Source organism: Alexandromys fortis, unplaced genomic scaffold (genome assembly GCF_014885135.2).
Source record: "Alexandromys fortis isolate MF-2015 unplaced genomic scaffold, M_Fortis_MF-2015_v1.1 scaffold_115, whole genome shotgun sequence".
Lineage (NCBI taxonomy): Eukaryota > Metazoa > Chordata > Mammalia > Rodentia > Cricetidae > Alexandromys > Alexandromys fortis.
This window is the reverse complement of record NW_026067989.1, coordinates 2,072,563-2,216,741: the sequence shown is the minus strand read 5'-3', so window position 1 is coordinate 2,216,741 and position 144,179 is coordinate 2,072,563. Positions and strand designations below refer to the sequence as shown.

General features: G+C 42.5%; 1 protein-coding gene and 1 long non-coding RNA gene across 2 annotated transcripts; one reads left to right on the top strand and one right to left on the bottom strand.

The window, feature by feature from the left end:
* The first annotated feature begins 45,738 nt into the window (after positions 1 to 45,738).
* On the top strand, positions 45,739 to 121,618 carry LOC126512071 (uncharacterized). Its single transcript, XR_007594900.1, has 2 exons — positions 45,739 to 45,769; positions 120,791 to 121,618. It is a non-coding gene; the product is annotated as an uncharacterized lncRNA (long non-coding RNA).
* On the bottom strand, positions 116,245 to 116,715 carry Scp2d1 (SCP2 sterol binding domain containing 1). Its single transcript, XM_050159631.1, has one exon. The coding sequence runs from the start codon at positions 116,713 to 116,715 to the stop codon at positions 116,245 to 116,247; it is 471 nt and encodes a 156-aa protein (XP_050015588.1).
* Positions 121,619 to 144,179: the final 22,561 nt, after the last annotated feature.

Here is a 144,179-nt window from a genome sequence, read left to right as displayed (position 1 = left end):
AGAAAGAAAGAAAGAGAGGAAGGAAAAGAAAGAAAGAAGAGGGCTTCTAGATCCATAAAAATAAAAGCCAAGCACAGTTTCTTGGTGGTTGCATTTTATTTTTCTGATGGGCTCTGTTTGCTGGCAGCAAGCTGGGGCTCCATGGCTCCTTTAAGAGAGGTCTTCCTGACTCAGCACTGCAGCAAAAACTCTGTGGCTCCTTTAAGAAGGCTTCCTGCTTCATGATAGTTGCACAAACAGCTCTGGCTCTTTCAGGAGGCTGAGCATTTAAATGGTGTCTGTGAGCAGCTATTACAAATTGCTCAATGATGACATAGACCTGCTGTGACCCTGGAGCTGTGGTACTATGCATAGCTCTTGGAGACAGTGAACTTGTCTCTGCCATGTTGGACTGGGAAAAGCCAATGGGAAGTGCTGGCAGAGTTTGTCCTGCCTGCTTGCTTAGCATTTAAAAAAGGTGCTCCTAGTCAGAAAATTATTACAGATACACAATAAAGACCAATTCCGATGGAAAAGACCTCTAAATGGGTCACAGTGTTGAATAGATTTATATAAGTTTGAGAGAGAAAGAGGAAAAAAGAATATAGACAGTTATAAAAAGAATTGTTATTTTTTGAAAAAAATAAAACAAAGTCTTTAAAGAGACAGAGTACAGACAGTCATAGATTAAAGGAGTAAAGAAAAAATAAGCCACATAAAGATGAAATATACACAGAGTCTGGATTATGTGTACTATTGTGTTTTCTTTGAGTTTTTTGGCTGTGAAGGAGCTAAGTACAGAGAAACATTTCCTTGTACAGGCTGCTAAGCTAAACCAGCATATGTCCCACAGCATTGTTCTTTGGATAATTCAGCAGATTGTCTTCAGAAGTGGAACATTTTTATGATCATCTTCCGGTACTCCAAGCTAAGCTTCTAGTCATACGACCACCTCTGCCTTGCTTATATTCCCTTCTCCTCAGCCTCCTTCCTTAGTAGCTGCCCCCCGGATGATTGTTGTCTGGGAGGCACCTGTGAAAAACATCTTTGTTTCCAGTAAGCCCCTCCTGAGAAACACAGTCACGTCTGGTCTCAGACACTTTAAATCAAGGCCTTTTTATGACAGTAAGTTGAGCGGTGTCCTTAGGCAACACAGAGCCCAGTCTGAAGATCTTGTCACATGCCCAGATGCTATAACAGAAAGGATGAGCCTTACCCCCTGCTAGGTCCCAGGGAGAGATCTGGGATGGGAAACTCATCTTCCCACAGATGAGTGCTTCTTTGAAGAAGCACTGTCTATATCAGGACCCATGGAGATACAGTGGTGACACACCGCCATTCATGTAAGGACACAGGAGGGTTAACCAGACTAACCTCCTAGTCTAAGAAAGCCACATAGCATTCTCAGTTAGCCATCTGGGTGCGTTTTGAGGCATATCAAGAAAGAACGCAAGTCTGTAACTTCTCTGAGAATTGAGTTCTCGAACTCAATTGGTGTTTTATGAGAAATACCTTCATCCAAAAAGCCCTGGGTTTCTGAACAGGAACACAGTCTGCCTCAAACATTTGGACCTTGGAGACATTCCATATCTCCAGTCTGTAAACCATGATCTGAAACAGCCTGGTCTGCTCCCACCTTCCTCTAGAGAGATGGAAAACAAGCAGTTGGGTGGGTTTGTTGAGCTAAAAGCAAGCTACAGACTTATTTCTACCATACCCCCAACAAGGTCCATACATGAGATCCAGCTCCTGCTGAATTTCATTTCTTCTCTGACTGGGGTTATCAGGTCTAGGCATTATGTCCCCCTGGTCTATATTTTAAGCTGGCTTATCAAGAGGATACCTGGGAACCTCACACTCTAGTGAACAATTTGAACCCTAATCTCCCAGTAACTTTTATTGGTTTGTTTGTTTGTTTGTTTGTTTTTATAACTCTTAAATCCTTTTCTCTTTTTTTTCTAGGTGGTTTGGAATTTGCATGTATTAAATTTCAGGAGTTGTTAATTTAAACTTTGGTTTAGAAGGAAAGTTTTATCATGCCTTTGAGATGAGAACAGTATAGAAAGGTTTGGTGGTACCTCGTGGTACTTCCACTGACTGGGAATGGAGAAGGTGGGGACACATGCTAGCTCCTTGACACAACAGAGTTCTCTGGGGCTCTAGCTCCTTACCTGTAAGGTGTGAGGATCAAATTCAAACACACTCAGGTAAGGCCTCCTCTGATGTGCCTCACACAGCTTTCCTCTCTCTGATCTGTCATGGACCAAAGCAAGCATCTTTCTCCTCTCAATGATTCATGTTATAGACTCAGCTGGGTAGGAGTCCTTGAACAAAGGTCTCCCCAAACCTTCCTAGACTTTAGAGCTAGATTCCCATCTTCTGACTTCCCCCAGATGAGGAAATTTTGTTTACCTTTGAGATTGCCCAAGAGAAAATTCTAGTAATGTGAATAGAATAGGAGAAAGATAGTCATTCATGGGAGGAAGCTCCATATATCAACACAGCGTCTGTCCATAGAGAAACCACAGGAAGCTGAGAGAGATGCTGGAGACTGTGTTGATGGAATTCCTTGCACCACATTGACATCAATAATCAAGGAAAATATGATAGATGTTGTCATTCACTGAGGAAATATTTATTAAGTGCTCAACAGGTGACTGGAATTGCAGAAATAGACAAAAGTCCATGGAACTTTTGTTTTCATGGGTCAGACAGAAAAAGCAACAAGCAAAGACAACCTGTGTCAGATGGTGACCAGTGGAAAGAAAGAAACATACAGTAATGAAGTGGAGGAGACAGAGAAGATGCTAGTGCAACTGATGTCAGAGCTGGAAGGAAGGCAACCTCCAAAGTCCAGGTTGCCCTGTATTAGCATTGGTGGTTAGAGAGCCTGGAGTGAAAACTGTTCTTTATAGAGGTGTGGGTTCTCATTCCAGGGCTACCCGTCTTTCTTATAGTACAGGACATAGTCTTAGTAATTGTTCCAGCAAAGACATGAGGGCTGGCCATAGTCAAGGTGGGAATAAGATTGGAACAAGAATTATTCCCTAAGAAAATCATATTGGCATTTTCTTGTCATGGTAAGAAATTAAGAAGGAAGAAACTTAGTATAATAACTATGGTGTTAAGAGAGGAGACTTTTAAAAAATGATTATGGTGAAATAAAATTATCAGGATGGAGACCCTATGATTGACTACTGGTAACTTAATAAAAATGATTCTCTCTCTCTCTCTCTCTCTCTCTCTCTCACACACACACACACACACACGCACGCACGCACACACACGCACACACACACACACACACACACACAGGGGGGGATGCATAGTTTTCGATTCTTGACATGTGATGCTCTCTACCACCTCTGAATTCTATCCCTACCATCACCAGATCCAGCCCTTTGACTCTGAGCCACAAAAATGAGTCAAAATAAAGCTCTTTCAGAAAGAACACAGCTCAGTTAGCAAAATACTTGTTGTACAAGCATAGAAACCTTGGTTTAGATCCTAGTGCCCACAGAAAAAACTGGGCACATCAGTGTGTTTATAATCCTAGCTCTGGGAAGGCAGAAACAATTGAAGAAGAGAACCCCATTGACTTTTGGCTTTCACACCCACTCAAATGCAACACACACACACACACACACGCAGACAGAGACAGAGAAAGACAGAGAGAGAGAGAGAGAGAGAGAGAGAGAGAGGCAGACAGACACAGAGCCTCTTTTCATTATAACTTAGCCAGTCCACAAGGGCTTTGTTCTGTGGTACTGGAGTTTAAACTTTTAGTCTCATGGTCAAGTGTTCCAGCATTCAATTGCTTCCTCAGCCCCTTACACAGTCAATAGTTTCGTTATTACCCAAAGGGAATGAACTAGCAATACGCTGAGAAAAAGGAGACTGATCTCCTTCCAAGCATTCCCTCTCATTTTCCGGCTCTGCTTCATGCATTTACGGAAACTCTCTGGCTCTGTGGGCTTTTGAGTGCCTACCGCAGGGCAGCGTTGCTTGTGCTCTGGAGCAGCGAGGTGAGAATTAATCTGGAAACTCATTAAAACCAGAGGTTTCTCAGTTATCTCCGTAGCTGTGCACAGCTGCTTTACCCAACAGGTGACTGGAAGTGCAGAAATAGACAAAAGTCTGCAGAGCTTTTGCTTCCATGGGCCAGGCAGAAAGGCAATAAGCAAGGACAAATTTGTTCATTGCTCTCTGTATCCACACCCTTGGGCAGCAGCACCTCACATTTCCCTGGGCTTACCCATGTTACTGCTTTGACCCGCAGGGTATCAGCAAGTGTCACACACAGGGACTGATGAAGTACTCCATGTTACTGAGACTGAGTTGGCCATGGATGAAACATGTGGCCCTGTCTATCACATGTCATTCTAACCAATAACCTGATGACCATCAGCATGGAAAGGATGTAGCCTAGACACGCCAGAATTTGGCCATCCTAAGAGCTGACAGCAGTCCCTAATTGAGCATGCCCAGGGCAGAACCCTCCAACTGAACCAGAAAATTTTGAGCTAAATAAATGGCTGTTTTAAGCCATTAGGTTTGTGGATTTTTTTATTTAGGTATTCATGATGTTTTTATTTTCTTAGTGATATGATTAGTACTATCAACAAATTAACATGGCATTGCTGCTCAAAATGTGTGCGTGCACATGTGTATGCGTGTGTGTGTGTGTGTGTGTGTGTGTGTGTGTGTGTGTGTGTGTAGATCTATTCCCTTGGCAAATCAAGTCATGGAGGCTTGAAGTCTTTTCTGGAACAGCACCTGATAAAGACATGAGATTTTTAAAGTTGCCGTGAATTCTCAAGGCATATTTAGTGGTGTGGTAAGGTCTGAAACCTTGTGATACGTTTACTTTCATTACTGTAAGCTCCTACTGCCTTTCTATTGGAGGACTTTGGTCATCAAACCCAATGCAACCCAATGGGACAAGTCCTATGACAGGGAAGTACAGAGGGCTAGAGGAACAAAGATAAGACACACAAGAATGACCAATACGAAGAACTGCCTAGAAAGAGATTGTGTATATGTGTGTATGGAGGGTAAAGTTTCTAGCTCAGGGAGGACCAGAGGGAGATAAAACTTTCAGTGAGCGCCATGTTACACAGATTGCAGTAACACAAGAGGTCATCAATATCTGATATTATATTCTTCTCTCTACTGAGGTTAGACCTTAAATATTTAAGCATATGTCTGGTTAGTTCACTCTCTAGTAAGCTTTGTTTACCCAGAGAGTCCTAACCCTGAGCTCCTCCCTCCATGGTACCCCTTCTCTGCAGGGGATGACCACTGTTATTCACAGAACCACTTTGAAGACATTGGGACAGTACGATAGTTTAATTGAGCCTTCTGTATGGTAAAAAATGTCTGAGCCCCAGAGCATCATAGGATTTAATTCCTGAGTCATTTGCTCTAAGTAGAGGATAGAGCACTTAAATCAGTAGATGAGAGAACCAGCAGAGAGGACCGCCACCCAATGACTCGCTCCACCCATGAAACACCACAGTCACAAAGTCGCAAACACATAGGCAGCCAGTAAATGAGAAACCCCTAGAAAGGAAGCCTCACTTAGTCCAACATCTCTAACAGCTCCCGCCACTGGAAAAATCTGTCCCTCAGAGGTGGGGTCTGCCAGAAACTCTCAGGACTTCTCAAGTAACAATGCGGGGAGACACTGGGTCTGAAGCATTGGAGGGACTTGCCATTCCTTCTTTCCTGTTGTGTCTGCTGTCTGTCCTATTGGTTATGCTAAGAGGAGTGGGAGGTGGGTTCCCCAGGGAGAAGTACAAGGTGGAATCTCCTAATCCACTGACTCCTAATCCGAGAGTCAGTGAAGATGGCAGAAGGTGAGCGTCAGCCCCATCCACGCTGGTGGATGAGATGGTGGGAATCTGAGTGGACACCAAGCTTCAGACGGGCACTTTCTATGTAAACCTGACAGTCTCTAGAAGGGAGAGTTTTTTCTTAGTGGTAAATATCTGTTGCAAAGAGAAGTTTTTCTTGATAAAGGGTGACGACTACACTTATCTGTGGGCATGAGAATATTTCTGAACCTCGGGCTCAGGGAACATTGTGGAAAATGGGTCAGAAAGATGCTAAGAGCCAGAGGATCAGGGAGTTTGCTTGAGATTACGTCTCCTAGTAATATCAGAAGTTATATCCATAAAATCTCACCAGCATGATATCCTAAGCATGAACAAAACAAGGACAACACAACAGACTTGCCAAAATAGACAGGGGTAATTATATTACAATCTCAAAATAAATAAAATTTATGATGCTGGTTAAAAATAGCACATTCAAAATGTTCAATAAATTTTAAAAACTGTTCATATAAATTTGCCAATGAAAGTTCAAAATGATATTATATGTTTTATTAGAGACAAGAGTTATATGAGAGAGAGAGAGAGAGAGAGAGAGAGAGAGAGAGAGAGAGAGAGAGAAAGTGAGAAGAGAGACAGAGAGAAGAGTGTGTGTGAGAGAGAGAGATAATGAAGCGAAAAAAGCTATATACCAAACTTTCCTCTAGGACAAAAAGAGGAGAAAATAGAAACGAAGTAAGAGGATATAGAATGAGCCAATAAATAAGACTAAGATGAAATATTGGTAGCCAAGAAAGCACCACCTGTATCAGCAATATTTTATCTTGAAAACACACACACACATGCACACACACATGCATGTGCACACACACGCACTCACATGCTCAAACAGATAAGCGCACATGCACGCACATATTCACACACACGCACATACATGCGCTTGCACATACACGCACACATATATATGCACACACACATACATGCACACAAACGAACACACACACACAAAAAGGTGAAGAGTTAGTACAAGTTCTAACTAATTAAAAACCAGGAACTTGTTTTATGATTCTGGCCTCTGAATGTAAGACAGTGTGCTCTAGAACTGCCGGGGATTTGATACACTCTTCCTGCCTTAATTTATTTTGAAATCTTTTGAGCAACAAAAGAATATCATGAGGTTTTAATCTAATCAAAAAGCGCACAAATATCTAAAGATTTGGGGATTTCTGAAATCAACTCTATTGAAACAGAATTTACACATGACACATTATCTCATTGCCCTCATTGTTCTCACAGCTCATGGAGAGCTTCTTGCTGATTACCTTCAGAGACAATGCTTTAAAAGACAAGCTCATCCACTCAATCCATCTGCACCAATTATTCTATCTTAATTATTTTTTATAATGCCTGCCTGTCCCACTGTCTACCAGTCCATCTTCCACCAGAGTCAGTGGATTTATATGGTTTGCTGTCTTGGTTAGGGTTACTACGCTGTGAAGAAACATCATGACCAAAAACCACTCGGGGAGGAAAGGGTTTATTTCACTCCCACTTCCATAGACCAGGGCATCATCAAAAGCAGTGAGGGCAGGAACTCAAGCAGGGCAGGAACCTGGAGGCAGGAGCTGATGCAGAGACCACAGAGGGTAGTACCTGCTGACTTTCTCTCCATGACTTGCTAAGTATGCTTTCTTATACAACACTAGCCATTCATGGCTAAAATTCCCCAGATTCCCATCAGGCTTTTACACATGATTTACTTGTAGCATCCCCCACCCCTCCCACTCTCCTAAAAGCTATTTGTTGTCACTCATTCTGGACCCCTCAAAAGTAAAAGGCAATCACCAAGACTTGGAAGATCAAAAATCAACAAGACAGTACATTCATTGTCATAGTTAGATGGAAGGTTTTTCCAAAAAAAAAATAAGTTTTCTTTTAAAATACTTTAATTAATTCTTTGAGAAATTTTGTTTCATTTTGATTAGTTCTTTGAACATTTTATGCAATGTGACTTGGCCATATTCACTCCTCCCACAGCTGTTCCTGTAGCCATGCCCCTTCCCCGGTTGTCTAACTTTGTGTCCTCTTTTTTCCCCACTGGTCTCTACCAATAATTCGCTCCATCTTCACTGATGAGCCTAACCCTAAGAGAAGTATAATACAGAAGCTCAGTTCGTGCTGCTCACACACTCACAGATGTATGGCCTTCCACTAGAACACGGCTGGCCGACCAGAGGCAGCACTCCTACAGAAAACTGACTTTCTCCCTCCAGCTGTTAATGCCAGGAATCCCTTACATCCCTTCACCTTCTCTGCTTCTTAATCCCTGAGCCTTGGGAGAAGGGGACATGATAGATGTCACATTCTGAGCATGCCATAGCCTCTTACTTTCTGCGCCTTAGCCAGTTGTGGGTCTCTGTGTTAATTCCACTCTCTGCAAATAGAAGCTGTTCAGAGGGAAGGCTGAAAAGCATAATAACCCATGAGTACAATGGTAAATTATTGAGGAATCAATGTAATACGCTGTCCATTTAGCAGAATAATGCTGGTAGCTTCCCCTCTAGGGCCTGTGATCAGTCTAGCCATGATGGAGGTGGGTCTTGTATCTTATCTGTTGATTTCATTGGTTAATAATAAAGAAACTGCCTCGGCCCTCATAGGACAGAAAATTAGGTAGGCAGAGTAGACAGAGCAGAATTCTGGAAAAAGAAGCTGAGTCAGAGAGTAGCCATGATTCTCCCGCTCCAGACAGACGCAGGTTAAGATCCTCCCTGGTAAGCCACCTCGTGGGCTACACAGAATATTAGAAATGGGTTAGAACAATATGTAAGAGCTAGCCAATAAGAAGCTGGAACTAGCCGGGCCAGGCAGTGTTTGAAAGAATACAGTTTCCGTGTAATTATTTCGGGCATAAGCTAGCCATGCGGGCGGCCGGGTGCCGGGGACGCAGCCCAGCCGCTCCTAATTTCAACATAGCCACAGATTCTTGACCCAATAGTGGTGGCAAGCCTCCATATCACTTTCAATCCGATCGATCAGAAAGTGGTTGGTTACTCCTATGATGTTTGAACAACTATTGCATCATTGACCATATCTTGATATATGAATCATTCTTGTAACTTGCACGGTTCACAGCTGGGGGAGACTGATGATTGGTTTTCTCCTCGGATAGAATACATAGCACCTTCTAGCACGCTGATAGCTAGTAAGTGTGGATGAAGCTTCCAGATTACTTGGGTACCAGCTTGATCCCTCCACATTTTATGACTCAAGTGGATAATGTCTTAAACAACAGGATGTTTTCATCAATTCTGAAGAGCAATCAAGAGCAGTAACAATAGCTTATAATGTTTGAGGGGTCTATGAGAGCTCACTGACTAGCAACTCCAAAGAAGCAACTCATTACTGGCACTGGGGTTTTTATTTCTTATCCTGTCACTGCATTATAGTATAACTTCATTTAAATATTTGTATATATTTATACATCTATATTTTAGGAAGTTTGTACAATAATAGGTTTAAATATCACTTTTTCAAAGGATCTTTAGTGCTCATTACTCCTCCCCATATTTAACTCATTTTCAAACTAAGTTCAATGAGTTTTAACAAATGTGTACACACAAGTTCCAACTACCACAATCAGGATGTAGAACCCCTCTGTCACTACACAAAAGCTCTCACCAACTTGCACCCCTGAAAGCCACAGAAAACCAGGCAATCATGACTCTGATTTATGCCCTATTTCTTTTTCTTCTTTTCTTTTTCTTGTACTGGGGATTGAACCTAAGCCTTCACATTTATGAGACAAGCACTCTACCACTGAAATAAATCCCCAGCGCTTTTATTATTTATTTCAAGGCAGGCTCTCACTAGGTTTCTCCCACAGCTCTGATTCCTAGGTGAAAACTCTCCTTTTAACTTCCTCTTAGGGAAAGCCCCCAGAATGATATGTGTGAAGTCTGAGCTGTCTAGCTGAGGACAAGGCTTGTGGGCCCACTTGAAAACTACGGAACCTCAGTGGTGGGTTCATTCTTTCCAGGTCTGAGCGTAACTCTCAACATAGAACACTTCTCATAAGTCACATGATAGGAATCGACGTTTTTTAAATTGCCTTTTGTAGGAGAAAACACACACGTGCCTAGAGATTCCAAAATCCTGGGAGTTTTTGACTTACAGTCAAGAAATTGGGACCCAGAATTGAAAAGACCTGCTTCAAGTCACACTATTAGAAGGCATGATCAACCCTGAGTGAAAAGGTGTATTTGACCTTATTGACCCCATCAAGGAGATAGCAGAAAGGGTGGACACTTGAGCATTTCCATTCAACCTCATTGATAGGAAGCAGAAAAATTACACATATCCTCTGCTTCCTCAGGGAAAAGTTGTGTACTGGAGACAGGATGACAGTACCCTGGAAAGTTGAGTACAGAAATGGAATGCCACCTTGCTTTCTCAGTTAGTGTTTATACTTAGAGTTAAAAGCTAAGCCCTGGAAGTGTTTTTGTACAAAAGTGAAAAAAAAACCAACAAACAAACAAAAAAGCAGAACAAAACAAAAGTAAAAAATAAAAACAACAACAAAAAACATTCCCAAAGCTGTCCAACGAAGGAGATCAGTTATGTATGGTCCAACTAAGGAGAAAGGTTGTGTGTCCTCTGACATATTTTCTGCTTGTGATTGACATTAACTTAACAGTTTCCCCATTTCCATTTAAGATGTAGAAAACCACCAGAGAAACTTGTCCCTTGTCTAATAATAAGGATGATGCAAAAATCTACAAAACCACACTTTTGTTTGCATCTGCCCATGCCAAGGTCACATGACAAGTGAGTGATCTTGATCCCAAGGGGCAAAAAGATGCTTTGAAGAGCGATAAGACACAAACAATTTCCCCTTTGTCAAGACATAGCAAGAAGAGGAGGTGACCACAAAAGTTTGTAAGATAGAATCAGCTAAAAGTTTAGGGATCCTAACACACCCATTTGAGCTGCTGGAATTTCCAGGCATGGGGTGGGTTGAGTTCCAAGTTCCTTGCCATGAACTTTTACCATAATCTCAAGAGAAAATAAGTGAGAAGAGAAAATGGAATGTGCTCCTCAAGATGACACAGGTACATGGGTATCAAACTCCTGCCACTGCATATAGAACAAAACAGTGCCCACTTCCATGACTATTCTTTCATATGAAACAATACTTCTCAGGTGCCATATCAGAGACTAAAATGCTTTTACACTCATGGCCCCTTACCAATCCAAAGCAGAGGATGTTACTTAGTAACTGAGACAGGGAATTCTCTCTCAACCAAGACTCAATTCTGATATAAACTACACACAGGTAAGTTTCCATGGAATGAATCACTGAAAATAAAGTCTATCCCTCAGACTCAGGTGCAAAGCCTATGCCTATAGCAAGAGAAGAAAAAGTGAGATACTTCTGATTTCCAACACACACACACACACACACACACACACACACACACACAAATGAACACCAAGTGAAAACCAACAAAGAATGTTACTAGGAGAAGATCAAAGTCTAAAAGATGAATGCCACGGGAACTGTTGGAAGCTGCATGGAAAAACAGCAACACTTGAAACAACTTCTTAAGAACTCCAACCCCCACATTAAATCCAAGATCATAGCAGTCCAGTGATGAAGAAATATGAAATCCATGAAGGAAACTCAACAAGTTAAAGTCCAAACTATGTCACTGAGTAGATGAGTCAACCACTCATGCCAAGGGCTCAACAGAGAGACATGTCCATTTCTCATGCAAATACTATCTACTTCAGTCTCTGCTGTTTCTATGCAACCCATATCTGACAGATTATACATTCAAAACTAAGAAAGAACACAAAACCCAATGTAGAGATGACTTAGCTGTTGGAACTATCAGACACAGACTTTCAATTGACTATGATTATTTTAATAAAATGATCAAAGTGATCAGCATGCAAGAGGAAATAGGAAATTTTACCAGAGTTTTTAGAACCAACTATAAATGCTGGCAATTTAAGACAAGATTTCAACAATTAATTCCTTCTGTGGTCTTATTGTAAACTGGACCCAGCTACGCAAGGAACCATTGAATTGAAGACAGATCAGTAAAATTTCCACATGCCTACATGCAAAGAGAAAAAAGAATGAAACATGAGCAAAGCATGTCATTCTACAGGGGTCATGTCAAGCAGCCTAACATGCATGGAATTGAAGTCCCAAGAAGAGAAAAGATTAAAAAAAAAGGCAGAAAGAAAATGATGATGAAGATTCTAAAACATAATGAAGGACTAGAGACCGTGACTGCCCCAGGCTCTATATACCCTGATTAAAGTAACAGAACACGCACATGACAACACACCCACACATACATGCACAAGCAGAGAAAACTGTCAAGATTAAAAAACGATACTGCAAAGGCAGACAAAAGGGGCAAAGAAGAAATAAAGGTAATGATAACTTTCATCAAAAACCACACGAGAAGGAAAGCAGTGGGTGATAACATTAAAGAACTAAAGAAGGAATACCAAGACTTTCAGACATGAATCCTCTCCCTCCACACTTCCCAGATCCACCCCTCTCCTCTACCCACCCAGCTTGGTGTCCTCTTTAAAATGCCTCAGGCCCAATTTCTGCTGTACAACTATTCCCAGATGTGTGGTCTCCCACTGGAGCATAGTCAACTTATCAGTTGATGACACAAGCTTATCGGTGATGAGAAATTAGTCATCAGGATACTGTCTATTCTGTCATTGCAATGAATGTTAAGGAGAAATTCTGGAAGCTAAAATAATATGCTAGAACATGGCAATTTGGGTTCACTTAAATAAGCAAGGAGTTAAAATGCTAAATGCACAGGATAAATATGAATGACAATATTTATAATATCTTCAAATATCACTGTAAAATTATTAATGGTATTTTGAAGTTTATAAAATAAGTACAGAAGTAAAACAAGAGAATACAAGAAGTAAATTATTGTTTGATTTGTACTTGAATTGGTATGACATCAAATAGATTGTAATAAAGTAAGAATATATAAAAATTAGAATATCTAAGAAGAAATATAAAAGCTAATAGATACAATGGAATCATGTAACTACTAAATAAATCCCCAAAAAGGCAACTAAAGGGAAGGAACCTATGGCTCAACAGGCCCTAGGCCCAGTGGAGAATCGAATACTATTACACTGCCTATTACACTGCTGGAAGGTGTTATGTAGGCTATTGGAGGAGAAAACTGCTCATCAATAAATGCCTAGCTGCATAGCCTGTGAGCTCTAATAATGACTGCCCTATCAAGACATGTCATGCCCACTGGTGCAACAGTGGCATGAATATCATGGCAGTAACCTAGCATTTTCTTAGTAGATTTAAGCCCTGCTCTACAAGATGGAGTATATGCCTGGCACCATTACTGCACCCAGAATCAATGGCTAGACACGTCATAGGACCTAGGGGAGTGCCTACTACTCTTCTGCTTCTAAAAGGACACAGTATGAAGCTGACTCCGAATGACTTGCCATTATGCCCGTAGATGAATGAATCTTTCCACCCTCATCTGAGAAGCTTCTCTTTGCAGTAGACGGTGATTAACACAGAGATCTACAATTGGTCATAGTATAGAGATTAAGAGACTTCAGAAAGTTTAGACTTTAAAATAATCTATATACCACACCCCACTCTTAAGACTCAGGGATCCTTGTGGAAAGGGGAGCTAGAGGAAGCAAATGATGAGAAGGAAACATTATCTTCAGAATACACCAGGGCATCTGCACATATGAATTCACAGGGGTGGCGCCAGCATGCACAAGGCCTCTGCAAGCCCAAGTCAGTCAAAACGTTTGCATGAAGAGCAGAGCTGGGCAGACAATCCTACCCCTGGCCCTACAGCTACTGGTAAGGTTAGCTGCTGGGAGGGGAGGAGACAGTTTTGGTTTTTTTTCTAAGAGTTTAGCCTCTGATAAGTTGACTATGCTCCAGTGGAAGTGAACATCTGAGAACATTTGCAGAACACAAATTGGTCTTGAAGAGTTTAATTTTCAAAAGGACATAGTTAGGTGGGCAGGGAAGAGGGATGGGTCTGGGGAGTGCTGAGCCAGGGGAGAGAATATAATTAAAACACATACAGGTATCAGGTTTCAGTGTATGCCTGGTTCCACCAGGGTTCTCTACTTGAGTTCATTGGTCTTTATATCTCTCTGTGCTAATGTCATGTTTTTTAATTCCAAATAATTAAAATTTATGCTATCTCAAACAAACAAAAAGCACATACAAAACTCTCAAAGAACTAAAAAGCGCCAGGCGGTGATGGCGCATGCCTTTAATCCCAGCACTCGGGAGGCAGAGGCAGGCGGATCTCTGTGAATTCGAGACCGGCCTGGTCTACAGAGCTAGTTCCAGGACAGGCTCCAAAGCCACAGAGAAACCCTGTCTCGAAAAACCAAAAAAAAAAAAAAAAAAAAAGAACTAATAAAAAATTCTAGAGCAAAGCAAAATGCTGACCAAGAAATTAAAAAGCAAGGCTGCTATGTTGCTGTTAAACAAGGAGCAGGGCTATTGTCAATAATCAAGAGAATTGTTATATAATGACAAGAACAATTTATTGATAAGACAAAACAATCATGGATTTACCTAAGAACTCAAAATCAAAATATACAAAACCAGAAAAACAATAAGAGTTAGGGAGAAGAGACCAATTCCAATTATACATCAATACATTATTATCCTGCCTCAGTAATAAACACAGGTAGGTATGAGAGCAGCTGAGGGCATGGATGACCTGAAGAGCAAGCAGGTGAACCTAACCTAATCGAACTTTGCAGAGCTTCCAACAGTAGCAAAAATATGTATTATTTATATACATGCATAAAATATTTACCAAAAAGAGCATATTCTGGGTCATAAATAAGAGCATGTAAGATAATTCAATGCATATGAATTTTGTGCTCTACATAAAAAAATATACTCTAACAATGGAAATTAACTAGAAAGCAATAGCTAAATGAAATCTTGAGATTCTCTACATATTTGGAGATTGGATAAACAATAACTTGCAAAAAAATAGATAGATGGAGGGAAAAAAAGGAGAAACAGGTAAAGTAAAAACTTGTCTTCCATATGCTCTAATTTGATTATATTTAGATTTCTGAGGCCAAAACGTTACCCACAGTCAAATAAGAGACACCACAGGTGTAAGGGGAGAGGGGAGGGAGAGGGAGAAGATGAGAGAAAGAACAAGGACCACCTGATTACAATTCTAGCCCAAACACTGTAGAATTGTGCAATCTTGGCACCTAACCAAAGCACCTTTATTTCTCATGGTTTAACACAGTGTCAGAAAGTAAAAGATTCTCCATGCTAAGATCTTCTCAGTTCACCTCTGACCCGACAGCTAGGTAGACAGGCCCTTGAGCGCGAACTCCCTCACTCTGCCGATTCTCACCTCAAACACTGCCACCTGAGCTTCGCTTTTTCTGAAGGAAGGACTACAGCCACACAGGAACCTTCTTAGCCATACCCAAGAGCAACAAGGTAGCCAGAAGGTTAGTGTCCTGCCTGAGGCAACCACAATAAGCAGGGGACTAAATGGTAAACCTGGCAGCCTCTCCATCTTGCTGCTTCTCAGAAATCTGAGCAAGCCAAGCCTTGCTTCTCATAACACAGCCTCAATTTCATTCCCTTATCTTGTGTGTTCCTCATGACTGCCTGCAAGGTTCACCTCCCAGAAAACCCCATGTACCCCAAGTCTCTTGTCTTGGGCTCAAACTAGACTCAAGATCTCAGAACTTCCTGCCCAGGACAGAAATAGCCATTATTTCTGCCCCGATCCTCCATCAGAGAATAGTCATGCACGCACACCAGACTGAACTATCAAGTTGGTCATTCAGAGCAGTTGTTTCTTGGTTTTTTTTTGGGGGTTTTTTTTTTTTTTTTTTTTTTGGGTTTTCGAGACAGGGTTTCTCTGTGGCTTTGGAGCCTGTCCTGGAACTAGCTCTGTAGACCAGGCTGGTCTCGAACTCACAGAGATCTGCCTGCCTCTGCCTCCCGAGTGCTGGGATTAAAGGCGTGCGCCACCATTGCAGGGCCCATTCGGAGCAATTGAAGTCAGGGCCTTCTGCACAGTAAGTAAGTAGGCTACTTCTGAGCTACCCAAGCCTTTGATTTGGTCATTCTTAACAGGGAAACAAGCCACTAACTGCAATGAGATGAAGAGACCGGGTGAAGACTGTCATCCCAAGGACCGGTTATTGCTTTTGCATTTTTTCCACTGACTTTAACACTAAAGAGCCAAGAGCATGTGGTCAGCCGGCCAACAGTCCTCAAGTTATCTAATTCCCAGGCCTCCTTCAGACACATAAAATATACATAGGCAGAGAGTACCTAAAAATGGAAATTGAATCATGACAAATTTAAGACATATTTTGGACCTGGACTGTCCCTGACAGTCCTTCACATGATTTTCAGGGGTGAGAGCTGGGACCACGTGCCCTGACTTAATGACCCCACGACTAAAAGCAGGCAAGGAGCGCAACAAGTCCAGCCTTGGAGCGGTTCCCCAAGCACTCAGCTGGCCAAGGCTTCCTCCCCTCCCTGCTCATCCTGACCTCTGCAGTGAGTCACCCCTCTCAGCACGGCCACCAATCCATCAAAGGAAAAGAGACATCCTCTCCCTTTTAGGAACAAAACATCTTCAAAGCACTGACTCAGGAGCTGCTCAGAGCCTTTCCAAGGAAACTATCAACAGGACAACTTGGAACTTTCCAATTCCTTCACCTCTTATTGAATCTCCCGTATGCATAAGCAACACCAGGTAGGACAGGGGAGTGAGGGAAATCCAGCCCTAGCCTCAGTGAGCTCACAGTCAAATGGGTGAATGATTATGAACATCACAGGAAGTTAGCACTCTTGGCCTTTTACAAAGGGCTTTCTGATAGCATCTTTTCAGGTCCTGTTACTCTAGAGGGCAGATGAGAGATCAGAGCTACTGGTGTGCCCACAGACCAGTTCCAAGTGGAATACTAAAGCTAATAAGTCAGTGAGGAGCATAAAGAATAGTGGAAATCCAACAAAGGTCTTAACTATGGGTTTGTTCGTTGGTTGGGGTTTTATTTTGTTTGCAAAGACAGCTGCCTCCAGCTTATAGGTATGTAGCTGAAATATGGTTTGTTTGTTTTCCCATGAGAACCCATCAGTGTTTAATTCTTTAATGTAACCAGATAGGGAGATGGGATGTATTAAGTGGTGTTTGAGTCAGGAGGGTAAACACTGAGTAATGTCTGCCTTGCAAGCATGAGTCCTTAGCCTCTGTGCAAATTCAGCCCCCTCTGTTTTCTTCCCAACCAGTCTGCTTGCACTCTGCCACAAAACACACACTAAAGGGCCACCAGATATAGTTGACCAAACTTAGCCTTTCATCAAACTTGAACTGGGAGCCAAATAAACTTTCTTTTATCAGTTACCCAGTCTCTGATATTCTATCATAGCAACAGAAAATAGACTAAGACATCTGCCTGGGCTCCAGCGCCATCTGCAACTAAGTAAGTACCTCCTACCATAAGGTCAGGTTGAGACTACCACTGTGCTTCACCTAGGCTGGCCTAGGGTGACCCAGGGAGCCACTTGCTTAGCATACGTTTTTTGGCAATAGATGTGTAACCCACACCTCACCAGTGCCAGGCTCGATGTTGCCCTTATAAACCCCAGGACACTTTGTTTTTTCTTTGTGAAGGTAAGTCTCAGAAATATGTCTGATTAAAGATGGAGTGACATTTTGACCCTCACTCTCTCTGCCCTTGGGATTATCCCACGGTAGCCCCAAATATTTAAATATATTTACCTAGACCTTTCTAAGTCTTAAAAGAATTCTCAAGTGCAAATCCTTGCGTATCTGTGCATTGCCATCCTGGAGCAGATGAAAGGTGTGTACACAGGCTTCAATATTCCTCTTACCAGGAGATGAGGTCTGAGCCTCGCCCCTTAAGGGTGAGCTAGCCCTAATGACTGGTTTGTTCAAGAGTATGGCCCAAATGAGATCCTGAAACTTCTGAGACGTGGGCATAAGAAGTCTTTTTATGATCTCTTCTTGGGATACGCCCAACTCAAAATCCAGCCACTGTGTAGTGACAGACCCAAGCCCCATGGAGAAGTCACATAGAAGTCTTTGGTGCAAATCTCAGCCAGCTTCCTACATTACCCAGCAGCCTTATAAATAAGGCACATTAGATATTCAACCTAGTCACCATCTGGCTGTACCTGTACAAGAGACCCTGAGGGAAGCTTGCCCACAAAATACCAGCCAACCCATCAAAGCATAGGAACAATCATATATTACTGTTATAAGCAATCATGCTTGGTGTATAATTTTTAATCTAGTAATAATAAGAGCACATGCTTAAGAGAAAGTAGTGAGAACCTAGTCCTGTGTTCCTAGTAAGGAATTGACTCTTCTAACCCACCAGTCTTTACTTCGTGGCTTCTCACTTCCCCAGAGGAGTCTGCAGGATTCTAGAAAGGTGCCTACAGAATGCATTTATTGAAACCGTTGGAGGCAGAGGCTGAGAAGACCTTTAAATGCCAAGAGATGCATTGTACAAACCATGATACAGAAACAAAACAAACGAACAAAAAAAAATCACGGAGCTCAAAGAGTAAAGAGGAAAGCTGGCGCATGCATGGAGTTAGCTCCCTTGACTCTCGGTCCCCTGCTCTAGCTATGACTCTACTTGCTGTCCATCTGCTCAGCAGCAGAGCAAAGTCTTCAGCACAGAGTCTGCCAGACATGAAGCCCTTCTCGGGCAAAGCTGCTCTGAGGATCTCAGCAGCACCGCTTAGAAGTCGATCTGATCTCTGCAAGCTTATTGTACTGCCTGGGAGGGCAGCTTTCCAGATGGCCCCCTCTGAATTATTCAGTACACCTGTTGTGAGGCTACACAGCTCTGTGCCAGGAAATGAGGATGACATCCACATAGGTGACGTAAGCATGAATAAAATAGTGCATCGTCCTGGGTCAGGTTACGGAAACAACCCGATCCAGTGTGCTGAGGCCAGTGTGCTGACGGCTTCATCTGTGAAGCCTGGGGGACCCAAATGGGCCGCTCTGGGGACAAGGAAGCACCGTGAGATCATCTGGACTGCCTTTAAAGAATAAGCAGAAATCAACAAAGCAAGAAGTGGTCATCGGATGAGAGTCCAGTTAGAGAGAAAGAGCAGATAAAGTGGGCTTTGCACCTCTCTGGACGTCAAATGAGTCCAAGGCACGGTAGAATGAGATGGGAGAGAGAGACGTAGGCTGACAAGGCAGGGCTCATGCTCGGGATAAATATTTGGAGCTGTGTTCCGCAGGATGAATCAGATGCTATAGAGCAATAGATTTCACAATGCGTATTTCACAACAGGGAATTTGGCAGTGGGAAGATTGAATCAGAATGTGTATTAGTCATATGGAACTGAATATCGCTCTGAAAATCACACTGGCATAGATTAGTAAGAATGCATTTCTCGTTCCTACACTTGCATTTTGACTAATTGCGGCTGACTTGGGTTGGGATTAGCTAGAGGAAATGGTCCAAGGCTAGCAATAAGATTAAAATCATGAGAGTGGAAACTAGAAATGTTCCATACAATATGGCAATCCCTAGCTGTGTGTGACTAAAATTGAAAATTTAGTTTTCCTATGTTGCATTAGCAACATTTTGAGGACTCCAGAGCCATACGTGGCTCTCGTTTACCATGCTGTACAGCAGAGTCACAAAAGCATTCTGTTGGACAGGGCTGGCTCAGTGACCAATCCATGGGCAGCGGCTCATTTTCAAGTTCTACAAATCTCTATTAATTGCCAATTTTCTGAACTGAATGGCCACAAACTTAGTGGCTTAAAAGAACACACATTTACTCCCTTCTGATTCTTAGAGTTACAAGACTAACATTAACATGGCAACAGAGCCACATGCACAGGTTTCTCTCGGGAAGTTTCAGGGTAGACTCAATTCTCCTGCCTTCTCAGCTGCTAGAGGCAGTCTATATTCACACACCAGGGGCTGAGTCTGGCTCTTTCTATGAGAGATCTTACAATTATGATGGATTCATTCATATAATCCAGGATAATACTCCTATCTCAAGATCCTTAACCTATTCACGTATGCAATAATCTACTTATAGGTTCCAGAGATAAAGATGTGAGCATCTTGAGGAGGCAGGGCTGTTATTCGGTAGACCACCCTGCTTGATGAATGCACAGCTCTGTTATAAACAAAGTCCATGGAATCTTAGAGCACACATAAATGTGGAGATGTGGTGTGAATTTCAAGACTCAGATGTCAGGAGGAGACAGCATGAAATGTATAACATGATGAAAAATATCTAACTGTATTAAAAACCTATGAAGTGACCACAGTAAAGCAATTGGAAAGAAAGGGCACTCTTCTATGTGTCTTAGAAAAACACATGGGGAAACAGGAGCCTTAGAAAAATGGCTGATTCAAGAGGTTAAAAAAAGGAAATATGCAAAATGAACTGGTAGTACCATATGCCACCAAAAGGTAAGGTGCTCTCAATATATAAAATAAACAACAATTCACAGTGATAATGAACTATCAACAAGAAACAAGAGTCAACTAAAGTATCTAGTGGCCAAAGCTGAAACAATTTGAGCCACCATGGAAACCAGTATTGAATTAAAGATAAATATAAAAAATAAACCTCCACGATTCCACAGCAATATAAATAAATGTCTGAATAATTAATGTAATGGGCAAAAGATAAATATCTGTGTTAAAAAAATAAAATCAAATAGTTTATGTAGATACTCCAACTTCAAGGAAATGAAGCCTACCTGCCCTTGCTGAGTTGGATCATGGTGGCCTCCTTCCATAGGAGTGGAAAAGGGAAAAAAAAGACTAACAGGATGAAGAAGCTAGACAAATAATCCTTTGGTCATGTGATAATGGTTCACATCAACAATGAGAGCTAAATTTGAGAGCATGTACCCTTGATATAATGTGAAGTCAATATCTATTGTGTTGCCTCTGTTGTGTTCCTCCTGAGAACACACCACTTCCATCTAGTCCTGAGGACAAGAAGCCAGACAATAACAATAGAGGAAGAGTTCTATTAAAATTCCCATTAATACTCCTCAGAACTGTCAAGAGTAGCAAAAGCAAGGGCAGCCCTAGAAACTGTCGTAGGAAAGAGAAAATAAGAAGTGTGTTGTGGTGTCCTGTGTGAGATCCTTGAACAGAAAGGAGAAAGATTTTTGGTGAAAACCTCAATAAAATATAGACTTTACAAATAGTGTGTAAGTATTAACTTGTCGTTGTGGCAAGTAGCCCACACTGATATTAAATATTAGGACTAGGGGAGACTGGGTTTAGGACACAATCATATCTTCATACTTCTCATTCAAATTTAAGTAATTATAAAATAAAAAGATTATTTCAAAAATGGGGGGGCATTAAAGAATTGATTCCAGGGGAAACACTGTTAAGAGTCTGATGTGGGATTCCCCTCTGTATGTTGTGAATATGTTTTATTACCATTGGTTAATAAAGAAGCTGCTTTAGCCTATGGCAGGGAAAAATATAGCCAGGCTGGAAGAGATATATAGAGAGAGTAGGAGGAGTCAGGGAAATGCCATGTAGCTGCCAAAGTAGAAGGACACACGGGATCCTTACTGGTAGGCCACAGCCTCATGGCAATACACAGATTAATAGAAATGGGTTAATTTAAGATGTAAGAGTTACTTAGCTAATAGGCCAAACAATGTTGTAATTAATATAGTTTTGAGTAATTATTCAGGAATGAGTGGCCAGGAAATGAATGAGCAGTCTCGGGTTACAAGAGTCCCAAGGAAAAAATTACTATCAGATTGCTTGGGTATAAAACCTTAAGAAACCAGTGTGGTCAGGGAGGCCTGAAATGGTGATGGCCAAGAACAGGGCCCACTCAAACAGCCAGATTAGAAAGCTCTGTGTTTTTGCCAATTCCTTACTTTGGTAAAACTGTATTACCACAGCTCTGCCAAGAATCAGGATGAAGTCTATAGAACTCACCTTGGCTACTAGGATCCTAATTCACAAGATGTCTTAGTCTATTGTCTTTCACTATAAAAGGGCACCAGAGACTGAGTAATGTAAACAATGGGAGTGCATTTTGCCCATGGTTCTGAAAGCTAGGTTGTTCAACAACATGGTGCTGGCATCCAGCTAGGGTGTTCATTCTGCATCATAGTTTAGCAGGAGGTCAAGCAAGCACTTTCAAGAGAGATGGGGCAAGAGAAGTATGTTCTTAAAGGAAACACATTTTTATAGCACTTAACCCATTCCACAATAACAGCATTAATTCACTCATGAGGGTAGAGTCCTCATGACCTCATCCCCTCTTAAAGGGCCTACTTGTTAGTACAGCATTAGATTTTTAAATTTATTATTGTTTATGTATATGGGTATTTTGTGTACATGTTTGTATGCATGTATGTAGATGACTGGTACCCATGAAGACCAGAAAAGGGCATCAGATCCCCTGAAACTAGAGTTACAGATGGTTGCGAGCTGCCCTATGGGTACTGGAAATTGAACCAGGTCCTCTAGAAGAGTGGCCAGCACTCTTAACTGCTGAGCCCATCTTTCCAACCCCAATATAACAGTAGATCTTCATATGAACTCTGGAGAGATACAAACTCTCAAATACCAGACTGAAGAGAAAGTCAGAAGACTAGGTCAAGTCATTTAAAAGTCTGTGATTTTTTTTTCCTTTTTTTTCTTTCTTTATTTATTTATTTATTAAATATTTCAGTCTCTTCCCCTCCTCCGCCTCCCCTTTCCTTCCCCCTCCCCCAATCCATTCCCCCTCCCTCGTCAGCCCAAAGAGCAATCAGGGCTCTCCGTCCCGTGGGAAGTCCTAGGAAAACCCTCCTCCGTCCAGGTCTCGTAAGGTGAGCATCCAAACTGCCTAGGCTCCCACAAAGCCACTACATGCAGTAGGATCAAAGACCCATTGCCATTGTTCTTGATGTCTCAGTAGTCCTCATTGTCCGCTATGTTCAGTGAGACCGGTTTTAACCCAGGCTTAGTCTGTGATTTTTTTTTCTTTAACTTAGTAGCTTGCCCTCAGCGGACACTGTCTGAAGATCATGAATTGAATTTAGGAAAAAAATTAGAGTAAATAAGCTGAGATCCCATCCAATTCCAAAACCTTCACTGTGATTGTTGGCCTGTACCATTTTTCTCAAATAATATTCCTCTTCTCTAATAAAACAGGTCTAGGCTACTTCTGAAAAATACTAGAAGAGCCCAGGAAATTGAGTTTGGTCGAATTCCTTTGGCTTTTCTGTTCGGCTCCCCAGCAGAAATCCAGGTCAGTCAATCAGAATGCAATTTGTCGAAAGCCTGCATTTTGCACATGAACATCGGCCAACACAGTGAGAGAGAAAAGAAATACGAGGCCCGATGGTGAAACTTTGCTTTTACAGAATGGAACAGCCAGACACTTGGCTAAGATGGAGCATTTAGAAGTAAACACATGAAATTGAGCAGCTTCCTGGTTTCTGTCAACCTAAGATTAGGAGGCAGAAGTTAAAGACAAGCATTTTCCTTTTCCATGGAGGAAATGCGGTGTTGAGAGAGCTGGCTGTAAAACTTTCACTGTGTGCTGTGGTTTGTGAAAATGACCCTGCACCTCTAGTGGGGTCTTCTGTATATGTCATATGTGCTAATAATCTCCAGCTCAAGGAATCCAAAAGTCCCCATCCCCATCCTGCACAAATGAATGGAAGAAGCTGGTTATATTACAGGAAGAAGGGGAGAGGAACATTAGAATGGTGGTTGGCTCAGGGTTGGCTTTTGGTTTGTATTTTGGTTGAGTGATGGGCTACTTTGTCATTTGAGATGAGCTTTGTCTTTGTTTAACATTGTTTTGCTTTTAGATTTAAGTGATTTTTCTAACCATATTGCTAGTCCCTTGAAGGACGGCCCCAGGGATATTAAGTACCCGACTCTTAATAAGCAAGAAGTCATAGAGGTCTATAAGTTTTGTCCGCAATGGCAGAGTCTGATTTGATGATTTACACAACCCAAAGACTCTGCCTGACTTGGGACAGGGTCTGCTCTAGGGGTCTGTATGACAAACAGCAACGGAAATTCTTTCAGCAGTGGGCTTCTATTCAAGCCATAGCCAACAGCCCAAGGCAGGCCTTTGCATTCTGGAAGAGGCATGTTCAGAATGACCCAGATGCACCTGTTCTGTGCAGTGCACATCTGGTGTGTTATAGCTCAGGGAGCCAAAGAGCACAGAAGTCGAGGGAGGGGCCAGAAGCATCTCAGTGTGAGGTGCCATGGAAAATGACAACCTTGGACCTTTCTCTTTAAAAGGGGAAGAAGGAAAAAGCGATGTGCATCCATCTGCGTCTGAATAGATGGAACACCATTGCCTGTGTTCACAGAGGAAGGAAGCAAACAGCAGACAAAATACGGGCATGTTCTTGTCGTTTTTCTTCTGTCACTTCAAAGGACAGGCTTGAACTTCCCACCTACCCGCTGGTATCCAGACTGTCAAGAGAAATGTATCTACATTTGTGAAATCTTTCTGTTTAGGCTCAAAGACTGCTGAAGATACAGGCAATAGCATGGAACAGTCAAAACAGCCTGTGATTGCCAGGACTGGGAGGAAGGCATCATTTGTATTTTAGTGTAAATGTCGGCAACAGATGCTCCCTGTCATAAATCCTGAAGCAATGTAGCTATTATGCATCACAACAGGGTACAGGGGCCTCCAGAACATTCCATGACGTAACTTCCCCTAAAGTCAGGCTCTTCTTAGGGCACAAACCGGTTGTAGAGCTTGAAGTGTGCTGCAGCTGTGCACTCGACTCAGAACCTAGTTAGCTTCCACTCGTTAATTAACACTGGGATGCTGTCAGAGAAAAGGCTTCACCAATATGGATTGGAGGTACAGGTTTCACTGATATGGTTTCATGAGCTGGGGATTTCAGGTCTGCTCAACTCAATTCCCTCCTTTTGTCTTCTCCTTGCTATTCAAGAAACATCTGATGCTATCCAAGTATCTTAGTAATGATGCTCTTTATTCCCAGATATAAAGGATGCTTGAGATGAGTCAGGACAAATAGTTCATATAACGTGCATTTATAACTGCTAAGCAATATTAAAATGGGTATGAAGTACCTATGTTCTAGGCTGTCCCAACGGGTAGAAAAACAAGGACACAAGGACACCTGCCTTCTGGAGACTTCAACTTCTACTAGGATCAGATAGGTGATTAGATCACTAGACAGCATCTCTCACATAAGAACTAGCTCCTTGAGAATGCCTATTTTCTAATAATCAGCAATGGCTTTAACTGTGATCCCTTTCCACATGTGCTTCTCCCCCTGGGTACCATTGTTAGCTGCTAATTGTATAAAATGCTCTACAGAGGGCCTCATTCTCCAAAGAGAAAAAAAAAAGGGACAATGGAGAAACTTCCACAACAATTCGGTTCAGTACTTTAGAGGATGAAGCAGCCATTGATATTTCTAATGATGGTCATGAGCCATCAAAGAACGATTCTGCCCTGAGCGTGAAAATGGGATTGGCCTTCACTGTCTGACGAAGGCGGACCTACAGAGTAGAATTACTCCTGTTGTCTACCTCTGGAAAGCAAAACCTACCTCAATATGTTCACTTTGTTAAATATTTATTCTTCAACCCAGGCTAGCCCCACCCCTTATTTCAGACATTTGTAACAAGACAGAGGAAAGAAGAGGCGCAGTGAGGACTTGCAACTGCTCTTAGGCTTGAGTTACCCTCAGGGATCCATCCCCAGTGGGGGAAGGAGGTCGAATTTGACAGATTACAATCCAAGGGATGAGTTTTTCAGGTCCTTTATATTCTTATTGGATGTCAATGGCTATAATATAACATGATCATCTCTATATGACAGTATGGAAACTTCTGGTTTTCCAACTGGGGAAACGGATCACCAGGAGAGAGTTTCAGATGACACCCAGAAGTTTCAGAAAGCACACGGCACCTCCCAACACACACTGCACCCACGACAATTAAAAATGCCCTGGGTGTAAACTGAGTCAGGCCCGTGGATCATAGATGCTATAAACATACCATTACTCCAGATTTTCCTACAGTGCACCCTAAAATTCCCATTTCTTGTAATTAATGGTTAGACTGTGGTCAGCCTCTTAAACACTCTGTGAATTAACTAGCATACCCCAGTATAGTTTCCAAAATATTTTATATCAAAGTATTGTGTGCATGGAAGAGCTCAGGCTAAGAAAATACTCGCTAGGTCCCAAAGGGTTCAATGGCCTGCCGCCATTGCTTGCAAATGAGGGGGTTGGAAGAGGGGAAAATTAGCTGCAGATCCTGTTACCCTTAGTGGTGGGGCTTAAGAATGCTCTGCTGTTAGAGGCAAGCCATCGTTTGAAATGTTTTCTACACCAAATCTAAAATATATATAAAGTTAGCATATATTTAAAGTGGGGTGGTTATTGGAAATGCTGTCTGAAGGAAGATTTGTTTATAGTGTCTGATGAAAACAACATAAAGCCAAACTGAAGCCCAGACATGGTCCTCTGGGGACACTGGCATTAGAATTGCAGCTGTGAGCATGGACAGGCACTAGCTGAAGCATTGGGGCAGTGCTGCCCAGCGTAGGTAGAGGTCTTTTGAGGTACAATTTTGCCATCATTTCAGGGATAACTTCCTTAAAAAGTCTTTATAATTTTATATATTCATTCATTCATTATTAAACTAAGCATTTTCAAAAAGAAACATGCATTTTATATTAAATTCAAGTACTTTTTTTCATCGAGACTTATCACTACAGATTATTCAAAATAAATGAGAATGCAAATCCTCATTAGGTTGTGGGGTACCTTTGTTTTTGTTTTTAAGGATTTCAAGACAGTGCATCCAGACTTCCCTCTGGAACTTCAGGCTCAAAAACAAAGCTAGTCAGTACAGCGACAGAGGAAGCTATGCCTTCTGCCTGAAAGGGTATCCAGTTTTTAGAGACGGATGCTTTAGCAACACTGGATTAACAGGTAAATAAGGGCCAGGAATGTGGCTCAGAGGTAGAGCACTCACCTGGCCTGTGTGAGGGCCTGGGTCAGTCCCCAGTACTGGGAAATAAGAATAAGCGGGCAAACAGAACTGTAGAAAATTAATATTACATTGACTAAAGATGCCCCGGGTCTCTTTGTTGTGGTTAATTCTCAATCCATCCAGAGGGCAAGGGGAGTTCTTTAAAGAGTTTCGGTTATAGTTTCAAAGAACAAAATATAAAAACTATTATCTGACAAGGCAAATAGTTGATTTTATTTTTCAAAATTACATGGAGATGATCACGTATGTTTTGAAAGATCTGTGTACAATACACCTAAATTTTTCCAGCCTCCTGCTGATAGACATTTGCACAAAACCTTTCCCACTGATAACAGGTCTTTCCTCCTTCAGTGATTCCTCCCTCCCTCCAGCATCCTTCCCTCCAGCTAGCAACGAGGATACACTCCATTTCTCCGCTGCTCCAGTTCTCTTCTGTGTCTGCTGAGGTTTCTAGGCTGTTTGTAAAACATGGGAAAACCCAGTACTTAAGGTCATTCTGGATGTGTTTGCTACCTAATTAGGAACTGGTGGGGAAGGGGCGATGTGTCCTTTTATGATTTTAGCCAAATCCAGATGTTCTGACACTCCATTTCTGACTGTAAATATTGCCCAGAGGTTCAGGTTGACAGGCCTTTTCTGAGACTGTCCCTCAGCCAGGCTCCTTGCCAGCTTTTAGCACATTGTACACAGATTTGTCCAATGTTTCAGCGGTATTGTTTTCTAAATGACGTTCTGTAACACATTTATTTGTTTGTTTGTTTGTCGTCCTGGACTTTGTTGTGTTAGTTTTACAAAACCTTTCCTCAGACTTAACACCAGGAAAAAACATTTTAAAATAAACTGGTACTAATTGGAAACAAAGAAAATTTTCAGCTTCAAGATTTACAAAGAAAATGTTCACACCAGTTAAACTGCGCTTCCCCAAGGAAATGGCTGCTGTCCTCTTGCAATGGGCATCAAGAAGACCAGAAACATTAACAGTGTTTATGGGCCATTTACATAGCAAGGAGCCCCTGTTCCCCCAGAGAGAACTGGGTAGTCCTCAGAGTACATCCTAGAAGGAGAGATACAAAGTAACAACCCTTTAGAAACAGCCTTCTGGTCTTTGGACTTTCATGTTCTGTAATACTATGTTGTAACAATGAATATGGAGTTGTCAGTCCAGTCTGACGTCATTGCCAACTTGTACTGACTCTGCTATGGATCTACCCTTGGCTTGCACAGATGCAAACCAAGCCACAACACAGGCCTTTCAGTAAGACCATTCTGATTTCTATGGCGTCCACATAAATGAATTTAGATGTCCTTGTAACTGGTTAATTACCATGAAGTCAGTCTAACTTCTGCTCAATAAAAAAATTTCTGTATCTGCTTCTTAAAAAAAATGTTTATGCTCCATTTTCACATTTCTACAGAGCCTTCTCTCCTGCATGCTCTGTGTTTTGTGACATTAAAATTGCCTTAATATCAAAAGGTATATATGAACTCAATTTTAAAATGGGCTGTAAAACGTAACAGTTGTTAAAAGAAAATATATAAATGGCTAGTTAATACTTAAGAGTCAACATCCTTAGCCATCAAAGGAACGTAAAATAAAACCATTTCAGCCTAACTGAAATGGTAATCATAATGAATACAAATGTCAATAAATTTTGGTGTGGTTCCAAGGACAGGGGAATCCTTCAACGCTACTGAATGGAGTGAAAACTAGTGTAGCCCCTTCGGAAATTAGTTCTCTGGTTTCTCAAAAAGCTAGAAATAAGATCAAGGAGATGGCTCAGCAATAAGGGCACTGCTGGCAAGCCTGAAAACCTAAATTTAAACCCACAGCCAACATGGTAAAGAGAAATAAACCAATTCCCACAATTTTCCTCTAATGCTGGTACACACAGAGAGATGAATAGATGTACAAAAATGTGTTAAAGCCTAGAAATAGAGCAGGCTAAATACCATGTGACCCATCTCTATCACTCCTGGACATATGCCAAAGGGCTCTGCATCCTACTACAGAGATGCTTGCAGATTCACGTTCATTATTGTTCTAGTCCCAACAGCTGAAAACTGAACCAGCTTGGATGTTTATCAACTGATGAGCAGATAACAGAAATATAGTATACACACACAATGGAATTTTATTTGCCTATAAAGAAAAATCAAGTTATAAAGTTTTTGGATAAGTGGATAGAACAGGAAAAAATATATACTGAGTGAGGTTAACCCAAGCCCCAAAAGACAAATTCTGCATATTCTTTCTCATATGCCAATCCTATCAACTCTTCAGTTTTGTGTGCAGGCTTGAAGTGATGGAAGATAGCAGAGGATAGACAAAATGAAAGAAGGGGAATACTTGGATGCAAAATGTTTAAGACAAAGGGATGGTGAAAGAGTTAGCCACAATGAAGGTTATATAAAAAAGGAAAGATACAGAAGTCAGAGGCTCTGTATGACTTGGTAATGTTGTTCCTGCAACATTTTGTGCAAGGACCTGCACAAAAATCCCAGAACTGGATAAGATACCTCAAGGGAGACCTCAGAAGCCCCCAGGACAATACAGGCTCTTTCCTTTGGTTCCTACCAGAACTAGGCAAGAGCCCATTGCTGAAGACACCAGACACTTTGGTTGCAAGATATAGAGAAAGCAAGCTAAGAACGAGCTGGAAACTTTCCTCATGCTGGCTACCCTTTATAGTGCCAGGGGTGCTGTGCAGGCTGCTCAGGAAGAAAAAGCAGCAATGGCTATGTCTAGGTATGAACCACAGTAATTATAATCCTCACCTGAGACATGCCCATTTGCACAATATTGACTTGCCTGTTACAGGAGTAACCAACTGCTCTCTAAATGGATTTAAGGGCTGCTGAGCACAAGGGAATTTGTGTCTAGTAATGTAGACCCAGTCAAAAACATATGACTGGGGAAGGTATAGACCCCAGGAAGAAATTTTCTAATATTATCTAGCAAAAAATAACAGCATAAAATTGCCTTGCAAGTATGTGCTATAATATAATATAATATGCAAATGCTATTCTCAACCTCAATCAGTGAAACTTCTCTTTGCAGTGAATGGCAGTTAATACATAAACTCGTGGCCACTCAAGGTACAAATAAGACATGCTACAATAAGACATATATACCTCCTTCTCTAAGGCTCAGAGAATATGGCAAAAGAGAAATCAAAAATAATGTAAGAGACAAAAGACAGGAAGAAGAGCTATAGAATGCCATTTTCTGGGTATAACAGAGCCATTGAAATCATGAACTCTCAGCAGCTAAGCCCATATAAGACTTAATCTCCAACAGTTACTTAGGAATGAGAGGAACAGCTTATAGAGTCCTACCCCTTACTAACTGGTAGCTGCAGATAGATTCTGGAAGAGGAAGCATTAATGTCTGTAGTTATATATGCTTAGTTACATGCACAATGGTGAGTCTGCCATGCTTCCATGAAGAGTTCCCAAGCCATGGACACACAGATGCCTCCAGTTAGATTCAGTGGGTCTTGAAACCAAACAAAAAAGACAGGAATACTGAAAACAAATTTGTCTGGAGGAAGGGTGATTGACAGAAGAGGGAAAGGGATAGAGAAAGTGAAGTGTTAAAGTAACTGTAATGTAATATATATTATCAATAAACAATTTTAATTAATAATAAAAATATATAATTCAGAATAAGAATCCCACTGTCATTGCTCCTATTCTGTATATTCTCAAAGAATATGTACCACTTAACCATGGGCCAAGCAACCTGCAGGGTGCAGTTCATGGAAAGTTATCTTGAGACTTATGACAAAAATGCACACACCAACTCTAGTGAGGCCAACTGGGTTTGCAGACTCCTGGAGGTAACCCAGTCACCTAGTTCCAACAGGATGAAGTGGTTATTAGGGTACTGCATTCACTTTGACATAAAAACAATGGACAGAAGGGTATTACATATCCTTAATTCTCAATGGACCACTATCCATCTAAATTCATAGAGCTGGGGTCAGAGGATGCTAGTCAGTCTCTACAGAGTGTCTTCTGTGTGACATTTCCACAAGTACCCATTTAGGTAAGAAGTCACCTTCCTAGAGCATAGCTTCTGGGTACTTCTTGCATTTATGATTCTATCAGGAAGTTAGAAACTGGTAGATTGACCGATGTTGGTGAGATATTTGCAGACATAAGCAATGAAGGATACCAGCATGCATCTCTTAAAGATAACACAGTGGTCTGTTGATGTTATGGTTTATCACAATCTCCCAGACAGTCCAAGGTGCCCTACCTCCGCAATATCTCCCCAACACAGTCACTTCCATTCTCAGGGGACTGTGAGGTGATGATGGTTCAGACTGCTCTAGACATTCTTTCAACACATTTCCCTGTTCCCATGCTTGTCTGTTACAGCTACTCTACACACAACAACTCCTGGATATGGAGTGTGGTAGATATACCAAAAGACATTCCATTGAAGAAAACTGATTTTCCTTTATCCAGAACGTTATCAGCTACAAACAATTTCTCTTGGGTGAGGTAGGAGCCCATGTCCCCTGTCTCAGTGCTGGGACCCTGTTGGGCTCGAACCTGTTCAGGCCCTGTACATGCTGCCACAGTCTCTGTGGGTTCATATGCACATCAGTCCTCTTGTGTCTGGAAGACACTGTTTCCATGGCGCTGTCCATCCCATCTCTTTTTTTTTTCCATCTAACTCTTTCTATTCCTCTTCTGCATTGATCTCTCGGCTTTGCAGGAAAGGGTTTGTATTAGTCAGGATTCTCTGGAGCAGCAGAAGTTGTGGGGTGACTTTCTTTTCCTATATGTATAGGAAGAGGATTTATTAGGATGATTTCATGGAGCCTGCACGGGGATGCTCTAGATCCTCTGTATACATGCTGGTTGTTTGGCTTGGAGTGTTCTTGTGGGACCCCCTAATAGTGGGAGTGGGAGTGTCTCTGACTCTTCTTTGTGCTCCTGGGACCCTTCCCCCTACTGAGTTGTGTCGTCCATCCTTCTTACGAGGGTTTTGCCCAGTCTTATTGCATCTTGTTGTACTGTGTTTGGTTGATACCCCTGGGAGGACTGTTCTCTGAAGGGAAACAGGAGCGGTGGATCTGGAGAAGAAAGGTGGATGGGAGAGAAGGAGGGGAGTGGAGGGAGGGGAAGCTATGGTCAGGTTGTATTGTATGAAAGAAGAATAAAGAAAAAGAAAAAAAAATGTTACATTGGTCATAGTGTCTCTTCCTGGCACTAGAACAGTGATTAAGACACCACAAAACACTATATGAGTAGACTCATCTGCAAGTCCTACAGAAGAATTCACAGAAGAACCTGGCAATCCTGTTAAAGCCAGACCTACCTGCAATGCCCATGTTCTGGGGGAGAGTTTCTTGACCTGGTCAGCAGTCAGAGAACCAGGCTGACCAAAGCATCAGGGCTACTGCTGCCAGGGTAACCAAATCAGAAGAGCAGGGGCAGCAGGCAAGAAGCTTGTAGGGAGAAAGAAAAGCAAGCAGAGGAGAGGCAGGGGTCTTAAGAAGCCTAAGAAGCCTTTGAGGGCCGGAAGCCTAGAGCTACTGAAACCCAACAGCTAGAAAGAAAGAAGCCTTCTGCATAACCATTAGGATCTGTTTTGTCCCATAAAGGTCGGAGACTGCTAATTTGAATAAAAGCCTATCAAAGACAAAGTGAGAAAACCCGATTATACATCATGATAACTAGCTGGAAGGCTTGTGAGAACAGAGATTTCTGGGCTTCACGGGTGCCCTGAAGAGATTTATATCAGCTCATAAACCAACTGTCAAAATTTGTAGGAATTTGCAAGCCTTTTATGAAATACAATCATAATTTAATTATGAAATTTAAGACCAAATAATTTGCCTTAAAATAAGCTATAAGGTTATGAAGATGGTTCCATAGGCAGAGAACTTGCCACTCAAGCCTGAATCTTAGATCCTCAGAACCCAAATAATGGCCCAGTGGACACAGCTTCACCCTGCAATCCCAGCTGTTGATAGGCACAGACAGGAGATCCCTGGAGCAAACCGGCTAGTTCGACTAGTCAACACAGCAGTGTCTAGGTTCAACAAGAGACTCTGTCTCAATGTGTGAGGTGAAGCGACATCAAGGAAGACCCCTGACATCAACCTCAGGCCATCACATGCATATGCACTGATATGCACATAAACGTGCATATATGCATGAACATCACACATGTGTATGCAAAATAAAGTTGCAATAAAAGCATTCCCTGATTGTCTTAGCATCCACTTTCATTACTGTCATCTTGTGGCTATTCATTTCTGCTGGGCTTGCACCATTGCCCCACAGTGCTACTGTATAGGTCTTCTTCACATCTCTCTCATGGTGTGATGCTGTGGCTGAAATCTGCCAAGTTGGAAGTATTTACACCACAGAAAAAGCAAGTTCTACACAGCTGGGCTTGTCACCTGTCTAGATTTAAGCAATGATGAGATGAAAACATTAACAGTACATATTAAACCTGAAGTGTTTATTTGTAGCTACCATAGTATAAATAGAAAGAAACACTTTTAGAAAAGAAGTTAAGGAAGCCATCTTTCATGATTTGGACAATAACTCGCCACCACCAGGCCAGCCAGCTTTCGAGCTTTAAAAACTGTCATGATTGAGAAAAGAAGATGCTCCCATCCATAAACTAGTGACATTCTGCCACTCATCTTTCTTTGGCCTTGCTTTCATCTTAATATAACCACAAATATCAACTCACACTCATGTTGGAGGCCAACTCATTTATCGGTTCACCCACAAGTTGCTTCTGATGGAAGAGTTTTGCAATGGGCGATGAAAACTATCTGTGAAAGCCAACCAACTACATAAACTTGTAGTAGAGACTGTTAAACTTTTTATTGTTGTTTCTATATTGTGAACTATACATCCTAGATACCAGCAAAAAAATATACATATGTCTACATTAACCTACAAATTTTCCAGATATTCGGTTGTTGAGCACTCACCAGCACACCACTGTTCGTCTGCTCTCCCAGCTCCAGACTCTATAGGAAAGAGGTAAGATTCTCAGACTCTCCAAGATCATTTGGTCCTGCTTCCAGAGACCACTCTCTGAGAAGCTGTTCCTTAAAAGGAGAGGAAGCTTTTGTGTTAGATCTCCTACTGATGGATAGACTTCTTCTTACATTTCATCACCAGATACATTATTGTCTTCTATTCTGGAAGACATTACAGTTAATTCAAGAAGCCAATATGTGACCAATAGACCATAAATCTTGAGGCAAAATAGAGATAAATGAACTCCATCTGACAACAGACAGTTCACAGCTGCAGTGTGAAGACAGCTGGGAAGCTCATTCAGTCAACAGTCATTCCAAATTCCCCGCTATTAGAACCAATACACAAAGACATTGCTAATGTGCATGCATCGAGCCTGATAGACTAGCTAGAGTAACTCACATCATCCTAAACGTAACTTCCTGTCTCATTCTCTGCGCACTTTATCTTACGTCCTATAAATGTCCGCACCTGAGTAAACTTCTCTTTCTTGGTAGACCCCAGGTTCACAGGAGAGGATCATCTATTGCACTGTGATTTGGAGAAAAGAATTTCAGATGAACAGCTCAGTCAGGTAATGCTAAGATAGATACTGGATGCCCAGGATCCCCATTTACAATGAAAATGGAAGTGACAATCTCACTTTGTATAGTCATTTAAGAAAACAGTGAGTTGATAATATTTATGGTATTCCCTGATATATAAATGCTAACAAGATCAATGACTCAGTTTTGTGATTGCCTACATATTTTAATTTCCATAACTAGTATTATTTTAATGTCTATATATTCTTTGATAACCTCATAAGTGCATTGTAGCCATATTCATGCTCTACTGTGCCCTCCAAATCCTCCAAGATTCCCTCTACCAACCTAATTTCTTTTATGTTTTGCTACACTGAGCCCAATTATATGTGTATGGGTGTGGTACCATCATCCATCAGAGCATGATCAATTACCAGGGACCACACCCCTAAAGAGAATCAACTTTTTCCCACCCCAGGAGCCATAAAATGGCCATAGTGCCTAAGCTAAGAGAAGAGGGTTTACCAAATGTTTTCTTTATATTATTTTTATTTATTCCATTATTCTATTATTAATGTTTAATTATCATAAAGATAATGAGTTTAATTATACATTCTCATAAATATATTATTGTACTTTGTCTTATATGTCTTTCTTCCTCTTGCCTCTTTCCCTGGATCCCTTTCCTTTCCCCTATTAATTATTCTCTGCTTTCATGTCCTGTGTGTGGGATGGAGAGGTTATGTGTGTGCATGTGTGTATAGAGCTAAATCTGTATTCTGCATATGAGAGAAAATATATTGTAAATATATATATTGTTCCTTCTTTTCCCCATTACCCCATCTTATTCACCCTTCCTCGCTCACACATTCTCCCTCTACCTTCACTTCCCATGTTCATATGTATTTATACCTAGATTCCACATGTGAGAGAAAAACAATTACTTTCTTTTTTCTTTTTTTAATGAGACTGGGTTTCTCTGTATAACAGCCCTAGCTGTCCTGGAACTAGCTCTTGCAGACCAGGTTGGCCTCGAACTCAAAGAGATCCTCCTGCATCTGCCTTCCAAATGCTGGGATTAAAGGTGTGTGCCACCACCACCTGGCTAACATTTGCTTTCTTGTGCTATATGCAATTTTAACTCAAAATTATTTCTAAAAATATGCAATTTCAACCTAGACCATTATTTAGATAGGGTGTGTCTGTGTATGTATGTGTTACATGTGTGCTGTGTGTGGAAGGAATACATTAATGTGGGTTGGATACATGCCCATATATACACATGCAGAGGCCAGAAAAAGACAGCAAATATCTTTCTCTATGACTCTCCATCTTACTGCCTTGAGACAAGGTCTCTCACTTGAACCAGAAATATACATTTTGGTCACAGCTCTCAAGATCCGCCTGTCCCTGTTCCCCAGTGCTTGGTTTACAACCATATTCAGAGAAAAGCAGCTCTGGGGATTCTAACTCAGGGCCTCAGGCTTGCAAAGTGAGTGTCCTCCCCCACTGAGATCTTCCTAGTGTCCACTCTCCAATTTAGTTGTATTCAATCTTTTTTACAAGTGTGACATGGAGCATGCATTCTTCTGGGACCTCATGAAAATCTGTGTACATTCCTGCATAGAGTCATGATTTAAATTAACTGCTTAGAATGTTCATGTAGACTGTGTGTCTGGTCTCAGGGTGTGGGCTCCATCACTTCAAAACAAGGCTCTAAAAACCTCTTAAGTCTTAAAAGTCTCCACAGTAGGATGACTCTGTGAGAAAATATTTGAGGTCCCGATGCCCCTCTCTCACCTCTTTATAAAGAAGAGCTCTGAGCCTCAGCTGGACATGGCCCTGTCTCAATGGGGCACACTCATTACAACCTATTTACTCCTCTGCTTAGATCCAGCAGTGAGAGCATCTAAGGGATGCCACTGTGGGATAGCGGCTGGACAGAATCCCAACCTAGACTTTCATCATGGCAGCCTTCCTTCCCCCACCAGGCCCTGCTCCTGGCTCTGCAGACTTTAAACTAAGGCCAGAATACCAAACAGGGCATGACTGGGGAGTTGGGAGACAAAGGAGGACCCAGGAATTTTCTCAGACCTTCCCAGGACTATATGAAAGCAGATACCATAGAAGTGAATGGCATGGGGGTGGGGACAGGGTGGGAACAGGGTGGGCACAGGGTGGGGACAGAGTAGACACAGGGTAGGGTTGCTGAGAGGATGTAAAAGCATTGTCCCCCTCCAGAACAGCCTTTCCTCACAGTGAGCCTGCTTAGACTTATCCTGGATTTTTACATCTCAAACTACATCTGGAAATGTCTAAAAGACCTCTAAAATCACAGGCTACCTAGAATTAATAAGCTTTTCTTCAGCATCGATGGCATGGGACATTCACAGATAAGTTTTGGGCTATTAGTAAGGAAAAAATCAAACAATCCCCAGGACTCCTTGGAACTGCGAAAATGGTCCTGAATCCTGGTGTGTCCTCAGAAGCTGATTGATCTGTCCCTGCAAGATAATCTCTCAGGAAACTGACTGCTGGGGAGCACAATGACTCACTTCTTTTCAAGCAGAAGATGGGCAAGTACCTGCTCGTCCATGGAGTAAATTGGGTTTTTAAAGCATTGATCTTTTAATATCCTTGAATGTTCTCCGAGTCTTTCATTAGAAGGAGGCCCTCTAGAAGCAAACATTAAAACCACTGGAACTCCAGCGACAGTCTCCAAATGTCAAAGGTAGGAAGGGGAGAACAGGAGAAAGGAAGAGATGGACCCAAGAAAAAGAAGAACAAGAGAACCTGCCAGTAGCACCTTTGAATCATACCAAAGCGCAAGCAATACAAAAGGGGGAGGTCAGGAGGTCCACCAAAGAATCCTGCAATGTGACCTTGTATAGCTCAGTAAATTCCTGACCTCCCCTTCCACTTCCCTTTGACATTTGGAGACTTTTCCCAGCTCCATGGAGTCCTAGGAACTTAAGGCCCATTCAATAAAAGGAAAGTTATGTCTGGTATTGGAGACCTAATGAAGTCGTAGATCATAGAGGAGAATCTGCCACTACCACTTCACCAACAGTATAATCCCAAACTGAATTCTAAATATTTATCCCTAGACCCACAGATAAGGGTGCCTCTCACCCTTCATCAAAGAAACGTCTCTGGACAATATGTAACAATTAAAGAAAATTAGACCAGGGTTTCAAGCAGGAGAAAAGAGGGCAGTACCTAGTAGGGATTGGGAGAAGAAAAGAAAGGAGAAATTATGTAATTATATTTTAATTTTTTTTATTTTAAAAAGAGAAAAAAAGGAAAGTGGAATGATATAGGGTGTTAGTTAGAGTTTTACTACTGTGAAGAGACACCGTGATCATGACAACTCTTATAAAGGAAAACGTTTAACTGGGGCTGACTTACAGTTCAGAGGTTTAGCCCCTTGTCACCATCTTGGTGCTGGAGAAGGAACTGGAAGTTCTAGTTCAGGTGAACTGGCTTGAGCTTCTGAGACCTCAAAGTCTACACCCTACAATGTATATGTTGCTAAACTGTGATGTCCAATACATTTGCTGGGTTAAATGTGTTTTCTACTTAGGATACTTTTCATTTATGATAAATCAAAGGAGATGTAACACCATGGTAAATTTAATCACATTGTTGCAAAAACTGAAAATACTTATTTTTCAATTTTCTAGTTTTATAGGTTTTTTTCTTCAAATATAGTCATGGATTTTATGTCAAATATGTGATATTAAACTGACCCATATGTTATCACATGTTTGTTTGAATTTATGTGTGCGTGTGTGTGTGTGTGTGTGTGTTTTATGAGGGGGGGAGAAAGATAAATATTATATTGATGGGAAAACCAAAGCTGGTTAGATTGATGATAGGTGCCTATTGGCATAAATAAGTGATGTTGACCAGAAGGCCCACAGAAATTTTGTTTTATGGATCCAGTGATGTCTCAAGATCTTGTCCAAGAGGAATGGTGATTTATCTTTACTGATATCTATTTGAATCTGAATTTGTTGAATTCTAGAAGAATCAAATCGTATTAACCATTGAAGGGACTGAAAACAGCAGCAGGCCTCTCTGTCACGAAATGAGTATCCTACCCATGAAGGAAAAGAGTAAGAAGGTAAGAGCCTGTTGTGCCATTGTGTGAAGTGAGTTGTTTGTTGTTGTTATTGTTTGGAAGACTCCATTGAGACAGAAGGTGGCCTTGCTAGAAGGCAAATTTAGATATCAGCAATTAGTGTAGACAACTTGCTTGGTGATACCCTAAGAATCATTTAAGATGTGATAATAGGAAAAATTAAGGGAACTGTTTTGAAGATTAAGATTAAAATGGAAGTCAAGTCCAAAGGTGCCTATGACAGGCTCATCAATGATGGGGATATTTCCAGTAATAATAGAGGGCTCACCAGAGGAGAGTTGGGTTTTTAATTACTCAAGGGCCAGATGAATGAGTCCTGATGGAAGAATAAAGAACCTTAAAAGGTTTTATGGCAGTCAATAGAGGTTTTAGCTTAAAGCACAAGTGAGGGTAACTGCTGTGCTCTCAGGGCTCCTTCTATGAGGTCAGTGATAAAAGCAAGAGCCATGGAGTCTGTGTCCATGGAGTTGTTTATCTGAAGTTGACCCTTAGGCTCTGATTTGAAGAGAAACCTTAAGTTGTTTACTGCTCCAGCAAGGCCCTCTTGAGAGAAAGGAGAAGAAGAAGAAGAAGAAGAAGAAGAAGAAGAAGAAGAAGAAGAAGAAGAAGAAGAAGAAGAAGAAGAAGAAGAAGAAGAAGAAGAAGAAGCAGAAGCAGCAGAAGCAGCAGCAGCAGCAGCAGCAGCAGCAGCAGCAGAAGAAGAAGNAGCAGAAGCAGCAGCAGCAGCAGCAGCAGCAGCAGCAGCAGAAGAAGAAGAAGAAGAAGAAGAAGAAGAAGAAGAAGAAGAAGAAGAAGAAGAAGAAGAAGAAGAAGAAGAAGAAGAAGAAGAAGACAATGACAATGTGGTTTTATCCTAGGCAGATGAACCAGATGAGTAATTCCCCAAATTTTGACAAGCACTAATATAGCCCCTTAAAATCATAAAGCTTGACACTGGGTTCCCTAACTGGACTAGGTCAGGATAAGAATCCTGGTTGGGAGGTGATGGTCAAATTTAGTTTTGTAATTATACTTTTCTAATGGAAGTTTAAAAACCACATAGATGGCCCCAAATCAATTTCTTTCTTTATACTGTTAATGTCATCCAAAGTTTCTTCGGGGAGCCTGTAGGATTGTTAGGGATTCATAGGAAGCCTCTTGGCTCTTTTTTTTTCTCCTCCACATGGTATTCGCCTGTTGGTATGATTCAGGGTCTTGTTGACAGTGTGGCTTTCCCAAACTCTAGGGCTTTTATGGTCTCTCAGATCAAGAGAGCTGGTTGTTTGACCACCTTAGAAAGGGTCCCTCAGGTCCTGGATCTTGGATGATCCAGAAAGGAAGCATCCAAGATATTGACTGATATTTTATTGCCATTGTCCTCTTTTGCCTTGGCCTCTGCATTTTGGACACCCAGAAGGACAGTTTTACTAGTCTTGAAGAGTAAGCAATGGATTTTAATTTTAACTCTTCTAAATGTAACATTTAGATGAAGTTTAGGCAAAAGCAAATTGATTTTAAATAATTCTTTATTTCAACTACTCTACCAAGTAGTTAAAAATCTGACAATTTCAGCAGAAAACAAGAAATTATCTCAATACAATACAAAATGTCTTAAGTCAGTTCTCATGTTACCAAGAACAAGACAATATCTTAATAAAATAACATTGCTCTAAACAGAGGGTGAGATTCTAGATTCTAGTGTATTAAATTGTGACCACGGATATCTTAACAGCTTTCAAACATATATAGATATAGATAATATAACCTTTAAGTTTCATACTCTATGGCCTTCTGTGACTTGCACAGACCTTCTGAGGTCTCCTTAAGCCTTCTAATTTTGTCTTTATCTTTTCTTTACTTCAGAAAAGAAAAATCCAGTCATTTCACCATAGGACAAAAATCTTATCTTCTTACACAAATTCACTTCTTATCCAAAATATTCTCCATTTTAAATATTCCTACAAAATACTTTAGAGTTATATCCTGTTTTACATCTTCTCTCTCCTACTTATTGAAGCTGTTTTACTTTGTTTATTTCCTAATATTATGAGGCACAGCAACATTAAAAAAAACTTTTTCAGTTACTTTTCTCATTGCTATTACAAAAAAAAAGTACCTAACAAAGGCAGCTTAAAGAAAAAATAGAGTTTCTCTCGGGCAGGTGAGCCAGTTTAGTAATTTCCTGAATTTTGACAAGCACTGATACAGCCCCTTTAAAATAATAAAGCTGGACACCAGGCTACATGTTTTATAAAGTGACCATTAATAATCAGTTTAATCTAACACCACAGTTTTCTCTAATGGGCAGCGAGATGTTTAGTCTAATCCCATGTCCTTTCTATGTGGTAATCTGGCCCATGTGACCCTCAAGGATATAAATGAGCTCACTTCCAAACTGAAACTTCAAAAGCTGTTGAGACCAATATTTAGTCTATAATATCTCCAAATTTCTATTCTCACAGCATCATGGTTCCCTCCCTTCCTTACCTTGTCCAATTTTCTCTTCTCCATGGCTTCCAAGATGACTTTTGACTTTGACCTTGTGCCTCTAAGAACTTCATCTTTGTGAAATTCCTTCTGATAATGCACCAGAATTAGTATGTGTGTCCAATAGCATATGGCAGAAAAATAGCTTGCCACTTCTAAGGTTGCTGTATAAAACACCACAATTTTGGTCTTGAGATCTCTCTCTGTCTGTCTGTTTCTCTCTCTCTCTCTCTCTCTCTCTCTCTCTCTCTCTCTCTCTCTCTGTGTGTGTGTGTGTGTGTGTGTGTGTGTGTGTGTGTGTATTTCTTGTGCTCCCTCACTCCCTCTTTTCTTCCATAGTCAGGGCTATGAGTTATGCATTGAGAAGCTTCACTGGGAGCATCACACAGAGAGAACCTAATGCTCCACACATAGCAGCACGTGAGCTTGGAAGCAGATCTCCCCCCAAACAAGCTTGGGCAACATAAGAGACTCTGAGCTATCAAGGCCAAGGTAAATTCCTGCCAAACTCCTAACTCTCAGAAACTATGTGAGATAACCCACGCTGTAAGTCTAGGGACAATTTGTTACACAGGAGTAGATTATAAATTACCCCTTTGCCCATGGTAACACAGTACACAACTGGTAAATGGAAACAGCCTAGATATCTATCAACTGATGAATGGATAATTAAATGTGGCATATTTACAAAATGGAATAATATTCAGTTGTTAAGAAAAAAATTATGACAATCCCAGGTAAATGAATAGGGCTTAGAACCATCATTCTGAGTGAGCTAACACAGACTCAAGAAGACAGACAGACATCACACTCTTCTCATCTGTGACTGTTAGCTCTGAATCTTCAAGTATTTATGTATATTTATAAGCCATGTAGATATCAGGGAAATAGTAACCCTATATTGGGGCTTTCAAGAGAGGGGAGAAAGAACTCCATGTTATAAAGACTTAAATGAGAATAATGGGACTGGAGGGGTTAAACTGGAATGTATGGAAGGGAAGGATAAGAAAGCACTGGGTTTTGGAGAAGTGCATTCCAGACAGGTCTCCATGCCATGTGACCACCCTAGACCTGGAGTCTAACACCTTTCTCCCATCTCTACCCACTGCCAAGTTGCTTATATTACAAAGTGAGGTCACCCTGCACTTTCTGATTAATATACTACTTTTTCATAGTATCTCAACACCCCAACTTTTTCCTTTTTGCTTTTTAACTTGTGGGCACATCCTCCCTGGCAGGTTGATACTGTGTGTGAAGGCATCACAGCCTAATAAGTTTGTTGATGGTTTTTCTCACTCAGCAGCCTGCACAGCATCTTCCGGTGCTATGAAAGCCAGTGACCATGCAGGAAGCCTATTGCTCAATTTCAGCTGGATTTCTGTGTGTTATGTAACCAGACTGTGTGGTGTCATCAGAAATAGGTCACTGGCATCATAGTTCTGGTTGACAGCCAAGAAGAAGAGCCATAGCCTGCATTGTTCTGGGGATTTCTGAAAATCTTACAGACCAACAACTCATAGGAAGTTATTTCATATCTGGCACTTGGTATTTCATTTAATAACCTATAGTTTCTTAGAAGAGCATTGCCCACCATGCAGTCAACTATCATTTAAACCCTTATTTTTATTTAATATGCTTTTAATTAAAATATAGTTCTGTCATTTCCTTCTTCCCTTTTCCTCTCTCTGCTTACCCCATGGTCTCCCCAACCCCATCTCCCTCTCTAATTAATGGCTTCTTTTTGTTTGTAATTGTTCACACACACACAAACACAACCTGCTCTATCCATTTTGATGCTTATTTGGTAACAAACTGGTGTGCCCATCCCTGGAAGAAGCTAATTCTCCCACCCTCAGCAGTCACTAGCTGCCTATAGTTCTTTGTGTAGGTGTGGGCCTCTGTTAACACTTCATCTTCCTAAAGCTAAAATTGTCTTTTTTTTTACAACATTTTGTTATGTATAACTTTCACAGAGGTTATTTATGGAACCCATTTTGTTTCGCATTTCTATCACATTTTATATTTTTAAGAGATATCTCAGTGATAACCTTGGAACTAAGCCTTTAGTAATTTGTTTGATATAAATTACTGGGCAAATGAAGGCTAGGGAGCAAAAGAGGTTTTAAGCTGTAAAGTATTTGCTATTTATTGCCTTGCTGAGTTCCAGAAATAATTGTGCCGTTTTTGTTATAATGGTCGTATCTGAGTGGGCCTGTATCCCACTGATGCTATGGATTAGTATTTGAATGTGTTCTAAAGTGCTTGTCCTTTGCCAAGGGCTGTCATTTTAAGATATAGTTCCTACAGCTTTTTATTTCAATTAAAAATGAACTCATAGAACTGGGGAGAGAGTTCGGTCATCCAAAAGTTCTTGTCTTGTGAGCATGAGAGCTTTGTAAGCATGGGAGCTTAATTCCACATTTAAAAAAAATATCCAAGAGAAGTGTCAAATGCATATAATCCTGGCACTAGGGAGACAGAGACAGGTGGATGCTTAGGGCTAGCTGGCCAGTCAACATTGCCTATTCTGTGGTCTCCAGGCTGAGGAGAGACACTGCTAAATAAAAGAAGGTGGCACTCGTCCCTCAGCATGAGATTCTGAGTTGTGTAAGAGTGGAGGAAGTGACTGAGCCCAGGAATGCACATGTTAATTCTTTACTTTGTGCTTTTGACTATGAATATGTGATCAGTTCTCTGAAGCCATTACCTTTGTGATTACCTGCTATGATGTGCTGTAACCTGAAACTGTGAGACAAATTCTCTCTCCTTAAAGTTGCCTTTGTCAAGGTATTTTAACCACAGCAACAGCAAATAAAACCAGGACATGACCAATTTTAGCTTCTCTTTTAATGTCTCACAGAGCTTTCTTAAAAACAGATTTTTTTAATAATTATCTCAAATTTTTGGAAGATGGCCCAGTGTTTATATGAGTCTCCTGAGAGCCTCCTGACCACTCGAGACCTCTACCAGCCCCAAAGCTCTCCAAGCTTTTGTGTCATGATTAGCACAATACTTATGTTGGGTGATTGGTGTGGGAAGTCCTTCTGCATATGTGTTGCTTTTATTGATTAATGAATAAAGAAGCTGTTTTGGCCTGTGATAGGGCAAAATAGAGCTAGGCAGGAAAACTAAACTGAATGCTGGGAGAAAGTAAATGGAGTCAATGAGATGCCATGTAGCCGCTAGAGGATAAAGATGCGAGCGCCAGCCAGAACCTTGCCAGTAGGCTGCAAGTCTTGTGGTAAAACATAAAATTATAGAAATGTGTTAATTTAAGATGTAAGGGCTAGCTAGAAATATGCTTAAGCTATTGGCCAAACAGTATTGCAAATAATATAGTTTCTGTGTGGTTATTTCGAATCTGAGCTGCCAGGAATGAATGAGCAGCCTCCGCCAACAGATTGGTGCCCAACATGATCAACTATATCCATGGAAAACCTGGGAAAGCTTAAAAAGAAATTCTAGACACAAAAGAACAGAGCTGAACATGGCTGATTGGTAGCAGCATTTTCTTGGGTGGGCTCTGTTTGCTAGAAGCAAGCAGAGGCACGATTCTTTTAAGAGAAGGCTTCCTGACTCAGCGGTAGCAGCAAAAACTATGTGACTCCTTTAAAAACTCTTCCTGGTTCATACTAGTTGCACAAACAACTCTGATTCTTTCAGGAGGTCCTGATACAGAGCGTTTAATTTGGGTTTTGAGTAGCATGTTACAAACTGCTTAATGGTGTGACATAGATCTGCTGCATACCTGGAACTAAGGTGGTATGCATGGCTCACAGAGGCAGTAAACAGACCTCTGCCATGTTGGACTGGGCGGAGCCAAAAGACAAAGCAGTCTTATTCCTGGTCACACCACACAGCATTTGAAGAAACCATCCTGAACAGAAAAGAATTACAGATACACAATAAAGACAAATTCAGATGGAAAATACCTCTAAATGGGTGACAGTATGTTTTTAAAATGTATGTAGGCTTGGGAGAGAGAAGAAAAAGAGTATAGAAAGTTATAAAAAGAAGTGAATGGCTTTTTAAAAAATAGAACAAAGTCTTTAAATAGAGTAAACTTGTAGAAAAAGTAATATAATAAGAAAAATAAGCCACATAAAGATAGAAAATACACAGAAAGTCTGGATTAAGTATATTATTGTTAAATTTGAATTTTTTTGACTGTGAATGAACTAAGTACAGAGAGACATTTTATTGTATGGGCTGCTAAGCTAAACCAACATATATATTTTTTAAAGGTATCTTGACTTCAAAATTTGTTGCTTTGGAAAAGAGGCTCTTCTTTTGTTTCCACAGAGGATGAGAACCTATGGATTCCTTCCAGACTAATGTAGCTTGATGGACCAAGACTCCCCCCAAAGTTTGCTGTGAACACCCCCAAAAATTACGTTCCCCAACAAAAAGCAGGAAGCAGTTTGAAGAGAACTAGGCCCAAATTCCCAAATATTGTTTATAAATGTTTGTTTACATTTAAAGGAGGATATGCTATGAGATTTACATTGGTATGGATCTTGGTTTATTGATACAAATTTAAGGTCAATTTTATATGACCTATTTATTATATATATGCTCTTGATTAAGGCATTGTGTTTGTGCAGCTTATTTTAAAATGTAATGTATAATTTAAAAATATAGGTTAATATATTATTATCTATAATAGTCAAGCTTGTAGTCATGTTAGTTAGGTTTTCTAGATGTATATTACTCATTTAATCTATGGCTGTCTGTACTCTGTCTCTTTAAAGACTTTGTTTTATTTTTAAAGCATTTACTTCCTTTATAACTGTCTGTATTCTTTTTCTTCCCTCTCCCAAGCCTATGTACATTTATTCAGCTCTGTGACACATTTAGAGTTCTTTTCCACCTGAATTTGTCTTTATTTTATAGCTATAATCCTTTTCTGACCAGGACAACTTCTTAAAATGCTAAACAGCATGGCTAGGACTAAGGCTGCTTTGCCTTTTGGCTCCACCCAGTCCAACATGGCAGAGGTACATTCAGCACCAGCTCTGCAAACCATACTCACAACCCCGTTTTTAGGCACACAATGGATCTATGTTGCCATTAAGAAAGTTGTAGCACTCTGCTCACAAACCCCATTTAAGTGCTTGGTCTCCTGAAAGAGTCAAGAACAGTTCACAAAGTTTTTGCTGCTACTGCTGAGTCAGGAAGACTTCTTAAAGGAGTCGAGGCACCCCTGCTTGCCACCAGCAAACAGAACCTATCTGAAAATATGTGGCTACCAAGAAGCTATGATTAACTCTGTTCTTTTGAGTCTAGAATTTCTTCCCAAGCTCTCTCAGGTTTTATTTGTATGTAGTCAGCTCACATGCAGCACCATTCTGTAAGCAGAGGCTGCTCATTCATTTCCCAGCCACCTAGACCTGAAATAATCACACAGAAACTGCATTAATTAAAACACTGCTCAGCCTATTAGCTCAGGATTTTTGTTAAATAACTCTTACATCTTAAATTAGCTCATTTCTATTATTTTGTATTTTACCACAGGGCTCATAGTTCGCTGGTAAGGTTATGTTCAGCATCTTTCTCCTTTGATTGCTACATGGTATCTCTCTGACTCTTTTCTCCTCTATCTCTACTTGGAATTCCTACCTTGCTCTATTCTACACTGCAATAGGCCCAATGCAGCTTCTTTATTAACCAATGATAATAAAACACATTCACAACATACAAAGGGGAATCCCACATCACAGAAATACTGTGAAATATCCTGTTTCTAGTCAGTAGTGCCAAGGACTGTTGGCTTGGACTTAAAAAAAAAAAAAAACAACCTTCAATAATGAAAAATTAAGATTAGTGAGTTTCATTTTTCACCAAGATATCCCCTTCCTCTGTAGTTTTCTCTCCTTTGCTGCTCTAAGAAATGTTTATAAATAGTGTCTTATCTTGGGTCATGGTTTATAGGGTTGCTGTATATTTCATCCACCAAGAACTCTCTGTAGATCAAAGCAAAATTTGCTGGTAAACAACTGAAGGAGACAGCAACTTTTTTCCAGATTGCCACTGTGGTAAATCTGCTTTGGATTTTGCAAGCCATAAGTTATCTAATAAAAAGTAAGAAAACTGTGGTGTGAAGACATGGAGGTGCTTCAATACTTCAAAGATCTTTTCATGCGTTTTGTTATAGCCACAATGTAGAACTATTTATAAAAAAAAAAATAGTATTTTCCTGTCTTAGAACTTTTGGCTTGCCTCCAAACCTCCCCAAGACTTCATCAGAGTCACTCAAACTTCTGTAGTTAATATAGTCATGGAAATCAAAACAAATCAGAGTTTTTTTCTATAGACAAGAACCCAGACAGTTATGCTGATAGACATGATGGTTTATCTCAGTTTACACACATCTTTGGTGCCCAGCACAGCCCCCAAATCTCTGGCCTCTCCATTTTGAGTAGTATTTTTTACATGTGGTACCTTAGCCTGATTTCAGATATTTGATATGAGACCATGCATTTTCTGAAACAGAAGTTGGTTTGGTTTTCACTTATGGAATCAGGAAGTCCAAGAGCATGGTGCTTGTGTCTGGTTGGTATGGGATGAGGACAATCTTCCTACATCAAAACACAGTGAGGGATCAAATGACATGCATGCCACAGCAAGTATGTTAGTTCAGTTCTCTTGATCTTATAAAGCCATCATAAAAGCTACCCCATGAATTCATCCAATCAGAAATGCTTCCTAACGGACTTCCAGATACATTAACATATTAATATGAGAATTAAGTTTCCCAAGTATGAACTTCTGAGGGACAAAGTCAAACTGTATTAAATGGATAGTAAAGCTGTCGCTTTGGTCTACAACTATCAATAAGTTACTGTCAATGTGGGTCCATCAAGCCAGAGCTAGTCACTAGCCTCTCATAACCCACTGTGGATTCTTTAGCAAAGCATCTGTTCTGAAGACCACAACCCACATCTGCTGGTGTGGGTGATAAGCCATTCTCTGGAGAGAATTAAGCTAATGCGTTGTCTTATATTCATAGCTATCCCTCAAACTATGTATGGCACTGTTTCTACAATATTAATTGCCCTAACCTTCTGCAAACATAAAACAAATTAAAGTTTTCCCTACTAAGTGGCTATAAAGGCAAAATTTGTTCAGTTAAAATCCGTTTAACTGAGGTGCAGGAATAAAAGCTATGAGAACTTTTAACAAAATTGTTTATTAATTTAAATGCATTACATATATAAATATATATATATTATTTTCTTAAATATATAAATGCAATCTGCTCAGTCCATATAATATTACTGCATATGTATGATTTCAGGGGTGATCATTTAGGGGGCTTTTCCCAGGGGAAGATTTTCTCCTGCTCTATTCTTTTACTATATACAATGAAGAACACAGGTTACAAGTAAGCTTTTCCAGAGTTCGGGGAGGTTGACTTTGTGGTAAAACACAGTCCCGAAAACTGTGGCATCACCTGCATTTCAGCTAAACATGAGTTTTCTCTCAATGCAATTTGGTTGATTTGAATTAGGACGTCATCCCTGGGGTCAGCCATCCAAAGATAGGAGCTAGAGAGAGCTTCTGTCGTCTGTCTCCTAAATGCAATCACTTGGCTTTGATTAGCATGAAACTCACTTACAGAGCCTCCAGTACTTTAGGAGATACAAAGGTATCTTATAGAATCACATAAAAGCTATGGTTTCCAGTCCAAGTAAAATGCATATGCATGGAGACACTAAATTACAATTTTAGGAGCTCCATAGGTCCTGGTAATATCTATCTACATACTATCCAACAGCCGTTCACAGTCTGCCATAACAGCAATCCAGGGGCTAAGGCAGGTGAATTCTCTACAAAATATCCCACATAAACACTATTTTTTCTTTCTTAAATCTTAATTAAAATATAATTATCTTGCTATCACTTTCCTCCCTTTAAGCTCTTCAATGTCCATCCTCATTCTTTCTCAAATTGATACCCCCTTTTCTTTATTATTGTTACATACATGGAACACACACACAATCTGCTGAATCCGTTTAGTGTTGCTATGTGTATATGATTTCTGAGTTGAACAATTTGTATTGGATAACCAAGTAGAGAGGTCATCCTTCAGATAGACTAACTTTCCCTCCTCAGAAGACTCATGATCTGTAGTTCTTTGTCTAGGGACAGGACCCCATGAGATTATTTCCCCTTCTTTGTTAGCCTATGCATTGCTATTGTCATTGTTCAGGCCTTGTTTAGACAGCCATATTGTCCATTTTGTAGCTTCCCTGTCATTTACATAATCTCATAGAAGACTTACAAGCTGTCTGGCTCTTACAATCTTTCTGCCCCCTGCCCCATGATGTTCCCTGAGTCTTGGTGCAGAAGTTGTATAATGGATATATGTATCTATTGGGGCTTTGATCTCTATCTTATGATCAGTTTTGGTTTTCTGTACTGATCTCTGCTGTAAAAAGGATTTGCTTTGATATAGAGTGATAGTTTTGCTTATTTGTAGGTATAAAGATAAATGAAGTTATGTCGCTTGGGCTGACAATGCTTCCCACAAGAGTCATAGATTATCTAACAAAAACCCCAATACAAAACATGAGACATCTCCAAGTTTTTGCTCAGGGTAGTCCAAGTGACTCCTGAGACAATCTAGGCTATTGCTGTTGTCTCTGGATGCCTCTCGGGAACTGTGGAAGGCATTAAACAATTTAGACATGGGACTCAGAAGATTCAAACTGAATCTAACCTGAAATCCCCCTTCCTGTGGTCTAGCTCTCTTAGTACCAGAAGGTACTATGAAAGTTGTCCAAGGAAGGAAGCAATCAATAGCCCTATCTAGCTGTGACTCCTATAAATCACACCAATAATCAGAATGACAGGACATCCCTAAGGTGAAATTATGGCACTCCTATCTTGGTAGTAGCCAAGTCTAATTGGACTTAAGTTCTGCTCAATAGGAGGGAAATCATGCCTAGTACAAGAAATCTAATCAACCATCAGAGGTTGGTGAGATCATGAATCTTCAAGGAGAATCTACTACTGCCCCTTTACTGGACCAGCAAAACTCCTAACTGAAAGAACAAGTTTAACAAAAAAAAAAAAAAAAAAAAAAAAAAAAAAAAAAAAAATAGCTTTTGCCTTAAAATCTGATTAATTCATGGTATTTTCAGAATATATTTCCATCTTAAACTCCAGATAGCGTTGGGTAAGTTTTGAATATCTGTCTTTTCTCAGTCACACTACTCAGGAGAGGGCTTCTTCTCCCTTCAGGATAGGGACCAGAAAGTTGTTTTTCTTATCTGTCTCCATATTACTTTTAGAAATGCATAAATGGACAGAAAAGGAGTTTCTCACACTCTGCCTCCCAGATACAACACACTTCGTTTGCTATTATACCTTTCTTGTCATTATTTTGTGCACTTGAACTCAGCTGAGATAAAATCATAGACGCCAGTCCTTATCCTGTGTGCTTTTATGAAGGAATTTTTCTGTGTCATTAAAAATACAACATAAATATTATTCTTACATATCACAAAATATTCCTCTATATGAATGCTGTGTGATTTATTTACCTATAAAGGCTTATATTTAAATTTTCAACTTCTTGCCTTTATAAATAACTTTGAAACAGCCTTTAGCTAGTAGGTCATAAATCTAGACTCTGTTTAGGATTATTTTTTTTATATACTGGAGATAAAACCCTGGGCCTCCTGCATACTGGGGCAGGTATCATACCACTGAGCTATACCCCAGTCAAAGATTCTATCTCTAGGAGAGCGTCTTAGGAGATTGTTGTGAAGAGGGGTCGCTTGTTTGTCCCGGCCACCTAGAACCAAAATAACCACACAGAAACTATATTAATTAAAACACTGCTTGTCCCGTTAGCTCTAGCTTTTTATTGGATAACTCGTATATTAATTTAACCCATTTCTATTAATCTGTATATGGCCACTTGGCAGTGGCTTACTGGCAGAGATTTGGCATGTCAGCTCCATGGCTTCTCACCAACTCTCCCTTCTTCCTTCCAGCATTCAGTTCCATCTTCCCCACCTACCTAAGTTCTGCCCTATCAACAGGCCAAGGCAGTTTCTTTATTCATTAATGCTAATCACAGCACACAGAGGGGCTCCCACATCAGGAGATTTATAAGGTCAAAGAAAATTGAAATGTTAAAGTCCCCTAATAAGTCCAATGAACCTGCAGAGGCACTTGCTCAGCAGGCAGAGCTTTCAAGTACTGTGAACAACTTCAGCTTTGGAAAGCATACTTGGGTATCTTATCCAGCCTCCCCACCATCCATAAAAGGTAAGTAAGTTTGACATAGAAATTATTCTCAAAATTAAAAGGCATAAATATACTTTCTCATGTTTTACAAGTTTTACCTAGAAATGTCACCTTCAGAAAGAGTGGCTTTGAAATTTTTTTAAAATATTTATTATGTATACAATATTCTGTCTGTGTGTATGCCTGCAAGCCAGAAGAGGGCACCAGACCCCATTATAGATGGTTGTGAGCCACCATGTGGTTGCTGGGACTTGAACTCAGGACCTTTGGGAGAGCAGGCAATGCTCTTAACCTCTGAGCCATCTCTCCAGCCCCTGGCTTTGAAATTTTTGAAGCAGCATAATGATGAGACCGTGGCCCATTGCTTCTCAAGCAGTCACAGGAAACACACATTTGTCCTCACTTCACGATTTAGACAGCTGAGAGAGTCCCTCACGAGTAGTTCCTCACCCGAAGCCCACATGGCTTCCATGGGGCCACGCTAACAGCGTTATGACTATTTTACTAGGAAAAAGGCCACGGTTCCTCAGAGAGCAAGTACTTTAGAGAGGGCACAGACCTGAAGCCATGGTTCCTCAGAGAGTAAGTTCTTTAAGGAGGGCATGAACCTGAAGCCACCATGGCTACTAGAGCTGAAAGACTCCTCATTATGATTTCAGTTCCTTTAGCTGCTATTTTTCTCTTGCTCTTGTTTACATGAAACACACAGGCTGCTATGGAAACCATTATCATAGGAAACTAGAGAGAAAGAAGTGATCGCTGCCTAATGTCCCACTTGAGCGTTGCCTGGTGAGGGACCAGCTGTGTTCCGGAGACTTTCCGGAGAGCTCGAATAACATCAGACAGAAGCTGATTTGGGCAGTTCGCTGTTCTGCCTTCTGAGTGAGAAACAATTGTGGGATAATGCCACCTGTGGTGGTTCCCATGCTAGTGGTCAGATTTGCCCAGGTGTGGGCCAGCGGCATATCATCATCCACTATCTATGGAGACCCTGACTGGTGATGAAGGGTTCCATCCCCTTGGGTTTTGTCTCTGATAGGAGAAATCATGATACAGCTGTAGAGCTTAGATGGCCAGAATATACTCAAGAAATGCATCGTTACAAGAGTTTGTCATTATGTCAACATCATAGAACATAATTACTTGAATAGATGTTACAGTCTACTGCCAAACACCTGGATATAGAATACAATCTGTTGCCTCTAGGCTATAAACACGTACACGTTTCTGTATTGTTTATTGTAGGCAACTGCAACGCAGTAGCATTGTGTACCTAAACATACAGGAAAAATATTACATCAGTAGAATTTTCAGCTCCATTATGAATCTAATGGGATTGTGGTAGCTGCGGTACATGGCTGGCTGGCATTTCTCTATGTGTCGTAGGATTGCACCTAAAACTTTATGGTCCTTTCAAAACCTTTAAAAATGAGAGGATGTCTTCTATTTTAATTCATAGAACAACCTAAAAAGGCTGATATTGTCTCTGTCCACAGTAAAGAAACTGAGACAGTGGGTGACAGAGACTGGCTAGTTGCAAATCAATCTTGTCCGCTCCTTAGGTAACAACATAGACTACACTTCCCAGACTTCCTTGCAGTTAGAAAAAAGCTCTAAATTTGAGCCTTAATTAGTGGATTGTGCACAAGTGATATAGCTCACTTAAAACCATGCTACACAAATTCTTATCAGGTCCTCTATCCTCTATTCATCCTAGCTGGGTACAACTCAGCTAGAACTGTGGGACAAAACTCTAACTACGGCATCTCCATGTGGTCTATTTTCTTAAAGTATAGTCTGGGTTTCGTGAACGAACATCTCCCAAAGAACCAGCTAGAAGTTGTATACAGTTTTATGATCAAGCCTCGGAATACATTTTTATCGCAGAGATCAGCTAAACTACAGAAATACAGAAGAAGACTCAGAGGACCCTCAAAGATAAGGACATGGTAGGAAACTGCATCACAGAGCTACAGTTTGGAGGGAAGTCTCTCGACCTTTGTTGAACAATAATGTAAGAAATAAAAATGAACTACGTAGTTGCATGTTGTGAAGATCTGTTTGCTAGTGTAGCACTGCACAGGCTAGTCTAATGCAAAGTAACAGGTTCAAGATCTCCATCCTTCCATTAACCCCTTCACCTATCCTCAGATTAGAACAGGAAACTCTGTCACCAGTTTCATTGCGTATAGAAAAAGGAAAGCTCCAGAAGTTCGCTGAAGTTAAGGGATACCAGACAGATTCAAAAGAAGAAAATATATACAGATTTATTAACAGCGTCCAAAAAAAGCCATTATCCAATAGGCCAATGAGATTCAGAAACTTATAGACCTTTCTTCATAGAGGAAAAGAAAATGGGGAGGGGTGCAATCAATCTTGATAGACAATAAATGGTTTGTGAATAAGCCGGAGACCAGTCGATAGCTGGGGACAAAGCTGTTCTAGGTCCTGGGGGAGTTAGAGAAAGGCGAATGTCATGCATATGCATATGGAATGTCCCAGGGGTGAGCTCTCAAAGCTGCCTCAGAAGAATAGATGAAAAGTCTGTCTGGATGTGGAGACTTTCTGTCTCTTCTGTGGATAACCTTTCCTGGAAGGAGTTTAAAACAATTGCATTTCTTTTAGAAGACATTTCTTAAGTCAGATAAGGGAACTTCAAAGGCAATCCCTCCCGGCACTTAGGTTGGGGAAACAAGAGAAGGTCAGGAAGCCCTTGCTTCTAAGACAGCTTCAAAGGTCTTCCTCAGCTTCTTTAATGTACCAGTGCTTATCATGTGAAGGCACCATCGTTTGGGATATTGTTTGTGAGACCCACAGTGGCTCATCTCTGCTTCCTGTCGGAGCAGCCTGAATGATGAAGAATGAAATCACCCAAAGTTCACTTCCTCGAATTTCTAGAAAATGATGCTGGCGGTTGGGTGCAACTCAGCTAGCGCTGTTGGATAAAACCCTAAATAGGGCATCTTTGTGTGGTCTGCTTTCTTACAGCATAGACTGGGTTTCATGAGCAAACATCCCCTAAAGAACCAGCTGGAAGCTTATACGACTTTATGATCAAGCCTCGGAATACCGACTCCCAATATTGTCACAAGGCCACCTAGACTGAAGGGAAAGGACTGTAACTCCCAACACCCAGTGGAAAGGGATCGAATCAGGTGACACTGGAGATGCCAAGGTCAAAATACAACTTGCAAGCGTGGCTAATCAAGGCCACCATGATAAGAAAAGATGGGGAGAAAGCTTTGAACATGTTTATTTTGATGAAGATATGTATAGTGGGTATGTGAAAGTTCTCTGAAAAGGTTCACAGGACAGAGTTGGCAGTGTCCCCCAGGGAGAGAGACTGCACATCCACTGTGGAAGGAAGACTCTCTTGCTGCTGCACACTTTGCCCTGTGGATTGCTTGCCCTGTGCTAGCATTGTTTCCTTAATACTAAAGAGAAATTTGAAGTGGTAAATGAGAATTTTGAAGCGAATATACATATATTCCTTTTTTTCTTTGTTGAAATCATTACCTTTTTGGAAGTCAAGCAAATGACATCAATGAGAATTTTTTATTTTCGATTGAGAATGCCAACTTTATCTTGAGCTTGCTAAGTAATAATTTGGCAAAAACAGAATCATATTTGTACACACAAGAAAATTTTAATTTCTCGCTATCAGTTGTTACTCACCCTGACCACTGGTTTGAATCACTGGACAGGTTTTATTAGAAGCAAAGCTCTTGGTGAGCATTTCTGATCTACTAAATTACAACTTACGAGGTGGATGCCCGAGAATATGTCTCTGGGTCACTGATGGCTCAGCCCCTGAGGTTTTGAATTGGCTTCGTAAAGAAAACAGTTGACTAACCTATCCCTACAGATCCACATGGTCCCCAGCCTTGTGATCAGGTACAGGTCATGGACCAACAACACCAGCATCACTTGCTAAAGTGATGGCATCTTTGTGTTGAGATAAGTCAGTCTCCTAAAATCAAGAATTACATATCTTTTCTTGTGTCTAGAATTAAGAGGAAGGAAAGGTTATGAAATCAAAAGAAGACACTGCGGGTATAAACGAGAAAGGAGAAAAGGACAGAGAGTGTACAACTAGAGGGCACAGACGCGCTCGGAGTATGCCGTGTACATGTGTGGGAGGGTAGTATCGAAATTCATCATTTCCTTCTCTTAAGACACACTGTTAAAAGATCCCCAGCTGATTCCTGGGCACAATCAAGTCTGAGAAATGCTGAGCTAAATAAAGACTATACTCCAAAGAGCAAAGGAGAAAACGGACAGCATTCTCCCTTTTCAAAAGCGAAAGCATGTGTTGTCCAGCAAGACTGATTGGGGAAAGGTGGTAGGTAAAACTAATGATTTCAACAGCAACCAGTGCATTGGTTCTTTCTGCTTAAGAACTAGCATATGAGGTGTGGGTAGGGGTGCAAAGAGGCAAGGAGTGAGGGATAGGATTGCTCCATGAGTAGGGAACTCGGGGAAGACTGACAATGTTGCACTGATAAGGCAACATTTGAAGGAAGGCCTGGGTGTTCGCATCTGAAGTGTCTCCCACAGGTTCCTGTTGTCAAATCTGTCTTCAGCTTGTGGTACTGTGTTTGACCTGTGGGGCCTTTCGGAAGGCTTAGCCTAGCTAGGTGGACCTTTGAGGGCTATACCTGCCTCCTTTCCTGCCTGCTTTCTCTATATCCTGTCTGCCTCATGGAACAAGTCTCTACTTCGTGCTCTGCCAAGGCCGACACAGCCCCTGCCATCACCATGCCTTTCTTCCCCTCACTTGTTTCTGTTTGTATTTTGGTTACAGTGAGGGAAAATTCTACAACCTAAAGTATGTGGGGGGGGGGGGGAATTCCTGCGGAAAGGTCCTAAAGAATATTCTCTACAGTGCCAAGGTCCTTTGAAGAAGCTTGGGCCAGGAGAAGGGAGAGGAAAAAGTCGAGGAAGCCAGCTTGAGCCCACTTGGCACTGGAAAGACTTTGTCTCTTTCTCTGAGTACGTGGGGACAGTGACATGATCTGACTTTGATTTCAAAGGGTCCCACTGGCTGATGAATTGGAAATACACATGGCCAAAGTCGGCACAGGGAACCAAGTTTAACCCCAGGGAGAAATAATGGGTTAGCAAGATGGCTGCAGAGGAGGCTTCCAGATGAGCTGCTGGCATCCTGCTGTACCCTCTGTCTGTGTGTGATGCCCCATCACCACCTCCATGAGAATAAGACAAAGTTGGTACTATTATCTGTGATTCTTCCAAAGCGTCCCTCAGGTCACAGGGAAGGAGCTATACAAAGACATTGTCGCACGTTTGCATCAGAGCCTGCTGCTTGCGTAGGCATGGTCTGACCGTGTCATCTGCAAAGGTTAATGTGCTGTGTTGTTTCACTGTGCTATATAAAGCGCTGTGATGGTCGCCAGTGGGGGAAATTAGTCTCTGCAGAGCATAGGAGTCATAAAACCATGGCTTAGCTTCCGGGGAGGTTTAGAAGAAGTCTGTGGATGACTCACCGGCAATTTCTCCTTTCGCTCACTATGGAGCTAAATGACTGTCATCTGTCTTTATTAGCAAAGACAATTAAACCGTATGGTTTGGGTGGGGAGCTGACCAGGGGGAGAAGGTGGGGGAAAGGGAGTGGGGAGGGACCACTACCATTAAGTCCTACCTATCTGCACACAGCTATCACACTGCCCACACAAATTCATCACAATGCTCCTTCCCTCAGGTTAATCCTTTCACATTCAAAACCTTCTGACTGCCATAGTTCATACAGGTAGACACTAGCACCCACCAACTTAGGAGCCCCGGGTTGGAGGGATGGGACAACAGGAAGAATTCTACCAGACAGAACTGAGTGAAGAGATGCCAAAAAGATAGCCTTCCTCTCGGATGAATAGAAAGACACATGCACTGACCCAGCTGCAATAGTGTTAAGACTGCCCAAGACCAGAGGAAAGCCAATCTATGGAGAGATAGCTCAGTGGTTAAGAACACTGCCTGTTCTTCCAAAGGTCCTGAGTTCAATTCCCAGAAACCACATGGAGGCTCACAACCATCTGTAATGATATCTGGCGCCCTCTTGAGGAAGAGACCTGGTCAGTCGTCCTCATCAAACTAGACTATGAAACCCAATATGGACAAGTTCAACAGAACTGCCATATATGGGCTGCCCATGCATGCTTCAGCATTGCCAGGGCATACATTTGATTGATTGATTGATTGATTGATTGATTGATTGATTGATTGATTTGATTTGACATTATATAGAGGTGCTTATGAATAGGACAATGCCACACTTTCATTTATCCCAATGAGGAGTAAATGAAGTCCAGACACAAGAGTGGCTTGTTCAAGGCTGTCTAACTAATCGGTTCAGACCAACGTACTAAATCTAGCACCAAGTTCCTTTCCTGTGTCTTAATAATTTAAATGCAGCCTTCTTTGGAGTATAGGCTTTTTATGCTATCAATTGCAATATGTAAAACTTCTTTGGGGAACCCGAAAAACCTAATCCCAATATTTAATACCGTACCCTGACAGGAATGATGGCATATCGCCCCATCACAACACCTTGGCATTTAAGAAGTGACCAAAGGAGGTTGGTCTTTGCCCCGTTCCCACAAGCTCCCTGAAGTGGGTCATGAAATAGCTTGCTGGCTTTCCTCCCAAGTGGGTCAGAAGGGGTTTCTCTGGGGAAGAAAAGAGCCAGACACGGCCATGCTGAGAAGATCCTGAATAGACAGGCCTTGCTTCTCACCACTCCTGTTTATCCATTCATCACACCTCTGTCTGCTCAGGCTTCTGACGGCTGTTGCCCACTTTTCAATGCTCAGGTCTAGAAGCACAGTTTCCCATGTGAGCTTCAGTTCCGAAAGCTCCTATGCCTTTCTCTCGCTAGCCCGGTTGTTTGTATGTTGGTCAGGAAAGAAATAAGTTATTTTCTCCCTTTTTTATCAAGAGGCAATATGGTGCTCAACCTTCCTAATGCTGTGACCCTTTAATACAGCTCCTCATGTTGTGGTGACCCCCAACTATAAAAATCATCACTACTTCATAACTGTAATCTTGCTACTGCTATGAATCATAGTATAAATAATCTGATGTGCAGGATATCTGATATGTGACCCCAAAGAGGTTCCGACCCATGGGTTGAGAACCACTGTATTATGAGCAGGACCATGAGAGAATTATGTATCTAATATTCCTATTATCAGTCTTTCTTCCAACACAATGTTTCTTTTTCTCTCAATGGGAAGATTTTCCTTATACTCAATTTTCTTTACCTTCCTTAAGATAGCTTAATTGGGCATGGTGGTGCACGCCTGAATTCCCAGCTCTTTATGCTGAGGCAGGAGAATCATGAATCTGAAGTCAACCTAGGCTATAGAGAGACCTTGTCACTTTTTTAAAAAAAAATGGCTTGCTATTTTTTGTTATTTTAATTCATATTTTCTATTTTTCTTTGTATAATATGATACTATAATATTAAATAGAGAGATAGGTCAAATAGAGTGATGGTCTTCCATAAATAAATACATTGTTTGTTTCTATTACTTTGATCAAAGATTGTCCTTGGATAAACTGTGGGCAGATTCCTCTGAGTCCTCCTCTATACCAGACCTGCACAATACAATATTCACATATAAAATGCAGTTTAGAAATAATCCTCATATCTGATCTGTCCTGGCCTCCTTTTAACAAGATCCTAAGTCAGTTCATCAAGAATTATGTGTTAGTCAGTTTCCCATTACTATAATGCAATAGCTGAGGCAATTAAATTATAAACACAGAAGGTTTCTGGTTGACTCACAGCTCCATAATCAGGCAGACCCATTATTTTGGAATTCTAGTGGGGTACTGATGGGAACAAGGAGGGAACACGTCATGGAGCAAACCACTAATGTTATGAGACAAGAAGCAAAGGGAAGTACGACTAAACCAAAGTACCACCCTCCCCAGTAGGACACACTTCTTTAAAAGATTCCCATTACCTAATAATAGCACCACCCAGAAGCCCAAGACTCCACGGCATGCACCTTTAGAGGACACAAGTCCAAACTACAGCATCCTGCTACCTTTGATGTCTCTTCCCAGTAATTTTCCATCTACTGACTCCCTTTTCTAAGAATCCCCTTTGGTCTTGTACTATCAGTTGAGTCTGTTCTTTGTCCCTGGCCGTGACTGTCAATATCCTTGACAACCATCATAATAGCCATCGTTCCCATGTCAGAGCAATTCTTTACTAACATACGTATGGAGAGAAGGGAGGATGGAAGAAAATATACTAACATACAACAAAGATTATCTCTCAATAATAGTTGACTACGCTTTGAGCAAAAATGACACTTGACGTTATCCTTTGAGGCAATTTTCAAATTCTGTTATACTTCAATGAAGCCATTTGCATAGTCCAAAAGTGAAATGAATCTAGGTTTGATGGTCCACATCCATAATCCCACTGCCTGGGAAGCTGGGTCCAGCCTTGAACTTGTAATTCTCCTCCACACCTTCACACTTACTCATTGACATGCTTGTGTCTCTTTCTCTGGAGGATATGCCTGTAAAATGGATATGCCTATTCAAATACAGTTAAAGTTTCTGTAGACACGGTAATCATATGTCACCAATTTCCAATTTACCATTTCAATGTTGATAGACAGGAATCTCTATCTCCCCATGCAGCATACTAACCAGTAAAGACTCCAATACCGTTCAACATTTTCCATCCATGTGCTTATGAAGTTGAGCGTTATTTTTTATTTATTGGTCACTCACAGCTCTTGGAATTACCTTTTAGTACTATAACAGGCTACATCAATCTTTGAGGTTATACCTTGTCAAAATAAAATGTGGAAGACCAGGAGAAAGAAATGCCTGGATATTCCTTTAGCAGAGTGATAAGCACTTGGTGGCGGAAGGCACTCTGAAGGAATCATCTAAATTTACAGATGTGTACAGTGGGGGTGCACTTGCTTCATTGTATGTGTGTGTGTGTGTTTAACATTTTATTAATAAGGATATGTTATACGTACTGAGATATCTGTTATTTTGAAGACAAACTACTAGTAACAATATAAATGTTTTGCCTCGGATAATACAACTCCCTGTAACCCAAATTCTGGTTTGACTCTCTTTCAACAATGGGCTGGCTCCTTCAATAATTAATAAGCTAAATAAAATCTTTGATGCTTCTTCAGTTTAATTTTGTGGAACAAGCCACTTTCTGGCTACTTGAGAACAATAACTTCTCAGTCTTTTCCTAATTGACCAGAGGAATTCAAATACCCTTGGAGTTGTAGACTAGGACGGGAGTTTAAAATTATCTGTAGCAGTGATTCCAAGAACTAGTGCTCAGCTTCTGACATTCAAAGTAGGGACTGAACTCACAGTAAGATAATGGGCTCTCAATCTAGTCTTTGAAGCTAGAAGGAGATTTTCTAAATTCTTCTGTCTCTTGTCTTTTAAAGATTCCAGAAGAGCTAAGGCAAGGCCAGCCTGACAGGAAAGAAGGGCAGAGTTCCTGTGTCCATCATCAATGTAGTGTCTTAGCTTGATTGCTCTGGGTTGAAGGAGGTAAAAGCAGTGGATTAAGTGAGAGCAAAGAAAAGACTGCAGAGCCCCAGTCTGGCTTTCCAACCAAAGCATGGGAAGAGATACTTTTTGCTGCACCCTCTGCCCCAGCTGAAATGGGTCCATGTGAGTCAACCCCATATGCAGGATCCCTAGGCATAGGAATAAAGGAGAACTTTGAGTCCAACACTCCAAAGAAGCCTTTGAATCCTGCCTGTCTAGTGTTGGTGGATTTGAGCAAATAAAACTGCAGGATCTATGGTTCAAAAAGTAGAATGGGAATAGTGTAATGATAGCAAAGTTGCAATTTACCTGAACATTCTGTGTTTTATCTGCCACCCATCCAAAGTGACAGAACCTAGAATTCTCTGCAGAATTAGGAAGCAGACATGGAATTTTCCAAATGGTCCCATTGATGATGGATGCAAGATGGACAACTTGGGAAACAGTAAACCTCAGATGAAGCCTTGGTGAGGGCGTCAATGGAGCTGGGTCAGTCAGAAATGGTCACCATAAGGGAGACCAGAACCTATGACATGAATATAGGCCACAGATGCCAACTACAACAGACTGGTGGTCTGGTCACCAACAATCCTCAAACGGATATGAACCTGAGTGAAAAACAACCAATGAGCCCTCTACCTGCCCATTGCAGCCCACATATGCCTCAGCCTCTCCCCACCTCTAGTTGCATCTTGGAGAAGTAAAAAGCAACACTAATGGGAGAATTAGCCTAAAGAGACTGCTTACCATAGTGTACCACAGTAAGCTTACGAGAGTAGAGAGACCGATAGATGCCTAGGAGAAGCGTTCAAAAGGAGGGAAACAAAGCAGATGCTTCTGTTGTACTTGGCAGTGTGTGATTCAGATGTCCTCATTTTTATAGTCCTTAAACTCATTGTGCCAGCTTGAAAGAAAATGACTCCTATAGGAAGTGGCACTATTAGGAGGTGTGGCTTTTCAGAGTAGGTGTGGCCTTGTTAGAGGAAGTGTGTCACTGTGAGGGTGGGTTTTGAGGTCTCCTTTGCTCAAACCACACCCAGTGACAAGGTTGACTTCCTGTTGCCTGCGGATGAAGATGTACAACTCTCAACTCCTTCTCCAGCACCATGTCTGCCTGCACGCCACCATGGCCCACCATGATGATAAGGGACTAAACCTCTGAAACCGACAGCACCATGTTTAAATGTTTTCTTTATAAGAGTTTCCATGGCCATAGTGTCTCTTCACAGCATCAGAAACCCTAACTAAGACATATGTTACAATTATCCCTGCTCAGTTAAACACATTAAAGATAATTTCAGAGGCACCAAAGTGTGTCCATGTCACTTTAAGGAATGAAAACATAGCTCTTCCTCTTAGATTAGTTTGACCAATAGTCAGCCCTAGTGTGAATTGTCCACTCTCCCTACCCACCATGTCTTCTTCTATCTGTCAGTGGCTTGGTTACTGGCCTGTCTATATTCTATCTGTTGTAGATCTGACCTGACTATGTTCCTATTGCTGTCTGGCTATCCCTTTGTCCCCAACAAAGGGCCTTTCTCTGTGTTTATTGACCACCAAACATCACATAGGAAAGGAATGAAGAGTTCTTTACAGAAATATTTAATGGAGTTTTACAGCAGATGTTACTGACCCCAACTGACCCAGATATCACACAGTTCTTCATATATCCACGTTGTTTTTTAACATTTATACTGGATATTTGTTGTATAAAGTTGCTTCCAACCTGTTGACTGCTTTCAGGAAATGAGTACCACAACATGCATATATCATCTTGAGTCAGGGGCATGGGAGAGTTCATAATTTAAGACTACAGGTGTGTGTTAGCTTAGGCTTAAAAATTGATTACATGGAAAGTCCAAGGCAAATCAGGGAAGTTGTTACAATGTTCTCTTAAAGGCGTGTTAACCAAACAAGCTGAGTAAACAGCAGGCTGTCACGCTAAGCCTTAAGTGATGACAAAGTGTGTTGCTAACTCAGCTGTGAAGTCCAGCAAGAGTCCCATTTTTTTTAATGTAATGGATATTTTCAGAAAATCAGATCCCTACAAATATGTTCTGGTTATTTGTGTTACAATGATTTTTATATCACCACGTGTTATATAGAAGACATCGTTTTGATACAAACCTGTCAAAAAATTGTCAGATATGCCTTCTGCATGTTGTATTATACAAAGAGAAATTTCCTCCCCCAAGATTATCAACAATGTGTTTCTACTCTCCTGCTTTATAGTAAGACTGTGTGCATCTGTTTGTGTGTTGTAGAGTTGTATATGACCTCGTAGTTTACCTTTAGACCTGCTAAGGCAAGAATTCTACATTGTTCATCTTTACAAGGAAATTGGCCAATTTATTCTGCTTATGATGTGCTTTAAAGAAATATCAATGGCATTTTATGGATTGATTTAGTGAACATTAAGAGACACATTGTTTAGAGGCACAGCTCAGCTCTTCACTTGCTGGGAACTCTGCACTGAGAAGGATTCATCATTGTTTCCTACACACCTTAAACATCAGCTGTTATACTTGTTATCAGGCATTTTAGGGTTCTATGGCTAAGGGATCCTATTGTATATTACATTTTTCTCACCCACTATTGCTGATGTTTGAGAAATCTTCTGACTTTTCCTGGTGGATTTTCTATCAGATCTCTGTTAGAAGTCTAAATTCTAATAACTTGTCACTTGGTTATCTTAGCTTTTCCTAAGTAGTCACTTTGTCACCCATTGGTTACAATGGTAAGTAGCAATACAATGTTAAGTAGCAATAGCAGTGTGCTGCCTTCACTTTGGCAGCAGGCTGGAGGGAGATTCTGTTGTGCTTCTTAGCAATTTGGTACTAAGATGTTACCTTAGATGTATCAGTAGCTAATCAAACCCCTATGTCGGCCACTAACTGGTACGCCGCTCTACCTCTTTCCCAAGTAATTCTGCTTACTGTTCCCACCTAAAATGTCTCTGCTTGCTGTTGTTTAGCACAAGATGGTGACACACCCTCTGGCAGTATGTCATCAGTGTGGACAAGAGAGACCAAGCTGCCCCCTCATTTGCCACCCCCACTGCCCCATCCCGCCTTCTGAATATCTTGCCTGCACATGCTGTGATTGGTGGGTTCTACTTTCACCTCGCTTTCCTCTCCCTCTGGCTTTCACACCATCGTGATTTTATCTCAAAGAAAGTTCCAATTTCCAAGAACTACAATAAAAAATGTCTTGTCTTGCTTACATAGAAGCTCCAAAGAACGATCTAGAGGAAGATGTGTTTGCAGGACAGCTCAATCTGACATCTTTATCCAGTCCCTTTCCTTTCCCTTTTCCATCACTCCGTCAAAGGCTTTAACCAATCCACAGAGGGACTCCCTCATCTCTGATGTTAACCATGGCTACTGGAGTGGAGCACCTTCTCTGGGCCCCCTCAGGTCTCGGGAATGGAAAAGGCTGTCAAGACTCACGAGATGGTTATGAAAGCTTGTTACTTATACTATGGTGCCCTCGAAGTCACCTGCTCCATAAGCACTGCTCCAGAGAGAACATGAAATGAAACAGCGAAGATTCCCCTCTGATGGCTGTGGTCACAAAGGTCCACTTTACACCCACGCAAGCTGAGATTTGAGCTTCATAGTAGCCTGACAAAGAAGCTTCCGAACATGAGTGGGACCAACATTGCCTAAGCAAACTGCTCCCACTGGTGCTACCCGGAGGACAAGAATTGTACATTTGCAGCTATTTAGAACTTCTTCTCATAATTCAAAATCCATAATTATATCCTGCTTGACATTTTGATGTCTTCTTAGGTGTGTGATTACCCCTCTGGTCTGAGCAGAGTTCCTAAGATCATTTATTAGAAACCATCTCAGTCATATCAGCCTCCAACTCCAGGGAACCCCAGTCGGGTGAGGTTCAGATAGTCAAGAAAAGAGTTACAGTTACCTTTACAGACATACGCTAAAAATGACTGCTATCAGTAGTTTCCTTTCAGGGTGTAGCCCTGGTTGTCACCTACACTCCCGTGGATGGCCCCATACCTAGGAGCATATTGTCAGTAAAAATTAGTGGATTTTTTAAAGAGATGCATAGTTGGGAGAGTGTTGGAACATGGGGGTGGATCTGGGAGGAGCCAATGTAAGGACTATGAGTTAAATATGACCAAAATAGATTACACAAAATTCTCAAATAATTAACAAAAATATTTTCACATAACTTCTTTGAACTGGGCCCACAGGAGAATTTCTGTCTTTGTCAGCTTTAAGTGTTCAAACCTATGAAAGTGGTTTCAGAAGCAACGTAACAAAAGAAGGAACCGATTCAATGGTGGAGACACCAGCTAGTTGGAAAACAGCCATGGTTTGAAAGAGAGATTCAGATCTCCAGAGGAAGGGGCTGAGATTCACCTCCAGCATTGAAGTCAGGAGTGTGTAGTTTCAACAGACATGATCAGGATTCTGCTGCCACCTCCCCTGCACTCTTAAACCTGGCACCACTTCCAAATGCCAAAAATGCAGCTGTGGCTAGCATCTGAGCTACTAATCATGTAAATCTGACTCTTAAGAGTGCATCCCTGAATCTTCCGGTGGATGGGATGCAGACCCTATGGCAACATTCAAAGGTGGGCAGTGAGCCAAGACATGTATAGAACTAGGAGACGGCACACAGTATGTTGGCCATAATCTGTAGACTCAGAGAGCCCCCTGCCCAGATGGCAGAGGAGAGAAGTTCCTGGTCTGAAGGGCAGTAATGTAAACTTGATCCGTGCCAAAGGAGACTGTCTGGATATAGAACCGCAGAGTCAGTGTCATAATTTGCTTCCTATTGCTTGATAAACATCATAGCCTACAGCAAATTGTGAAGAAAGGGCCTACTTCATCTTACATCCTACAGTCCCTCCGAAAGGTAAATCAAGGAAGAAACTTAACCTGGAGGCAAAGACTGAGACAGAGGCCATGGTGGCACGCTTCTTACTGACTTGTTCTCCATAACTTGCTCAGTTTACCTTCTTGGACCACTCCGGACCATCTGTGCCATGGGTTGGGCCCCCCCACATCAACCATTAACCAAGAAAATACCACAGTGACTTTACTGCAGACAAATCGAATGGAGACATTTTCTCAGTTACGGTTCCCTCTTCAAATGACTCTAGCTTGTATCAAATTGGCAAAAACCAACCAGGACAATTATGGTCTATTGTCTTACATTGAGGTGCTCAAAAAAAAAAAAAGACTGGATAGAAGTTGAATATTAAGAGTTTATGGAAGAAGTGACACCCAGAAGCGCCTTGAGAGTCATGTGAGTGTGAGAAGTGAGGGAAGAGAGGGTTGAGATCAGTTGTGCTAGCCATTAGGGAGCTCTAAGGATCAGCCACACTGAAGACACTAGGAGACAGCACGTAACACAGCTCAGGGTTGTTCCCACCTTGGGGTGTGGACAAAGAGCTGAGCATATTTCTCCAGCAAATTCTATAAATCATTAGGGACAATAACTAGCCTGTCTAACTTCAACCCAACAGACCAAAGAGTGTCCTCAGGTACTGAGGTACTTGTAACAGCAAGCGCTTGGCATGATCTGTGTGCCCGGGACAGTGGTACAGGACACCACCCACATGTGCAGCCCTGCCCTTTCTCTGTTTGGAGATTTGACGGGAGATTTTTGTGAGCCCTCTTGTTTGTCTATCTTCTTTTCTTTTCCCTTGGATAGATACAGCTCAATGCAATTTCTTGGACTCTGCTTGGATCTGAGCAAGGATTTGTTCAAGCTAGGTTCACTCTCTAATCTGTAGCTTCCACAGCCAGTCCCTCGATCCTTTTATTTCTATAACTTTGTCTCTAGTGTTCTAAGAATTCCCTCTCAGCACTTGGAACTTTTATGAAATAATATTTTGCACGCATCCCTCCTAACTTCAAATTTTCCTGTGGCTTTACTTTGTATGAAGGGTGACATGAAACCCGCATAATTTTTTAGGTTTCCACAATCTAGCCTGCGTTCCTGGTCTAGAGGTGTAGCCAGTTCAGTGACTGAGAGAGTAATAGCTGTGTGCTTTCACGGCCATTCTTACACATGGCCCATCTCTGCACATGCTGGACCAGCTACCCTCACCTTAGAGCACTCTGCCTGTATCCTTCTATTCAGAAATAATGTCTCATAGAAGAGAGAAGTCCAGAATTATATCCTTCATGAAGCCTTTCCTTAGACTCCAGCTCAAGAGCCCTTTCTCTCTTCAGTATCACAGGCAGACTTTATCAGTACCACCCACAGGACTGTGGCTATGCCACTTTTGCTAGGACATACTGTTTTATGGGCACTTCCCTAGCCCAGTGTGAGCATGGATACCACCTCACACTTCCGTTTGCCTTTTGGTGCTTCTGGCAGATGGAAGGCAGGCATACACGGTTGTGTTGATGCTTCTGGGATTCTATGGATACATCTAGGAGAAACTCCTCTCTAGTATGTGGCACTTACTTGACTGGTTATTGCCCAGGACACATTCTATGTACTTGATAATCACTTGTCTGTCTAGTGAATTAATTAATTCACCACTCAGAGGCTATCCTTGGCACTGGGAAAGCATTACTAGGTTACTGTATCTAAGGTTGTCTTTAAGTTTCCTCTTAGACTCACATGTTTCTGCCTTTATTTGGGTCTCTCCAACTTGCTTTAAAAGTCACTATGCCTTCAAATCTGCTTATAACAGAATTGTGTGTCTTTGTTATTATTTTTTTCTCCAATAAAAAAGTGACCTTTGAAGAGAGAAAATAAATTTGGGTAGATTTCTTTTCCTTCCTTATTTGGAACTAAAAGAGTTGAAGCTTAGTACACAGGGGAGCTGGGATCCATGGTTGCCATGGTACCTGGTGAGGAGACGGAGATCCTCCCATGATGCAGTTCTCTGTAGACTACTGGGGCTTGGACAGATGAGGGAACACTCACAGCATTCTGTCTCCCTAGAGCCTGCCTGGGGACTAGCAGAAACATGGGAGGGTAGGCTCAGGTATCCTTTTACTGCCCATTTTCCATTTCCAAATCAGGAGGTAGGAGTCATCAAGCCAGCACTTCTGCAAACCACAATGTGTTGGAAAATAACAAGGACAGGATCAGATGCCTTATATAACACAGAATCCCATTCTTAATCTCTACAAAGACCTCAACAAGAACAGCAGACAGAACCCAGGAAGGGCCAGAGGTAAAGGATGCTCTCCTAGTCCCGGCCCCCTGCTCTGCATGTTGTCTGCATCCTTCTCTTCTAGCTCTCTGGTCCTCCCTGGGGGACTCCACCCTGAGACAAACACTGCCTTCAAGTTCAGCATTAACTCCCTTTCCTACAATCCAGCTAAACACAACCAGAAAGGTGGGATCCCATTCTGCAAACAAGTTGCAGCTAACTCCTGTGGGCAAGGAAGAAGAGTTCAGGGGAATCTCTACAAACTGTCATGTATCTCTTATTAGACAGCTACCTGCCAAGGAATACGTAAGAAACCACCTTAGGACAGATAAACAAACAAATAAAACACTAGAATATGAGATGGCATATTGCAAAGCCCTGAGTTCTAAAAGGAAAAGCCAACAAACAACTATTACACAGCACATTTATAAGAGGAAAGCAATCCAAACTATTGGGCTCTTGGTGGCTGCAGTGGTAATGGTTTGCATCTAAAACTACACATTTCTAGGTGTCAGATTTCCCTTATTGTGTGACAAATGTCCTCTACACCTGCCTTTCAGTCCTATACCCTTGACGAAAGCAGCCCTGAGCCAAGCAGGAAACTGTAAAGTATATATATATATATATATATATATATATACATAAACACTATGCATCAGCTTTCCTTTTGGAAACCACAAAGACTGACAAAGGTGTGGTAGACTCCCCAGTATAGAGTCTTTTTCTCTTGGCTTAAGTATAGAGTGATCAAACAGAGCTAAAGAAACTTCTAGAATAAAGAAATTTATTTTAAAATTAAGAACAAGAACTCCTAGGCAGGCTAGAATGAATGAGCCAGTTGCCCTGCTTAAGACCTTTGCTGTGATCATCAGGATGGAGGAAGAAAAGCTGATTCTGCTGAGCAGATGGCTAATCTATCCCCAGAAGAACAAGGGAGGTCCCAGAGCCACAACTATCACACAAGATGCCTCCTTCGAAAGGAAAGCTGAGACAAGCTCATGGCTAAGCAAGAGTTCTCTGTTCAAGTAAAACCACTTCTTAAGAGTCCTCTTGGGGCTGCCTGCAAGTGAGCAACTGCCCCTTCCCATCCTTAGAAGGCGGCCCTTTTGATCAAAAGCCTCCTACCTATCACCCCAGAAACCTAACTAGCTATTACCTCCCACCTCAAAATAAGTGCATGAAAGAGGAAAACCTATTCCAGTGCAGCCACTCAGCAATCTTAATTAAGATAAGCCTGCTCATAAATATTCAACCAGTCAAGAAAGTTCCACAGGCTTCGCTTATGGGGCTGCCTAATTACAAGGGCTGAGTCTCCAGTTCCTGTGGGTGTCTTAGGCTGCTGTAAACACCATTAACCCTAAGAAAAAGGCTGCAGTCTCAGCAATCACAGGAGGAATTCTTAAATCCAGCGGGAGAAAACAACCACACACACTTTCAGGCCAAAAAGAGAGAAAAAGGAAAAGGAAAAAAAAAAGAAGATACATCAAAAGAAAGACATAGCTTTGCCCCTGCCGAGCTGGAAGCCCAGCTCTACCATGAAGAACCCGATTTCCATGGAGGTGTTTTATCTGCAGCAGCCTCAGTTTTCCCCATCTGTGAAGTTACGGGCAAAGCCCTTTCAGCAGCCCCTTCAACTGTAATAGAGTCTCCAATCCCAGAGAATGGCTGAGGACTGAAAACCTGGCCATGGCAACATGTGCAAGCACAGATCAGACACAGGGAACCCTCACTGTGAGATCACAGTGTGAAGTGGTCACTATAGACGGTTCAGTGGAGCCACTACCAGGAGCCAGCATGTGTTCATTCTGACACTATTAGACTTCTATCCAAATGGCCTCATCTTTTTACATCTTTTTATGTGTATATACAAATTGTGTCTTTCTAAAATCTGTGAGTGGAGGGTCAACTCAGCCTTTCAACGTCTGGTAAATGTCCGATGAGGCTGGTAGGATGGCCCCTTATGCATTTTGATCAGCATCTTTATGAGCGGGAAAGAAACAAGGAAGATGTGTGCTCAGAAGGAGGGGTGGCAAATGAGGATGCTATGGGACGCAGTCGTGTGTAACTTGGAAAGAGCGCTCACAGAACCACTCCTGCTGGAACCTTGCTCTCACGCTTGCATTCTTCTGAACTTTGAGCAGCAAACTCTGCTGTTTCCACCTCCTAAACTATGTTATTTTGCTATGGCAACCCAATCAAATTGATGCACTATTTCTGGATGTCAATACCTCTTCTGACTGCTGCTGCTCAAACCTGCAACCCATTTCAGTGCCAGTGTACCCCAAGAAGCACTACTTGGTGAAAAGAAATTGAGGAATACCTTGACATTTGTGCACCTGCCCTTGTCTGCTACAGAGCAGGAAAGCCCCACTTCCTGACATGAGATGGAAGAAGACCACAGTGTGAGTCACGCTCCGTAAGGTTTCATGGTCTAAGCTGAGATTGGAACTTGACAGGAAGTCCTACCCTGGCTGCGCTCTCCACTATGCTCCTTTACTCCTTCTCCATTCTCTCTTGAGACATACATTAATAAAACACGTACAGGTTTTCATCTGAGGTTCTGCTTCCCAGGAGCCCTACTTGAGGGGTTGCCTCAAAGGATATGTGCACTCCAATGCCATGACATAAAGCCAGCTACATATTCTACATCCAGTTTATTACTTCTGCAGACCCACCATATTGGCTTCTGACATTTCATAGTCCCTGTTCTAACACATACGCATGTTCTCGACCATGGTTTGTCATGTACCTAAAAGCCCAGTCTCAGGCCTGCTCCTTGGAGCTCCTTGGCTGTGGGAACTCTCTGAGAACTCGGGCTCTGTCCTAGCCTGCTCAGACTCAAGCTGCACACTCTGTCCATCTGGGGGGACAGTGGTTGACATACAGAGAAGAAAAAAGAATTGAGAGAAAACACAGAACATTTTAAGTAACCGTAGTATGACTCATTGACTCAAATACTTTATTTAGAATGGATGCGCTGGAAGTCAATGCGGGCAGGATACTGAGCAGGTCACTGCCAGGGGTAGTGCATCCTATGGGGCCCTCCTGAGGGTGTGGAACACATACAAGAACTTCCCACCTACAGAGCAATGTTGCTGGGGAATATCTATAGCAATCTGTCTGGTAGATGGATCTATGATCAGCTGAGAGGAGGAACCAGAACCAAGAGGAAATACACAACTTTTTAAGAAAGCTTGGTATGAATCAATGATTCGAATACTTTATTTAGAAGGGATAGAAGTCAATGTGGACCTTGGGATTTCAGTCCGGTGCTCCAATGTGGATCTCTGTCTCTGTCTCCTTTCATCGCCTGATGAAGGTTAATATTCAGGAGGATGCCTATATGTTTTTCTTTGGGTTCTCCTTATTTAGCTTCTCTAAGAACCCGAATTATAGTGGAGGTGGGTGGTCCTTGGACTTCCCACAGGGCAGTGAACCCTGATTGCTTTTTGGGCTGATGAGGGAGGGGGATTTGATTGGGAGAGGGGGAGGGAAAGGGGAGGCGGCAGTGGGGAAGAGACAGAAATCTTTAATAAATAAATAAATAAACAAATAAATAAATAAATAAATAAAATAAGAAATAAAAGAAAGTAGTCAATGTGGGCTTCTGCCCTGAGGTGCCCTTGCTATGCAGTTATTATGGTCACAGAGGGACAGATCGGGTGGCAGTAGTCATCCGGGTTGTCAGATGTTGGCCCGGAAGGGCTAAAGGTGTATGAATGAAGCGCAGGCAGATCTAACCTATGAAGGAAGGCTTTTCAGAGCTACCGCTGCTGAGGGGAGATGAGTGCCTGGGTGTAGTCTGGAGTGAAGAATTGCTATCTTGAGTTTCACTGTCATCATGAGCAGACAAGCTGCTCCTCTTCTCAGAACATCCACGTCTCTATAAAATGTGAGGTAAAAATCGCAACCATGGTGAACGTTTGAGCAATAGGATGTTTGTTTTGTCTCAAAATCCCTCCCTCTTCAAACGTTATAAACAGTGACATGGCGAGGGGAAACCTGGGAAGCGCCACCCGACCGAGCAATCATCTAGCCCCTCTATAGCACCGTAAATCAATAGACCGTGCTTGCTGGCGTAATGCGCAGAGAAGATGGGGCCTTTCCATCTAACCCTGCCAAAATTGCACAACTGAATCTAATCAGAGGGAGACATCAGGCAAAGTCAAATAAAGAGACAGTCTACAACGTAATTGGCCTGAACACCTCAAAAAGTGTCAAGGTGATGAAAGACAAAGTCTGAGGTTGCTGTTTCTGATTGCAGGAAGCTTAAGGAGATGTGACAGCTAAGCGCAGTGTGTGAGCCAAGACCTGCTTGGGGTTTTGTTTTGTTTTCAGTCTGGTCCCAAAGAACCAACATCTAAATAATGTCTGTGGGTTATAAAATAATATTCTATAAATATCCCACTCCCTGGTTTTTATAGCTATACAGTAGTTACCAAAAGGACTTATGTTAAATAACAAAACAGGGAAGAGGTAGGGATAGGGGCTTTGTCTTTGTCTGCAATGGTTACCGTTTGAACGCCATAGTTGAAGTGGTTTGTAAACAACATGCCCCTCACACTTCTAGAAATTGCAAGTCCAAGATCAAGGTGCTGGAAGCCCTGCTGCCTGCTTGGCTCTCCTGTCAGGAGGGCTCGCTTTTTTAATCTCATGTAGTTAACTTACAAGGGACAGGGCCATCAGGCCACTAGCAGCATTCACAGGACCTGATCCTCCTGACCTACCTACTTCTTAAGAGCCCCATCTCCCAATACCGTCACACAAGGACTAGGATTCAAAACCATAAATTCTGGGGAGGGAACAGGCATTCAGTCTACAACAGGTATCATGTCTGCAACTCATTCTAATCAGAAAAACAAACAAATTTCCTGCATGAGGGTTTCCTAGATAATTTTTTAATATGGGTTTGTCCTGTAGTTCCAGCACCACTTGTTTGTTTTTTAAAAAAATCCATTTTCCTCTCCTTTGTCTTAGGTCATTTCACTATTTATGAGGTCATTTCACTGCAAATAATCACATGTATTACAATCTACCCCAAACAACACATGTGTACAGTAAACACATGAAGTGACTTTATGTAGAGAAGACAAAATGTATTACAGTTGGCCTCAGTGTTAGGTCTATCTGCTGGTGCACTGAAGGCGGACAAACCTATGGATGGCATTGTTTCTTACTGCATCACACATGCTCTGGAAGAGGCAGGGGGTGTGGGTACTGAGGAGAGGTGACCAGCTCCGGAAAGCTCATCTTTCCACAACATCTGCGTAAACTGTGCGTTTCTGCATTACTGCTTCCCCTTGTCTTCCATGTTCTAGTCTCATTTTAAGGGCAACGTCTTTATCTTTTCTTTTTAACATGATATCAATGCAAAATAGAAAACCCAGTGTTTTCCAAATAAATTCCATAATTTTTAAGACTAAGTATTTCATTTAAGAAGTTATTAATATATTAATGATAATATGTGCTTAATTTTACATTTTCCTTGATTATTGCAACTATATAAGCAGGGGTTCGAACCATGTCTCCTTCAACCTTGCTATAGTATCCATCCAGTGTGTTTTTCTTGATATCTTTTACTGAATATAGATAATCACTTATCCATGGTCAAAGGTAGTTTGGTTTCTTTCTTCCAGTCTGGATCCTTCTGATTTTCCTTTCTTGTCTTATTGCATACGCTTGGATTTCTAATATGCTGAAATGAGTGTGTGAGAGAATAACACGCTTGCCCAGTAGGACAACCTTTCATTGTTCCTGATGCTCCTTCAGTTTGTCACAAGGCTTCAGTGAAGAACTGATTTTCATAGACCCTTCTGGCAACGGCAAATCAACTGGTACTGTGGTCAGCACTGTTGTGGAGTTGGCCAAACAGAAGACTTCAAGGCTTAGCCCTTCCATGGCTAGTTGTAAGGCAGTAGAAAAAGTATAAGCCTTTGACAAGTCTAGGCTTATGGCTTCATCATGAGGGGAAACGTCCTGAACCCACAGGGTTGTCCTGAAGAACTCTTGAATTCTTGGAGAATGAGGCTGCTTTAATCCATTTTGAGATATGATCGTGGAGCTCCAGAGACTGGGTCATTAACAAAGAAAATAAGTGTACTTCTCACACAGCCTCTGATGACAACTCTATCATAACATAGGGGAAGAGGCCACAAAGGCAAGACAAAAGCAGCAAAGTAGAGCATCAACTCCATTTGTTTTTAGCATTAATCTTCTCATGAGGCCAAAAGTCTTGAACTAATCACATATCAAATTTCCACCCTCTTAATATTGTTGCATCAGGTGTTAAATTCTACATGCTTGCTGGAAACATATTCAACTGGCACAAATCGATAGTTTCTCTACATAGCACCAACAAATATATAGAGAAGATGATCGTGGACATATTCGCATTCACAAGAGCCTCAAAGAAAATAAAATATCTAGAAAGAAATGTAAGCAAGGAAATGAAGGACATGTCCAATGAAAACTTCAAATCTCTAAAGAAAGAGATAGAGACACTAGAAAGTGAAAAGATACCCCATGTTCATAGTTTGGTTGGATTAACATCCCAAAATTTACCAAAAGTTATTTACAGATCCAATGCAATACAAACCAATATCCCCATCTCACTCTATGCTGAATATATATTCTAAAATGCATAGGGAACTACAAAAGACCCTAGATAGCCAAAACAATTCTGAGCAAAAAAATAATGCTTGAGGGATCATAATTCCAGATCTGAAGATATATTACAGATTCCGGCCAGGGAACCAGAGCCCAACAACCCTACTACAGCAGGCCCTGAACATTCCAAAATTGCTGAAGCAGAAGAAAAGGACCTTAAAACAGTCTTATGAAGAAATACAGGTCCTTAAAAAGGAAATGTATAAATCCCTTAAAGCAATCCAGGAAAATACAAACAAACAATGGGAAGGAATAAAGAAAACTGTTTAAGACTAGAAAATGGAAATAGAATCAATAAAGAAAACCCAAACTGAGGGAATTCTGGAAATAAAAATTTAGAAGTGCAAACAGGAACTACAAGCTTCACCAACAGAATTCAAGAGATAGAAGAGAGAATCTCAGACACTGAGGGTAAAATAGAAGAAAGGGATATATTGCTCAAATAAGATGTTAAATCTAAAAATCTCCTGACACAACCCATCCCGCAAATCTGGGACACTGTGTTAAGATCAAATATAAGAATAATAGCAATAGAAGAAGGAGAAGAAATCCAGATCAAAGGCCCAGTAAATACTTGCAGCAAAATCATTGAATAAATTTCCTAACCTAAAGATGGAGATGCCTATAAAGACACAAGAACCACACAGAACACCAAATAGGTTGGGCCTGAAAAGGAAGTTCCTGCAACACATAATAATCAAAACACCAAATATACAGAACAAAGAAACAATGTTAAAAGATGCAAGGGGAAAAGAGCGCTTCAAGTAACATATGAAGGCAGAACTATTAGAAGTACACATGACTTCTCAATGGATGCTGGAAAAGCCAGAAGGGCCTGAACAGATGTGCTATAGACTCTGAGGAGACCACAGATGTCAACCCAGATTGTTATACCCAGCAAATCTTTCAATCACCATACATGGTTAAAATAAGACATTCTATGATAAGACCAGATTTAAGCAATATTTATCTACAAATCCAGTCCTACAGAAAGTGCTAGGAGGAACACTATAACCCAAGGAGATTAGAAGCCTGCTCTTTTCTAATGAGAGTGGTTCTGGATGGGAGAGGAGGAGGGGAGGGATTGGGAGGAGTAGGGGGAGGAAAAACTGTAATCATGATATAGTCTATGAGAATGAGAGAAGTCTATTTTCAATAAAAGAGGGAAATTCTTTTTTAAAAATATACATTACAGAACCATAGTAATAAAAGCAATATGGTACAGGCACAGAAACAAACATGTAGACTAATGGAATGAAATTGAAGACCCATGAATACATGAGTACTCATAAATTTAGCCACTTGATATTTGAAAAAGATGCCAAAAATATAAACTGTAGAAAAGAAATCATCTTCAATTAATTATGGGGGCAAACTGGATGTTTGCATGCTGAGTAATGAAATTAGACCTGTATCTATCATCTTGCACAAAAACTAGCTCCAAAGGAATCAAAGACCTACAAGTTCAAGCTGAAACTGGTGGGGAAGGCATAGGCAGTACTCTATCCGATGCGGGTATAGGAAAGGACTTTCCCAACCGGACTCCATTTGTCCAAGAATTAAGGCCAACAATTGACAGGTGGGACTTCAAAAACCCAAAAAGTTTCTGCACAGCTAAAGAAACAATCAACCAAGCAAAGAGGAAGTGCACGGAATGAGAGGGCCCTTGTCCAGCTATACGCCTGCCACAGGATTCGTTTCCAGAATATACAAAGAACTCATGGAGCATGTGATCAAACTGGACTCTCTGAATGTGGCTGATGGTGGAGGCTGACTGAGAAGCCAAGGACAATGGCGCTGGGTTTTGATTCTACTGCATGGACGGGCTTTGTGGGAACCTAATCTGTTTGGATGCTCACCTTCCTGGACCTGGGGGAGACATTGGACTTCCCATAGGGTAGGGAACCCTGACTGCTCCTTGGACTGGAGAGGGAGGGGACGGGAAGGTGGGGAGGAGGGAAGTGGGAGGAGGTGGAAATTTTCAATAAAAAAAAATACAATGGAGAGAAACCAAGGAAGAAGAAAAAAACTCAAAAAACAAAGAGACAAAAATATGACCCATTCAAAAAATGGGCATGGAACCTGAACAGAGAATGCTCAACAGAATAGAAAAAAAATGGCTAGGAAATATGACGAAAATGTGTTAATTGTCCATAGAAATTAGAGAAATGAAGAATCAAAACAACACTAATATTTCATCTCATCCCAATGGAACAGCCAAGTCAAACAACCGACAGCAAATGCCGGAGTGCATGCAGGGAAAGGAAACCCTCATTCACTGTTGTTGGGATGGCAAAATGGTGCAGCCATGGCCGTAAGTGTGGAGAATTCTCAGAAGGCGAAAAATAAATCTACCGTATGACACAGTTATACCACTCCATAGCCTATGTCCAAAGGACTCGACGTCCTACTCCACAGACACTTGTTCAGCCATGTTTGCTGCTGCTCTATTCACAGTGGCTAGGAACTGCAAGCCACCTCAGTGCCCTTCAATCAATGACTGGATAATGAAAATATGGTACACATACACTATGGAATGCTATTCAGCTGTAACAAAAAATGAAATCATGAATTTTTCAGGTAAATAGATGGAACTAGAAAAGTACATACTGAGTGAGATAACCAAGACCCAGAAAGAAAAGACATTTTCTCTCACTGGAAGCTCCTAGTGCTGGATCTTCAGCTGTGAGTACACAGGCTGGAATAACCAGGGAAGGAAAGCTGGGCCACTTCCAGGATACAGGAGTTGGAAAGCAAAAGAGAGGAGAAAAAAGGGTGCACGTGATCCGATCAGGGAAATGATGGAGGGGGGTTCTTTAGGGGATGGGAGGGAGGGCAAATATAGGAGAAGAACAGGGGATAAGATTATATTGAGGATGAAAAACCATAAGGAATCATGCTATTAACTATTTACCTTTAAAAAACTATAATAGATACAATTCTGTATATAAATATACATATGTAATTTTAATGAACCTTTCTCATCTAGGCTGATAATGCTCCCTTCCCAAGCTAAAGGCCACCTAACAAAAACCCAAATACCAGACATGAGAAGTCTTCATTTGAGTTGTTTGCCAAGGCTGTCCAAGAAACTCCCAAACATGCAGCCTATTGCTATTGCCCTCAGTTGCCCAGCAGAGGTCAAAGTAAGTTCCTATTGCTAAATACATGATGCACTGTAGAAAAAGATCCCAGATACCCCTGCGATGGAACTGACATGAATGTCTCTTTCTTAAGGACTAGCTTTTGCGGTACCAGAAGATGCCATGCAAGCTTTCAAAGAGGGAGGCGACCGAGAGCCCTACCTAGCTATGACTCTTATGAATCACACCAATGGCCAGCATAGTACAGTCACCCTAAGGGTACAGGAGTGGCACACACATCTCGCAGTAATCCACCACTCTCTCACTGGACCTAAAACCCTCTCAGCAGAGGAAAACCATATCTGATCCTGCATACTCAGTGCTAGTGAGATCATGGATATTGGATGAGAACCCACAACCACTGCTTGATTAAACCAGCATTATCCCTAACAATAACCTAAACATTTATCCTTGTGCACGAAGATAAATGTATCCTTCACCCCCCATCAAGGAAACTTCTCTTTGCGACAGATATAGACTACTACAGAAAACCATAGCCAATCAAAATGCAGTGATGGACCCCAGGTTCATCGGATCCATCTACAAAACATTCTCATACATGAGGCTTGGGGAACATTGTGGAAAGGGGGTAAGATTGTAAGATAAAGAAGATGAGAGCTTGTTGTAAAATTGAGTCTTCCAGGAATGCCAGAAGCTATAGCTATAAAATCTCACCAACGTGAATGCCCAAACAGGAGTAAAACGAGGACAACATCAATAGGGGAAAGACCTTGAGGCCTCAGTCCTACACAAAGAACCACCAGTGACTAAGGAATGCTGAGAGTGGAAGAAATAATAGGAGAAAGAGTACACCAACTGGTCAAACAGTTCCAGATGGTCAGCCCAGAAAAGATATGTGCAGTCAGCATTATATAGACTGAGCAGTGTATGTGTAGGAATGTGTGTGTGTGCTTGCATGCCTGCATGCTCTTGTGTGTATACATACAAATATATGCATGCAATAACAATTAATAAAAAAAAGAAGTCGTAAATTTGCAAAAGGGCAAGGAGAGGTATATGAGGAGATCCGGAGGGAGGAAAAGAAAGGGAGAAATGTAATCATATTATAATCTCATCATTTTAAAATTTTTCAGAAGGAGGCATCCTGCTACAAAGAATGGTCTGGGGCAGATCATTTAACTATCACTTTATCCATTTGGCAGAAGACTTGGGCAGACTCTTACAGCTAAAAGAAATCAATAGACACTGCCGTATGTATAGCCATGGTAAAGACCGAAATCAATCTCACCCTGAGTCGCCAACAGAGGGCCTCATCATGTATGTGGGCTGAAGTCCCTGATGGCAGCAGTGAGCTGAAAAGGCATGCAGAGTCGCTACAAACCAGGGCACTCACTCATTTGTATCCATAACAAAGGACAATTCTTAAGATTCCATAATTGGGGATCTGCCAAACATGAATTAGAAATGAAATTTATATTGAGTTATTTGGTTTTGACTTGAGTTTCTTTTAATAGTTTTACAAATGTCATTTTATTTTTTTTAATTCAATCACAACATCTCTAGATGAGACCACAACATAATTAACTCTTTTTTATATTAGACAAGGTATGAAGATAAATACAGAATTTCAGGTCTGAAACCTTAGCATGTATCAGAATCACCTAGAAGTCTTGTTGAAATGCAGCTGAGCTTCCCATTAAGAGCACTGGCTTCTCTTGCAAAGGACTTAGTTTCAGTTCCCAGAACCCACATGGTGATCCACAACTGTCTGTATCTGTAGTTCCAGAGGATTCAATGCCCTCTCCAGACTTCTCCAGACACCATGCACAAACACGGTGTGCATACATGCAGGAAAAACCCCCATACACATAAAAGTAAATTAATTAAAGCAAAATTTAAGAAAAACCAACAGTTTTTCTTAAACACCATCTCAAGGGGCTCTGATTCTGTATCCCTGTATGTTATATTGTTATCATATTTCTAAACATATAGAAAGTTTTAATTTCATCTGAACAGGTAAATTTTTTAGCAGTCTATATTTAGTTATAAACATTCCATAGGATATTCTTATACTGAAAAATCCTTGCTCATGTGCAGCCGAATTTCACTGAGCATCCTGTATGTCATCTGACCTGATTGGAGTGGTCCCAGGAGCTGCTAAGATGTGCTGGCCCAGGTTCTTTGCTTTGAGAATCACTGGGCATTACAGACCTTCTGCTTTGGCCATCTCCAATTCTAGACTGAGAACTAAAGCTTGGGGTGTGGTGGGTTATTTGTACACTGTGTGAAGATATATTGCTGTGATTGGTATCATAAAAGCGGAGTGGCAGGCAGTAAGTATTGGTGTGACTTCTAGGCAGAGAGAGGACTCTGAGAAGAAGAAAGGTGTCATCACCAGCCAGGCAAAGAGGAAGCAGGATGTGGAGTACAGAGACACACAGAAGAATGTAGATGAAAAGGTATGGGTTAATTTATCAGAGCTAGTTAGGAACAAGCCTAAGCTAAGGCTGAGCTTTCATAATTAATAATAAGCCTCCATGTCATTATTCGTGAGCTGGCAGCCCAAAGAAAAATCTGCCTACATTAGAGATATTTGGCAAATACTCAGATCGTTTCAAGAGACATTTGAAGGTCAGGAAACATGGAGAGTGCTGGCACATCGCCGTGAATGGGAGGTGGCTCTTAAAAACTCACTGCTCAACTTGAGTGGTTATAGTCATTGCAACAATCAAAAAATCTGAAGAGACTGGAAGCTGTTTCCGTGGCTAAGGCTGTGCAGATGACCGTGGAAACTGGCCCTGCTGTATCTGTATGCAGGAGATGCTGAGTTATGGATGCCCAAGGGCTGTCATTTGCACCTGACAATCAATCCCCGTATTTGTTTCCCTGTGTGAGTTTCTCAGTCCTGCAGAGCTTTCTCCTCGCCTTTGCTCAAGATCACAGGTGATGAGAAATTCATGTGTGCTTGCTAAATAATCCTCTTTCTCTTTCCCAACCTCTCACTTAGCTTTTTTTCCTCCCAAGCCTAGCCTGTGAATGAGTTCCGACTTGGTGGTAGTCCCTGCCATTTATACTCCAGGAAAGAGAGTGCTGTCCAGCTGGTGGTGTTTTATAAGCATGGATCATACATAGAGCGAAACAGAATATACAGAGACAGGCGAGAGCACAATCAAGAAAAACTGATATTTGCTGAGTGACAGCAGTATACACATTTAGATTCCTGGCTATTAATACCCTATCCTGTCTGTGCATTTTCATCAGTGGTAACGAGTGTCAGTTGTGGTTTACGGCCACACGAGAAGTTCCAAGGCGCCCAGCTACCAGCAATGATGATTTCCTCGATGTGGGTATGGCTTAAAAATAAAGGCAAATTTAAGAGCTCCTGGGATAGGACAACGGCCTGAGCAAACTGCTGAATTTATAGTTGATTCTTATTATTCATAGTGCTTGTGTTCTGTAAAGTCACTTTGGATAATGAATTTGAAAATACTGAACCATTGTTCCTTCGGGAAGCATGGGCTTTGGTTCCTTCTAGCTTCTAGCAGTAATATTTTGGTCAACCAGTCATAAATAACTGTCTCGTATATGTTTTTGCAATTCATGCCTGGACATAACTTATCTAGCTTAACATACATTTTCTCTGCAGTAATATCCCAGCCTTCTTGCTGGTGGAAACACCACTCGGGGTCTTAATAGAAACTGCATGTGGGGACCTTCTAAACTGCAGAGTCATCAGAAAATGGCCCAGGTGACAGGAACCGCACTGGAAGGGACCCTGCTTACAATTCAAGTGCTGGAGCGTGACAAAGGGCCGCCTTGATCAACCGCAGCTGAGGAATTTTAAGGAACTCCAATTTCCACCCCTCTGCACATGTCCACAAAATGACCACAAAAGTGCCACAGGCACCGGTGGAGGGGCTGCAAACCCGTGTTAGCAAGTGGGTAAATTTAGAAATATAAAATGGTGTATCATGAGGAGTAACTGTCACTTGGACCCAGCAAGTCTGCTCCTACAGAAAAAAATAGTACTCTTAGTTAGCGTGCCTATCGCTGTGATAAAGCATCATAAACCATAAATAACTTTGGAAGGAAGTATATTTCCCTTATACTTCCACATCACAGTTCATCAGCAAGGAAATCAGGGCAGGAACACAAGCACGGCAAGAACCTGGGAGGCAGATGGTACGGAGGCCACAGAGGAATACTGCTTACTGCCCTTCTCCCAGTGGCTTGCTCAGCCTGCTTCCTTATGGTATCCAGGATCACCAACCAAGGGGTAGTGTTGCCAATGGTGAGCTGGGTCCTCCCCCATTAATCACCAGTCCATAACATGCACCAGGGCTTTGTCCACAGGCCAGTCTAGTGGGGGCACTTTCTCAGTTGATGTTCCCTCTTCCAAAATGGCTCTCATCCAATTAGCTAGCACACCGTGTTCATCAAAGACAAGCAGCAGGCTGTGCAGAGTACATTGCCTCACAGTAGGTCAAATCCGGAAATAACTAACACTCTTCAACAGAAGGGTAAAGAGTGATATACTTGAGCACACAATTAAATAATAGCCATCAGTATAAAAAAACTAATCAATAAAGCATACGATAACACAGGACTCTAAAAAATACCAGGATGAGAAAAAGATACTAAACACAAAACATTTTATACAGTATGACAGTGCTTATCTGGGCCTGGGAAGTGAAGATAGAATTTGGAGAAGGAATAGTTAATGGGTACAGAGTGTAACCGAAATAACGTCCAATGTCCTATAGCATGGTGGGATAACTGTGACTATGGCTTGACAATAAATGGTATGTTTCAAAATAGCTTATAGAGAGAATTTTAGGGTCTTCCCAAAAAGAAGTAATCAATGATTGAAGTAATAAATATGCTAATTACCCTGATCACTGTGCATTGTATCCATACACTGAAATACCCACTGTACTCCATAAATACATATTTTGTATTAATTAAAATGTTCTTCAAATATCTTTAGAAAATTTCCATTTGATGTAAAATTCAAAATTAGACTAATAGAATGCAAACATGGTAGACTCTAATCTAATTCTGTTGATAGTTACCTTGAATGTCCATGTGATCTAAGTATGTTAATTAAAGGACAAAATTGGATAAAATGGATCAAAAATAAAGACCCATCTGCATGCTGTCTACAAAAATCCCACTCCAGGTGTAAGTATATAACTATCTGTATTTATAAGTATATAAATTGAGAACATTATCATGCTAACACTGATTAAAAGAAAGATGGAATAACTATATTAATTTCAAAGAAAGCAGACTTTAGTGAAAAGAAAATTATAAAAGTTACGAGAAACGTTGAATAATGATAAAGAAGTCGATGAGCCAAGAATATATAATAATCCTTAACATGTGTGTGCCTAACAATAGGCTATCACAACATGAGGCAGAACTGCAAGGAAAAACAGAAGAATCCACTGTGTCACTGGAGAAGTCGACACTCCTCTTTGCAGAAGTGCCCAGATCCAGCCGGCAGAAAATCAGTAGGGACATAATTGAACTCAACAGCACCATCAATCAGCAGGCTGCAATTGGCATCTGTAGAGTAGTTCATCCAACAAGAACAGAATACATATTCTCTAGCTCACATGGGACGTAGATCACATTTGGGGCTATAAAAAATATCTTGACACATTTAAGAAAATATAAATCACACATCTTCTCTCAGATCACAACAGGATCGAACTGAAACCCAATAACAAAAAAGATGGGTAAAATTCCCAAAATGGCTGGCTCATATCTGGTTCCAGTTCCACATTTTTGAGAGTCCCCAATGGTAAAGGATAATGCTAAGCATCAACACCACTGGACTGTAGTGCCCAGTTGTTTATTAAAACACTAATCTAGATGCTATTTGCTCTGGAAGCATATTTTAGATATCATTAACCTTTGGAGAAATAGATTCTAAGTAGAAGAAATTTTCCTTCACGAAGGAGAGGGCCTAGTCCAATAAGCTGAATGCCTTGAGCATACACTGAAGTTTCCCACGGAGCAGAAGTCCTATCTGAAGTTCCAGCCCAATGTCTTGTTCTCTGAGATTTGGGTTCATGAAGATAACCTCAACTCCTGCCTGAATTTCCAGTCTTTTGTCTTGGTTAGACTTTACACAGCTGCATAAGCCAGTTCCTTAAAATTGCTTCTCTCCATTTCTCTTTCTCCCTTTCTTACCAACACCCCACAATGCACAGGCAAGATGGAGAAGGACCCATGGATCTGTAAAGCACTGGGTAGAAGCATTACAGTATCAACTATACAGAAGATTAGTGTATCTTTCTACAGGACCGTCTTCTGAAAGACCAGAACAGGGTTAGAGTGAGACTTAGGAGCCTGCCATCTTTTAGGGTCTATCAGCCACTTGAGTATTTAATGGCCCTCTATAGACACAAGGCCACAGTAGGCAAGCTATCTAGGTGTCTTAGGGTTTCTATTGCTGTTATAAAAGCCATGACCTCCCAACACTGGAAGGAGAGGATTTATTTTCCCTACTCTTTCATATCACAGTCCATCACTAAAGGCAGCCAAGACAGGAACTTGGAGGCAGGAGCTGATGCAGAGGCCATGCAGGAGTTGCTTCTCATGGCTTGATCAGTCACCTTTCTTAAAAAGTCCAGGACCACCAGGCCAGGGGTGGTCCCACCCACAAAGAGATGGGACCTTCCCGCATCAGTCACTAATCAAGACAGTGCCTCACAGGTTTATCTATAATCAGATCTTACAGAGCCATTTTCTCAATTAGGTCACACTCCTCTCAGATGGCTTAGCTTGTGTAAAGTTGACATAAAAAACAGCCAATATTGTTGACCCCCCACAACTTGACGTACAAACACACTACTTATTAAAACGTAAACTTTTTGTTTCTGTTGTTCCCAATCTCTCACGTTAATTTTAATATCAATAATAATATTTCAACATAAAACATATTACAAACTTTAAAAGTCCCACTGCCTAAAATTTCAGACACGTTAGAAGTTCAGTCTCTTAACTGTGGGCTCCTGTAAATTCAAAAACAAATGAAATTCTTTCTTATTCCAAGAGGGAAGAAGCAGGACACAGTCATAACCAAAGCAAAGCAAAACCAAATTTTAACAGTGTAAATAACTCAGTGTCCAATGTCTAAGATTCACTCATAATTTTATTGGCCCATCCCAGGGGCTTGGGTAGCATCTCTGGCTCCACCCTCTTCAGCCCATACAGCTGGTCTCCGAGGCTCAGACCGGCTCCAGCCCACAGGTGTTGCTCTTCTAGGCATTGGTCCCACGGTCCTGGCTACTCCAAAACGCTGGACTCTTCTCCTGCAACAGGGCTGCACGCTCACTAATAGCCTCACCTGAACTCAACTCAGAGACTCCAGCCCTGCCACACAGTACCAAGCCTCAGCCGCTCCCCGTGACCCCTTCCTGCCTTCAAAACCAGTACCACCTGGTTTTTACACTACCAAGCTTGGCTGCCAGCAGGAGGCACAACCTTGGCTACCTCTGGCACCTTCTGGGTGCTAACCCTGAGGAAACACTTCCCAGCAGAGTCTTCCTCGATGATACAGGTCTCATCTTAATCACAGAGATTCTCCAACCCCAGCTCACCAGCACCCATTGCCCCAGCAAAGCACAAGTTTTATTTTGGTGGCTCTATCTCTTGTTAATCACAGCCGATTCTTCAGCTCTAGCTGACTAGAAACCACAGATTCTGAACGCAAAATATTATACAACTATCCCAGTAGAAAAACTGCTTCCTTCTGAAACTTCACAAGCCAGGCCTCCATTGTCTGCACTGCTCTCAGATTTATCTTCTGAAGTCATTCAACTCTGAATATTCAACGGCTTTTCCAACCCAAATTCCAAAGTCCTTCCAGTTCTCCCCAAAACAACATGCTCAGGTCTCTCACAGAAATACCCTAGGATCTTACCAATTTCTGTCTTAGCAGGGGTTATTATTGCTGTGACAAAACACCACGATCAAAAAAACTTGAGAGGGTAAGTTTATTTTACTTACTCTTTCTTGTCACAGATCATCATCAATGAAGGAAGTGAGGGCAGGAACTCAAACAGGGCAGGAACTTGAAGGCGGGAGCTGATGCAGTGGCCATGGAGGGGAATGGCTTACCGGCTTGCTCCTTCATGGCTTGCTCAGCCTACTGTCGTATAAAATCTAAGACTATCAGTCCAGGGGTGGCCCCACCCACAATGAGCTGGGCCCTCTCCCATCAATCACTATTTAAGAGCATGCCCTACAGGAGACAAGAAAGAACCAGACAATACACACCCTTCCCAAAAGGGCACCTGTGGTCGGGGAATTACCAGGCTTCCCAATTTTTCTATAAATGGAATTGAAACTGGAAAGGTTTTTTTTTCATTTATTTTACATATCAACCACAGTTTTCCCTTCCTCCTCTCCTCCTGTTCCCTCCCCCCACCTCTTTTCTACCACCCCCATCCACTCCTCAGAAAGAGGAAAGCCTCCCATGGGAGTCAACAAAGCCTGGCATATCAAGTTGAAGCAGGACAAGGCTCTCCTCTTGCCCCCGCCTGGCTGCACCAAGGGTTCAGGCATCCTAGCATCTTAAAATTTCAGTGAATAGTGTAAATGTCTGAAAACACTGAGAAGGCCCAATAAAATACAGGGGTCCCTCTAGACTCACAGAGGAGTGACTATGGGACCCTATGAATTCCACAATCGCATATAAAATAGCATATATGATATTTGTGATAACCTTCTGTACACAACTTTGCCTATCCTTTAAATCATCTCTACATTGTTTATAATATCTAAAAACTAATACAAACACTAGATAACCAGTAGACAGATAACTGCTATACTTCACTGTTTTTATCCCTTTTGTTTGGTTTTGGGGCTTTTGCTTTTTTCCTTTTTAATTTTTCTTTTCTTCTCATGGTATCAAGGATTGACCCTAAAACCTCCCACGTGCTAAGCATCACTCTACTGCTAACCTATGCCCCAAGTCCTGTTCTTACTTTTTGTCATGAAACAGTCTCATGTTGCTCAGGCTACCCTTGAACTCACCCTATACCCCAGACAGAAAATCGTCCCACCATAGCCTGCCAAGTAGTAGAGCTTACAAGCTTGCCTCGCCATACCCAGCTGTCATTTATGCTTCAAGCTGAAGTTGGCTGAGTCAAATCTGAAGCCTGAGAGTACAATGGGGGGCAACTGTACAACTGTGAGTCATGTAAGAAAATTCAACTGTCAGTTTTTGATCCACAGGCTAATCCAACTCTTGCTCCTCCTACTTTATTTAAATTCTACTCATGACCCAGAGCTTAGTGAAGGGTTTGCCGCATTCATGAGAGCCTCTTAGACCTATGCTGAGCTATGCAAGTTCCTAGCAAATCCAGTCCACTTTACTCCCATTCCTCTTTGTGTGCCTCTATCAGAGAATGAACCCCACTATTATCTGGATGTCTGATTGCTTGAGATATATCAGTCCCACAATTAGTTATGTGTCTCTACATTCATCACTACCCACTGCAAAATAAGCTCCTCTGGCCAAGGCTGAGAGAGACACTAATATATGAATATGATAACAGATATTGAGGACAGAATTTGACAGCATGAGAAGTTAACAAAGCAACAGTAATAGCGTCCCCTTCCGTGTCGATATCCTCCCCATTATTATTTTGTGCAGTATCTTTCCGCAATTTTGCATCTACCCTCCGCTGCATGGATCTTCTGAAGACAGATGTCAAGAGCAAACTCCTGCAGGCAAGCTCATAGCTCCTGCCCAGTAGGGCCCAGTGGGCAGCTCTGGGGCTGTGAAAGTGTCTGAGGGACAGGCCTAGATAGTCCCTTGCTAACCTCTCACCAAAAAATAAATAAGAGGATGAGAAGCTCCCTCTGCCAACGGATATGATACAAAGCCAAATGTCTCCCCTGCTTCATCATCATCTTGTCAATCCTTTCATGCTAATCTTTGTCTGGGGTTGGAGGAACTGCTGCTTGTGGACAGTCTCCTACAGTTTGATGCTAATGTTTCTGATCCTGACTGCCACTTGCTGGTGCCCTCTTTGGCATGTGAACAGTTGCATTTATGGGAATGTGGTGGATGTGCTCATCTCTTGCAACTGCTTAAAGTGAAAGGTGAAGTATTATTTTCCTGGAAAACTCAAACTTCCTTCTTCCACATGAGGAATGGCTGGCTACTGCTTCATCCGAGGAAAGGGACACATTGTGGAGGCCCAAAACATTTTAAAAATCCTGTTGCAGGCAGGCCACTCATCTAGCTTAGACCCAAAATAATCACACAGAAACTATATTATTTAAAACACTGGCCTATTAGCTCTAACTTCTTTTTTTTTTCTTTCTTTCTTTTATTTTTTTGAATAAGAAAAAAAAGTTTCCGCCTCCTCCCAGCCTCCCATTTCCCTCCCCCTCCCCCCACTCTTCTCCCCCTCCCCCCACTCCTCTCCCCCTCCCTCTCTTTTCCAAAGAGCAGTCATGGTTCCCTGCCCTGTGGAAAGTCCAAGGTCCTCCCCCCTCCGTCCATGTCTAGGAAGGTGAACATCCAAACTGGCTAGGCTCCCACCAAGCTGGAACATGAAGTAGGATCAGAACCCCTTGCCATTGACCTTGGCTTCTCATCAGTCCTCATTGTTCGCCATGATCAGAGAGTCCGGTTAGGGAAGAATGTTAAAAAAAAAGCTATCTTCTGGACATGACAGGGCCATGCCACTCACAAACTCACAGAAGCTATGGTTAATTAACACACATCAAGTCAGTCAATACTGTAGCATGGAAAGGAGACGACTCATGGGGTCCCATGAGCTAAGGGATTATTGGTAATTGATAGCTACTATAGGAGAGGAGGTAATTTTTCTTCTGGAGTGTGGCTGCTGGTAGCTTATCCACGCTTGGGTGAGTGGCCCAACACTCATTCATATGTAGGCAGTACTAACTGGATGTGCCCTCCTCCCAGAAAAAGAGAAGAAAAAGAAGAGAACAAGAAGGTGGGAGGGGAAATTATTTAGTGTGGGGCTCCACGAGGGATAAGAGTAGGATTCTGGCTGGATGTGCTCAATATACATTTATACATATATAGAACTGTCAAAAAACAAATTTAAAATATCTTTAAAGAATCTGCAGAGACTAAACTGCCCCCAAAGATCACCAAGGCCAGCTGGACTGTGACTGAAAAATAGCTCTAACTTCTTATGAGCTAGCTCTTATATTTTAATTTAACCCATCTCCTTTAATCTGTGTATCACCATGTGGCAGTGGCTTACCGGCAAAGTTTCAACATGTCTGACTCTGGCTGCGGCTCCATGGCATCTCTTTCTCCACCTTCCTTCTCCCAGCATTCAGTCCAGTTTTCTCCACCTACCTAAGTTCTGCCCTATCAACAGGACAAGGCAGTTTCTTTATTCATTAATCAATACAATCAACACATAGACAAAAGGACCTCCCACATCAAACTCCCCTTAGCATAAAAGAGTGCATTCGGTCACTCTCATCACTATAAGGCAGGTGACCCAGGCTCCTGCTCTGTGTAATTTCATTTTTCTTGGCTGCTGCTTAAGAAAATAAGGTTCTAGTTACTGATTGCTATTGTGACCTTACTGACACTATACCTGAGCTGGAATCTCAACAAGGCCTATGACTATATGTGAGCTTCTTAGGGACAGTTTAAGTCCCTTAGAGACATGGCTTGAAGTATCTAAATAAAAGGAATAGACCTCAATGCCTTGGGGAACAGGCATAGAATCTTTATGAGCTTCAATTTAACTTCCAGACTTTGTTTTGAATATCAAACACCATGGAGGTGTTTCCTTGAACCTCTGGGATAGACAGTGAGACTTCATTCAGTCAGCTACTTCAAGTCACTCTCTTCTTCTTCTTCTTCTTCTTCTTCTTCTTCTTCTTCTTCTTCTTCTTCTTCTTCTTCTTCTTCTTCTTCTTCTTCTTCTTCCTCTTTTTCCCTGGAACTGGAGATAATTAATAGGAAAGAGTAAGAAAGTCCAAAAGTACCACCTGATCTAATGTTCACTTGGTTAAGAGGCAAACAAGGAAAAGCACAGTGCTTCCAATAATGGAATAATCCTCAATCATAAGGAGCTAAAACTAAAAATACACACAGCAACTTGGATGAATCTTGAAGTCATGCTAAGCAAGAGAAGCCAGAAACATTGGAGTACATGTGGCAGGATTCTGTTCATATATGATCATAGAAGAGGCCATGCAAAGCTGTGGGGATGGAAATCAGAACAAGGATTTCCCCAAGGGAGCATATAAGATTACCCGGGGCATAAAAGAGCAAAAATATTGTTCTGAAGTGAGGGGATATTTCCTATCATGAGGAGGGTCTTCACACAAGCCTATATATTTGTCAAAACCCATGAAACTATGTTAAAATCTATGTGTGTTACTCTATACCAATGCAAAGGGAAACCAAAGCTCTCACCTGCTGAACAGAGGAGTCACTGGAAAATGAGAGCTGGCATCACTCTGAAACTTGCATGCTTTGTGAGGCTGTCACTCAGGGGCTATTGCACAGAAAACTCCGGTCTTTAAACCTAGGTGTTTTATGCAGCAAGAGTCTACCAGTTGTGGTATGCTGCTAATACACATTGTTATCTTACCTGTAATGCCGGGTCCAACATAAGGAAGAGCCAGGGATTAAGATTAGTTTGTGGGAGACATTCCTGGAGGTGTTCTTTGGGACTGAGTTTTTGGAAGGGAGGGAGGGAAGCAGAAGCGGACAAAAAGCCATAAACTTTCTCAACAAGGGTCCCTCCTTGCCTCTGGCCTAAATGGCAAACAAACCCAAAGAAGATGCATGGTTCTGTGGAAAACACTCTAGAGTTGATGCCTCTGACTGATCATGGGCCAGAGAATTAAGAAGCTGATAATGTTTGCAAAGATCACTAATGTTCTTGTGAAATGGACCAGGGAACTAAAAGAATTGTTTACTGATTAATTAATAAACCAACACACATTCATGCTAGGAAAAATGAAGGCATTATTTAGGCTTAGGCTCCAAAGGGGATCCTCTCCGCCTTCTTAGTCAGTGGCATCCATTCTCATTGTTGGGCATCCTTCAGATGCTGGGCATCCCTGAGGCAGATGGCTTACTTGGGGAATCCTATGAAGACTGGATAAAAGAAGGAAGTGAAGCAGAGAAAAAGGAAAGCTGATATCATGCATTTGACAGAGCAAATCATATATCTGTACACAACTGCAAGTCAGTATCACAAGAGATCCCCTAAGGACCTGAATAAAGCCGACTTCAGAACTGTCCTGCGTTGCCTAAAGGTTCCCCTGGTAGTCTGACAGCCCCACACTAGTGGCGACACTTAAGTATAGCATGAGCTACCTCCTGAGATATCAGAGAACAGGACCCAACATGCCACAGACGTGAGATGCAACACAGGACATGCTGCACCATGTCAGCCATATAGTCAGCTGACAGGAGGGTTACCTTCAGTGATGGACAAGTGCTGCATATGGTCACCCTGGGCTCCATGAGCAAAAGAGCCCACACTTGGGTTCTCAACGCTGCTGCCATCACCATACCATTAAGTTCTTGCACAAAATACCCTTGTTTTCCTGTTACATGAGGCCCTGCAAATTGTATCACTGCCCTGTTGAGAATCACTCACTGTTGCTACACAGCATCTACCATGACTGTCAAGACAAGTCATATTCTTCTCAGGGCAGTGCTGGCCAATGTTTGAGACGGCAGTGATATGGTATAGGAAAGTCCTAGAACCTCCATCTAATGTGAGGATGCTTTTGTGGGCAGCCTTGGCCAGTACAGATTTCATGGGGTCTTCTCCAGGATCTCACAGCTTTGCCTACCCAATCCTCTTCCTGTCTTTTCCCTTTAGACACGCATTACTAAGAAGTCTTCCCCATCCTCACTCTGACTCAGCATCTTTTTCCAGAAGACCACATCTGAAGTCTGAGTTGGAACAAGGGGGTAGGATGTGAGGTGACAGGAACACTATAGTGTTGAGTTTTACTGTCATCCAGTCTTGTGAGAACCCCATCCCTACCACCAGCAATGTGACAGATAAATTAAGAAAATATTTTTCTCAAGTCACCTGCAACAAGGTTGAAATGATGTCCCCAAAGTCTTTGTCCTTACACACACACACACACACACACACACACACACACACAATGCCTTCCCTATTGCTTAAATTCTACCCTTGAATTGAACATTAACAACTGGTTGCCCATCAGTGTCCTAATTTGGTCTTATCCACCAATGCAATTGCAACAACTAGTTTGTTGTTAATCAATACAGTTACAACAATTAGTTTGCTATTAACTAATGCAATTGCAACAACTAGTCTGTTGTTAACCAATGCAATTGCAACAAATAGTTTGTTGTTAATCAATACAATTGCAACAACTAGTTTGCTATTAACTAATGCAATTGCAACAACTAGTCTGTTGTTAACCAATGCAATTGCAACAAATAGTTTGTTGTTAATCAATACATTTGCAACAACTAGTTTGCTATTAACTAATGCAATTGCAACAACTAGTCTGTTGTTAACCAAAGCAATTTCAACAACTAGTTTGCTGTTAACAATGCAATTGCAACAACTAGTTTCCTGTCAACTCCTTCTTTGCTCTTTTGTTTTCCATCTATAAAAAACTGAAGTCCTCAGACAATGCCATTTGGGGACCACTATCTCTAGACAGCTAGAATCTGTCACCCCTGGATTACTCATCATCATACTCAGTGCACCTCAACTTGCCTTCTACACAGATAGATGGCAGACCTGGAAAGTCCTACTTGGAGGAAACTCAGCATCATAATATCCACCAACCTTCACCTAGGTTTGTTCCCACAGCTATAGACAGCTGTACTTTTAGCCTCAGTTTTCCCTTTGGTACTTCAATTCACTTGTAACAAGGGCTGTGCTAGCTCCTTTGCTAGGTGATTTAGGGAGTGTTGATGGAAAAGACTACGTATATGAGCCAGCAGATCTGGAAGGTGAAAAGCCACAGAGAGTGCAATGCTTCTCTCCTGCTCAGCCCTGCAAACCCTTCACCACTGGAACCTTGTTGATGTTCCCCTTAGAACAATCACCTGCCCATCTTCAGGTCCAGCCTGACCTGTCTTGAGCTACTTTCTACAGAAAAATAAAATCTCAAGTTTCCCTGCACAAGTTACATCATGGGCGACAAGACAATGATGTTACTAGGCACCATATGCCTAGTGAATCCACGTGCAAAGTCTGCCCTACACTGGTTTAAAGGTGAAATGGGTCTAAATAGTCTTTCCAAAGTTAGCTTTAAAAATAATCGCTATGTCTGTGCATACTCTATGTAAATATGCTTATAGTATGCAGAGAAGAAACTAAATTTCTTCGTTTTTGTAGCATAGCTCACTGTTGTCCCCATTGCTCCCTCAACTAAGCTCTTCAGTTTGCTGCCAATCATTCTGAAGAGCTCCCAAGTACAATGAGAGCATGCACGCACACACACCCAAAGCATCTTCATCTTGCAAGTTCTCTAAAAACTTTCTCTAGGACCAGGGAACTTTTCTCAACCCACGCATAGGACAGCTGTGGGTACTCAGGAGTACATGGTGCCAAATCACCTCAATCAATAAGAGAGGAGAGTTGATGAATGATCAATCCATCATATTTTAAAGTTTTTCAATGGGAAAAATGCCATAATAGCCTCAAAATTAAAAGACAAATTCAATCCAGGGAAAACTGTATACAATTTATGGGAAAACCAGTCACTATATTTTATTTTTAAGGATAACTCAACTGACCAGTGTCCTACTAATTAATACTGTCATTTGGATATATCAAGAGCATAAAAACAGCAGCTACATCATACTTTTAATACCCCCAAAGAAAAAAAGAACAAGTGATCAACCCACAACCTCAAAACACAGATATCAAATTTAACCTGTTAACTATTTCTGGTAAGCAAGAAAGTGAACTAACATGACATGCAGCTTTTAATAGTCATATCCATGTGCTCCAGGTGCTGAGATGGAGGGGAGAAAATGACCACACTTGGGCACACCTGTGAGGACAAGAGTTGGTCCGTTTCTCTGAAGAGCAATCTGAGTCAGGTCAAAAGCCTAATCAATTCATTGAATACACAGTGGTTCCTCATTTCATCCCAGGGCAACTCAGATAAAACTCCGGTATTGGGTCTCACCTCTAAATTCCTGTTAGCATATTCATAATTATCTTCTAAGGAGTTTAATTCTAACTTTGAAAAGTCATGACGTTCAGGACTACACACACACCAAAACTCACCAAAAAGAGGCCTCTTTTCCTACGTGGTGTCCAAAGCTCACTTCTCTCTGTGGTAACTGTGGTTGTACCCCGCCCCCGTTTTAGGACTGACATTATGTCCCCCCGGTAAACAACAGCCTATCTCATTACCCTGGTTCTTGCATTCACAGAAGAATGCCCTGCAGACATAGGTGGTATGGGAAGTCCTTTGGTATATATGTTGCTTTTATTGGTTAATGAATAAAGCTGCTTCTGGACAATGGCATAACAGCGTAAAGTCAGGCTGAAAGAGATATAGAGAGAGAGTAGGCAGAGTCAGAGAGAAGCCATGTAGCCACCAGAAGAGACAGATCCTGGAACCTTGCTGGTAGGCCATGACCTCGTCGTGATGCACAGATTAAGGGAGATGGGTTAGTTTAGGATATATGAGCTAGCTAGAAATACGCTTAAGCTATTGGCCAAACAGTATTGCAGATAATATAGCTTCTGTGTGACTATTTGGTTCTGAGCAGCCAGGGATTTAACAAGCAGCCTCTGCTAACAGCCATGAACTTGAGAGATGATGGCAGGCCTTTTGGGAGTCAACCAAGTCAGCACCATCCCGGTATTGAAATCAGAGGCCTGTGAAGTTCAAAGCATGTGGATCTGAAGGTTCCGTGAGTTCAGCCAATTCTATGTCTGGGAATGGGGTGCATGACAGCCAGTGACAAGTATTTGATAAACACAATCAGCTTAGGAGCCGGGAGGAGAGGATGGCGGGGAGGGAACAGCAATATAGAAGCGGTTCTGGGTGTCGCCCAAGGAGCTCTCATTTCCCTCCATTCATCACCTGCCATTGTCCCTGATTACAGTTTTTGCTCCCGTCCATCTCGCATCCTTACATTAATCCTTCCAATTCGGGGCAATTTCTTTGCATTGTGTTTGCTAATTTCCCATTTAGAGCAACATGGAGGCAGGTTTCTACTGCTTCCTGAATGGCTCAGAAGCCAGCTGAGCAGCTAAGACACACAAATTCTCCGCTTCTAGAGTCTGCCTTTTGTGCAACCGTATCAGCTTTGAAATACAGGCACCCAAAGCAGAGGAGCAGATGCTTCCATTAAAAAAAAAAAAAAGCAAAAGGTGGGAGTCAGAATGGAGGAAAATACAGTTGAGGGAGGAGTGCCAAGGCAAGGCACTGGTGTGGGCTCTTAGCTCAGACAGACCTGCAGGCAGACGGGCTCCTTTCCTCCTTCCCTCTTTCTCTTGAGCTATTTATTTATTTATTGCCTCCTATAAGAAATCAGGTTAGTGACAGAGGTTTGCGAGTAGCCTGGTGTGGCTGCCACGACCACCCATCTACTATGCCTCTGGAATAAATTGCTCCTGCCCAAATGGCTGTATCACTTATATACAGCTCTGTGCTATGGTCTGGCTAAGGGTCCTGTTGACACCTACTTGCTAGAGGATTGTTTCTAGGCTATGGCATGGTTGGGAAATGATAGAGCCTTTAAGAGGAGTAGCAGAAAGTGAGGTCGCTGGGGGAAAGCCTTTGAAGGGACTGTTGGGGCTCTTGCCTCTTCCACCTCCCTGCATCCTGGCCATGATGAGAAGACCATTGCTCTATCATACATTCCCGACATGATAAGCAGCCTCACCACTGCCCCAAAGGTAAGAGAGCCAAGCAACCCCAGGCTGCTGAAACCTCCAAAACCATGAGCCAAAGCTTTTGTTTTACTTCTCTTTGTTGCTGTTTTTTGTTTGTTTGCTTTATTTTGTTTTGTTTTTTGAAACAGGGTTTCTCTGTAGCTTTGGAGCCTATCCTAGAACTAGTTCTTATAGACCAGGCTGGCCTCAGACTCACAGAGATCCACCTGCCTCTGTCTCCTGAGTGCTGGGATTAAAGGTGTGTACCACCACTAACCGGCTTTTGTTTTACATTTAGGTCGACTCTAGGGTTTTGCCACAGTAACAAAAAAAAAAGATGAATATACATATTCCTCTAAAACAATCACAAGTTACCTAGCTCACAATTCTATGAATCAGGAGTTCAGGCTATGCTCCCAGGGCTATTTTTCTTTTCATCTTTATTGGTTAGCCCATGTGTCTTCAAGTTGGTTTTGCTGTGTTTCTCATGTATAGGTCTCAACAAGGATGCGATGATTAGCTACTTGGCACAGTAGAAAGCAGCCTGGATGAGGAAATGTCTGGATTAGGTTAGCCTGTAGGTGTGCCGGTTAGAGACTGGGTTCACTGAGATGGGAAGAGCATCCTCAGCATGAGCAGCAGCAGTCAAGGACTGGGTGCTACATTAGTGGAAAGGACGATGAGCTGAGCACCGTCATCATGTGTGCATCCTTTGCCCTCTGTTTCTTGACTATGGATGCAATGTGACCAGCTGTCTCAAACTTTGGGCGAATGCCCAGCAATGATGGGCTATAACTCAGAACTCTGAACTGAAATACCCCATTCTCACTTAAGTTTATTTTGTTAGGGTATTTCATCACATTCACGAAGAGAAAACGAAGATAAGTCCCTGTCTGATGGGGAAAGCCTTGTCAACCAATAATCTTTAAGAGTGGTGCTCAGGTTTTTATTTCCCGGTCCCAGAAAGCCATGCCTAAACTAGGTTCCACCTCTTAAAGATTATTGGTTAACAAGGCTTTCCCCATCACCTGTCTCTGACAAACTGACTCTGCCACCCTTCCAAAGGCTAGCCTGGCACACTGACCTGGTGGAGGCAGAGTCCTAAAGAGAGCAAGGCAGGGCATGCGATGCCACAGGAGCCAGACTGGATAGCCAGACTCAAAGGAATAGATAGAGACAACGCAACACCCCATGTCTTTATTGCTGGGAGAAGTCACACAGTCACATTGTAAGACATGGTCTCAGCCAAGACTGTAGTCATTTTTGCTGCAATGAAACACCATGACCAAAGCTACCTGGGGAGGAAAGGGTTTAATTTGTTTGCATACCACAGTCCAAGGGAAGGAAAGTCAAGGCAGGAATTCAAACAGGGCAGGATTCTGGAGGCAAGAGCTGATGCAGAGGCCCTGGGAGGCATGCTGCTTCCTGGTTTACTCATTACAACTTACTCAGCTTGCTTTCTTATAGGACCCAAGACAACCAGCCTAGGAGTAGTCCACCCACAATGGGCACATCAATCACTCATAAAAAATACCCCCAGGCTTACCTACAACTCAATTTTATGAAGGCAGTTTTTCAGTTTAAGTTCCCTCCTCTCAAAAAAAAAAAAAAAATGGAGTACAGACCTAAACAGAGAACTCTAAACAGAAAAATCTAAAATAACTGAAAGACACTTAAGGAAATGTTCAACATCATTAGTCATCAGAGAAATGCAAATCAAAACACCTGTAAAAATGGCCAAGATCAAAAACACTGATGACAACTTATGCTGGAGAGGTTGTGGGGTAAAGGGAACACTCCTGCACTGCTGGTGGGAATGCAAGCTGGTACAGCCTCTTTGGATGTCAGTGTGGTGATTTCTCAGAAAATTAGGAAACAATCTTCCTCAAAACCTAGTAATACCACTTTTGGGTATATAGCCAAAGGATGCTCAATCATGCCACAAGGACATGTGCTCAACTATTTTCATAGCAGCATTGTTTGTCATAGCCAGAACCTGAAAACAACCTAAATGCTCCTCCACCAAAGATTGGATAAGGAAAATGTGGCACATTTACACAATGGAGTACTGCACAGCAGAAAAAAATAACAACATCTTGAAATTTGCAGGCAAATGGATGGAGCTAGAAAACATCATTTTGAGTAAGGTAACCCAGACACAGGAAGACAATTATCACATGTACTCACACATAAGTGGTTTTTAAACATATAGCAAAGAAAATCAGCCCGCAAATCACAATCCCAGAGAACCTAGATAACAATGAGGACACTAAGAGAGGCATACATAAATCTAATCTGCATGGGTAGTAAAAAAAAAAAAAAAAGACAAGATCTCCTGAGTAAATTGGGAGCATGGGGACCTAGGGAGAGGGTTGAAGGGGAGGGGGGAGGTAGGGAGGGGAGCAGAGAAAAATGTAGAGTTCAACAAAAATCAATCAAAAAAAGTTCCCTCCTCTCATATGACTACAACTTGTATCACGTTGACATAAAACTTGCCAGCACAGTCAGTATCTAAACTCTGCATTCAGAAAGATGAATATTGGACATTCAGGTTCCCATGCTATTAAAAATAAAGTCCCCTGGGGTATTCCTTCAGAATGATCCTCTTGTCGAGAAAACAAAATAAATCCACTTTAGAGGGCTCTCTGGGGGCATCTCTTTAACGGAGGGCCAATGAAGATCTTGCATCTTGTCCCCCAGAGCTAAAAGTTATCCCTGGGTGGATGGAGGAAATTGAGCCTTGCTCGTGACTCCTCTTTCAGGCTCAGTCCTCATCAATCAAGAACTGCAGTACAGGTCCTAAAGAATAAGTGTGCCGAAGATGAGGAATAGAGACAATGGCAGCCTAGCATTTTCCCTTTCCAGGGCCTGTCTCAAGTCGAGTGGGCTTGTGACTCATGGACAGAGAACACATCCACAGTTATCTTGAGTCTGAATGCAGATACAGTTCTCTTTTTTTTCTAGGTTAAATAAAACAAAAACTAGTCGTGTTTTATTTGCAAGGGAAATGGGGAATGGATCAATGCTTTCCATTTACATACAAGGGTTTCATAAAGATGGGAGAAATTTAAGTATTTAAACACAGACTACTTCCTGTGTCAAGAAACAAACTTCTGAAGGCTCTGGTCCTGAGACAGATTGTGTGTTAGTGAGAGGTGTAACCCTAAGCCCACTGAGCTTATAGTCGAAGCCTATAAACTCACTTAGGAATAAGAATGCCGTTAAGTGATAGGGCATATGCCTAGCAGGCATGGTCTTGCACTGATTCTGAAACATGCTCTTCTCCCATACCAGTAGCTTTGAACTTGAGTTTCCTATTATCATCAAATGTTCCTTAGTTTCTGTTGCCTATATATCCTTGAATATCAAAATACCAGCAACAAATCCTGATGGGTGGGTACCAGTAGTGTGGATGGAAATTTGGAGCTACCACGAATGAAGAAGGGAGTGGGAATCACTGTAACAGTGATGTGAAAGTGGACTCTGAGGATGGGATTCCAAGCCTGGAAGCTAGGGTAGGAGAGGGAGAGCGTTCTTCACTCACAACTCTAGGATCCTGTAGGCCACATCAACAGAAACCTGGACCATCCAGTGCAGACCCACGGAGAATGAATTAGGACTTGCAAAAGAATTTTTCTTCTTTCCCTTACATCTTAAGCGCATGCTCTAAGCATTTAGAACAAAGGTAAACCCCGAATTGAGGAGATCCATAAATGGGAAGCAAGTGTATTAACTACCAACCTAAGGCAGAGGGGACAAAGTGTGGTTGTAAGATCATGGTATATGTTTATTGGGCTTCCTCAACTTCCTCTTCATAACTTCCTCCTAAAACCAGCCATTCAAGCTTTAATATTCTTCCACCTTTAGCTGGCCACAAAGGAATTCTCCAGCCTACCTAACCTGTCTGGTGGTAGCTCACTGGAGCCTGCTCATTCTGACAGCACCTGTCCAACTGCCCTGAAAGAGGGAACGCTGCCTCAAGCGCATGGATGGGCACTGTTGGTGAGCGAAGCGCTCTCCTCCTCTCAGAAGCTTCTTTTTGCGATAGGAAGAGATTAACACAGAGAAACACAGATGATCACAGTACAGAGAATAAATGACAGTGGAGAGCTCAATCCCCAAGGATTGTATCAATCACTATATCCTGACTACTCCTGCAAAGGCCCAGAGAACATGGCAGAGGAGAGGAGGGAAAGACTGTAAGAGCCAGAGGTCCCTGAGGATTGTTACAGCTCCATGCCTTCTGTATGTGACGGGAAATTTTTCTCATGAGCTCAGTAGCTGTAGTTGCTGCACAAGACCTGAACATGGCCAATCTAGTCACCATTTCAACAGCTCCAATAGTTGGGGAGCTCATGAGGTCCTGCTCCTAGGTGAGAAGCCACAGGTAGTTGACGGCTGCTAAGGAAAGTCCAGTTTAGGGTTAGGGTCCCTGGTAGGTTGTCTGTGCTACAGTGTGCAACCCTACACACACATGCATGCAGGAAACACTAACTGAACTCCATAAAAGAGAGACGAGGGAGAGAGAGAGAGAGAGAGAGAGAGAGAGAGAGAGAGAGAGAGAGAGAGAGAGAGAGAGAGAGAGTAGGGCAGGCAGGGAGGTGGGGGATCTAAGAAGAGTTAGAGAGGGGCAGAAACATCATCAAAACACACTGCATAAAACATTTTTAGCTGAAAATAGGAAAAGAAACTAAAGCCTTGGTCTTTCAGTTTGGGGATATTACATAATAAACTATCTCAAAACAGCATCTTTCCAATGATCATCTGCTTTGCTTATGAGCCTGGGAATAAGGACACCACCATGTCATCCTTTCCCAGGGTATTCTACTCTATGTATGTGTAGAATTGAGAGCCTGTGGCTGTCTTTGAGGCCTTCTTGCTGGTAGTCTTGACATCCCTGAACATCAGTCTGTTCCCTCCATGAGTTCTCCCCTCCTGGAGATGAGTCTGTATCTATGAGAACATAGAAGAATCCTGGGAAGTCCTGCAGACTCCCTTCTGCTACATCCTCCTTTTCAAGGCAAAGACAAAGACACCCCTCAAGTTCCAAAAAAGAAGGACCCACGTTTTAAAGAGAAAAATATCAACGAATTTGTGCAGATTTCAAATTGCCACAGCTGGTGAATTATAACAATACAGCTGACAATGATTGTGCCAGAATGTTCACTTTCACACCCTCCTCTTTCCATGAACTCTGTCGACTTTCTGTCAGCCACACCTGCTGAGGGGGCTGGGCAAACAATCTTACCTCTGGTATATGTTTCTGCAGCGGACAAGCACACACAGTCTGCTCTACAGGGAAAGCTGCCTACTTCTAGGGCGAATCTTGTATACTTGTACTCTCCTATCCTTTAAGTCCTTTCAAAACTGCCTTTCAGAATTTAAAACCTTCCAGAGCCAGCCACTGGTGGTGCACGCCTTTCATTCCAGCACTTGGGAGGCAGAAGCAGGTGGATCTCTGTGAGCTCAAAGTTAGCCTGGTCTACAAAGTGAATTCCAGGACAGCCTGGGCTGTTACACAGAGTAATCTTGTCTTGAAAATAAACAAGCAAATAAACAAACAAACAGAGCCTTTTAAAGCTCACTGGCATAGAATGTGGCATTCTGTTCATTTTTTTCTCCCTAGGAATTCCACTTATCACAAATCTTGCCACATTTTCTTCCAAGAAACCTGGACTTTCCCTTTTGTGTTCTACCCACACTCATCTATAACCCTCTTTGCTCCTCCTCCCCTTCTTCTTCCTCCTTCTGAATCCTTTATCATCTTTACTTAATTTATATGCAGACATAAATCATTCAGATCTTCCAGAGTTCCATAAATTCACAGTCTACCTTGGGGTCAGCAAAACTACACACTCCTCATACCAGTCCCAAGGTCCCTATTGAATCAATCTCCCGAAAAGATTGTTCTATCTGGCTGGATGAGAAGGACATCCAAAGCCGCCTCTCTCGTGCCCAGTCCTCTCCATAATGTCTGTCTTTCCTTTATTGTTTTCTAATTTCTGATAGCCACTAGCACCTCAGCCAGCAATAAACAATTGTCTCTAAGGGCTCATATGAGCCAGTCCATCAGGAAATGATTTTCCTCAAGTGTGGAGCCTTTGTCTCCAATAGCGATGGGCAGTTCTACTGCTAACTCTTCTGCTCTTATAACACTTCGGCTGGTACCATCTGCCCCCATATACCACAACATTCTAAAAGCGAACATGAGGGATTTTATAATTCAAGCAATTCACATGTTGAATATTTCCTGATTATGATAGTTTCCTATGCTGAGCAATTATTAGGGCCTCTGTCTGCAGCATGCCTGCCTTTTATCTTCCTTTGTACTGAAGGTCAGCCTGAGGGGTCTTCTGCCATTTCTACTTCATCCCATTTTCAGTGTCTGATTCTTCCCAGGGGTTTCCAGTTTGGGGGTGAACTCTGTAGCACAGATATGACACTCACTCCCTTCTGTTGTAAGAAATGGAAAGCCAACACCTCCATCCCGTTTTCTATTTTCCCTGACAAACCAGATTACTGCAAAGGATAACACCCATATGTCTTTTGTAAATTGCAATTTCTCCTTGGAACCACTAAGTTCTTTCTAGGCATCAACAGAACCTCAGTTGAGTGTCTTCCCTACTAAAACAAAGGCCGCACAACTGTCACCAAAGCCTACTTGTGATCCTGTCTCACACATGCTTCTTTTATCAGCCTCACCAATGAGGCATGTCACCCAGTGTCACATAGATTCTTCCCAAAGATGCTGCACTGTCCAATGGTTTGGCCTTGATTCGTTTCCCTACCACCCATCCCAGCATGCAACTGCCACTACTACAAAAGTGCACACCATCCCATACCACACTGGGAGAGGTAGCCATTTCAGGGTTGACCCCATGGATGCTCCACCCTATGACAGACCAATTACAAGTGAATTTCTCATCGCTCATCACAAGGGCCATGCAACGGTTCTCCCCAAACTCATCCTTGGTTCTGTAGGTTGTTTCTCGGGTGCCTTCAAGTTGTATGAATTTTCCTGAAAATATATAAACAACATGTACCAAATGCAGCCCTTGGTTTCTGCGAGCACAGTCTCAAGGTTGCCTCCTTTAGCACTGTCCCTGCAGTGAAGTCACAGACTCCTTTCCATCATGACACCGATCCCCAGGGCTTGGGAGAGTCTAGGATCACAGGGATGGAGGCAGAACAAAAGAAGCTGAAGCCAGACTGGTGATTACAGCTTTGAGGGTCTTTGATCCAAGTTGGAGCAATCTACCCCTTACTCCAATGGTCTCCTCCAGAATACAAAATCGGGGTGAGGTTCAGAGCTTCGAGGGTGCTTCCTAGCCCGGACCACAAGAGGATAACTGCTGGTCATTTCCCCGCGCTGAGAGCCCATGCTCTGGCACCTCCCCAGCCTTCTGTTTCTTACGTCTGTTACCTCCAGAATCATTCCTGTTACAGTGACAAAATACTCAACAGACTCTTAAGAGAGGAAGTTTTATTTTGGCCTATGGTTTTTTAGGTTCGGTCCACAGTAGCTTTGACACCACGGGCTTGGGAAGAACATCAGGGCAAGGGGAAGAAATGTGACAGGAGCATCTTCACCTTACCAAACAGAATGCAACCAGAGAGGGAATATAGGAAAGAGCCATCACAAGCTGTGACTCCCCAGGACATGCCCTCTGTGACCCCACCACCAACCTCTCACCGCCTCCTAATAATATTACCATATTGTGAATCAATAAAGGGATTGATTATTCGTTAGCTCTTATGATCTTGTTGTCTCAGAAATACCATCACAGACACGCCCAGCTCTTCACTAATCTCTCAGGGATCTCAACCTTATTAAACTGACAGTGATGCTTAGCCACCACGTCTCTATTCTCCAGCCCCACTGGCCTTTTCTTAGTTCTCAGAACTTATCCCTTGCCGTGAACCACAAGACGATTCTGCATTCTGTCTCCTCTGCCTGTAATTTTGTCGTATTTGCCCCACCTTGGGTTGTCTCCCTGTTTTTTCTAGGACCCTAACCTTCATAAAATCTGACCTGATTCCCTCCTGGACTCGGAAGTGGACTGACCTCCAGGCTATTCATGAACCCTCACCACCATGTGTAGCCAGGAGCCGCAGAGAAAGTTCCCTGAGAGAGGGAAATGTTCCTTTTGCCCACTACTATACCCTTAGGCACGGCAAAGGACAGATACATTAGGTAGTATGTGCTCAATAACAATCACAGAACACAAGGATGAGTAGGTGACTCAGTGGTGAGGAGCTGGCGGGCATCAGTGACTTGGCCCTTTTCCTCAAGCGAAAGGTAAGATCTCAAAGGCAAGTGGTGGCCAAAAGAAACGTGACTCTCCCTGGACTTCTGTCCTAACTCTAGGTTATTTAGTCTTCCCAGAGAGCACCCCTGAATCCCATCCTCTCTGGGCTCTTGTTTGAGAGTCCCAAGCTTCAGTGGAGATCCCATCCTCAGTGTACCCACAACAGCAGACTCGAATCAGGTTTTGCAGACCACCGAGTGTTCAGATGAACAACTCTCTCAGCTGAGAAGCTATGCCACCCCACTAAGTTAAAAACCACTTTACTGGTGATAGCAAGGGCCAGCATACCAGCCCTCACACCACCAGCTCAAACTTCTATCATAGAACTCGTCTGAAGGCCTGTGACCATCTCCAGTGTCCATTTCTTCAGCCTCCTCAGAAAAGAAACATCGACAAAAGAGGCGCTTTGAGGTGAGATTCGTCTAGTTTTTTCTCCTTAGGAAACAAGGTTATAGGCAAAATAATGGAAATAACCATCGTTGGTCCATCCACCCTGGAGGCGGCCAAGCAGCCCTCCAGCCTGGTGTTTTCCTCAGCCATTTGGCATCATCTCTGTAGCTGCTCCAACCGTGAGCCTGTGGGAATGACTCACCAGAGCCCCCTTCCAGCCCATTGCCTGGGCCGCCTATAAATCTCATCTGGCCTTTGGGAGCCTCCAGCTGTTTTCAAGAGTTAACCAAACATCAATTTAATTACACTGCTAAACTATATAAATATTGTGCTCCAGAAAACGGTACAAAACATATTTTTAGGCAGTCACAGATGTTTTGTGTGATTAACCAAGTCACAGGTCTGCAAGAATTTTTTTTTTCTTCTCCAACGAAAAGTAAATGAGAATCTTAAGCAGTCACTCATGGGCACGTCCTGATGCAGGTCAGCCTGTGGCCCTCTGTGTCTAGAGAACTCCTTCCTGGTTCTTCATCTCTGCACTGATACTTGCTGCACAGTCTCCCTCTGTAGCCCAGGCTGGCCCAAACCTCACTGTGTAGCCTAGGCTGGCCTGAACATGCAGCATTCCTCCCGTCTCAAGTGCTGGTATTAGAGGCGTGCGCCACCATTTCTATTTCTGTTTATTTTGACTTTTTGTTGAAGGTTAATATCCACAAAGCACAAGTCCACTCGGCACACACTCACGTGATAGGTTCTAAAAATTAGGATATGGCCAGGGCTCCACAAAGTCTCACTTACACCCCTAAAAAAATCCAATAAGCAAATAAATACGCAAAAGAAAGAAAAGAAGGAAGAAAGAAACAGGAATGGGTGAAGGGAGGGAGGGACGAAAGGACAGAGGGAGGGAAAGTGGGTGCAGTAGCGCATGCCTGAAATCCGAGCACTAGGGAGTTGGAGATAGGACTGTGAGTTCAAAACTAGCTGAGGCTATATGATATGTTCTTGTTTTAAGACCAAAATAACAAAGACAGACGAGTTGGATGAATGGACACACACATACACACACACACACACACACACACACACACACACACACAGCTTGCCCAAGTCCCATAGCTAGGAAGTGGCCAGAGCAAGATCCAGCCTGCAGCCCTAAGTCTAAGCTCCAGAGTCTAAGCTCTTACACTAGAGAACTTGCATGTCAGAGCTCTGCTGAGGTTTGGCCCTAATGCCCCACTTGTTTTGATTGTTTTGATTCTTCTTTGGACTTCACCATCTGTCTTCCCCAGCCCTCTTCTACCTTCCTGGGCTTTCCCCAGGGCTTGAAGCCCACTCTGCATATGTGGCAGATCCCCCCAAAGCCCGTCAATCAGCAACTGTCCCAGAAGCCCCTAGCTGAAGACTTGTGAGAAGATGCAGAGGTGTCTTTATGCCAGGTCCTGTTATGGGACTAAGGCCCAGTGGCGCCGTTCAGCAAAGAGCCCTGTGTCACCTGCCTTCACCCCCTATCATGGCAACTCCTGAACAAGTACCTCTGGAAACACCTTCCAGATCACCTGCTGACGTTCAAGTCTTGGCCCAGGTACCATTTTCAAGATCATCAAATCCGAGGAGCTCCTGGTCTTGAAACATTCATTTACCACCATATCTGAAAACCATAGACTGAGTGATGGAATTTTATTCAGCTCACAGTTTTAGATGCTGGGAAGTCTGAGAAAGGGTCACCTCTAGTGAATTTTTTCTTGTTGATGAGGACTTTGCAGAATGAGCTAGACAAGTCACTCCTTGGATACCCCACTAGTCATGAGAAGAGACCCAGTCACTTTATAGGGTCCCATCTGATTTTATTTTATATGTGAGATATATACTGAGATGAGGCAGGGTCTTACTATAGGAACCATAGTTATGAAGGAAGGAAGTAGCGTCTCTAGCAAAGTATTCTAAGTTCTGCTCTTCACTCATGGTTCACATGAACCTTTAGCCTCTCTGAGCCTTGGCTTCCCCTTTCTTTTCAGGGTTATGCTGCTACCTTGGGTGAGAAGAAATGGATTTCAGCACCATCACATCCTGCTGCCAGCACAAACCTGGCACTGGAGGATTCATCGGTATTTGCTAAATGATCGATTCGATTAATAAAATGATGACAGTTCAATTGTAGATTGGATTAGGTTCTTGCAGTGTCCAGACCTCATCCTCCAAAAACGCTTCCCATGTCCTCTTGTCCTATTCATTGAATTGATGGTGCATGGTCTGTGGATGGCAGAAAGCAACTGTATATAAAATCCCCAGCTAGGGCCACTATTGGGGAAGATTACGGAGCCTTTGGGAGGTAGAGCTTCATTGAAGGAAGTCCCTAACTGGAAGAGGGCTTTGAGGTTTTATAGCGTGACCCTGCTTGCTGTTGGCTTTCTGCTTCTTGTATGCAGGTGCACCATGACTAGATGGCTTCTTGTCCCTACTACCATGCCTGTTGCCATGTCTTCCCCGCTGTGATGGACTCTATTCCCCCAGAACTGTAAGCCAAAAGAAACCCTTTTTTCTTTAAGTTGGTGCTGTTGCTGGGGTATCTTATCACAGCAACAGAAAAGAAATTAGTACAAGCTAAAAACGGGTGATGAAGAGCTGTTTTCCAATGATGCACAACCAGATAAGCTGGTGCACAACACACACACACACACACACATACAAACACACACTTCTGAGCCTCTTGTTCCACACTGGGTAATCACCCAAGCCAAATTTCACTCCCGCCACCTCTCAGCAGAAGAAAAGAGAAAAACTGCCTAGTGCGAATCTCATTAACAGCAAACTGGGCTGATGGGGGAGGAGGTGGCTCCCAAGGAGCACCCTGTGCCTTTGACAGAATGACAAAAATCCTTCATCAGAATAAAATCCCCTTTCTTTCCTGCTTTGGGCAAATAAACAGAATAGTTCTGGCCTGGGGAAACTCCGGATTCCCGTGACTAGATCTAAGAACCAACTGCAGGTTTTGCTGCTCCTAGCACAGTTTCTCACAGGGCAGATCTAATCGATTATTTCATTCTACCTGCTAGCTCCTGCCTGCAGCCTGGGCTCCCACTCAGACACAAGAACACTCTGACGGCACCAGAAGGATGAACCAATGACTGACAGGAGCTTTCCACCACCCTTACCTGAAGCCTACCAGACCACAGCATTCTCGGTTGACCTCCGCAAAACAGAAGGAACAAAGACAGCACTGTCCCAGGCACAGACAAGGGATCCCATCCTTTTTCTCTCCCCTAGTGGGCATCCTCTTCACATCCTGTGTCACAGAATACAGATGATGCAGAGAACGTAATGAGAGAAAATAAATGCCAACCCCAAGCAAAAGGGCTGATCTTGCTCCTTGAGTTTGGAAGCTACATTTCATGGCAAATTTCTAACAGCATATCAGCGAACAGGAAGAAGTTCCCACATGGTCAAACCACCCACCCCTGACCCTCAAGGGGAGCAGTTTTAAAGGACGGATGTGTGTGGTACTCTGTGAAATAAGTCAAAACTCAAGGTAGGAAGGTAGGAAATAGCATCTAGGATCGGCTTTTATTCTGGTGGAAAAACAAAACAAAACCAAGAAAAGGAGGGCTGAACATACTCAATCTGTGTGTTGGCTCTTGTGGGATTATATCTAGAAGCAGAGACAAGATATTTTGTGGAGAAGTGTTGGGAGCTGTGAACCACCAGATCCTGAATTTCTTGTAAACAACTTGTTTTCCTCTGCTCTGAGATGGCCTGCAGCTGCTCTGAGCACGAGACCCTCAGGAGTTCCTGATGGCAGGAGAGTGGTTTCTGGTGGGTTTGGCTGGCGCATGGCTATCTCTACATAATCTGCCCCTGAACACAATAAAGGGGACATTCTTGGGGCATTCTTGTTTCAAGGATGACCTGTCTCTCTCTCTCTCTGTCTCTGTCTCTTTGTGTGTTTCAATCTCCAGCCCCTTGCCTGGTTCACGAACTGTATGGCGGTACATAGAGCGCAGATGGGCATGGTGCACCACAGAGAAGGGCCAGGAAAAAGAGATGAAGTAAAAAGAACTAAATTTTCCCTAAATGTTTGTGGTGATTTGAATAGAAATACCCCTATAGACTCATGTGTTTGAGCACTTGACCCCATAGGGAGTGGCACTATTAGGAGGTAAGGCCTTGTTGGAGGAAGTGCCACTGTAGAGGTAGGGTTTGAGGTCTCCTATGTGCCCAAACTCCATGTAGTGTACATACAGTCTCCTTCTGCTGTCTATGGATCAAGATATAGGACTCTCCAGCTCCTTCCCCAACACCATGTCTGCATTCACACCATCATGTTTCCTGCTGTGATAATAGTGGACCAAATCTCTGAAACTGTAAGCCAGCCTCCATTAAATGTTTTTCTCGAGAGGGAGGGGGAATGGAGTGGGGGGAGGGGGAGAGGAGTTGGAGGAAGGGGAGGGAAATGGGAGGCAGGGAGGAGGCTGAAATTTTTTCAACAAAAAAAATAAAATAAAATAAAGTAAATGCCAAGAAGAACAAAAAAAAAAAAAAGAGTTGCCATGGTCACGGGGTCTCTTCACATCAGTTGAAACCCTAACTAAGACAATAGTTTTTAATGTAGTCAGACATTTTTGTCAGGACCGGAGGTTCTCCAATAATGACGTGGAGATTCATTATTAATTATGAAAGTTCAGCCAATAGCTTAGGCTTGTTTCTAACTATCTCTACTAAAATTAACCCGTTTCTATTAATTTACTTCCTGCCTCTTGGCTTTATTATCTCACCCTCATAGTGCTCCTTCTGTTTGCTCTGAGTCTCCTCGTGTCTCACAGTCTCCACCTTTCTTCCTACCATCCTCTGTGCCTAGAAATCCTGCCTAGTGATTGGTCGTTCAGTTTTTTATTAAACCAATCAGAGTGACACTTCTTCACATTGTACAAAAAGATTCTTCCACAACTCTTTTATATTATTCAGATTTTTTCTTTTATAAGTTTTATTTTTAATTGTTCTCATGTGACTGTAGGTGGGTTTGCGCACTTGAGTACAGTTCCTGTGGAGGGCAGAAGTACAGTTGGTTGTGAGTCATCCAACATGGGAGCTGGGAACCATACTCAGTCACCCTGGAAGAGCAGCAAGCATCCTGAGCCACTGGCCAGCCCCTATTTGGAATTTTTTGTGGACTTTTTAATATTAAAAAAGTTTTTTCACTAACTCAACAAACAGTTGTAAAATCTATAGTGTACACCAGACTCCCAAAGAATGAGGCAACGTGAAACCAGGAAAGGGACCTGATTGGCTCTGCTCCCCGGACCTCCCACCCTAGTAGTGCAGAGGGGGCCTCATGACCTGACAAACTGAGACTTCTCTGAGGAAGGACAAACTGCTGACTGAATAGCAAGATGACAGTGTGACCCAGGACTGTGCTGGCAAAGCCAGGGCATGTGTTTGTCCCAGATGAGAAGAGCCACAGAAACTCAGAACACGGGGCTGAGGTTGGGGGAACACATACATTGTGGAAGAACAGGATAACTGAATGAGGGTCCGTTTCATGAAGGTTTGGGTGAGGTTTAGATGGCGGAGTCAGAGGAAGTGGAATTATAGAACTGTGGGCCCTAGGAATGCTTTGCATCTCAGTCCTGAGGGCTGTGGCCATGGTGAGGTTCATGGGTTACAAGCTGTATAACAAGACATGTGGCCTGGATGGCTTAAGCAATAGCCATCACTCTTCAGAGTTCTGGAAGCTGATCTCCCTGCTTCTCACAAGAACACTTACCTCATATCGGCGACTCACCCCAGGGACCACTCAACATTAATTCCCCTCCCAGGGTTGGTACTTTGATATAGGATATCTTTTCATGGTGCCGTGACTCCAACGCAGCGCCTTGGCATGCTGGGCTAGCGCTCTATCCTTAAACCATAACCCCAACCATATGCTTCCCGTGAAATGGAGAGGGTCTGGATGAGTGTTATTACAGGCCAAAGGGATTCTAAGGATATAACTGACTTTTCAGTGGAGATTAAGAAAGGGAGATTATCCTGGAACCACAGCGGTGCAGTGTAACCACAGGAGCCCCATAAAGTAGACAAAGAAAACTGGGGTGGAAGGACCCAGTGAAGTTTGGAGCAGGAGGGCTCCACACAGCACTTCTCATTCTGCAGATGAGGACCCCCCCAAAGCTGATCCTGTCCTAATCTCAGTGATTGCAATGTTAACTTTCCTATGGATTCTCACACAAGGCACAGCCTAGCCAATTCCCTGATGTCATCGTTGGGAGCTGAGCCCACCTGGACTTCTAGTCAGCAAGAATTGAGACTTAATGCATGGATATTGTTTTGAGTCATTAAATTTGCATTATTTGTTATATGGCCATGGGAAAAAATGAGCAGAGTGTCTCTCTCAGTTAAAGGAAAAAATAAGGCACCTTACAGTATGGAGCTATGTTAGCAACTGAGCAAGACAGGGACCTACGAGGACAGACTCACTATATTAATGCCTCTTTAAAGGGCCATCTCCTTTATTTTCAGCGAAATTTTAATGGTGTAAATTGAGCATGGCCAAACATACACTGTCCGCCATATTAACCTTAAACATGTCCCAGGGCCTTGAGTTAAGCGTGCCCCAAAATGTAATGACTTGCTTGGGGTTTGGGTTTCTTTTTTCCTTTAGCAGCTGGAGAGGTGGTTCAATTCCCAGAATCCATGCTGGGCAGTGCACAACACCCCTAAGTCCAGTTTCTAGGTGCCTAACACACTGTTGGCTCCACAGGCGTGGCACTCGTGTTCACAAACCCATACACAGACACGCATACACACACTTAGTTTTAAAAATTCAAAAATAAGGGTGGAGAGGTAACTCAGTAAAAGCACTTGCTGAGCAAGTATGAGAACCTGAGTTTGAATCCCTAGCGTCCATGTAAAAAGTCAGGCATGTATGTAAGCACCTGTAATCCCAAATTTGGGGGGACAGGGATAAACTAATCCTGAGAGGTCACTGACCGGCCAAAGTGAACTTCTGTATCAGTGAGAAACCCTGTCTCAAAGCAATAAGGTGAGGAGCCGAGAAAGACACCATCCTTCTCTAGCCTCCACATGCCTGTACTCAGGTGTGAAAACTCATACAGTTGTGTGATTACACTATACCAAACACACACACTATACAAGTACAACACACACGTGTAAAAAATAAGCCTTTAAAAAAGTATTACCTTAAACTGAGCATGCTCAGGAATGGGCCACAGCTGTATGTGAATACACTCAGCGCCCACAGAATAAGATCCCCAGTTTCCTCTACTGAAGGACGGCATGGCTTTGATTGACTCCTGGGCTCTCTAGACCTGCTGCAGGTGGCAAATCTGTCTTCATCCTTCTATCTTGGCCAGGTCTTTTCCTGGTTTAGCACTCCCCAAGATACAAACCCATTGTGTTCCATTCCATAAATAAACCCTGTTGGGAATCCCAGGAAGCAGGCCCAGCTTGGGAAAACGACAATGTGAACATTGTAATGTCAGACCTAGTTAGCACAGCATCAGTGCCAAGGATGCAGCAAGCAGAGGAGGACCTGGGTCTTTCTGGAGGACTCCCCCCCCCCCACAGACACACACACACACCACTCCTGAGCTATTGCCTGGCAGGAACATGGGCTCAGTGTGGACAAAATTCTAATTTTTTCGGAAGAATCCAGGAGTCTCATTTTTAAGTCTTAACTCAGTCTTAAAAACACTGCCCTGGCCAACTTTGTGCTGACCAAACCAAACACAGATGTGTACTTGAGCCAGATGTGACCTTCTGAGAGCCCCATCTGAGTATAAGACAAAAGGCAGAGAAGTCCCTGGAGCACAGCAGGGGAAACCCCAAGCATGGCCCTTTTTAGAGACGAAAAGGAGCCCCTGAAAGCCCTCACTCACTCACCTTCTCACCTTGATTCTCATTCCGAAGAGAAGGGAAGTCACACTTATGGAAAGTGCAGCTTGGTGAGCGGCATGTCCTGATTGTAGCTCCCTGGCACACTGTCCTGACAGGGCCCGGACTACTGCTTCCAGATGAGGCATCTGTGGCAAGGAGTGGTTCACTAACCATCAGTGACACAGTATGACATGGGACCGTTTCTTGTGAATTCCTAAGGGCTTCCTGCAGTGTTGCCCAAGTCCTGAGCAGCTTCCTCTGCTTACTCAAGGCTCCTGTTCGCGCCTGTCTCCAGCTTCTGCCGCGAGAGTTAGTCGGTCTCCCGTGGGGTTGCTGGCTCCTCTGCTATCAGGCCCCACCTTCCAGATCCCTTCTCATTGCTTGCTCATAGCTCAGTCTATCATTTTCTCAATCCAAGATTCTCAAGGAAGGAACCTGAGTCAGGTTTGTTTGGGTGGACCTTAGGTCAGATGCTGCTCCAAGCATCAGCTAGCCTCTCCTTTGGTTGTCCTATGTGGTCCTTGCCTCAAGGCCAGTCAGTGGCGGTGAATGCCAACTCACAGCCTGAGCAAGGCTCTCTGGATCCCTGAACTTGGACTTGCCGTTTCCCTCATATAGTGTCCTGTACATCTGCCCACCCTCTTGTGGCCTAGTTGGAGGAAGCCCGGTCTTTCTGAACAAAGAACTCTGAGTGAAGCCTCCACAGATGCCATGAGAGCAGGACGCAGCAGGAACACCACTGTGTGCTTATCGGTTTTCATGACCCCAGGGAGAAAAGAAACCAAGATACACGGTCAGGTGACCACCCAGACCCTTAGCAATCTCTTCCCATGGAGTGGACTCACTCAACAGAGCGTCGTTTGAACAAACAGCCTTTCCCTTCCCCAAAGAAGAGATGCTCTGGGAACAACAGCCATTGCTTTGCCTTCTCCTCCACGGAGAATCTCGGGGTCATCTAAATCAGCCAAGGGTGGGAAACCAGGCCTGTGACAGGTCAAAGGACTCATTTCCCTGAGACAGGGTTAACCACAAGTCCCCTTGGAAATGTCCTTGCTGGGAACAAAGGCTGCCTTTAGGGCAGCTTTAGCGCTTGCACTGAGACATGGACAACAGAAGTCCATGTACGTTAGTAAAGTGTAAAATTGGGTGTATTGATCTATAGATCATTTGTAACCCCTCGCCACACGGAGATAATGACTACATCCATCAGCCCAAGTTTCCCCATGATCATTTGAAACACCTCCCCCATCCTTCCCACGCCCCATTCTCATCTCCTGGCAAACTGCCATCACACTCACATTTTCTAATAGTTTTTTCCTCATCTTTTCCAGTGTTTTATAATACTATAGCATCTACTCAGGTCTCTCTGGCATCTTCTCATCAACATAATTATTTTCTTCTTTCCATCTGCTGTGCTGGGTGTGCAACTATAATTCATTCCTTTTTATTGCTAAGTAGTATTCTATGGTATGACAGTCCACAATTTGTTCATCCCTTCTCCTATTGATAGACATTTGCTTCGCTTTCAGTTTTAAATAATTAGCAACATAGCTACAGTTAATGTTTGAACCAGGCTTTTATGTTTCTTTGATATTTTCCTTTTTTATTTGCATTTTTAATTTTTATAGAATTTCATACATGAGAACTATATATCATTTCACCCCTCCTTTTCCCCTCCAACTCTTCCGATATCCCCCCCACTTCTTCTCAAACTCAAGTCCTCCTTGTAATTATTGTGGTGTGTGTGAATACACTGAGTATGTATAACTGAGCCCATTTACTGTTATTTATATATACCCGTGTCTACTTAGGGCGGACCACATGGGACTGGGTAACCTAATTCAGAGGGCTGATCCCCGAAGAAGGCTGAATTTTCCTCTCTCGGTAGCCATTGGTATCCTGTAGCTCTTCATCTCGGGGTAGGACCTTATGAAATTTTCTCCATCCACATCGTCATGTCAATTAGTATTGTCATTATGCAGGTCTTGTTTAGGTGGCCACATGGCTGAAGTTTCCTGGATGCAACTTTCACATCATATATAGAAGACACCTATCTTACGGCAAGAGTCCTGGTCCCCTGGCCCCTAGCAGTCTTTTCACACACATCCCTTCGGCAGTGCTCCCTATGTAGAATTTCATTGCAGATGTACCAGTTGGGGTTGGAGATCCCACAATCACTTATTCTCTGCATTTAAGCAGTGTTTTTAACTTTAAAAATGGTTATATGTATTTGTGCGTAGAGATGACAGGACTATTTCTAGGGGTGTGCTTGCTTCTTGCTTCTCTCCTTCCACTGTGTGCGTTCCAGAAATCAAACCCAGGTTCTCAGCCTCGGTAGTCGTTTCCCTTCCTCACTGAGCCGTCTCGTTGGCTTTCATACAAGTTTTTGTACTTGTACATATATGTTTGCCTTAAGATATTACTTTAAAATGAAATGACATTGGGTAGGTACCATGCCTTTAATGTGTTCCCCAAAATTGATGTCCTGGAAACTGACTCCCTAAGTTTATGTTACTGGTATCAAGAGGATGAATGTTTGGGAGATGTTTGGGTTGAGATGAGGTCATAAGTATGGGACCATCATGATGCTATTAGTAGCTTTATAAGAAACAAAATTCACTTGACCTAGTAAACCACTCACTGTGTGATGCCCTTTTCCATTTTACAACACAACAGATAAGCCCTCTTGGATGGTAATAGTATTCCAGCACCATGCTCCAAGAATTCCTAGAGCCTTTGAGACCATAAGTCAAATAAACTTCTCTTCTGTATAAAGTACTCAATCTCAGATGTTGTATTATGGCAGCATAAAATAGACTAAGAAGACAGACCTGTGTTGATCACCAAAGTTCTGACATAACTTTCATAGGAGCCTCAGAATATCTATGTTGCACATATTTAAAGATTCGTTCAGACCACATGTGAACCAATGATGCGCACACTCCCTTGTGGAGACCAAATGAGCTGTAGTTGGCTTCATACCAGTCCAAGAAAACATGTGAGGAAAGCTACCAGAAAGAGGAAAACCCCTTGCATGAACTTGATTCTTAAAATGCCAATGCACAAACTCCCAGTAACATGAATTCTTTAGAAATGGATCAGAGAGAACTATGTAGCCTGTCTTTAAATAATGACAGCATCTCACTGGTCTTGCATAGAACAATGGTCAATACCGTAACCTTCCCACACAGCAAAGGAGGGCAAAAGCTCTTCAAAGGTGGCCCCACTGACATTGAAACATGGCTGAAAGGTACGTTCTCCCCAACTGAGCCGAAACTGAGGTTCCCATCACACAGACTTGAACTATGCTTCTGGACAATTCTGCTTCATGATCTGGCCTAAGAACCACCTTGAATATCTTTCAGGCCCTTCAACTTTCCTGGCTTGAATCCATCAAAGGATACACTATGCCAGGAACAACATCTCACTATTGCCGGGTTCCAAGCACAGAGCTGTAGAGATCACCGTCTCAGGGCCTTGAGACCTGCAGTAAGCTCTCCTTCTGAAATGAAATCACCATGCATAGTGCCCACATACTCACTTCTTTCCCCTAAAGCTCCAAACTACTAAAAAGGCTATATATTTTTCTAATAGATAGATAGATAGATAGATAGATAGATAGATAGATAGATAGATATACTCATATCTTAGAAAATCATCAGCTTTAAGATCCAAACAGAATGACCCATTCAGCTTCATGTGGCCTCACATTGACATAAGAGGATAAACCCAGCTGAGAAAATGAAAAGACAAAGGTTTTAAGTGTTACACTCCAACATTTTTTTACTGTCCCAGAACCCAGCAAATGTAAACATCAGCAGGAAATCAATTGAACTTGAATAGGAAGATTTTGAGTAAAAATATTGGCTATTTTTTCCTTTAATCTTCAGTTTAAGCATGGCTACCACTCAACATTATACACCAGAAGTCTTGATCTTGTCTGGGTTTCTTGCATGCTTAAAATTTGCCCCAGTCTCTGAAGATCTTCTCCAGCTTCTGGCTAAGGAAAACTTTGCCTTTCACTTTGAACTTGCCAGCCAGAAAAGCCTTCTGTGGGTTCATCTTACCCACAACTAACTCCATGAATACAGAGTCAGGAATGATGAAGACAGTGTCTGCTGGAAGCTGGGCAGATCCCAGGTACATGTCCCCAGAACCATTCTTGAGGTCAATGGTCCATTGCAGAATGGTCTTCCCATCTTTGGTGATGTCCAGCTGAAAGATGGCATTCACTTTCTTTACCAGTTGGGCTCCTACTTCTTTGATTTGATGGCTAATGTCCTCAAACACAGAGAAGCCCTGAAAGTCTGACAGTTCTAGAGGGTGTGGCAATGTTGTCTGTGTGGCTGACCCCAGAGCCAGAGAATGACAAGTCTGGGGCCTATCTCCTGCTTTGATCTTGGCTTGAGGATCAGTTCTCTTCCACATCTTACTGTGGTCTTCTTTACTTTGCCATCTGGCCTATGAGTGGCTGTGGCCAGATTAGTGTCTGAAGGTCAGATTGTGACATCAAAGGCAAGGCTCCAGCAGGGTCTGAGGCTGGTGTGTGTGTGTGCTGCAATCTTATTGGCCAAACAAATCCTAAAATATGACATAGGGTGGGGGTAATTGTGAGGCAGAAATATACCACATCCTCCTCCCACACACACTACCGCCACCACCACACCTGACCAGTTAGCACTTCTGGAACCATGAGGTCAAAGGTCTGAACTCTAGTGGAGATCAGGATACCTGGCCCCAGGCTGATCTCTAGCGACGGGAACAACTATGGCTTTCTAAAGCAGTCTTTTCCTGTTTCAACCCTGATTGAGAAAACAGTTATTTTGATTCCTTTAAAAGTACGTAATTCCATCTTAAATGCCACCATAGAACCTTCATCCAGAAACGGATGGAAACAGAGGCAGAGACCCACATTGGAGCACTGGACTGAGATCCCAAAGTCCAGTTGAAGAGTGGGAGGAGTGAGAATATGAGCAAAGAAGTCAAGACTGTGATGGGGATACCCACTGAAACAGTCTACCTGAGCTAATGGGAGCTCACCAACTACAGCCCGACTGGGAAGAAACCAGCATAGGTCCAAACTAGTCCTTCTTTAATGTGGTTGACAGTTGTGTGGCTGGGGCAGACAGGGGGACCACTGGCAGTGGCACCAGGATTTATCCCTACTGCTTGTGCTGGTTTTTGGGAACCCATTCTCTTTGGATGATACCTTGCTCAGCCTAGATATAAAAGAGAGGGCCTTGGATGTTCCTCACAGCCATGTGCCTTACCCTCTATGAGGAGTGGATGGGGGGTGGGTGGAGGTGGGAGAGTGAGGAAAGGTGGAGGGAATTGGAAGAGGGAAGGGAGTGGGAACTGGGATTGGTGTGTAAAATGAGAAAAAAATTTGTTTTCTTTTTAAAAAATAAAATAAAGTAACACAAAAATTCAAACTCTTTTTCAAAAGCACATAATTTCTTAGTCACAAATGCTGGTGCTAGATTTGGTTTTATCAGGTCACTAGTAGAGGCGAAAATAGAAGAAAAAAAAAAAACAAGGGAGAAGCAAAGATATCCCTGGGATGCTCCCTGTACCCTGGCAGGACATTGAAGACATAAGAAATTGAACAAATGACAGAGGAGAAGCTGCTCCTCCCCACAGCAGAAATCCAATTATCAAACCTCAAAAAAGTGATGAGAATAATGAATACATCAAATGACTACCTGGCACCATCATGCATTTGAAACATCTCACATTGCTATTTACATGTACTGTTTACAAAGAGAAACAACAACAACAATAAAACACAGGGGACAGGGAGATGGCTTCATCAGTCAAACCACTCGCTGAGAAAGCATTGGGCCTGAATTTAACTCTCCAACATGTAAGGCATAATCAATACATAAACTTCATATGTCTGTAGCCCCATCATTGCAGGGCAGAGACAGGCAGGTCCCAAGTCCTCAGTGGCCGGCCAGCCTAGCTGAAGTGGTAAGATTTTGGATCAGTGAGAGAACTTGCCTCAAGACAATCAGGTGGAGAATGATAAAGATACCCAGGGCCATCCTGTTAGTTCTGCATGTGCTCCCAGGCGCTGCACCTTCACACTCATGTACCTCTCTCTCTCTGTCTCTCTCTCTCTCTCTGTCTCTCTCTCTCTGTCTCTCTCTGTCTCTGTCTCTGTCTCTGTCTCTCTCTCTCTCTCTCTCTCTCTGTCTCTCTCTCTGTCTCTCTCTCATACACACACCAGCACCACCACCAGCAGCAGCAACCACCCAGCTACTCAAACAGAAATAATTTTAGTCAAGTAGTCGAAATCCAGAAAAAAAGACCTCACATCATATACATCTGATCTGTGTCCCTGGGGAGGACACAAGATCACCCATGTTGTATTAAAAGTGCATAACCAAAAAAATGTATACACTCAACATGGGAAAACATTAGACCTCAAGCAAAAGACACTTTGTGGGATAACTGGCAGGTACTTCTCCAATGTGTCAAGGTCATGATCGCAAGACTAAAGAATTGTTACAGATTTCAAAGTGCTAGGGAAATATACAACCAAAATCAATATGAAATCCTGATCCAAAATCTGGACTCTGGATCAAAATCTGGGTATTAGTGAGCCAATAGGCAAAACTCGCATATGGGTTCAAGTTTAATTAGCAACGTCAAGAAGTTCTCAATGTTAGATTGGAGCCTCACTGCTGGGAAAAAGAAGCTGTGTGAGGAGTCGCCATGGTTCTCCCGCTCCAGACAGACGCAGGTTAAGATCCTCCCTGGTAAGCCAGCTCGTGGGCTACACAGAATATTAGAAATGGGTTAGAACAATATGTAAGAGCTAGCCATAAGGAACTGGAACTATCCGGGCCAGGCAGTGTTTGAAAGAATACAGTTTCCGTGTAATTATTTCTGGGTATAAGCTAGCCATGCGGGCGGCCGGGTGCCGGGGACGCAGCCCTGCCGCTCCTATTTCAACAGATGGCGCCCAGACGTGATGGGCTAAATCCACTTAAAAACCTGAGAAGGCTTAAAAATAAGGGAAACAGAGTTTAACACAGATTTTTGCTGTTTTGTTGGTGGCGTGCTGTAGAGAGATTCCTGATTCAGCAACAGCAGCAGAGAAAAAAAGCTGCGTCATTTTAAAGCACGGCTTCCTGGTGCTGTACTGCCAGCGTGAACTCTGGCTTTAAAGCATTTCAAGGCTTTTATGGGACTGGATGTTTCTGTTCCCACTTGGGATCGGAGGAGATTGCTCTGAGACCTGCCGATGGCTCAGCGTTCCCTGCCTGCACCTGGGCAGATGGCGGAATCAGGCTTAGGCAGGCAGAAGAGCATGGCGGATTCCTGCCGCCATACAGAGACGCGTTTTCAGACTGCGCAGTGCTCTGCATGTCAGATTTGGCTGTAACTTGGATGAAAAGAGTTTCTGTGCTGCACACTCAGTCTCAGAATTAAACTGCTGATTGCAGCTCCAATGTGAACTGCTGTGTGCCTGGAACTGTGCTCAGCTCGGAAGAACCAAATGACTCTGAGGCAGGAGTGGCTGCTCCATGCTGAACTGTGCTGACCTCAGGCAGGAACTACCGTAATTACCTTAAAACTGTGCAGTTAAGGTTTAGACTGGGCAGGACACAGGCAGTACCGTATTACCTGTACATGGTGCAACTTAAGTTTTTAAGAAGTGCTTAACATTTTAAGAAATGCTCCTGGATAATAAAAAAATTACAGATTCACAATAGAACAGATTCAGACACTGTAGGATAAATGTACGTAGGCTTGGGAGAGAGAAGAAAAAGAATATAAAGAATAAAGTTAATGTCTTAAGTACAGATAGTTATAGATTAAGAGAAATAAAGAAAAATAAGCCACGTAAAAATGGAAAATTCACAGAGAGTCTGGATTATGTACATTGTGTTTTCTTTAAAATTTTTGACTGTGAAGGAGCTAAATACAGAGAGACATTTCATTATATGGGCTGCTAAGCTGAACCTGCACATATGTTCTAAAGGTATCTTGACTTCAGAATTTGGGTCTAAGGATATGATGCTTTGGAGAGGGTCTTCTTTTGTTTTCACAGAGGATGTGACCCTGTGGATTGCATCTATTCCGATTTGGTATGATAGACCACGCCCTCCTGAAAGGTTGCTGTGAACACCCTCAAAAAATTACTTCACTCAACTGCCAACTGAGATGACCCTGGCACACAGGTTATACCACAAAAGACCTAATTAACGACGCCCCTATTCAGCAGGAAGCAGTTTGGAAAGAAAAAACTACGCCCATGTTCCCAAATATTGTTTATAAATGTTCTTTTACATTTAAAGGGGGATATGATATAGATATGAATAATTTGCATTGGTATGGATTTTAAGGTCAATTTTGTTATATGTATATGTATTTTTGAACTTGATTAAGGTATTGTGATTGTGTAGTTCATTTAAAATGTAATGTATAATTAGAAAATATAGGTTGTTAATGGATAATCATCGCTAATAGTTAAGCTTGTAGTCATGTTAATTAGATTTTCTAGATATATAGAGATATATTTCAGTTAGATAGGCATTCTTCATATCTTTCAAAGACTGCAGAACATGGCATTTAAAATATTTTAATAACTTAGGACTTTTCATGACAAGGAGACACGTCTGCTCCTGGCAGCACCAGCTACTTCAAGAGGAAGATGGGCATCGAAGAGGATCCTTATGGAGTTTGATAGTCATTTGGGCAAGAAACTGCTCTTGCCTGGACTGTTGCATAAACTGGACACAGAGAACCCGCAGAGAGAGGACTGCTGAACTTGCCTAAAGGTGAAATGACCTTTTGGGGTTCCTGATTCATGAAAGAGTCTGCGAGACATTCTGCAGGACACAGCAGAAAATGACTGAACTGTCTTTGAAATTTCCTGCTTCATGGAAATGTCTCTGCATAACATGGGCCTGTAGGCCGAAGATGGATGCCCCAACGGTACAGAGGAACTTTGGATGACTGTCCAGGCAGCGAGATGTCTCTGTCATTTTTAGAGTTTTCTTACTTCTTGTTTGATAGGTAATATTATATCCTTCTGGAGTCTTTGATGGAATTGAAGAATGAATAGTTATAGTTTTCCTTAATTATGATAAAAGATAAAATAGATATAAATATTATAACTGTAATTCTTACTTGATAACTGTTTTGTTATATGTAATTTTACTATGCTAAAGTTAAAGCCTTTCTTTTTTGTTTAAACGGAAAAAGGGGAAATGATGTGGGAATGATTTCTTACTAATAAAGAAACTGCCTTGGCCCATTTTATTGGATAGAAAATTAGGTAGGCGGAGTAGACAGAGGAGAATGCTGGGAAAAAGAAGCTGTGTGAGGAGTCGCCATGGTTCTCCCGCTCCAGACAGACGCAGGTTAAGATCCTCCCTGGTAAGCCAGCTCGTGGGCTACACAGAATATTAGAAATGGGTTAGAACAATATGTAAGAGCTAGCCATAAGGAACTGGAACTATCCGGGCCAGGCAGTGTTTGAAAGAATACAGTTTCCGTGTAATTATTTCTGGGTATAAGCTAGCCATGCGGGCGGCCGGGTGCCGGGGACGCAGCCCTGCCGCTCCTATTTCAACACCTCACGCTGTAGTTTTATGAGATGCTAACATTGGAGGAAGCTGGCTATGGGATCCATAGACATTATTTTTGCATAGGATTTCGAGTCAGTTTGCCTCTGTTCAAACCTGGCCACACTACTTACTAGCTGGCTTACCTTCTTATCTAGCTACTGATTCCCACCAGGATTCTTATCTGCTAAACTGGGATAAAAGGGTACCTATCTCAGAGGCTGTGATAAAAATTAAATGTGCTAAAGCATGTGGAATGTTTAGAATTCATCACCAAGGCTCAGGGCAGCGACTCTGGTGACATATCCCATTTCTTAGGCTATCAAAGCTATGACATTTTATTACAATAGCCCAAGTACGCAAACACATGCCACATTCACATCTTGCTTGGTGGGGGGTGGGGAGTTGATCCGTTTGCTTTAGCTAGTCTAATAGGTATGTAGTCCACATATCTTTTAATTCTAAGGCAGACAATGGTGAGAGGAAGCCTATTCAGAGGCATGGGGAATAGCTTTTCTTTGCTGTATACGGCTTTAGGGAATGACACGATTGCATGTCGTAGATGGGCAGAATTCTCCCACTCTGTAGAAAGAATATGCCAGAGCAAATTACCGGTCTCAACTTTGCACATTGCTAAATAAAAAAAAAAAAAAAAAAAAAAAAGTCATTCATCCACAGCCTTGCAATTTTTTTCACTGGGGATGGGGGGCACAGCCCCACCACTTTGGAGCTGGACATGGCCATGAGACCTGCTGTGGGTAGTGGGACATTTGTGGCATCAAGGCTTGAAACATGTCAGGGTAACTGGGTTTGTACCCTTACAACAACCTTACGTTTTTCTCGTGACCATTAGAATGGTGCTTCCCGGGCAACTGTGGGTACAGGGAAGAGACACATGGAACTGGCCTAGCCCAAATCCAGCAGAGCCCAGCTTTGATTCGCCAAACATTAATTTCCCTGTTTGCCTGTGGAATAGATTTGAGTCCTTTGAAGTCTCTGAGCTATGGAGTTGTTTGTTATTTGGCGTTACTGAGGTTCTAGCTGACCTGTGTGCTTAAAACAAAATCTGAAGCTGCCAACAAGCCTTGGGGCCAGGATCTTCAGCCTGGAAACAGACACGTCTTGGGCAATGGCAGCCTGCGGTCTTTCTGCATGAGGGATCTGCATATCCAGAGCGGGAACTTGCCTGAGACAATAGAAAGGTCTTCACCTGAGCCAGGCAACAAACCTAGGTGTTTCTGTTTACACAGCTGCTCTGGGAAATGTGATTTGCTGACCAACGGCAGTGGCATCTCTGGGAGCTGCTCAGAAATACAAAATCTCAGGCCCCATCTGAGATCCGCTACAGCAATGTCTGTTTTAACAAGATCCCTAAAGATTCCACAGCTTGTTAAAACTTGGCACGGGAGGATCCATATGCCCACTCACGCACCTGCTCCAACCCCACTGGTTTGAAAATAATAGCAATTTCATAATACGTCCTGGGGTTGGTTAATGTTTACAAATAGCAAACACACAGTTAGGGAATAATGTAATATAAACTAAGAAAGCATTTAATTTCAACATTTGTCAGTAGGGTTTGTATTTTTGTTGTTGTTGTTGTTGTTGTTCTTTTACTGTACCAGGAATTGAACCCAGGGCCACACACAAGTACCCTACCAATAAACTATGACCTCAGCTTTCTTCTTCAACTTTATACTTTAATTTATTCTGTAGCCTGGGTAGGTCTTGAATTATAATTCTCCTGCCTCGGACTTCTCAGATGATTTTTCTTTAAGACAGTTTTAGGCTTCATATAGCATAGAAAGTTCTCGAATATCTCCTCTTCCTCTTATCACAAGATCCTGCTATTTACACCTTGCATTAATGTGGTGTGTTTGTTACGACGACTGAACCAATTTTCCTATACTAATATTAATTAAGATTCAAAGTTCAAAGTAGATTTCTCTCAGTTTCATACATTCCATGGGATTTTACCAAACGCATAAAGCTCTGTACTCACCCTTGCAGGAAATTGCCACAAGTTATAGGCTGGGTTACAAAGAACACACATGGTGGATAGGAAACAAATATTTTTAATTGTATCATATTGGGTATGCACAGATGTTTTTCTAGTGACTGTTTCCTAAAAAAAAAAATACAATTAATATAGAATAGTAACTACTTATGTAATGTTCTACATTGTGTTAGGCATTGTAAGAATATAGAGGCTCTTTAATGCATAGGAGAATTGTGTAGTTTATTGTAAATATAATATTTTATAAAAGGGACTTGAGCATATGTAAAGCTGCATAGCTGTTCGGGATTCTGGAGCCAATCCATCAAAGGCACTGGTGGACAACTCTCCAGTGAGATATATCTTCCCTGTATTGGAATGATTAGATTCGAAGGCTGTCAGTGGCAGAACTGGATGCTGGGAGGAAGAAGGCAGACAGAGAGAGCCGCCATAGAGCCAGCCAGTAAGCCACGACCTCGTGGTAAAATACAGATTATTAGAAATGGGTTAAATCAAGATGTGAGAGTTAGCCAATAAGAGGCTAGAACTAATGGGTCAGGCAGTAATTTAACCGATACAATTTCTGTGTGGTTATTTCGGGGGTTAAGCTAGCCTGGCAGCTGGGACGAAAAGCAGGCCCCCTCTCTCCTTCAACAAAGTGATAAAAAAAAACAAGGGGTAACTGAATGGTCAGCAAGAAACAGAACACCAACATCATCTTCCAGCCCCCAAGGCTCAAGCAACACTGCAGAACACAATACAGCATGAAATGTTCATATTTTGTGTAGCAAATTCCCTCTAAGATAATCCATTCCATCTTAGAGGGAAGCTTATCAATACTAAAGGGACCCTGTTAAAAATTGGGAAATAATTCAGAAATCTCAGGAAATCCCTGAAATTAACTAGATACACTAGCTCACTCCCTCTCTATGTTTAGATAAGCAATAGGAACTGCCGAGAGACCAGCCACGTCGCCTGAGTCACTCTGCCTGCAGGTTGCCCAAAGAACTCTAAAGTTCCAGGTTTTGTGAGCTGTCATTCATGCTTGGGTGGGCTTTTAGTAATACAGCCACCTTTGTGTTAGTCCTGTACTTTCATCACTGATAGAAGCATAGCTGAAGAAAAACACTTAATGTGAGGACTTAGTGGGCTGCCAGTGAGACCCCGCAGTACCAGTTAGAGTCAGCCATGTCCCTATGTATGGGAAATTTGGAGGTGTCTTTGAGAGTGATAGAGATTTTCTTGGCTCTTAGTGACCTCAGCTCAGGGTCTAGGTCTCTGAAAATATGAAGGCCAGCACAACTGTCCCTCAAACCAGTGGCTTTGGGAGTTTGTCTTAATTAGGTATGTGATGAAACACATGACTAACGGCAAGTTGGGGCAAAAAGGGGTTTATTTCACTCACTCTTCCATATCAGGGTTCATTATCAAAGCAGAGCATGAACCTGGAGGGAGGAACTGATGCAGAGGCCATGGAGGAGTGCTGCTTACTAACTTGCTCCTCGTGACTTGCTCAGCCTGTGCACCAAAAGCCCAAGTATGGACCCACCAACAATGAGCTGGGCCCTCTGGCATCACAAATTAAGAAAATGCCCTAAGGGTTTGTCTACAGCCCAGTCACATGGAGGGAATTTCTTAGTTGTGATTTCCTAACCTCAGGTAATTGTCTATAGCTTGTGTCAACTTGAGATTAAACTAGCAATGGGGAGAAGACCTTTACTTGTAAATTCAAAGGGTGAAATTCACAGCCTACAAAGTTTAGGAAGCTTATTTTTATTTTAAGTGCATAGTTGGGATCTTAAGGGAGAGCAAGAAATGGGGCAGAGCTCCTGAATAGTAGGAATGGCTCAAGAAATATGGCACCAATGAGTTGAGAGTCTGGGAATTTTATAGGATTTAGAAGAAACAGGGGTGAAGCATGGGGAGGAGTGGGCTGGTAGTCCAAGAGACCCAACCATGAGGTGTCAAAACGCTTTTTCTCAATTTCAGCCATGTGTTCACATACAGTTTCCACACAGAGGTAAGAGGTGACGTGGAACCAGGAACCAGCCATGTGCTCACATACAGTTTCCACACAGAAGCAAAAGGTGACATGGAACCAGGAATCGGCACTCTCTTCTTGGCATCCCTGGCCTTCAACATGGACATTCTTAGAACTGCTACTTTGGGGCCCCTGTCCTAACTTCTTTCGTCACTTGGAGACCTCTACAGGAATGTTGGAAATATAACACCCAGGGAAAGTTCTAGATGTGTAGGAACTTGGTTTATACTTTCTAGTTTATTCATCACTCACAAAGGGCAGAATGGGTGAGTGGTTGGGTACAAAGAACCAACAGTGGTTTAAAGAATTTCTTTGAGAGATTTTCCTTGAGGAAACCAGAGAATGCCCACAGACCCTCACTTTAATGAATCTGAATTCAGGCTGGACTGGGATGAAGGGTGAACACAGGAAAATTTTGCCCAGTAGAACATGGGCATTTCTTGATTTTGCTCAAGAGACTGATATAGACCTTCTCCGGAGTCCCAGTAAATGCTACTGGGCAATGCTAGCCTCAACACTTGTGCTGTAATTTCTTTTAGAAGCTTTTCTGTCTAAACACCTGGTTTCTGTGGACTAGTTGGTTCTAACAGCTCCTCACTCTGTGCCCATGAGCAAAGTGAGCTATTGTTTCCTAAGATACATTTTTTTTAACTCAAGCTAGCCTGGTTTGATACCTACAGTCTTGGATGTTCTCTTAGCTTACAGGTTCTCTTAGCTTTATGTCTCATTTTCTTCTCTTACTTCTCCTAAGGTTTGGCTAGGGCTTTACAACTCATAGTGGAGCTTCTCCCTAAAGTTCTCAATCTCTCCCACAGCCTGACTCTGTCCTGAAAGAGCCACAATACCTCTGTAAGTACACTAGAAAAAAAAAGAGACTTTTTTAATGGCTAGCTTTTGACCTGTATTATGACACCCTCACTTGGTGTCATAATTACCAGCCAAAAGACAAACATAATTATATTAGTATTGCTGCATTTATCTCTGAATAGGATGTATGTGTGCCCAAGTGTGTGATTCCTGAGTAGTGTGTCAAATTATAGAAGGTGTGATTTAATTATAACATAATTATATACTAAATATAATGTAATTTTATTGATTATAATTTCATTATGAGGCTACACATTCAACTTCTTCTAACTACGGAGAGCACATTGTCCGTGGTGGTTAGCTTAAATAGGTCTTAGCTATCAACGACCCCCAAAATGCCATGTAACAAGACATGCCCAAACTAACAGACTTAAAACAATATGCATTTATTATCTCATGTGTGAATAAGTCAGCAGCTTAGGCTGTGGTCAGTTTGGTGCTTATCCGGTTCTCTGGAGCGCTTGTATGGTAATTTCCTATTAACTATACAAATTGGCATGGTTGGGTCATGTGACTTGTTTCTCCACAGTGGCTTCCCTGAGAGTTGCTTTCGAGGCAGGGCTCTGCCAGACTTCCCAGAAGCCCTGAGTGTGTTCCAGTAATATGTGCCTCACAAGCACACTAGAATGTCAGAGAGAAGATGAGATGACCGAGAGTTTATGGGCAGCTGCTTCTGCAAAAGCGGGGCAGGGTTGAGGAGACTATTAGGGGGGGTTTCTCAATCTGTGGGTCCTGCATAGCAGATATTTGCATTACAATTCGTAACAGTAGCAAAATTACAGCTATGGAGTAGCAACAAGGTAATTTATGGTTGGGGGGGTCACACAGCATGAAGAACTGTATTAAAGGGACACAGCATTAAGAAGGTTGAGGACCACCTCTCTAAGACTCTCTGTAACATGAATAATAAAAACCCAGAGACAGATATTGGGGTTCAAGCTGAAGATCAGAAAAGCAAAGTGGCCAGCCACTGGCTCTTACTTCTACCTCAGAACAAAATGGGCCATCCTGCCTTTATGAATCCTTAGACTGGGACTGAGACCACTCTCTTCCCATTTTATATTCCTATCTAGTGCGGGGATTAAAGGCTTGCATCACCAGCCCCGGCCTCTATGGCTAACTAGTGTGGCTGCTGAGATTAAAAGTGTGTGCCAGCACTGCCTGGCCTGTATGGCTGACTAGTGTGGCTACTTTGCACTCTGATCTTCAGGCAAGTTTTAGTTATTAAAACACAAATAATATACCCACTATATTTCACCTTTTTGTCTAAAATAAAAAGAAAGCTATAACTAATATAAGAAAAACTATATATAATAAGTATAATAACTATATACATGCAAGAAATACAACAACAATGTGTAGTCTATTTGCACTTCACAAATTCAGAAAAATTACTCCATATCTATTCTATTTTGAGGAGTCCAAAGGGTTGAGTCTAATCTACTTTATATTCTAATTTGCATTATCAAATTATCTTTTAATATCTCTCAACATTTTACACTTTATACCTCTTTAGTGAGTTTCTTTTTCAAGTCTAGTAAACAAGGAAAACTATAACTATCCTATAACTATCTAGTCTGCAGCTACCTCAGAGATTCAAGAAGGAAATAATATTAACTGAGTAAGCAGGAAGTGCAAGCAAGCAATTCCAAAAAATATGTGAGAAATGACAGAAACAGTTGACTAAAAAGTCATCCAGGGTTCCTCAGCAATGTTGGGGCATCCAACTTCGGCCTATAGGCCTAGAATATTAGACAGACCTTTCTGTGAAGCAGGATATTCTGAAGTGCTGTCCTGCCTTGTATTGACAATGTTTGGCAATCACTCTTTTTTGTGTACTGCTTGTCCAATTAGAATAGCCCATTGTCAGATGTCAAGGCAAGGGCACTTTCTTGCTCAGTGGCTTACTTTTGCAACAGAGAAATATCGGGAACAGACATGTCTCATTGTCATAAAAAAAAAAAAGCTATAGTATTCAAACATCTTAAAAGTCATAATCTGTGAATCTCTGAAGTGTTTTGATGATATCTGTCTATTTAAAATACATCTCTATTTGCCCTTGAAAACATACCTAATGTGACTCCAAGTCTGATTGTAATAGATGACTAATTACTAACCTGAATTTCCTTATTATCCTAAACAGTTGGTAATAATAACTTTTAATAACTAGAAATTTGCATTATATTGTTAAATGAACTGTATAGATACAATACCTTGAGCAAGACTAGAAACATATGTACAGTATGTTTTAACAAAATTAATCTCTACTTTGTATCAATATACAAAATTTGTATACGATATGTAAAAATCCAATCCAATGTAAAATATTCCAAACTAGTGTTGCTTTTTAAAAGTAGATTCAGTAATTTACCTGTTTATTTTATCATATCTACATTCTCCCTTTTTTCTTTTCAGGGTCGATTCAATAACCTACCCTTTTCATTCTATCAATAGACAAAACTCCACGGCCTCAAGATGACCAAGAAGAATGGAAGTTCTGCTAGTGGCAATAAGGCCTGGGCCCTGGCCCTGTCCTCTTCAACATGAACACAAAACAGCTCCCTGCCCCTTAGAACAAGTCACCTGGTCCCTGCTGATGCTGGAAGTCCCCAGACAGAGGGATTCTGGGAAATGACGATAGTGGCATCCAGACAGTGCCTACTTAAAAACCTCAATTTAAGTCTAAGAAATAAAGCAGTTAGTTCCACAGACTTAGCCCTGGAACTTGGCCCTTCGGAAAGAATCTGTCACACTTTAGCTTTCATTCCCTGTCCCCCAGCCCATATGCAATGAGAAAGATAACTGGCCAAAGTCCAACTGCTCCCACTAATTCAGCTTTCTCACACTGTGGTGGGATCCCTGAGGTACGTACTGCAGGCAATGCCCCAGTAGAAAGTCTAGTTTAATTAACCCTAAGAACCTGGTCAGCCCTTACATCTTACTGATCTCACTAAATCAAAAGCCCTGTGCCCAAGAGACAAATACCAACAACTCTCCTCTGTGGTTTGGACAGACCTATCAACCCCAAGCAGGCAGAGGGGGCAGGAAAGGAGAGAGGGCACACGAGGAAGTAGGAGAGATGCCTGCTGCATGGGCTATTTAGCTCAGTGTGCTATTTAAAGTTGATTGGTGGAGCTGGGTACACATCACAGAAGCACTGAGTTTTAAAGTTAAGCGCAGTCTTCAAAGATACTGTCTAAATTATTCATTTGAGAATAAGGACAACATGAGAGAGTCTTTGAGCAGACGATGTTAACTCTGTCATTGTGAATCTTTCCTTAAATAGTTTGAAACGCCTAATCTTCGTTTGCTTAGTGGCATTGGGTGGGAAGAAGGGGCAGGTAATGACATGGGGCTCCTCAGAAGATTCCCCAAGTCTTTTGCAGCTCTGTGTTCAATTTCCATGTAAAAATCTAATATGTAGATCCTAATGAAGATGTTTTACTCACTAAAAGAAGAAGGGTTAAGCCCAGAGGGAGAAGCTGGACACAGGCGGGCTACACAGTGCATAGTTCTGTTTATATAAAGTTCAAAAGCAGGCCAAACTAATGTAAACTGTGAAAAGAAACCAGAAGAGTGTGTGCCTTCAGGCCGAGGGGTAAAAAGGGACTAGGGCGGGGTCTAAGGACACCTTGGGGAGCAGTGGGTTTGCGCATTTGTTGGTGAGGGATACAGACACCTGCAACTTATTTTAAACTACATCACAAAATGAAATAGAGAGGGGGGCCAGTGGGCGGGTTCAGCGGCTAAATGCACCTGCCACACAAGTTTAACAACCTAAGTTGGATTCCAAGAAATCAAGTAAGGGTAGAAAAAGCGATCCAATTCCACGGGGTTTTCTCTGTCCTACATACATGTGCTATGTCACAAATATGTTTATATACATGTCATACACACAATAATAATAACTATAGATTTTAGAATTGAAATGAGTTGGGGGTGCATAGGTGGCAATGTGCAAAAAATATATCAAAATGTTAATTGTATAATGCAGGTATTAGTTCAGCTTAGAAATAAATCTTGGACAAATGCCAAATGCTGACAGGGCAATAAAAGGGTAAAGAATTTGTTAGGAAAAAAGTTAGAAAAAGGATATAAAAGTTATTGTCACCTACGAGGAAGATATCAATGGGCAGGCCAGCTATTCAGAACACTAGATATGATTATTCTGTTATAAGACGTCAAATACAAATGTGGTTGCGTTCTTACACTTGCTAAATACTATGCCATTACCGTAACTGAACACTTCTGCGAGCATTGTTCACATCCCATTAGGAATCTCTCACCATCTCCTCTTTCAATGGCTCTGCATCCGTCAGCTGTAACATGGTATGCTGCTTCGCAACCATCACAAGCCCAGTCACCCCCGAGAGTAAGCAATGCTGCCCTGCATATGTTTGCACAGTGTGGCCAGGGACTAGCCCAAGTGCGTGGGCTCAGTCGGTTTGCGGTCCAGTCCACATGTGTCTCTCCTCTACCTGGGACCAGCAGGCAGCCTGGGCCTTGCTTTTTATGATGATGGCTACCAATGAGAACAACACATTCTGCATACGCGCATCTCAAAAGGGCTCCACCATCTGTGCTAAAGTTGAGTAAATATCCAGAGTAAATAAAAATAATCACAGGTACCTACATACCTAGACCTGGAAATGGAGGGTTTATCTCAAACTCCTTATTTTTCATTGCAAGACACCCAAGGGTTCTTTTATCCCAAAGTCCAGGGAGTGAGATAGAAACCCTTTTCCTCTGTCTGTCTTGAATGGACTGACCACTGCTCCCAGTATGAAGTAAAAGAAGAAGAATCAAATCTTGGGTGCATAAGCAGACCAACTCAAGTGGCCTACTCTGTTATGCTTCTTCGGCTCCCCTCAGGGTAGAATCCCAAGGGGGAATTACAAACATCTGGCTAAGAGAAGGAATGCAGGGCACTTATTTTCCTGCTTTAGTAGAAGTCAATTAGAGTTTCAGTTTCCTTCTCTAAATGTCACCTTTTTACAACATCCTAGAGGAAGCGTTGGCAGTCCTTTCACGAGGTAAAGAAGTGTCTAAAGTGACACAGAAGTGTCCAGAGATTAAAGGACCCTCGCGAGCTCACCAAGCTTCCCAGAGCTCTCCGTTTCTATTTTGAGAGGAGCATTTGGCTTCCCCCGCAGCCTCAAGTGAGCCTTTTGAATCTCCTGCCACACTTTTCTGCCATCTGCAAAAAGGGGATAATAAGGCTTGCGGCTGGCGACGCACGCAAGGTGCTCCGAGGTGCTCCAGAGGAAGGCTGGCTTCTCGAGGAGAACCTGTCAGCACGTTCTCACCAGGTGCCAGATATTTTCAGTGTCTGGTACCCCCAATTAGAGCATCTGCTCTTTCTCTGCGAATTTAGGCAGAAGGCAGAAGGCACGGAGCAGAGAGGATCCCTTCCCTCCCTCCTGCCGCAAAGGAGGCATGTCAAGTTGAGTGATGAACCGTTGCTGTTCTCCACTCGCAAACGCTGTGTACCCTATTTTCAAATTAAGGAGCACATTGTTGGCACGCCTGAAAGGTTAAACACTCCCACTTCACTGCCGCAGTCACTAATTGGTGCTTTATCACCGTTTCTGCGAAGGGAACAGCCCCTGCCCCAACAGAACTGAGATTTGGGGATCATCTCCAGTTTTTAAAGTTAGACTCTAAATCTAAATCTCCTGCTCATACCTAACAAATACAGTAAAGTAGTAAAATTGATACATCTTTTAAATGATGTGCATGCATGTGTACATGCGTGCATGCGTGTGTGTGTATGATGGCTAATCTTGGTTGTCAAATTGACAGATCTGGAAGAGGAGACTTCAAATGAGGAATTGCTTTCCTCAGGTTGGCCTGTGGTCTTGTTTGTGGGGCTTTTATTTTCCTAACTGAAGTAGGTGGGCCCAGTTCACCGTGGTCAGTGTCATCCCTGGCAGATGGTCCCTGGTTGTAGAAAACCTAAACTGGGCGGTGGTGGCACATGCCTTTAATCCTAGCACTTGGGAGGCAGAGGCAGGCAGATCTCTGTGAGTTCGAGGCCAGCCTGGTCTACAAGAGCTAGGTACAGGACAGCTAGGACTGTGACACAGAAAAACCCCTGTCTCAAATAAACCAAAGTAAATAAGTAAATAAATAAAAAACAAACAAACAAAAAACCGAAAAGCTGGATGATCATATGATCACGTGGGACAGAAGCAGTGTTGTTACTGACCCGGCTTCCCTTGTCCTGTCTTTCCCAAGTTGCTTTTGGTCATGGTATTTATCACAATAACAAGGAACCAAACTAGAACTCTGTGTGTATGTGTGTCTGTGTGTCTGACTGTATGTCTGTATCTCTGTGTGCATATCTTGTTGTCTGTGTGTGTGTCTGGATGTGTGTATGTCTGTGTCTCTTTGTGTATGTGTCTGTGTGTACGTGTGTGTGTGTCTGTTTGGGGACCTGTGTCTATCTGTATCTGTGTCTTTGTGTGTATATGTCTGGGTCTGTCTCGGTGTCTGTGGATGTGTATTTGAGTGTGTGTGTCTGTGTGTATCTCTGTGTGTGTGTCTATGTATGTGTATGTGTGTTTGTGTCTGTGTGTGTCTATCTGTGTATCTGTGAGTGTGTGTGTGTCTTTCTGTGTATAGGCCAGAGATGGACATCAGGTATCTCCTTCCACTATCCATCAGCATTTTTCTAGAGACAGGATCTCTAGCAGAACCTGGAGCTTACCAGTTTACCCAGACCAGTTGCCCAGTGACCATGAAGGATCCTACTGCCTCCCATGCACTGGGATTACAAACACACAGGACCATGACTGACTTTTTGTGTGAATATTGGGGATCAAATTCAGGTGCTCATGCTTGCATGGTGCTGACTTTACTGGTGAGCTCTCTCCCCAGTGGCTTGGAAGTTTAATAAAGATTATTTCTTTTCAGTCATAGGGAAATTTATTTTCTCCTTCTGTGGACATGTTTTTCAGACAGAGCTCAATCAACTGCAATACTAGAAAGAATTCAGAGTGGTTAGTGCATAACATTTTCTCCTGGGGCTCTTACTATGAGGAGTGCTTTGAGGGCGGTGGGGTGGAGGGCTGAGGTGAGGGTAGAAACTGGGCTGTGGAGATAGAAAGCCCCTGTGTGGACTCTGCAACCTCTCAAGGAAGGCCTTTTCAGAGAGGAGTCCCTTGCTGGACTAGGAAGATTTATAATCATCATCTAACACTGCAGAAGAAAAAAGTCTTTTCAAGCCAGTAGAAAAGCATCTTTGATCCCAATTTTCTAGCTCTACCATCATCTATCAATTTATCGGAAAGTTTGTTGAGTTGACAAGATAGTTCAGTGGGAAAAGCACTTCCCCAAATGGCCTGAGAGGTGAGACCTTCTCTCAATAAAAAAAAAATCTAGCATATGTTCCTCACTTGAATAATTTTGTCATTTTTAAATAACGGGAGCAAAACCCGCTGTGCTCTAAATCTTCTTTCTTATTCTTTTGCAGCAAAAGGTTTATCTTGACTCATGCTTGATTACTGACTGCAGTGTTCCAAAGCATAAGACCTTCCCGAGAACAGAGCTTCTTTGGGGAGCTGTTGAACAAAATGGAACCAAACATTTACAGCTGTCAAGCTAAGGAGGAAGGATGAATCTTAGGCAAGAGAGACAAGTTGCTTCACAGATATTTTGTTTTTGGGATTTGAAACTTACTCAAATCCTTGCCTCTCCTTCCACACAGGGGCTACTTCCCCCAACCTCCTCCCCACTATCGTCCCAACGTTAAACCCAGGAAGGAGCTTCAGAGGAGTGTCACCACTGTTATCTGTGTCACCAGAGACACTGACATGGTCCGCTTCTGAAGCCTTGGCTTGATGGTTTTGTTTCTTTCAATGCGTCAGTATTTTCTTTTAAGCCGGGATGGTTTGTTGAAGAGAATCTATTTAAATCTTTGGAATCTCAATTTAATTTCTTCCAAGATGGCAATATCCTTTCCCACACTTTCTGTGGGGGCATGCTTCTTCCTCTCCTGCTGGAGGGCCTCTGGTCAGTCTCAGCGGGTCAGCAATGAAGAAGAGGAGGAAACGGGTACCAGGACTGGCAATCAACTACCAGGATCCCTGTGTTAGCAGTTCTGAGAAGACAGAGGAATTTCTTTTTTACAACCAATACGTAGCTTAAAGCATATAACATGTTGTAACATTTGCATACTGCCCTCTTGGACATGTTAAATACTCTCTGGATCATTAGGAACCATAGTCATCATTGCTGTAGGTTGGAAAAGTATAACTAGAATATTCTGTATCCTTTTCCTTAACATGGACCTACATTTATGACTTGCTATCTTCATGTAGTCAACATAAGACAAATAGAGGGTTGGGGACATCTCCTTTCTTGCTATTGCAAACCTTCCATCACTGTGTGATGAGGTCTAGGCTAGCTATATGGAAGCTGAGCAAGTCGCCAGCCATTATAGCCAACACTACAGACAAATTAACATCATCCAAGGCCACTGTATGCAGCTAATCAGCTAATCAGAGAGGAAGACCTATCTACAAATCTCACAGAATCATGAAAACAAAAATATGTTACTAGTACATACTTTAGAACAGCGAAAATCTGATGAAGCCAAATGCTAGCCACAGTATAAACAAAAGGAACCTTCATCCATTGAGGGTGAGAGACAAAATGGCACCGTCTTGTTGAAGACAAGTTGGCAGTTCCTCCAATTAAACCAAAAGGTGGAGCTTTGGCTCAGTGGTTTAGTACTTATCTGGCATGCACAAGGATCTGGGTTCAATCCCCTCTCCTGCAAATAAGTAAATGTAATTCTAGCCCTTAAGAGACTGAAGCAGGAGAGTTTCATGTTCAAGTTCAAGTTCAGCCTGGACTGAATAGCAAGATTCTGTCTCAAAAACAAAACAGGAAAAAAAAATACACACAGTTTTACTATATACCAAGCAATCACGCTTACTGGCATTCACCAAAACAGGTTGAAAAGACTGCACACTGTTTTGTAGCAGCTTTATTCTTAGCTGATGAAACTTAGAAACAACAAGAGGCCTCTGGGTAGGTGAACAAATACAGCATGGTGAATCCAGATGATAAACTACTATCCAGCATCCAAACCCAATGAACTGTCCAGCTACAGGGAACAGCAAGCACGCAGTATTTTAGACTATCTCTAAGGAGTTCTAGAAAAGGAAAAACACAGAGTTGAAAAACATCAGTGTTTCCAAAGGTTAAGAGGAGAAGACAAAATAGGCAGAACACAGACGGTCTTGGGGAATTAATGTTCTGGATGATACTCTCCCAATGGGTACATGTCTTTCTACGTTTATCAAGACTCATGGACTGTACAACACCCAGAGTGGGCCCTAAAGTAAACTATGGAGTTCGGGTGATGGTGTGTCAGTGTAAACTCATGGTTCTAACAGGGCACACACTCTGGTGCAGCGTATGGTATTGATGGGGGCGGGTGCTGAGCAGGAGCCAAGGGGTCTGGGATCAAATGGGAATGCTCTGGACTTTCTGCTCCATTTTCCTATAAACCTAAAACTTACCTAGAAATGTAAGTCTACTCTAAAAACTCTGTTACTATAAGCCTCTAGGTTTAGAGTAACATTTTACGTAATGTTGGTTAGTTTTCCTGAGATGTACAGGCATCCCTATTCACCCTAGAGAGAGAAGACAAAGATGAGCAAAAAGAGAGAATGTCATCCAAGCCTAGCTAGCGAGATTGCTAGGGTTACTTAGAAGAGTGTGGACACCTACAAAGCAGCTTCATGGTGGAAACATCCTGTTGCAGGATGCATGAGAGCTCATGCAGCGTCTCCAGAGTTTCCTGCGGGACTCTAGACAACTGCCCCACCCCGTCTCCTTCGTCATTAGCAATCACTAACTACTTATGTAAACCCGAGCAGGGACGTTGTGAGTCTTGCACGCGGCCTTATCTAGTGAGCCTGTAACTTTCCTGTCAGAGTGTGAGCCATTTGAACTCATCCAGGAATGCTTCAAGCCAAGGAAACAGCTAGCACAGCAAACACTGCCTTTGTGGGGAGGGGTCAAACTAGAACCGGAAAATACACGCTAGAAAAGCACCTGTGGACTTCGGGGTGAGATCTGCCTTTGCCTCTGATCAGGAGTGCTGGTTAAAATCAATCTAGGATGAGTGCCATTTTAGAAGAAAATATTCTTTGTCTGCCCCTGAGTGTGCTGTTTCTGTAGGATCCTTATTTCTAAGGGAAGGAATTTGTTCCACTGTGGTTCTCATAGCAAAAAAAAATCCCATGTCTGTAATCCCATCTACTTACGAGGCTGAGGCAGGAGAATCACAAGTTACCAGCCAGCTTAAGCCACTTTAGGAAAACCCTATCTCAAAAAGAGATCTTTTTTTTTTTTTTTTTTTTTGAGACAAGATCTAACTATGTAAACCTGGCTGGCCTGGAACTCTCCATGTAGGTCAAGCTTACTTGAATTCACAGAAATCTGCCTGCCTCTACCACTCAAATTCTGGGAATTAAAGGTTGAACCGCCATCCTGAGACAAGGTTGTTTTGGTTTGTTTGTTTACTTGTTTGTGGGGGGGTTTGTTCTATTTTGAGAGTTTGCAATATAGTTAAGTGGTGGAGTACTTGTTTAGCACACAGAGAGCCAGAGGTTCACCTAGTGTTCGGCCGTGGAAACTGCTACAGCTATGAATTCAAACTAAATCCTTCTGGAAATCCTTCATTCTTCAGAGCCTGTTTTGGGTCACAAAAGCAATCTCTATAAGGGGAAAGGAAGGCCTTGGGAAGCTAAGGCAGGAGGACTGCCGTGTCTTGGTGGCCACCCTGAGAGTATAGAATGAAGCTCTGTCAAAGAGGAGGAGCAGGGAAGAAAGGAGAAAGAGAATTCCGGTGTTTACTTACAAAGAGGGTAGGAGGCTCTCAGCTTGAGCCAGACCCATTCAGCATATGTGTGTCCTGCTCTGGTCACCTGACCCAATACAGTCATCAGGGCCAAGGAGAAGGAAAAGGAAATATTTGCTTCCTTCAAGTGAAATGAACTCACCGCCTCTTTCCTCCCTGCCCCGCTCCACTCTCTGCCTTGCCCTCCCATGTGACCTGCATTACCTCACCTTCGGTGTTCTGGGCAGTGCTGCTATTGGAGACACCTCCTGAGGTGTGGGATGGAGAGCTGAGAATACTGCTTGAGAAGGTAAAGAAGAAAGTTCCCCCAAAGAAAAACATATAGGCATCCTCCTGAACATTAACCTTCATCAGGCGATGAAAGGAGACAAGAGACAGAGACCCACATTGGAGCACCAGACTGAAATCTCAAGGTCCAAATCAGGAGCAGAAGGAGAGAGAGCACGAGCAAGGAACTCAGGACCGCGAGGGGTGCACCCACACACTGAGACAATGGGGATGTTCTATTGGGAACTCACCAAGGCCAGCTGGCCTGGGTCTGAAAAAGCCTGGGATAAAACCGGTCTCGCTGAACATAGCAGACAATGAGGACTACTGAGACCTCAAGAACAATGGCAATGGGTTTTTGATCCTACTGCACCTATTGGTTTTGTGGGAGCCTAGGCCATTTGGATGCTCACCTTACTAGACCTGGATGGAGGTGGGTGGTCCTTGGACTTCCCACAGGGCAGGGAACCCTGATTGCTCTTTGGGCTGATGAGGGAGGGGGACTTGATTGGGGGAGGGGAAGGGAAAGGGGAGGCGGCGGTGGGGAAGAGACAGAAATCTTTAATAGATAGATAGATAGATAGATAGATAGATAGATAGATAGATAGATAGATAGATAGATAAAGTTCCCTGTAGAAGAGAGGCTAAAGTCCTAGCCTGAGCTGGGGTTCCGGCAACAGCAAGGTGTACAAGCTGAAGTCTCTCTCTCTCTCTCTCTCTCTCTCTCTCTCTCTCTCTCTCTCTCTCTCTCTCTCTCTCTCTCTCTCTCTCCAGCACTCTGGGAGTCAGAGAAGAGAGAGACAGAGCACAGCACACTCGCAAAGGGAGCTAATTGGCCATGGTTTCAAAGCAGAACAGTCTTCCGAACTGACGAGAATTCCACAAGGTCGTTAATCAGCTGTTAGCCATATGCCACTTGTCTTTCACTGTGCTTCTTAGTCCAACATGAATATGACAGCCTAATTACAGGGAAGGCCTGCGACTAAGCATCCATCCATCCCTGGACTGTGTTACTCCCAGTCTCCTCCCCCATCCACAGGGCAATCTGGGATGTATGGAAAGTCACCCTCTACCCATATTCCAAGGGAAGGACAGAAATTATCTTGCGACCTTAAGTCTACACAATCAAGGTTTTCCTACTTTAAATCAAGCAGTGCCTCAAGGGAAAGACCCCCCAAATCCTTTGTCTATGATATGTAGGTTAAAAAATTGTGAGGAGTTGAACTCAAGCAGGCTTTTTTACTGAAAAGATTTTGTGTGTGTGTGTGTGTGTGTGTCTGTTACTGTGACATTGGAACACCTTTTACCAGTATCAGTAAAGTGCAGCTAAATCACTTGGTGGCAAGAATACGAAGTGGTCTGAACTCTCATAGCTTTCTGGTAGAGACGCAAAATTTAACAGGACACACGCACACACAGTTAAAGATTTACAGAATGTCAGGACCAAGGAAATGTTTATATTAAGTGGTGCACTTAATTACAGACACCAGAATCCACTCTCGTGTAAGCAGATTGACAGGAGAACCAGCAAAACTTGAGAAACATGCTGATGAGCTGGGAAGGATCTCCCCCAGGTACTGCCGCATCTTGGATGATATGTTAATAGCCAAGTATAAAGGTGACATTGCCAATGATCAAACAGGGTGTCACCCTTCTGAAATTCGAGACCAAGTAGTACAGCGACCATCACTGGTAAATCAAAGCAAGGAGACTTTCTGGGAAAACGTGATCACGGGCTAGCCTGATGACTCCTGCTGGTAGTGAATTTGGAGCAAACCTAAGGCCATGCCTACTGACTTAAACACTGGATGTTAAACAAGAAAGTTAATGCCAGTGAACAACCCTAGAGCCAGAAGAGACACAAGGATATTGTTAAGCAAATCAGCATCTGTAATAAGAAATTGGATCCAATCCTAACATGATAGCATTGTGCCAATGTCTTTTTAGTGACAGCACACTGGAGCCAACCACCAATATCCTTTGGTTCAAGGAATAGAAACTTCCCCCCAAGTGTGAACATGCCAAAGGAGACACCCTGTGTGAAGCTCCAGAATCCATGTCTCCATTGATTTTTGCCTAATTGTCAAGGCCCTATCTGGCTTCCCTTCCAAGTATCTACTATAATTGGAGTGGCAATTAGAGTGGCCCGTAGGGCAGAAGCTGAAAGTGTTCTCAGGCCACATGCAGCTCTGCCATTCTGGAGAAGAACAATTTTGGCACATGGCATTTAAGCATGACTGTCCCTATGGCCTGAGTAGAGATGAGCATCCTCACACTCGCTGTGGAAGCTTCAGTCAAGGTCACAACTGAAGTGAGTGAAAATGCAGCCCGGCACTTTGAATAAAGTTCTCCATGGGTTCAGCATGGACTATAGTCAAGACTCGGCTTGCCACAGATGTTTATTGTGGCAATGGTTAGTGACAGGATAAATGAGTAGCAATGAGAGCGACTGGCGTTCGTGCTCAGACGACCATCCTGCACGTGGAGCCCACAGCAGGATTGCCCAGGTTTCTGTTCTGGACCCCCACCTGAGTGGCATTGCTCTAAGTTTACCGAGTGAAAGAAGAAAAGATGGCTGCCATTCTTGGAAGAAGCTGGAAGATGGCACCAAGCTCTTGAAAACCAGCCTTTCTCCCACTATCGATTCGGTTCTTTGAGAGCCCTTGAATGGTGCTGTGTCATTTTACCGTTCATTCTCATGCCGCACACAGCTCTATCATATGGGGAGGAACAAGACTGGCTCATGGCACGTAGCATGGCTTAAGATGGTGGGACAGGTACCGTCCCTCTGCGCTGAGATTAGCATTCTCACACTCGCTGAGTTACTGTGGGTGTCAGGAAAGCACAGAGAAGACGCCGAGGGAGCTGGTGAAGGCTCGGAGGGCTGGATGAAGAGTGTCCCTAACAGCTGCCATCTCAGTCCCAATCAGTAAGAGAAGAGCGATCTCAGAACTGAGGCTCAGTAGGCCAGTTGAGATTAATGACAAAATACAGGCAATGATAGTAATGTATTTATCACATTCAGAAGAGGAAAATATGTTATCGACCCATTAGTTGCATATGTAAATTTTAATTTGCACATTATTATATTTAGTACTTTTTAGTAAAAATTACTTGGCCAAAAATTTGTCAGAGTATTCTGATAATCACTAAAATAAATTTTAACAAAACTTAGTCTGAGCTTCCTTAGAAGAAACTCCAGGGTCTGGAGAGATGTCTCAGTGGTTAGGACCACTGGCTGCTCTTCCAGAGGATCGGGGTTCAATTCCCAGCACTCATACTGCAGCTGACAACCATATACACCTCCAGAGTCAAGGAGTCCAACCTCCCCTCTGGTCTCCTTGGGTACCAGGAATACATGATGAATACAGACATATACATGTATACAGTCATACATCATTACAGATAGTATGCATATATACAGACATATACATCAATACAGATGTATACCATCACACATAAAATAAAAATAAACCTTTAAAATAAGGACTAAACTTTAAAGGGGAGGCACACTTTGCAGCAGTCCCCACATCGTAAGGAAGCCCAGACGCTTGGAGAAGCCACATTGCGTGCTCTGATCTCCTTCAGCTTATTCTACCCCAAGCACTGGACAAGACTGTTGAGCCATCCTATCCTTAAATTCTTCCCAATAAGACCCTAGAAACTGGGGATCAGACACGCATGGCCCCTATATTGTCCAAACTGACCTACTGTGTCCCTTAAGTATAGTAAAATGGCTGCGTTAGGGGCTGTGCTTTGGAGTGGTTTATTAAACAGCCCTAGAAACAGGAAAGGCAAGTTGCAGAACGAATGATGGATGGGCCGGACATCCTGCAGCAGCTCTGGTACTCTGGGTATGGTTCTCAGAGGCAGCTTATGGCAAGAAAGCAAATGAATGATTTTCATAAAACTTTATTTCCGAAACCGGGAAGCCAGTCCATGGGTCAGAGTTTGCCAACCCCTGCCCTAGACAAATCTGTGATTTATTTTCCCTCGTGTAACAAAAAGACCTAAAGCGGGCAGCTGTGACAGTTAAGATGCTGGTTGGTGCTGCCACCATCTAAAGGCTCAAGAAGGATCCATTTCCTGTGCAGCCCACTCTCATGAGTGGGACGACAGTCGGTTGCTTTCCTCATGGCACTGTTTTGTGTCCCTAGAGCACCGAGGCTGGGGTCCCACGGAACAAGCCGTTCAAGAAACAGAGGTGAAGCAATGCTTTCTGTGGGGGCCTGTAACATCCTCAAACTATTAATCTTGCTGTGTTCCTTTTATTACCAGAGATCGGCCCTGATTCAATGAAATAAAAGCTTGTGAGAGATAAAGACAAGGAGGTGGCAGACATTAAGAGACATCTGAAAAGTGTATGGCCGCAGTAATGCCATTCAGCTGGACACCAAGGAAGAGGACCTGCCATCTCCCAAGAGAAGGACCTGACAGTCACTCTAGACATTTTCTGCCTGCCACGATTATTCACCGTATTGTCTAAGGACGGCTGGGAAGGCGGCCGCGGCAAAGGATCCCTCCAGTCTGTGGAGTTGGCCAAGGCCAGGAGGTCTTGAAGGCCCAGGACTAGACTGAGAACAGCCCTTGCAAGAGGCATCTTTGAACAGAACAGTTAATGCTCGCTTGGCTTCCGGCCTCTGGTATGTAGCAGGCTGATCCTGAAAGGGTGGGTTCTGTGTGTCCTCCACTTCACTGTGCAAAGCAGCTTGCCTTTCTCTCTGGGACAACTGCCCGTGAGACCCTTAGTTTTCCATCTCTGTGTCTTTCGAAACAGCACGGAGGATTTCAGACATTGTCAGCCGCTCATCTCAGGCCAGACCATCAAGCCAGCATCTCTGGAGGATTTAAATGTTTAAAGGCTCCTGAGGAGGTGTCCAGGTTAAGAGCATCTCCCATGAACACCAGATCCCTTTCCCTGTGGCTGGAGCCAGGACCAGAAGTCCTGGCAGCCACCTCCCATTTGTAATTCATTTCTAGCCTGTGGTTCCTTAAACCCCAAGTTCGTTATCACCGACTCTTTTTCTAGGTCCTCCCTGGCCTTCACTTCACGGTTTCCATTTAATCCAGATCGCTTCGTTTCATTGCATCACTTTGAGAGATCCAGGCTGCCGAGGCTGTGGTCGCTCCGGCCCTCCTCTCACCCCGCAGCACCAGCGCACTCCACGGGCTCAATTGCATCCAAGCTGTTGATAAATGTTCTGTCTGGAGAAGAGCCCTGTGGCATTCCCCCAGCGAATTCTTGCGAGGTATTTATCTGCCACAAATATCCTGGCAGCATCCTTATCTTCGCGATTTCCCCCAACATCCATCACAGCTGCTCCAGGGTCATAAGAGCATCTGTATTTCTAGCGCAGTCGGTGATGGCATCTCAGGCCCCCTCCTGCCATCCTTTTTTCTGGTTCCCACAAATCATTCTAGGGGCCAGCCCAGCATTCTCCTGGGGAAAATAGGAAAAAAAGAGGGAACTGAGTGCTTCTGCCTCTTCTGGGGCCAGATTTGGGCCAGACATTCCATACTGGCTGCTTCCCTCAGCAGCTGCGTGCCCCTAGGGAAGTGGCTCCGTGGCTCTGTGCCTTCGTGGCTCACCTGTGGAAGAAGGAAATGGGCACTTTCCTCACGGTGCCATTGTAAGCATTAAAGTGAGTGCGGGAGGCTGCTTACAAGCAGCACCTGTGAAAGAAATGCCGGCGCTCCCATTATTCCAGCAGATATCTGCCCCAGGAGCGGTATCTCTTTCTTGTACCTTTTAGGGGGAAAAACTATATACATCTTTAATTTTTTTGTGTCTCCATCTTCAGTTTCCTAAGATTTTAGGACATTTACTGATCTTATCTCTTCTGTTTTTTCTCCTGCTTATTGAATGCTATGAATTTCCCCCTAAGCACTACTCATTCCATTTGCACATTTTAATAAGTTGTTTTCATTTTCATTTCTTTCTAAATATGTTACAATTCTGTCAAGAACTCCTTTTTGGCCTGTGGAGTTGGAGGAGGAGAAAACATAATGAAGATATATTGCATCAAAAATTAAAATAAAATAAAAAGTAAGTCATTGAACCCTCGAATAGTTGAAGATTTCTCCAAAAGAGTCTGCGTTCATTAATTTCTTTTTGTTGTTCACCTGTTTGGTTTTTGTTTTTGTTTGAAACAGGGTCTCTCTGCATAGCCCTGACTGTCCTGAACTCACTCTACAGACCAGGCTGGCCTCAAACTCATGGCTGTGTCCTCTCAGAGGTGATGCCTCTACCGTATCACAGCAGCCTTC

Excerpts from the sequence above, each read along its gene's own strand:
- Scp2d1 (XM_050159631.1), bottom strand. The coding sequence starts at position 116,715 with ATGTGGAAGAGAACTGATCCTCAAGCCAAGATCAAAGCAGGAGATAGG.